The sequence below is a fragment of the Zingiber officinale genome, chromosome 9A, assembly GCF_018446385.1.
Source record: "Zingiber officinale cultivar Zhangliang chromosome 9A, Zo_v1.1, whole genome shotgun sequence".
Lineage (NCBI taxonomy): Eukaryota > Viridiplantae > Streptophyta > Magnoliopsida > Zingiberales > Zingiberaceae > Zingiber > Zingiber officinale.
In genome coordinates, this window is record NC_056002.1 from 107,513,727 (window position 1) to 107,657,905 (window position 144,179).

Here is a 144,179-nt window from a genome sequence, read left to right on the forward strand (position 1 = left end):
GTTGTTTATTGCAAAACATGCAACAAAAGATATGAGATGACATAAAGAAAAATGGATTGAAATTGATGGTGTATTAAGGCATCGAGTAGATAATGAATCACAGAAAGAATTTGACATATCACATGAAATATTTGCTAGTGATCCATGAAATTTTCGTTTAGGGTTGGCTATAGACAGTTTTAATCCGTTTAAAAATATGTCAAATGCTTATAGTATGTGGCCTGTTATACTTGTAAATTATAATTTGCCACCATTGAAAATAATGAATCCATCATACTTGATTATGTATCTTTTAATTCCTCGACCTAAATCACCTGGGAAAGAGATAGATGTATACTTATGACCTTTGATCAATGAACTGATGGAGCTATGGGATGATGGGGTGGCAGTATATGATGCATCGACTAAACAAGTATTTTGATTACATGTTGCTATGATGTGAATCATTCATGACTTTCCAGCATATAAAATAGTATCTGGATGGAGCATTAAGGGTTATAAAGCATGTCCAGTATGTGTAGTTGAAACTAAATCTCAAAGATTATGGAGTAAAATATGTTATACATGCCACCGTCGATTCTCAAATGTGCAACACCCATGGCGCAGAAATAAAAATTTCAATGGAAAGATTGAATAAGAAGGACCACCATGAAGATTTAGTGGTTATGAGATTTTAGCACAGTTAGATACATTACCCCAGGTGACATTCAGTAAGCATCCACTACAACAAAAACATTAAAAGACAACGGTTAAAAACCATTGTCGTAGGCCCTTTAAAATCGTTGTAATTGGCAGTGTTGTTAAATGTGCGGTAAAAGGTAACAGTTTAAAACAGTTGTCTTTGACCACATTAGACAATAGTCATGCAACGGATTTAAAGTGTTGTCTTTTAATACTAAAGACAACAGTTCTGTAATAGTATAAAACCGTTGTAATTGCCAGTTTAGCAATCATTTTGATCGCAGATATGCTTTTGACAACAAATACACTGTTGTCTTTCTTCAAAATTTAGTTTAAAACCATTGTCTTTGTATACTTTTCACAACGGTTAAAAAACCGTTGTCTATGTTGATTAGAAAATGTATCGCGAATAGATAAAATATTTTTTTTGCACACAAACTGGTACAACATATATACATTCACAAAAACCATTTTCAACATATATACATTCAGTTGTCTTTAATACATCTCTTGTCTCAACCAAAAACTGGTACAACATATAGGTACATTCACTTAAGTTAAGTTTATAAACTTCTACAATTACTACAAGCTATCCAAACATGACCACGAGTAGTATCCAATCATGACAACCACAAAAGATGAAACCACAAAATTAAGTTTATCAGACCACAACCATGAAAATTAACTTGTCCTTTTCTGAATAGATCAAGTCAGGATGTGCAACAATCTTCATGTACTGGTCCTTTTTCTGCATACAGAATTTCATAGACTTAGCTTGCAAACCCAGCTTTCTCCCTTTTCTGAAAATAAAATATAGTTAAAGCCATAGAAAAGTAGAAACATGCATGTATAAACTGATAAACATTAAAAACTGATAATTGAAATGGATAATCTAATAAACCACTACAAACTAAAGCGATAATTGAAACAAACAAGCCCCGAAAGTAGAAAACCAAATTATAAACTTCTTGCAGCTTTCCATCTTTTGCACAGTGGAAACCAAATTGTGAAGTACATAAATCTGGACCTTCTGAAATGTTGAAGTTAAAGAATGACCAAATAAGCACGAGAAATGTTGCCGCTTCACATTTTCATGACTAGTCAAACAAGTAAGCACGAAAAAAGTTGATGAATATATAAACTTGACATTATATCTTAAACCATGTATTATGTGAAAGCAACTAGAATAGCTAACAGCAGCAACAGAAAGAAGGAATCATAGAGGAAGTCATGTACCTTATGTCTCAACATTACAGCAGCAACACTCTAGTAAGATCTCAAAGCTTGAGGATGTGCAGTTTACATAAAAATCACAAAGCAGTATATGAAACTAGTTTCAACATTATTTCTATAAGAAAGCAAGAACAAACTAATCCATTAAACCATCTAAATTGTTAATCACTTTATGTAATCCAGAATATGATTTTCTAAACTGATAATTACTACCACCTAAACTTACAATCACTACAAACTTAATTAACTGATAATCTGACAAGTGTGTTAGTACTACAGAAATGTGTTTACTAGCAAATGATATATATGTTTGAACATCTCAAAATCTTAAGATGTTGGAAATCACTTCATGCATTTCAAAATAAGAATAATAATAAAATAGAGATGCTCTACCTAGATGTCCTACACACTAAAGTTTTAATAATCATGATGTTTCCAGTGGCATATCTGTTAGGATCAGATTATGTAATTTGCATTATATGCAAATACTTTCTGAATAGATCAAGTCATTGTATGACTTTACATACCTAGTCATAAATATAGTCTTGTATGCATTCTTCTCACTCAGAACGCACTTCATCAATTTCTTCTCTGGAGTACTGTGTTTTGATGAACCATGAACAAAGACATAGATTAGATTAGATTAGTAAAAAACAATCAAAAGATGATAAGTGCAAAATGATAAACACAAATATTTGCGAAAATTGAGAATTGAATGCCAAAAATTACTATTGATCGAAGTGAATCTCTCTCGATAGTTTCCACTGTTAGTTAGAGCCCTAGAGCCAATCATTTGATGATTGCTGTATGGCCTCATTGTATCATATTCTTATATATAAAGACATTTGGTTTTGGTTATTATGCTTACTTGTATTAGTGCCAAATAAATTAAGTATAATAGCGTCCTTGAGTAGAAGGTTCTTATCTATATCAATTGATTGGTTGAATCGATAGTGAGATGATATAGGGAACACTACTCTTAATCATTCCTAGTCGAGTATTAACATTCAGGGACAATGTTAATGCAATAAGACTAGCATGTAGGTCAACTCGATGACTTGATCTCACAAGTCATGGATATAGAGATATCAAGTTGACACATGGGTATGTATTGGAGAATGTATACTGAATGACCCGTCATGAGAAAGTATCATGGATCGTTATATGAGTGTCATATACTTTCTCATGTGGCTATTAGTATGACTACTAGTCCTTGGACCTGAAGTCACCATGGATCCCTACATAAGGAGTTACGTACTTTGGCCTCGTCAAACGTCACCCGTAACTGGGTGGACTATAAAGGCGATTACTGGGTATGTAATGAATTATGCAGAGGGATGTGAGTGATATAGATGAGATCTATCCCTCCTATATGACGGGAGCGACATCAATATTCTTGATAGAGTGAGACCACGAAGTGCATGGCCATGCCCAAATGAGTCAATATGAGATATTGAACTCATTTGATTGAGTGAGTCTACTTGGAGTTCAAGATTTAGATTGATTAGAGGATGATACGGTCTATGCCTCACATTGATCAATCTAGATGTCTAGGATAGAAGGACAATGTCATATGTTGTGAGGAGTCACAATTAGTAGTCACAAGGTGATGTTGGATCTCAACATTCTTATAACTTGGGTAGTAATGATGTGTTGCTAGATACCGCTCATTACTTATGCTTCTAAATGAGTTTAGGAGCATTGCCAACGTTATAAGAACCTATAGGGTCACACACAAAGGACAATTAGATGGAGATTATGTTCATATGATGAACCAAGAGGATTAGATTCATGTGATGAATCAAATTGGATTAAGAGTAATCCTAATTGAACTAATTGAGTTGGACTCAATTTGATTAATGTGTTCAATAAGTCTAATTTTGATTATGACTCATTGAATCAATTTAATTAAATGAATTAGATTCATTATATTAAATTGGCTTGAATCAAATGGTTAGATTAGATCAACCAAGGGAGAGAAGTGGTCAAGTTTGACTTGACTTAAGTAGGAAGATGAAGAGTCAAGTTTTGACTTGACTTTGACTTGACCAATGTCACATCATCAAAGCTTCTTCATTTGGTCAAGTTTGACTTGACCAAATGCCACCTCATGGGAGTTACCAAGAGTTGTGACTCTTGATATTCCATGGGAGTTACAAGCCATAATATGACCGGCCACTTAAGCATGAAAATTGATTTTTCATTCAAGTGAATTCATTCCATCTTCTTCCTCAAGCTCTTCTCTTCTCTCCCTCTCCTCCCTTGGCTGAACCACTTAAGATGCTAGCACACCTTTGTTTGGTCTTCTCCACCTAGTTTGTTCGTGTGGATATGCATAGAGGATCGTACACTTGACGATCTCGAGATCCGACGAATCTTTGGACGAGCGGGATTGCGAAGGGCATCGCATCAAGGGTAAAATCTCTCAACCATGTAGTTCTAGTGTAGATCTAGAGGTAAGAAACTAGTACTCGAAATTTTATGAAACTATTTTACTTCGTACGGATCCGGTGGCTTGGGGTTCAGGGTTTCCGCAACGCAAAAAGGCGATTTTTGCGGCCCGAAAAATCCAATAGTGGTATCAGAGCCACGTGCGAAGTCTTGTACGAGTTTAATTTGTATTTTTATGAAAAATATCAGTTCTGTAATATTCTGTGAATTTCCTATTTTTATTTTTTTTATGGGTATTTTTCTCGTAGAATTGAATCAGAAGTGTTTAGACACTTGTAGGCTTCGGCTACCGAGAAGATTTTTTCGAAACGACAAGGTTTCACCCTAAATATTTTTGGGACAGCGGGCTAAGGTGCTATAGGATCGCTAAGGAACACTCGTGATGGTTATATCGTGGGTAGGAGCGCTGCCCCTGACCCCGAAAGGGGCTTCGTTCCGCGATTGCGCCCGAAAACCCGCTTAACGGGACTGCCGGGAATTTTACTCATAAAAATTGTAGTAAAAATTACAGAAAATTATAGAAAATACATAATTTAGAATTATGTATTATTTTGTGATAGTCATGGACCAAAAGACCCAAATTGGATTTGAAAATTGTGTTGTAATTCATATTACGGCCTGCGCGCCGTCATTTGTGTTGTGTGTGTTGTATACTTGATACGCGACCTGCGCGTCGTGCCTCTCTTTTTATTCTTGTTGTAAATTAGTTTAGACTCGAATGTAACTTGAGTTTTTAAATTTGTAATGTACAAAATTGGAGCGGTGGAAGGTCCACTCAAGACGGAGTTACAAGAAGGGCGCGAGCAACACAAGGTGGTCAAAGGAAGGAGCTTGAGAAGCTGTTGACCCTAGGTTGACCATCCGATCTTCTCATTGGCTTGAGAAGATCGTAGTAGGGCCATGACTAATCATAAAAAAATATTTAATTAATTTCTTGTGTGTGTATATGTGATGCATGCTAGTATAGTAATTAATTAGCGCCTTAACGATTAGATTAGATCTAAATTGTGTACAAGATGCACCCTATCGATTAGATTAGATCTCAATCACGTCAACTCAAATGCCTACCATGACGTGATACCTATCACTACCTCGATCACATGTGTTGTTGAATCTGCCAAAGCAGAGCAACACATATTATCTTGGTAGGGTACGGAGGGGCAATCTTGGTCCCGCCTATCAACGCATGAGTGAGTACAACTCAATTAGATTGAGTAACTAGTTAACTCAATTGGATTGAGTTTAACTATAGGAATTTTTCAAATAGTTGGTAGATAAGTCAAAATCACATTTATATTAACTCTTGGGCGTATTAGCCAAAGCTAACTCAAGTTTTAATATAAATGCAGATCTTGATCCTATAAACAAGAGTTGCATAGAGATGTAATTGGTAATTAGTTATCTACCGATCATACTAAGTCTTGGGAAATTTAGCCAAAGCTAACTCAAGGCATAGTATGATGTGGATCTTGTCCCACTTGAATTATAGAATTCAGTGGGAGCATCATTTAGTTAAAGGCCTAATTAAATGATTAAAAAGAATATGATATTTATTTTCTGCATTTTTTTTGTTGTAGATAACCATGATGTCAAACACGAACACCTTCTCTCTACGTTCTGTCCTTGACAAGGACAAGCTCAACAGAGCAAATTTCCTGGACTGGTACAGGAATCTGAGAATAGTTCTCACCCAAGAACATAAACTGTACGTTCTAGAGCAGCCCATTCCGGAGGCTCCTCCTGCCAATGCCACGCGAGCAGACAAAGATGCTTATAAGAAGCATCAAGATGACGCATTAGATATATCATGTCTAATGCTCACGACCATGAACTCTGAGCTTCAGAAGCAACATGAGTTAATGGGTGCTTATGATATGGTTGAACATCTTCATCAACTATATCAAGGACAAGCGCGGCACGAGAGATTTGAGATCTCAAGGGTACTATTTCAGTACAAGATGTCAGATGGGACTCCCATAGGCCCATATGTACTCAAAATGATTGGGTACATAGAAAACCTACAGAGGTTGGGATTCTCACTTGTCCAAGAGCTGGCCACTGACCTGATCTTGCAATCCTTACCGGATAGCTATAGTCAATTCGTTCTAAACTACAACATGAACGAAATTGACAAGCCACTGCCCGAACTACTTAGTATGTTACAAACTGCTGAGCTCAACCTTAAGAGGGTTAAGCCCAACTCTATTTTGATGGTTCAGAAACACAAGGGCAAGGGCAAGCCTAAAGGCAAAGGAAAGTCCCAAGCCAAGGGCGAAGGCAAGGCACTGAAGCCTAAAGGGGGGGGTCGCCAAGGATGCTACATGTTTCCACTGCGGTCAGACCGGGCACTGGAAGAGGAGCCGCAAGGTGTACCTAGAAGATCTTAAGAAGAAGCAAAGTGAGACTTCCACTTCAGGTATATATGTTATAGAAGTCAATCTATCTATTTCTTCATCATGAGTATTAGATACCGGATGTGCTTCTCACATTTGTACTAATGTGCAGGCGCTGAGAAATAACAGGGCATTGACGAAGGGTGTAAAATACCGGAAAATAGGAAATATTAATAAGGGAATTTTTCAGAATTTTTGGAAATTTTTCGGGAATTTTTCGGAGCTCGTATGGACGAGTTCACGGGGATAAAAATAGGGCCCGGAAAAGCCTGTTTTGGCTACCCCAGTTAAGCGAGGAAATGTTTATAATTACATTTCCTTTTTCCTTTTTATTTTCTTTATTTGTTTTCTTTTTCTTACCTTGCTGAAACCCCCCGACGCCGCGACCTTCTCCCCCTTGCGCCCGACGCCTCCGAGTCCTAACCGCCGGAGCACTAACCGCCGGTCGCGGCGGTTTCTTCTTCCCCTCTGCGTACAATAGCCCTCGGCTAAGGCTTTCACCTCTTCCCCTCGCCACTGCCCGGCGTCCTAGCCGTGAGATCCCGATCACTGGCCGCCGGCTCTCGGTCCCCGATCGCGACCCCGCCGGTCTCCCTTCTGCCCTAGCATCTCCACCGGCCGCCTCCTCGGTGTCGAGATTCTTCTTCTCCTCTTCCGAGCGCCGACAGCCGACCAAGCTCCCTTGCCCTAAATCTGCCGACCCAGCACCGCCATTTCTTGACCTAGCCAGTCATTAGAAAGCTTGCTGCCATTGTTGACGAAGCCTCAGCCCTAGCACGGTTGCCGTGAGCTCTAGTTGAGGTCGCAGGGTTCTGCCGAGCCCTAGTTTCCACTGTCGAGTTCCTTCTTCACCAAATCCTTACGCTGTTAGGATTTGGGTTTTTGGCGGTGTACACTGTCAGCCATTTCTCCGGCCACAGAAGGTCACCAGCAGCTAGTTGTGAGGGGTGTTTGAGTTATACACAAGGAACTGCCACCGTAGAGGTAATGGTTATGTTTTGGGAACATAGTTTGGAAGGAAAATTGATGATTTGGTTTGTTTGTTTTGTTCCCAGCAGTTGCCCCTGTTCCGGCAGCCCTCATTTCAGCAGTAAACGATTAGCAGCAATCAGTGGCTGTGATTTGAGGTAAAGTGTAGGATCGTGATACATTTTGTAGTGAAATTGAATTATATGGTTAGTAGGTTGACTTAGGGTTTTGCCCTAAATAGTTCTTAAGAATTTATTTAGCTATTTATGTAAATTGTAGCTAAATAAACTATATTTATTTGTTCGTGACTTAGGGTTTTGACGCGAGACGAGTATCTCGACGTTGGCTTTGGACCGGATACGATCCTTTCTATTGGAGGCGGGTACTTTTGACTTATTGTCTTTGATATGCTTAGTAATGAATTTAACAAGTTGCATTAATTGTGTTTCTTATTTGTTCGGTTAATCACAACCCAATACATGTTACCTGTTTGATTGGTTGTTTGTTTGCATCTCGTATTGATCTCGTACCTGATTTTTCATGCTTATGGGTAGTGATAAAACCATGTTTCACATGTTCAGGGCCTAGGTTTGATACCTTATTGATCAGTATATCTTGATATGATTTATTCACTATGGTGCCCATTGTTATATGTCCAGAGGTTGGTTTAGTATATTGTCATGCTTAGTGACATGCACCATTTGCATGATCGCATGCTGTGCGATAGATTGCTCCATTATTATTGAGCACATTGTCAGTTTCATCACTGTTCGGTGCTCCGTTGTGACGCTCATGGGTAGCGTGATACAGCGTGGTAGCACGTCAGTTTGGCTCTTCCGGTGCTCCGTTGGTCCGCTCATGGGTAGTGTGACGCAGCGTGTAGCACGTTAGAGATCCCTCCTCGTCATAGCGTACCGGGAGATGAGAGGATTGCGCTCCCCCATTTATGATTTGGGGTAGGAGTACGTGTGTACTCCGACAGCATCCCGTCCACTCGGTCACTCATCAGGGGTAGTGATGCAGAGTGCACGGTTGTCACAGCTCTACCCACTCGGTCCCACTTTTGTTGTGAGTTGACTGACTGGCGTCAGGGGTGACCATGACATTGGCATCATATGCATGATGCATTTATTGTTTGTGATTGTGTTTGCTGCATTTATATGCTGCATATTGTTTGGATACCTATGTTTGACATGCATACAGGTCTTCTATACCTTTCGGACTGTTTGTCCTTATACCGGGTCCTGGTTAGTACAGATTCTCTCCTGCTACTTCGGTTTGCATTTATCTTTATTTTTATCAGAAGATTGTACGCATGATTAGTGCTAGGTGTTATTTCTTTACTTTGCATATCAATTGTACCTGCTGAGTGTTGGACTCACCCCGCCTCCATTGTTGTTATTTTCAGGTTGATGCTGTCAGGAGGGAGTTCCAGTCGCTAGTCCTCACTGCACGTAGTGCTAGATCCCTGCAGACCTCGAGGGTTTATTTACTATTTGGTTTGGTTTTTATTTGCTTATGTGTGTACTTGGTTATTTAGATACTTGGACATCGTATGTTTTTCTTTTGATATTGATGGATGTTCTATTCGATATGTTTTTACTACATGCCTGCCTGGACGGCAGAAGAGGTGAGTTTCGTCGGATTTGAGCTTTACGAGTGTAGTTGAGTAGGGTGGATTTCGAGTCAGAGTACTATAGTTTGTGGTTACTATTATTAACTGCGTGGTTGTGACAGCCAGAGGCTGAATATCTATATAATCTGCGTGGTGATTGTTTTTATTTATTGTTATTATTCCAGCCGCCTGTGGCTGAGGTATGTGAGGATGTAGAAAAGTTTCAAATTGTCCACCGTACAGGGGAGATGCTGCCGAAATTTTCTCGGACAGGGACTCCTCTGGGGCGTGACAATTTAGTGGTATCAGAGCACAGGTATACGATCTTTTGTTTTCGTATTTTTGATGTTTGGGATAACCTGATACCAATTTATTTACTTGGTTTCAAAGCGCCAAGTTTGGCGATACTTGTTGGATTTTTGTATTTTGGATTTTCGAGATTTATCTGATACCAATTTATTTGGTATCAGAGCGGGTTATGATACTTGCTTTTGGTTTTCTGGAGATTTATCGGATACCTGTTGTTGGTATTCTGGATATTTGGGTTAGCCAGGTTTGCGAGTCAAACTGGGCATTTTCGGATTTTCGATATGGTTATGTTTCGGATTTCCGTTTCAGATTTATATGGATTTCCGGCGATTTTCTCGTTCGGAATTTTGAGGTCAGAAGTTGGGGACTGGACAGCGATGGAACATCTCCAGACGGCAAATAGGTATGATGTTTAATTTGATAGTTATGACATCTATTAGCACTTTATCTTTATTACTTGTCTGGTTGTTGTAGCCATATTACATGTGATGGGTTAGCCACTGATCTTGGTCAACCCTAATAGAGATCAAGGATTATAGTCTCTGGTGATTTTTCATATCATATCATCAGTAGTTTTAGCTTCTGTTACTACTATTAGGAGATGGAGGCACATATCAGCCTCTGCTATTGTTAGCTGGGTAATGGATGATACCTATATATTCCTGTGGACTTAGCCAGTAGAGTTTTTTATACTCATATCTTTTGGATATTAGGGTATCCGATACGATGAAAATTGGTCATTGGAGAGTTATCATGTTTGATCATTGTTGAGAATGATTTGAGGTTGAGGGATATTGGGAGATCAGATATTGTGATGTGTTGATTTTTAATGATTTATGAGAGTAAATGTTATATGGTTGTCTGATGATCTATTTCTAGATTTTTGTTTTGATGATCTATTATTTGGGTTGTCGTTGATGGTGACATAGTGAGTGTTATGTATGATATTCACAGGTTTGATGATTATAGTTGGTGATCAGATATAGATCGGGTGCTAGAGAGTTTACGGTTGAGTGTGCCTATGAATTTTAATAAATCTGGTTAGTTGTGGTTAGTTAACAGGATAATAAAATTGATATTTGCTTCCTCTGATATTGGATTATGTTGATAAATAATGATTTGATGTTTTGAATGTTAACTTGCTCTCATGGGGAGTAGAGACTTATTCATCTGATATTATGTGGACTGATATTTTTGAGGATAAAAAAAATGAGAGTGTCTTGATGTTCTTGAATTCTGACTTTATCTTTTGGGGCGTACACATTTATACATATGATTATTGTGGGTTTCTAGTCGATTATACCCGAGTGGTTAGACATACATGTCTGATTGTTTATTGGAGGTATTTTGTCAATTAAAATTATGTTGTGGAATGTGCACATATGTTTGAGTGTTTTATTGGAGGTATCTTATCAATTTAATATGAGTTCTTATATGTGCAGATGTGTTGGGTGTAATATTTGAGGTATTTTGTTTATTATATGATTGTTTTGAGAGTATACTCGTGTCGATTATGATTTGTTGGAAGTATTACGTTGATTATACTCTTGGCATAGGTGTACATATGTCATGTGAGTGTTGAGGTATATTGTTGATTATACCTATGTTAATATATGCACACGGGTTCGGTAGGTGTTGTTGTAGGTATTACACTGATTTATACCTGTGCTATGAGTGTGTTTGATGTGTACTAATTGGATGATTATGTTGATCATACCTATGTTGTGTGCGCACGTGTGTCAGGTGCATTGTTGGTAGTATCATGATGATTCTACCTATGTTGAATGTAGAGTGTAAGTGTCTACATTATGTTATTGGTTGTATTATCCTGTCAATTAATTCTTCTATTAGTGGGTGACCGATCCACTAGGATGATGATAGAGTTAACTATGGATTTGATTTGCTTACTAGGTTGTTATACCCTAGGCTACTCACATTGATCTGTGGTTGAGTGATCTCGTGCAGTCTCTAGTTGGATAGTTAGGTGCCTTGGACACTTATGGATTGTTTGTGGTGGAACGGAGTTCCCACATATACATATTTCGGATTGCTTATAGCGGAGCATTGCTCCCATATCTATTGCAGATACATGTTATAAATTATTTGTAGTGGAGTGTCACTCCTACATATTAAGGATTTCTTGTGGTAGAGCGTTGCTCCCACATATGTGGTATTTTCTGTGATGGAGCGTTGCTCTCACACTGGAGGATCTATGCTTAGGTGATTTGTATCGTTGGTGATCATATTTCAGATTTATTGTCGAGGATCTTATGGATTGGGAATGTCTGTGATACGGACATTATGTGTATTGGTTTTACCATTAGGGCTTGCGGAGCCTTAGATGTTTTCATGGACTAGATGATTTGGGTATCCCTAGGATATTGGATCATAATTCGTTATCGTTATTGATGATGTGGTGTTTTATTCCTGATCTGAGGTGTATCACGTACACTATCTTTGCATAGTTCTAGAGATGTTTCGACTGAAACGTCTAGATGTGAAGATCAGTAGTGCGTATTTTGGTTGTCTTCTGTGAGATGTTTGAGACACACGGTCATCAGTAGGAGTATACCGTGGTTCCACAGGAGATCGAGGTTGTTATCGTTGGGAGTAGACAGAGTCTATAGAAGAGGCTCGCAACTTCCTTTGTTTGGTTCGATATTTCCAGAGATACATTGAGGGTTTCTCTCGGATAGCTATGTCACTGACACGCCTAACCTGGAAAGGCGTGAAGTTCACTTGGACTAAGGATGACAAGACCAGCTTCTAGGAGCTGAAGCGGAGATTAGTGTCGGCTCCGATTATGGTTTTACCTTCTGGAGAGGACGGATATGTCCTCTATACCGACGCATCTATTCAGGGTTGAGCGCTGTTCTGATGCAGCACGATATGGTAGTCTCCTATGCTTCTCATCGATTGAAGGAACATGAGAAGAACTACCCTGTACATGATCTGGAGCAAGTCGTCATTATTTTTTTTGCCATGAAGATTTGGCGATATTATTTATATGGCGTTACATTTGAGATTCTCACTGACCATAAGAGTCTCAAATATCTGTTTACTTGGAAGGAACTTAAATCTCCGATGGAGGAGATGGATGGAGTTCCTGAAGGATTATGATTGTACCATTAGCTATCACCCGGGGAGAGCTAATGTGGTTGCCAATGCGCTTAGCAGGAAGTCCGGAGGGACTTTAGCTTGCCACCGAGTTGTGGTCACAGATTTGATTTAAGGTTCCTCCGATTTGGGCCTTGAGGGGTAAGGACAGACAGAGCAGGGTACTCTAGTTACCATGGGTGCTCAGTCGTTGATTAGGACGAGGATACGAGAGCCCTAGGCTGCTGATCAGTATTTGCAATTTATTTACAGCCAGATAGCTTCCGGCAGCAGACCGATTTCACACGAGACGAGGAGGGTGTTATTCACTTCTGAGGTAGATTATGCGTACTTCAGTCTCATCCGGTCTTATAAGAGTTACTTCCGGAGGCTCATCGCCCATGATTTGCTGTCCACCCAGGCGGTACCCGTATGTACCAAGATTTGAGGCGTTCCTATTGGTGGAACGACATGAAGAAAGACATCGCGGATTTCGTAGTTAGATGTCTGGTTTGTCAGCAAGTGAAGGCTGAGCACCAGAGACCTACAGGATTACTTCAGCGGATTACTATTCCTGGGTGGAAATGAGAACACATTACTATGGACTTTGTGGTAGGTTTGTCGAGGACACGATGAGACCATGACGCGATTTGGGTAATCGTTGATCGATTAACCAAATCCACGCACTCGTTAGCGATCCGGAAGACTGATTTCCTGGATCGATTGGTAGATCTGTTTTGCCGGGAGATTTTCAAATCACGTGGTATCTCGTTGACTATTATTTTGGATAGAGATCCACGGTTCACGTCTCGCTTCTGGCAGAGTCTGCAGCAGGCCTTAGGTACACAGCTCCATTTCAGTACAACTTTCCATCCACAGACAGATGGACAGTCAGAGCGGACCATTCAGACTTTAGAGGACCTGCTGAGGTCATGTGTTATGGATTTCGGAGGCAGTTGGGAGGACCATCTGCCGTTGGTAGAGTTTGCCTACAACAACAGCTTTCATTCGGCTATCCAGATGGCACCGTTTGAGGCGTTGTATGGTAGACCTTGTCGGACATCCGTCCTTTGGGATGAGGTTGGAGAGGCCCAGTTGTTGGGACCTCATAGGGTTCAGCAGGATGCAGAGTTGGTCCGTACTATCAGACGGATGATGTCAGAGGCGTAGGACCGCCAGAAGAGTTATGCTGATCGGAGACGCAGACCACTAGAGTTCTCTGTTGGCGACCATGTATTTCTGCGAGTTTCACCCACGAAAGGGGTGAAGAGATTTGGCCTCAGAGGTAAGCTAGCGCCGCGGTACATTGGCCCTTTCGAGATCTTGGAGAGGATCGGAGCGGTAGCTTACCGATTGGCACTATCACCGTCCCTGTCAGGCGTTCATGACGTATTCCATGGGTTTATGCTGAGGAGGTATATACCTGAGTCGACACATGTGCTGACAGATATTTAAGTTCCTGTTCAGCCTGACATTATTTATGAGGAGGTTCCGACACGTATTTTGGATCGGAAAGAGCGTAAGTTGCGGAACAAGACTATCCGCATGGTTAAAGTCGGATGGCAGTATCATACGGACGAGGAGGCTACTTGGGAGCTCGAGGATACTATCCGAGCTCGATATCCTCATCTTTCACTTGAGGTATGTGATTTATTTACCGTTCAGCATTTATACTCTATATCTGTTGTTAGTACTTGCTGATGGTAGATAACGAAATTTGGGGACCAAATTTTTATTAGTGGGGGAGAATGTAAAATACCGGAAAATAGGAAATATTAATAAGAGAATTTTTCGGAATTTTTGGAAATTTTTCGGGAATTTTTCGGAGCTCGTATGGACGAGTTCACGGAGATAAAAATAGGGCCCGGAAAAGCCTGTTTTGGCTACCCCAGTTAAGCGAGGAAATGTTTATAATTACATTTCCTTTTTCCTTTTTATTTTCTTTATTTGTTTTCTTTTTCTTACCTTGCCGAAACCCCCCGCCGCCGCGACCTTCTCCCCCTTGCGCCCGACGCCTCCGAGCCCTAACCGCCGGAGCACTAACCGCCGGTCGTGGCGGTTTCTTCTTCCCCTCTACGTACAATAGCCCTCGGCTAAGGGTTTCACCTCTTCCCCTCGCCACTGCCCGTCGCCCTAGCCGTGAGATCCCGATCACTGGCCGCCGGTCTCCCTTCTGCCCTAGCATCTCGACCGGCCACCTCCTCGGTGTCGAGATTCTTCTTCTCCTCTTCCGAGCGCCGACAGACGACCAAGCTCCCTTGCCCTAAATCTGCCGACCCAGCACCGCCATTTCTTGACCTAGCCAGTCATTAGAAAGCTTGCTGCCATTGTTGACGAAGCCTCAGCCCTAGCACGGTTGCCGTGAGCTCTAGTTGAGGTCGCAGGGTTCTGCCGAGCCCTAGTTTCCACTGTCGAGTTCCTTCTTCACCAAATCCTTACGGTGTTAGTATTTGGGTTTTTGGCGGTGTACACTGTCAGCCATTTCTCCGGCCACAGAAGGTCACCAGCAACTAGTTGTGAGGGGTGTTTCAGTTAGACACAAGGGACTGCCACCGTAGAGGTAATGGTTATGTTTTGGGAACATAGTTTGGAAGGAAAATTGATGATTTGGTTTGTTTGTTTTGTTCCCAGCAGTTGGCCCTGTTCCGGCAGCCCTCATTTCAGCAGTAAACGATTAGCAGCAATCAGTGGCTGTGATTTGAGGTAAAGTGTAGGATCGTGATACATTTTGTAGTGAATTTGAATTATATGGTTAGAAGGTTGACTTAGGGTTTTGCCCTAAATAGTTCTTAAGAATTTATTTAGCTATTTATGTAAATTGTAGCTAAATAAAATATATTTATTTGTTCGTGACTTAGGGTTTTGACGCGAGACGAGTATCTCGACGTTGGCTTTGGACCGGATACGATCCTTTCTATTGGAGGCGGGTACTTTTGACTTATTGTCTTTGATATGCTTAATAATGAATTTAACAGGTTGCATTAATTGTGTTTCTTATTTGTTCGGTTAATCACTGCCCAATACATGTTACCTGTTTGATTGGTTGTTTGTTTGCATCTCGTATTGATCTCGTACCTGATTTTTCATGCTCATGGGTAGTGATATAACCATGTTTCACATGTTCAGGACCTAGGTTTGATACCTTATTGATCAGTATATCTTGATATGATTTATTCACTATGGTGCCCATTGTTATATGTCCAGAGGTTGGTTTAGTATATTACCATGCTTAGTGACATGCACCATTTGCATGATCGCATGCTGTGCGATAGATTGCTCCATTATTGTTGAGCACATTGCCAGTTACATCACTATTCGGTGCTCCGTTGTGACGCTCATGGGTAGCGTGATACAGCGTGGTAGCACGTCAGTTTGGCTCTTCCGGTGCTCCGTTGGTCCGCTCATGGGTAGTGTGACGCAGCGTGTAGCACGTTAGAGATCCCTCCCCGTCATAGCGTACCGGGAGATGAGAGCATTGCGCTCCCCCATTTATGATTTGGGGTAGGAGTACGTGTGTACTCCGACAGCATCCCGTCCACTCGGTCACTCATCAGGGGTAGTGATGCAGAGTGCACGGTTGTCACAGCTCTACCCACTCGGTCCCACTTTTGTTGTGAGTTGACTGACTGTCATCAGGGGTGACCATGACATTAGCATCATATGCATGATGCATTTATTGTTTGTGATTGTGTTTGCTGCATTTATATGCTGCATATTGTTTGGATACCTATGTTTGACATGCATACAGGTCTTCTATACCTTTCGGACTGTTTGTCCTTATACCGGGTCCTGGTTAGTACTGATTTTATCCTGTCTACTTTGGTTTGCATTTATCTTTATTTTTATCAGGAGATTGTACGCATGATTAGTGCTAGGTGTTATTTCTTTACTTTGCATATCAATTGTACCTGCTGAGTGTTGGACTCACCCCGCCTCCATTGTTGTTATTTTCAAGTTGATGCTGTCAGGAGGGAGTTCCAGTCGCTAGTCCTCACTGCACGTAGTGCTAGATCCCTGCAGACCTCGAGGGTTTATTTACTATTTGGTTTGGTTTTTATTTGCTTATGTGTGTACTTAGTTATTTGGATCTTGGACATCGTATGTTTTTCTTTTGATATTGATGGATGTTCTATTCGATATGTTTTTACTACATGCCTTCCTGGACGGCAGAAGAGGTGAGTTTCGTCGGATTTGAGCTTTACGAGTGTAGTTGAGTAGGGTGGATTTCGAGTCAGAGTACTATAGTTTGTGGTTACTATTATTAACTGCGTGGTTGTGACAGCCAAAGGCTGAATATCTATATAATCTGCGTGGTGATTGTTTTTATTTATTGTTATTATTCCAGCCGCCTGTGGCTGAGGTATGTGAGGATGTAGAAAAGTTTCAGATTGTCCACCGTACAGGGGAGATGCTGCCGAAATTTTCTCGGACAGGGACTCCTCTGGGGCGTGACAAAGGGCGAGGTGGACCTACGAGTAGGCAATGGAGCACGGGTTACTGCTGTTGCTGTAGGAACTTATCATCTATCTCTGCCCTCTGGGCTTGTATTAAAATTAGATGAATGTTGTTATGTGCCTACTTTAACTAAGAACATAATTTCAGTTTCTTGTTTGGACAAGAAAGGTTTCTCTTTTGTAATAAAGGACAAATGTTGTTCTGTTTATTTAAAAGATATGTTCTATTGTAGTGCACCTCTGATAAACGGACTCTACATTCTAGACCTTGAAAGTCCTATCTATAACATAAATACCAAGAGGTTCAAGTCAAATGATATGAATCAAATCTATCTCTGGCACTGTCGCTTAGGTCATATAAATGACAAGCGCTTATCCCAGCTCCATAAGGATGGTTTGCTGGACTCATTTGATTTTGAATCTTATGAGACGTGCGAGTCCTACCTACTAGGCAAGATGACCAAGACTCCCTTTAGTGGGCACAAGGAAAGAGCGACTGATTTGTTAGGATTTATACATAGTGATATATGTGGCCCTTTCAATGTCGCTGCTAGAGGCGGTTATAGGTACTTCATCACATTTACTGATGACTTCAGTAGATATGGTTATGTGTACTTGATGGCACATAAGTCTGAATCATTTGAAAAGTTCAAAGAATTCAAGAATGAAGTATAGAACCAGCTTGGCAAGAGTATTAAGATACTTCGATCAGATCGAGGTGGAGAATACCTTAGCCATGAGTTTCGTGACTATCTAGCTGAGTGTGGGATTCTATCCCAACTCACTCCTCCTAGAACACCACAGTGGAATGGTGTATCCGAAAGGAGGAACAGTACCTTATTAGATATGGTACGGTCTATGATGAGTCACACAGATCTTCCTATATTTCTTTGGGGCTATACTCTAGACACGGCAGCTTTTATACTCAACCGAGTTCCATCCAAGGCCGTGATAAAGACACCATATAGGATATGGGCTGGGAGAGATACCCAGGTGTCTTTTATGAGGATTTGGGGTTGTGAGGCTTACGTTAGACGTCAAATCTCAGACAAACTGGGACCCAAATATGATAAGTGATATTTCATTAGATATCCCAAGGAAACTAAGGGATATTACTTCTACATTCCCAGTCAGCACAAGATAGTTGTGGCAAAAACTGGGGTCTTTCTAGAAAGGGACTTTGTTTCTAGAAAAACTAGTGGGAGTACGTTCGATCTTGAAGAAGTTCAAGATGCGGACCATAGCACTGATGCCTTGATGGAAGTTGAACTGGAACCACAAAGTGTTGTGGATGATGTTGTTCCACAAAGAGTTGAGGAACAACAACCAGTTCAAGTAGACATACCTCTTCGCAGGTCTGATAGGGTACGTCGTCAGTCTGAGAGATACTCATTTCTCTTGTCTGACCATGATGACGTTGTGCTCATAGAGGATGAGCCTACCACCTATCAAGAAGTTGTGATGAGACCAGATTCTGAGAAATGGCTAGAGGCCATGAGATCCGAAATGAAATCCATGTACACCAACCAAGTATGGACTTTGGTTGATCCACCTGAAGGGGTAAAACCCATTGGGTGTAAGTGGGTCTTTAAGAGAAAGACTGACATGGATGGATTTATCTATAAGGGTCGCTTGGTAGTTAAAGGTTTCAAGCAGATTCATGGTATTGACTATGAAGAAACCTTTTCTCCAGTAGCGATGTTTAAGTCCATTCGGATCATGCTTGCTATTGCAGCATACCATGATTATGAGATATGGCAGATGGATGTCAAAACCGTGTTTCTGAATGGAAACCTGCTTGAGGATGTGTACATGACACAACCTGAGGGTTTTGTAGATCCACCGCATACTAGCAGAGTATGCAAACTGTATAGATCCATTTATGGACTGAAGCAAGCTTCTCGGAGCTGAAATCTTCGATTCGATGATGCAATCAAACAATTTTGTTTCATCAAGAACGAATATAAGCCTTGTGTCTATAAGAAGGTTGTAGGGAACATAGTTGTCTTCCTCATTTTGTATGTGGATGACATACTTCTCATTGGGAAGGACATCCCATTGCTACAGTCTGTCAAGACTTGGCTAGGGACTTGTTTCTCAATGAAGGACTTAGGTGAAGCATCCCGCATTCTAGGCATACAGATATATTGAGATAGATCTAAAAGGTTGCTTGGCCTAAGTCAGAGTACATATATTGACAAGGTACTCCTACGGTTTGCCATGCAGAACTCCAAGAAGGGATTTCTGCCGATGTCACATGGCGTAAGTCTTTCGAAGACTCAAGGTCCCTCTTCTAGAGAGGAGAGAGACTGCATGGATCAGATCTCTTATGCCTCAGCCATAGGATCTATTATGTACGCCATGCTATGTACTCGTCCTGATGTCTAGTATGCTTTGAGCATGACGAGCAGATACCAGTCAGACCCAGTGAAAGTCACTGGATAGAAGTCAAGAATATTCTTAAGTACTTAAGAAGGACTAAAAAATATTTCTTGATTATGGAAGCGATGACGAGCTAGCTGTAAGGGGTTACAGTGATGCCAGCTTCCAGACCGACCAGGATGATTATCGATCGCAGTCGGGGTTCGTGTTTTGCATAAATGGTGGCGTTGTGAGCTGGAAGAGTTCGAAGCAGGACACAATCACTGATTCTACAACAGAGGCCGAGTATATTGTTGCATCAGAAGCAGCAAAGGAGGCAGTTTGGATTCGCAAGTTCATCACTGAACTTGGGGTGGTTCCTAGCATCGCTGACCCTATTGAGCTCTATTGTGACAACAATGGAGCTACAGCACAGGCTAAGGAACCTCGCTCACACCAGCGGACCAAACACATACTACAGCGCTTCCATCTCATTCGAGAGATCATCGATAGAGGAGATGTGAAGATTTACAGAGTACCCACAGAGGCAAACATCACAAATCCCTTGACCAAGGCTTTGGCACAGAGAAAGCATGATGGTCACACTAGGTCATTAGGCCTTAGAGCCTACACTTATTGGCACTAGTGCTAGTGGGAGATTGTTAGTTAGAGCCCTAGAGCCAATCATTTGATGATTGTTGTATGGACTCATTATATCCTATTCTTATATATAAAGACATTTGGTTTTGGTTATTATGCTTACTTGTATTGGTGCCAAATAAACGAAGTATAATAGCGTCCTTGAGTAGAAGGTTCTTACCTATATCAATCGTTTGGTTGAATCGATAGTGAGATGATATAGGGAACACTACTCTTAATCATTCCTAGTCGAGTATTAACATTCAGGGACAATGTTAATGCAATAAGACTAGCATGTAGGTCAACTCGATGACTTGATCTCACAAGTCATGGATATAGAGATATCAAGTTGACACATTGCTATGCATTGGAGAATGTATACTGAATGACCCGCCATAAGAAAGTATCATGGGTCGTTATATGAGTGTCATATACTTTCTCATATGGCTATTAGTATGACTACTAGTCCTTGGACCTGAAGTCACCATGGATCCCTACATAAGGAGTTATGTACTTTGGCTTCGTCAAACGTCACCCGTAACTGGGTGGACTATAAAGGCGATTACTTGGTATGTAATGAATTATGCAGAGGGATGTGAGTGATATAGATGAGATCTATCCCTCCTATATGACGGGAGCGACATCGATATTCTTGATAGAGTGAGACCACGAAGTGCATGGCCATGCCCAAATGAGTCAATATGAGATATTGAACTCATTTGATTGAGTGAGTCTACTTGGAGTTCAAGATTTAGATTGATTAGAGGATGGCATGGTCTATGCCTCACATTGATCAATCTAGATGTCTAGGATAGAAGGACAATGTCATATGTTGTGAGGAATCACAATTAGTAGTCACAAGGTGATGTTGGATCTCAACATTCTTATAACTTGGGTAGTAATGATGTGTTGCTAGATACCGCTCATTACTTATGCTTCTAAATGCGTTTAGGAGCATTGCCAACGTTATAAGAACCTATAGGGTCACACACAAAGGACAATTAGATGAAGATTAGGTTCATATGATGAACCAAGAGGATTAGATTCATGTGATGAATCAAATTGGATTAAGAGTAATCCTAATTGAACTAATTGAGTTGGACTCAATTTGATTCATGTGTTCAATAAGTCTAATTTAGATTATGACTCATTGAATCAATTTAATTAAATGAATTAGATTCATTATATTAAATTGGCTTGAATCAAATGGTTAGATTAGATCAACCAAGGGAGAGAAGTGGTCAAGTTTGAGTTGACTTAAGTAGGAAGATGAAGAGTCAAGTTTTGACTTGACTTTGACTTGACCAATGCCACATCATCAAGGCTTCTTCATTTGGTTAAGTTTGACTTGACCAAATGCCACCTCATGGGAGTTACCAAGAGTTGTGACTCTTGATATTCCATGGGAGTTACAAGCCATAATGTGGCCGACCACTTAAGGATGAAAATTGATTTTTCATTCAAGTGAATTCATTCCATCTTCTTCCTCAAGCTCTTCTCTTCTCTCCCTCTCCTCCCTTGGTCGAACCACATAAGGTGCTAGCACACCTTTGTTTGGTCTTCTTCACCTAGTTTGTTCGTGTGGATACGCATAGAGGATCGTACACTTGACGATCTCGAGATCCAGCGAACCTTTGGACGAGCAGGATTGCGAAGGGCATCTCATCAAGGGTAAAATCTCTCAACCATATAGTTCTAGTGTAGATCTAGAGGTAAGAAACTCGTACTTGAAATTTTACGAAACTATTTTACTTCGCACGGATCTGGTGGCTTGGGGTTCGGGGTTTCCGCAACGCAAAAAGGCGGTTTTTAGGCCCGAAAAATCCAACATCCACTTCTTCAATAATATCTCTCATATATCTCATCACATAAAAATCACACTGTTTAGAATATGGTTGGCGAGGACCCTATGTTAAAAACAAATTGTAAATGTCTTATATACATGTTTAATTGTTTATACTTTAATCATAAGTAGACATGCATACCTTTATTACTTCCCATGTAACATGTTTTTTTCTCTTTTTTTCCTTGTTTGAATTAAACAATCTTATGCTCCTTTATACATCATTAAGAATGGACATATGAGAGTTTTACTGATTAAAAAAATGCTTAATAAAATTAAAATATGTACTCACATATCCACTACGTATTTTCAGTCCTCATCACGAATGCGATGACTAAGCGAATCCAACAAATAAATTGTCTCCTTATATGGATCAATGACTGTGAGAATCCAATGATAACTATACACAAATCACATAATTAGTGCATGCATATTTCTCAAAATAATAAATTAAAACTGATATTATAAGTCTTACTTACCCAACATTATGTGACACCAAAACTAGTTGATTTCTTGATGCTTGACTCAGCTTATCTGCCAAGACATTCATTGAGATAAATTGAGCACAACTTAAAACATTCATTAAATTTCACTATAGGCAACAAAGCCAATGAATAATATTGTCACTTCATAAATCAAGTTTCAAGAAAATTCCAGATAGAAGAGACCATTTTAGGAATATATTCTACCATTTTCTGTGTTTCTTGAGATAAATGGCTAACAAAGGTAACACCCAAGGAAAGAGCAGATAAATCAGAAAGACCATAATATCTTAGCTAAAAAAACCACCACATGTTGGATTAACGTCACTATTAGCAGCCTCTCTTAAAAAATATAATGCAATAATATTAAAAATTATCTCAAGACAAGCATAAAAAATATGACAAGCGGCTTACAAATTAGAAAAGAGTTTGCAGCGACAACATTCACAGATTTGAAAACATTTCCATTTTAAAGACATACTAGAATAGCTGCCAATATTATGCAGTCAACCATACCAAGGAAATTCATGAAAAGCTAACTAGTTGTAGATTCTAAATTATATTCAAATGCTTAAGTATAACTGTTAAGAAATATTAGTATTAATAGAATTATGGTGTAACAAGTTCAGTCCTGCATTGATATTTCAGTTTAGGATTGTATCCAACATTCTATGCATATCCATGTTAATATTTCAGTTTAGGATTATTGTGACATTTTTTGTACTCAGTGTGAGATACTTTACAGTGCTTCATCAATTTTGTCTCAATTTTCAATATAATTTGAGGGTTTGTTTTGTTATTGCATCAGTTAAGAATAAATAAGTTTATATATATAACCACAATAGAATGTTGCTTAAAGTTGCAATTTCGGATTTCATTGCTACAGATAACACAATGGCCAAAAACTATAATACTTGATTGAAATTCTAGACAACAGCAGTCACACTTGAGATGACTTTAAATAAAAGATATATTTAGAGAACATAAAACAAAACAGTTGTTTCAAATATGGCAAATAAAGCAAACAAATACCAAGGAAAAACGAATTATGTGGCAGAAGCTTACATTTGCTCTAATTTTCCATTGTTTACAAAATATCCATTATGTTTTGTTGACATTTTGTTTACTTGAAAGTATTCATCCTGCAAAAAACAACATATTCAATATAATCTTTCAATATTAAACTAGCAAAAAGAAGAAAACAGAATTAAAGACATCATTAATCAAATGCAAGATGGAAGACAATCTTTGATGCACCTTCTGATCCAGAACTTAAAAGGAACAAGCAATGCATACAAAAACAACTTGGTTGACAGACGGTAGGTAGGTGCTAGCTCAATTTCTGCACAGGATATATGCTGCCAGTCAGGGCCTCCTAATAAATGAAAAGACAAACATGACTTGAAATATGCATAGCTTATCATTAAATGTCAATCTCAAGAAATGTTTCTGAAATCGACAAGCTGTAGTTGTGGGCTAAAGTTGCTGCCCATGTTCAGTGTACCATTGAATCCATTGTCACTTAGCAATCTATCAAGGTGTCAAAGTTTCAGCATTAGGTGCCATTCAGTCAAGTATCCTCTGCTTTCACATCAAATAAAAACTCGCAAATCAATACTCACACTTGTTGCAATTGAGGCAAGCTGAATAGCTCGGCCAGAACCTGAACTGTTAACAAAACTAGATTATATTAGTAAAAAAATCAGTAATGAAGAAGCAAAATCAAATAAAGAAAATTATTCGAGAAACTTGAGCATATGTCAAATATTACCATTGAGAAAAATGAAACCTTCTAGCTGGTAGCATTTCCTTCAATAATTTCTCTCATAAATTTCATTACATAAAATCCACATTGTTTCACATCAGGTTGACAAGGACCCTATGTTAACAAAAAAATTATCAACGAATAATGCACATATAACTATTTTTTAATTAATCACAAGTAGACATATATGTGTATATATAATATAGAAACCTTTGGCAAAGAAATACATGTGCGCACTATAATTTTTTCTGGATCAGTGTTCATACTATTAATTCAAGCTAACAAACTGAAAGCACAGATGGATATACTTGAGCACAAAGAAGTTGTTAGTCATCCAAGAGGGTCTTCAACATTTATGAAGTGAAACTACAAACCATGTATCAACCATATATTTGTTAAGTCAGCACAATATTTGTGTTCAGTAGGTATTTGGACAAAAACTAACAAAAGAACAATATGATTTGATGATGATGATTGCTTCTCAGTTCTCTTATCTATTGATCTTTTTTACATTATTTCTAAAAAGGTGCCCAATTTCCATTAGGGTTCTTGAATCATTAGCTTAGGATTGATAATAAATAAATAAACACTGCTTAAAGCTAATCTTTTTAAACGGTACTCACCTCCCAACTCATGATTCTTCCCTTTCTCTTGCAGCTCATAGACCAGATCCACAATTCTTTTTTGCTCGGGAGTGCTGAATACTCCAGTATGTAGCTCGAGGACATTGAGGATATTAACGATCTTGTCATTAGCCCTCTCCAGGCATATGAAATCCTTCTTCCTGACAACATTCCTAAAGTGTATTTCTTCCCTCTGTTCCCATGAAAATCCCGTCTCCTTCTTTACAATCTCCCTTTTAACTCTTGCTGCTCCCTCAATCGAAGTTCTCCCTGACTCCTCCGTCTTTTCCTCCTGCGCTGCAGCCTCCTTGAGCTTGTCTTTTTGAGCCATGTCGGCCCAAGACATCCGGATTTGAGGGGACTCTTGCGAAGACGTCGGATCCGGGTCCTACCCAATTGGTTGGGCATCGGGAAAGGGGGCAGCAAAGCTAGCAGAGGCATAAGACGCCTGATCCTCCGTGGAAGTGGACCCGGAGGCTTCCGTGTCAGCTTCGGTAGCAAACCCTAAAGAAGAGCACCACCCCAGCGAACTAAGTAATCTAGCATTCTTCCAAAGGGAAAGGGATCAACAAATCAAGAACCGAGAAAGGAAATGCGATACTTGGGCGAAGGGAGTCGATGCGGCTTCGGACAGTGGCGGAGTAGTCGTCGCAGAGGGATCGGGTGAGGAAGTGGAAGTCAATTGGTGAGGAACTCGGCTGCGATCTCCAAGTCTTTTGGATCGAACTATTGGAGGAATAAATCGTCGTCCTCCATGAGCAGCTGTCTTCTTCATTCAACAAGACGAATAGGTTTTGAATCGACGGAGGAGTGCCACCTTTGGCGAAGGAGCAGCAGTGGAAGGTCAAAGGGCCTCGTCGAGCTCAGAACCTAGCTCACTAGGGAGAGAGGAGAGCACACAGTAGTGGATGGCGTGAAGAGATTATATGAGGAGAGGGAAAGAAAAATGGCTTAGAGATCGAGAATGTGAAGGGGAAAATAAGGCGACGAAAAAATTTACGGAGAGAGGGAAAGCAAAATTGTGAGAGGGAAAATGACAGAACAAATAAAGTCAAAGACAACGGTTTTATCAAAACTGTTGTCGTAGCCCCTAAAACAGCGCTTAAAGACAACGATTTTAGATAACCGTTGTAAAATGTGTTGTTGATTTTAAAAAAAATTACTCAACGACAACGGTTTTCACAAACCTGTTGTCTTTTGTATTTTATGGGAGCTCAAAGACAACGGTTTTTTCTAAAACCGTTGTCTTTTACCAATCATCTAAAACTGTTGTCTTTGTGGTGTTGTCGTTTAACATTTTTGTTGTAGTGATCCTACATTAAGAAAAAACCGGCAACGATCTTTGGATGATACAAATAGAGTAAAGAAGTCTATATTTTTTGAGTTATATTGGCCAAATTTAAATTTGAGAACAATTTAGATGTGATGCACATTGAAAAAATCATTTATGATGCTTTTGTTGGCACATTATTTAATATAGATGGAAAGTCATAGGATACATTTAAAGCAAGGTTAGACTTGCATGATATGAGGATTAGAAGTGAATTACATTTAAAGAAAGTTGGAGATAAATTTAGTAAACCATATGCAAATTTCACGCTAACATTGGAAGAAAGACGTGCATTTCATCAATTTTAAAATTTGTAAAGTTTCTTGATGGATATGCTGCTAATATATCTAGATATGTGAATGTAGATGATGGAAATTTACATGGATTCAAATCACATGATTGTCATGTCTTGTTGCAAAGAATACTTCTATCTACTGTACGTAAATTCTTCCCAAAAGATATATGTGGCACACAAATTGAGTTATGTGATTTTTTCAAAAAGATAACTGCAGGATTTTTACATATAGCGGACTTATATAAAATGGAGAAGGAAATAGTCTTCATAGTGTGTAAGATGGAAAGAATATTTCCTCTAGTATTTTTTGATATTATGGTTCATTTGGCAGTTCGTTTACCCCGTGAAGCTATGTTAGCTAGACCTGTTTCGTCACGATGGATGTATCCCTTTGAACGATATTTAGGTAGACTAAAAAAATATATTTGTAATAAAGCAATACCTGAAGGATCTATTGCAGAGGGGTATATTATAAATGAGGCATTAACTTTCAGTTCTTTATAAACGAGTCAAATTGAGACAAGATTTAGTAGGCCAGAATGAAACAAAGATATTCAACCAGTAACATGCAATTTAAGTGTTTTCTCACAACTAGCAACAGTGTTTGGCAACCAACATAATATGAAATTACCTTTGACTTTGTATAAGAAAGTATATTGGTATATTGTCAACAATTATAAAGAAGTTGACTAATATAGAAAGTAAGTTTTTACATTATGTAATTTTATTGTTTACATTTCATTATAAAATTATAACTTAAATATTTATTTTTGCAGTGAATATCTACAACTTCTATAACATAAAGTTCATTCACTCGTTCGGGATACATTAGAGGACTTGGAAGTGAGCCAAAGCCAGTTAGGTCCACTTCTTTAGATGTCATCTCCTTAACCAGATTAACTAATACCGCATTACGTGAAAAACTTGAATCCACCTAAGAAGAGTTAGTATCACCAAAGTTCAATTAGCATGCACTCAAGATGAGTTAGCATCAATGAAATCAAGACAAGATATGTTTGAACAAATTCTTAACCGATTGACACCTGGAGCATTAGATTCCTTGATCCATGATTCATCTTCGGTTCCATCTCCTCCTCCTCGTTCTTAGACTTTGATGTTGTGGATTTTTGGATATGAACAGGATGTTGCGAAGTTTATTTCTTGTAGACTTTGATGTTGTGGATTTCTAGATGTGAACTTCATGTTTTAAACTTGTTACTTGTTTGTACTTTATTTGTTGCATTACTTGTGTACTTTATTTGTTGCATTACTTGATGTTAGACATTGATGTTGAGTACTTGCATCTGTTTGTGAATGTTGCTACAGGTGTGAACTTATACTTGATGAAGTATGAGTTGTTTGTGAGTTTATTTGTGAATTTATTGTTAGAGTTAATATTGTATAAGTTTGTGAATATTGGTGTTATAGTTGTGATTATTGTGAATATTGTTGTTAGAGTTGTGATGATTGTGTGGGTTTGTAAATGTGTATACAGAGTATGTTGAAAATATTTTTTTTTAAAAAAAACAAAGGTTAGCGATGAAATCCTCGAAATTTGTCACTAACATTATTAGCGACGAGTTCAAATTCATCACTAACAACTCAAACATATCGAGCCTCATCGTAGGCGTTTGCGGTGAAATGAAATGGGGTTAGCGACGAATCATATTGTTAGCGACGAAAACTTAGCGGCGAAACAGTTCAAATTCATCGTTAATAACTTAAACATATCAATACTTATCGCAGGCGTATGCGGCGAAATGAAATGGGTTAGCGACGAATTAAGATGGCGTTAGCGACGACATTAGGAAAATCATAGCTAACTTGTTTGCGACGAAAAATTTAGATTCATTGTAAACAAATTTCTTAGCGACGGAAGATTTTAATTCGTCGCTAAAAATTTAGCGTTGATTAAAATTATTTAGCGACGAGTTAATCACGTCGTTAATTTATTAGCGATGAAACATAAAAATCGTTGCTAATAATTGTTTACGACAAGTTTATAACGATGATTCTAGCGATGAAAAGTTATCATCACAAATATTTGTTAGCGACGAACATTAATATGTTAGCGATGAAATATTTCATCGCTAAATATCAATTTTCTTGTAGTGTATAGGACTTTACTTGCCTATCATCTGATTAATCTTGATCTATTAAAACTTTTTATCTTATGTTTAACATGTGATCAACTTTGATCTACAAGATCTTCGTGTTTGCCAAATATATGGTCTTATTTGACCAGTCTAGACTTTCCATCCCATGTTTAATATCTGATTAATCTTAATTTGTCAGAAATTTATATTTATCTAACATCCGATCGCTCTTAATCTATTTAGACTTCTTTTCTTACATACCCATAAAATCAGGTCCTTCATGACCTATCAGAACTTTCAATGTTGCCAAGGATCCTCTTGTGTTTTTTATGCATCCATTTGTTGATATTCTTTAGTGTTAATATAGGACGATTGATTTCCAGCCCTCGTCACAAATGCGATGACTAAGCGAATCCAACAAATAAATTGTCTCCTTATATGGATCAATGACTGTGAGAATCCAACGATAACTATACACAAATCACATAATTAGTGCATGCATATTTGTCAAAACAATAAATTAAAACTGATATTATAAGTCTTACTTACCCAACATTATGTGACACCAAAACTAGTTGATTTCTTGATGCTTGACTCAGCTTATCTGCCAAGACATTCATTGAGATAAATTGAGCACAACTAAAAACATTCATTGAATTTCACTATAGGCAACAAAGCCAATGAATAATATTGTCACTTCATAAATCAAGTTTCAAGAAAATTCTAGATAGAAGAGACCATTTTAGGAATATATTCTACCATTTTCTGTGTTTCTTGAGATAAATGGCTAACAAAGTTAACACCCAAGGAAAGAGCAGATAAATTAGAAAGACCATAATATCTTAGCTAAAAAAATCACATGTTGGATTAACGTCACTATTAGCAGCCTCCCTTAAAAAAGATAATGCAATAATATTAAAAATTGTCTCAAGACAAGCATAAAAAAAATGACAAGCGGCTTACAAATTAGAAATGAGTTTGCAGCGACAACATTCACAGATTTGAAAACAATTCCATTTTAAAGACATACTAGAATAGCTGCCAATATTATGCAGTCAACCAAACCAAGGAAATTCAAGAAAAGCTAACTAGTTGTAGATTCTAAATTATATTCAAATGCTTAAGTATAACTGTTAAGAAGTATTAGTATTTAATAGAATTATGGTGTAACAAGTTCAGTCCTGCATTGATATTTCAATTTAGGATTGTATCCAACATTCTATGCATATCCATGTTAATATTTCAGTTTAGGATTATTGTGACATTTTTTGTACTCAGTGTGAGATACTTTCCAGTGCTTCATCAATTTTGTCTAAATTTTCAATGTAATTTGAGGGTTTGTTTTGTTATTTCATCAGTTAAGAATAAATAAGTTTATATATATAACCACAATAGAATGTTGCTTAAAGTTGCAATTTCAAATTTCATTGCTGCAGATAACACAATGGCCAAAAACTATAATACTTGATTGAAATTCTAGACAACAGCAGTCACACCTGAGATGACTTTAAATAAAAGATATATTTAGAGAACATAAAACAAAACAGTTGTTTCAAATATAGCAAATAAAGCAAACAAATACCAAGGAAAAACGAATTATGTGGCAGAAGCTTACATTTGCTCTAATTTTCCATTGTTTACAAAATATCCATTATGTTTTGTTGACATTTTGTTTACTTGAAAGTATTCATCCTGCAAAAAATAGCATATTCAATATAATCTTTCAATATTAAACCAGCAAAAAGAAGAAAACAGAATTAAAGGCATCATTAATCAAATGCAAGATGGAAGACAATCTTTGATGCACCTTCTGATCCAGAACTTAAAAGGAACAAGCAATGCATACAAAAACAACTTGGCTGGCAGACGATAGGTAGGTGCTAGCTCAATTTCTACTCAGGATATATGCTGCCAGTCAGGGCCTCCTAATAAATGGAAAGACAAACATGACTTGAAATATGCATAGCTTATCATTAAATGTCAATCTCAAGAAATGTTTCTGAAATCGACAAGCTGTAGTTGTGGGCTAAATTTGCTGCCCATGTTCAGTGTACCATTGAAGCCATTGTCACTTAGCAATCTATCAAGGTGTCAAAGTTTCAGCATTAGGTGCCATTCAGTCAAGTATCCTCTGCTTTCACATCAAATAAAAACTCGCAAATCAGTACTCACACTTGTTGCAATTGAGGCAAGCTGAATAGCTCGGCCAGAACCTGAACTGTTAACAAAACTAGATTATATTAGTAAAAAAAATCAGTAATGAAGAAGCAAAATCAAATAAAGAAAATTATTCGAGAAACTTGAGCATATGTCAAATATTACCATTGAGAAAAATGAATCCTTCTTGCTGGTAGCATTTCCTTCAATAATTTCTCTCATAAATTTCATCACATAAAATCCACATTGTTTCACATCAGGTTGACAAGGACCCTATGTTAACAAAAAAATTATCAACGAATAATGCACATATAACTATTTTTTAATTAATCACAAGTAGACATATATGTGTATATATAATATAGAAACCTTTGGCAAAGAAATACATGTGCGCACTATAATTTTTTCTGGATCAGTGTTCATACTATTAGTTCAAGCGAACAAACAGAAAGCACAGATGGATATACTTGAGCAGAGAGAAGTAGTTAGTCATCCAAGAGGGTCTTCAACATTTATGAAGTGAAACTACAAACCATGTATCAACCATATATTTGTTAAGTCAGCACAATATTTGTGTTCGGTAGGTATTTGGACAAAAACTAACAAAAGAACAATATGATTTGATGATGATGATTGCTTCTCAGTTCTCTTATCTATTGCTCTTTTTTACATTATTTCTAAAAAGGTGCCCAATTTCCATTAGGGTTCTTGAATCATTAGCTTAGGATTGATAATAAATAAATAAACACGGCTTAAAGCTAATCTTTTTATGCTGTACTCACCTCCCAACTCATGATTCTTCCCTTTCTCTTGCAGCTCATAGACCATATCCACAATTCTTTTTTGCTCGGGAGTGTTGAATACTCCAGCATGTTGCTCGAGGACATTGAGGATATTAACGATCTTTTCATTAGCCCTCTCCAGGCATATGAAATCCTTCTTCCTGACAACATTCCTAAAGTGTATTTCTTCCCTCTGCTCCCTTGAAAATCCCGTCTCCTTCTTTGCAATCTCCCTTTTAACTCTTGCTGCTCCCTCAATCGAAGTTCTCCCTGACTCCTCCGTCTTTTCCTCCTGCGCCGCAGCCTCCTTGAGCTTGTCTTTTTGAGCCATGTCGGCCCAAGACTTCCGGATTTGAGGGGACTCTTGCGAAGACGTCGGATCCGGGTCCTACCCAATTGGTTGGGCATCAGGAAAGGGGGCAGCAAAGCTAGCAGAGGCATAAGACGCCTGATCCTCCGTGGAAGTGGACCCGGAGGCTTCCGTGTCAGCTTCGGTAGCAAACCCTAAAGAAGAGCACCACCCCAGCGAACTAAGTAATCTAGAATTCTTCCAAAGGGAAAGGGATCAACAAATCAAGAACCGAGAAAGGAAATGCGATACTTGGGCAAAGGGAGTCGATGCGGCTTCGGACAGTGGCGGAGCAGTCGTCGCAGAGGGATCGGGTGAGGAAGTGGAAGCCAATTGGTGAGGAACTCGGCTGCGATCTCCAAGTCTTTTGGATCGAACTATTGGAGGAATAAATCGTCGTCCTCCATGAGCAGCTGTCTTCTTCATTCAACAAGACGAATAGGTTTTGAATCGACGGAGGAGTGCCACCTTTGGCGAAGGAGCAGCAGTGGAAGGTCAAAGGGCCTCGTCGAGCTCAGAACCTAGCTCACTAGGGAGAGAGGAGAGCACACAGTAGTGGATGGCGTGAAGAGATTATATGAGGAGAGGGAAAGAAAAATGGCTTAGAGATCGAGAATGTGAAGGGGAAAATAAGGCGACGAAAAAATTTACGGAGAGAGGGAAAGCAAAATTGTGAGAGGGAAAATGACAGAACAAATAAAGTCAAAGACAACGGTTTTATCAAAACTGTTGTCGTAGCCCCTAAAACAGCGCTTAAAGACAACGATTTTAGATAACCGTTGTAAAATGTGTTGTTGATTTTTAAAAAAATTACTCAACGACAACGGTTTTCACAAACCTGTTGTCTTTTGTATTTTATGGGAGCTCAAAGACAACGGTTTTTTCTAAAACCATTGTCTTTTACCAAATTTACAACAGTTGCATCAAAAATTGTTGTCTTTGTGGTGTTGTCGTTTAACATTTTTGTTGTAGTGATCCTACATTAAGAAAAAATCGGCAACGATCTTTGAATGATAAAAATAGAGTAAAGAAGTCTATATTTTTTGAGTTATATTGGCCAAATTTAAATTTGAGAACAATTTAGATGTGATGCACATTGAAAAAATCATTTATGATGCTTTGGTTGGCACATTATTTAATATAGATGGAAAGTCAAAGGATACATTTAAAGCAAGGCTATACTTGCATGATATGGGGATTAGAAGTGAATTATATTTAAATAAAGTTGGAGATAAATTTAGTAAACCATATACAAATTTCATGCTGACATTGGAAGAAAGACGTGCATTTCATCAATTTTAAAATTTGTGAAGTTTCTTGATGGATATACTACTAATATATCTAGATATGTGAATGTAGATGATGGAAATTTACATGGATTAAAATCAAATGATTGTCATGTCTTGTTGCAAAGAATACTTCCATCTACTGTACGTAAATTCTTCCCAAAAGATATATGTAGCACACTAATAGAGTTATGTGATTTTTTTCAAAAAGATAACTGCAGGATTTTTACATATAGCGGACTTATATAAACTGGAGGAGGAAATAGTCTTCATAGTGTGTAAGATGGAAAGAATATTTCCTCTAGTATTTTTTGTTATTGTGGTTCATTTGGCAGTTCGTTTACCCCGTGAAGCTATGTTAGCTAGACCTGTTTCGTCACGATGGATGTATCCCTTTGAACGATATTTAGGCAGACTAAAAAAATATAATTGTAATAAAGCAATACCTGAAGGATCTATTGCAGAGGGGTATATTATAAATGAGGCATTAACTTTCAGTTCTTTATATACGAGTCAAATTGAGACAAGATTTAGTAGGCCAGAATGAAACAAAGATATTCAACCAGTAACATGCAATTTAAGTGTTTTCTCACAACAAGCAAGAGTGTTTGGCAACCAACATAATATGAAATTACCTTTGACTTTGTATAAGAAAGTATATTGGTATATTGTCAACAATTATAAAGAAGTTGACTAATATAGAAAGTATGTTTTTACATTATGTAATTTTATTGTTTATATTTCATTATAAAATTATAACTTAAATAATTATTTATGTAGTGAACATCTACAACTTCTATCACATAAAGTTCATTCACCCGTTCGGGATAAATTAGAGGACTTGGAAGTGAGCTAAAGCCAGTTAGGTCCACTTCTTCAGATGCCATCACCTTAACCAGATTAACTAACACTGCATTACGTGAAAAATTTGAATCCACCTAAGAAGAGTTAGTAAACACCAAAGTTCAATTAGCAAGCACTCAAGATGAGTTAGCATCATTGAAATCAAGACAAGATATGTTTGAACAAATTCTTAACCCATTGACACCTGGAGCATTAGATTCCTTGATCCATGATTCATCTTCGGTTCCATCTCCTCCTCCTCGTTCTTAGACTTTGATGTTGTGGATTTTTGGATATGAACATGTTGTTGTGAAGTTTATTTCTTGTAGACTTTGATGTTGTGGATTTCTAGATGTGAACTTGATGTTTTAAACTTGTTACTTGTTTCTACTTTATTTGTTGCATTACTTGTGTACTTTATTTGTTGTGTTACTTGATGTTAGACATTGATGTTTAGTACTTGCATCTGTTTGTGAATGTTGCTACAGGTGTGAACTTATACTTGATGAACTATGAGTTGTTTGTGAGTTTATTTGTGAATTTGTTGTTAGAGTTAATATTGTATAAGTTTGTGAATATTGGTGTTAGAGTTGTGATTATTGTGAATATTGTTGTTAGAGTTGTGATGATTGTGTGGGTTTGTAAATGTGTATATATGTTGAAAATATTTTTTTAAAAAAAACAAAGGTTAGCGATGAAATCCTCGAAATTTGTCACTAACATTATTAGCGACGAAATATTGTTCAAATTCGTCGCTAACAACTCAAACATATTGAGCCTCATAGTAGGCGTTTGCGGTGAAATGAAATGGGGTTAGCGACGAATCATAATGTTAGCGACAAAAACTTAGCGACAAAACAGTTCAAATTCATCGTTAATAACTTAAACATATCAATACTTATCGTAGGCATTTGCGGCGAAATGGAATGGGTTAGCGACGAATTAAGATGGCGTTAGTGACGACATTAGGAAAATCGTAGTTAACTTGTTTGCGAGGAAAAATTTAGATTCGTTGCAAACAAATTTCTTAGCGACAAACGATTTTAATTCGTCGCTAAAAATTTAGCGTTGATTAAAATTATTTAGCGACGAGTTAATCACGTCGTTAATTTATTAGCGACGAAACATAAAAATCGTTGCTAATAATTATTTACGACAAGTTTATAACGATGATTCTAGCGATGAAAAGTTATCATCACAAATATTTGTTAGCGACGAACATTAATATGTTAGCGACGAACTAAATATCAATTTTCTTGTAGTATAGGACTTTACTTGCCTATCATCTGATTAACCTTCATCTATTAAAACTTTTTATCTTATGTTTAACATGCGATCAACTTTGATCTACAAGATCTTCGTGATTGCCAAATATATGATCTTATTTGACCTGTTTAGACATTCCATCCCATGTTTAATATCTGATTAATCTTAATTTGTCAGAATTTTATATTTATCTAACATCCGATTGTTCTTAATCTATTTAGACTTCTTTTCTTACAGACCCATAAAATCAGGTCTTTCATGACCTATCAGAACTTTCAATGTTGTCAAGGATTAGGATATCCTCTTGTGTTTTTTATGCATCCATTTGTTGATATTCTTTAGTGTTAATATAGGACGATTGATTTTCATCCAATGTTCGATATATATGCTCTCATATGTATTTACTATACTGGCATTTAAAAAAACATGCACTTCAGCTTGTCTAAAATTCACTACTACTTAAATCACAATCATCAATTTTCAATAATTTTTATTTTATCGTTGGTTAATAACTGTTTATGTATACTTTATTGATATGAACGGATAGAAATATACTGAGTCCCATTTCCAATGGCGTGCCCATCTTTGAATATTTGGATCGATCAAAAAATATCTTCTAGATTACACAACTTTTGTCGTAAAAATATTGGATAAAATATTTAGAGAAGGGACTATAAATTCACCATGATTATGACTTACTGTCAACCAAATAATGTGGATGAGTTGGCAGAATAACGTTCCGTAAAAATTAGTTCAATATTATATATTTTTTTTAATATTTGCCGATTAATGGTAGAGAACTTAAAGTGAAGTGGCATATATTTATTGGGTAGTTTTGTCCTACTCTACAAATCAATGATAAATTATTTACCTGGATTATCGACCGCACAACCACTTGGAATAATTTCGAATGTTTTAATTTTAATAAATAAATTTACCACCTTCTCAATTCTCATCTATAAATAGATGGGAATTGCATGATACTCTAAACAAGCGATCACTTTGACTGAAGTGAGTGGCATCCGTAGCTTAACCATGGCTTCCCTTGGCATGCTCTCTGCTGCTCTCCTCCTCGGCCTCTTCCTGCCTTCCTCCATGGCCAACAACGTTCTCTTTGGTGGTGACAGGCTGAACACCGGCGAATCCCTCAGAGAAGGGAACTTTAAATTCACCATGATGTCCGACGACTGCACCCTGGTGCTGAACGACAACGACCAGACCGTGTGGTCCTCCCCCACCAACGGCCTAGGCAACAACTGCTTCGCCCACTTGCAGACCAACGGCAACCTCGTCATCCGCAACGACAAGGACCAGGTTGTTTGGTCGAGCAACACCGCCGGCGAGGAGGGCAACTACATCCTCGTCCTGCAGAACGACGGCAGCGTCGTCATCTTCGGCCGCTCTATATGGTCCATCCCCCCCGGTTCCAACACCGCCACTTCCAAAGGCGCCGTGATCGTCAAAAGGGGCCGCAGCGATGAATCCACGAACATTCTCTATGGAGGTCACAAGCTGCGCACCGACGAATCCCTCAAAGAAGGGGACTATACCTTCGTCATGCAGTCCGACTGCAACCTGGTGCTGTACGCCAACAACAACAACCAGGTCATGTGGTCCTCCCAAACCAACGACCTAGGCAGCAGGTGCTTCGCCCGCATGCAGACCGACGGCAACTTAGTCATCTTCGACGGTATTAACTTCAACAAAATTTGGGATAGCAACACCCGCGGCCCGGAGGGCAAGTACATCCTCGTCCTGCAGCGCGACGGCCACGTCGTCATCTACGGCAGCCCTATATTGACGATCCCCAACGATGAACCCACGAACAGGAAGATCGCCATGGTGACTAAAAAATAGTTGCCTTCACCACGAATGATGCATGGGTAGCTATTAAATAAAAGCGAATAAATTGAAGCGAGGCATAAATAATAATTAGCTAGCTACATGGTGGCATAGCACGTAGCCTCGTTGTTCTGGTGTACGTACCTACTGTTAAGTTGGTGTGAGTCGATCACCTAAATTATCCATCTGCTCTGCCTTTTTTAGTTGAATTGCATTGAAAAAAGAAAAAGATAATTAATTAAAGAAATCTAATAGCACACATATATAAATTGAAAAAATAAAATTAAAAGGTAGAATCTAATTAACCAAATCCAGCTTTATAATATGAAACAATACTATTGGCTAATGTTTGAAATTTTGGAGAAGATTTTTTTTATTTTAAATTTTAGAGATCATCTAGAATATAAATATTTATGGTCTCTCACATAGTTTTAATATAAATATATATTTTGTCTATATTATAAATTATTTTATATAAATCAAGTTTAATTTAACTCTAACATGAGAGATCATGATTAAATTAGAAGGTCTAATTTAATTTAGCAAATACATTTTCCAATGTGATTGTAAATTGTTTTATATATATCTAACTCTTGCGAGAACAATAGTGATATAAAATATGAGGAAGGCCGAAAATTAGATTCAGGTGAGCCCTATTTCGATTGGCTGCAATCACCCAGACAATCGGAGCAACAGAGGAGTGAGAGAAGGTGATGAAGACTTATGGAGGCACCCACAAAAAAGATTGAATGTTCCTCCGAGGCGCACTCACACCTCCTCCACCTTTGGACGGAAGGCGCCCTCCATAAGCATAGAGGACGCCCTCCATGAGTATGGAAGGCGTCCTCGGCCAATCAAAGTAGTCGTTCACAGTGGATAAAATTTTATCCACTACGCCTCGCTGGAGGCGCTCTCCAAACCCTTTTGAGGTACCCTCAAGCTGCGGATAAGTTTTTTCAGGGGTTATAAAGGACTCCTGGACCTAGGAATGTAGCTACAACTTGTGTATTTATTTGCTAACAATAGTTTGCGATGTTAGTGTGTGTAAGAGGCTTTTCCGCCTTCACCAAAAGAGATTCTTAGTGAGCTTTCATCTGCCTTAGATTAACAACCATCCCGGTTGTAACCAAGTAAATAGAGGATCAAGTGTCATCCCTACATGTGAAGGTATAAATTGTTTAATTAAAAATAAAGATCACATTATATGTTTTGAGTGTAGGGAACATGGACATTACAAGAGCAAGTGCCAATGTCCAAGAAAAAGGGCCAAGTGGCACTAAAGGGCAAGGTGAATCCCAAGGAGACCATCCCCACAACAAAGAAGAGCAAGGAGCACATTGTGTGCTTCTCTTGCAATCAAAAAGGACATTACCGGAGCCAATGTCCTAAGGGGAAGAAGACGGTCAAGCCTAAGGGAGGAAGCATAACTCAAGGGGGAGCCTTCAAGGTAAAACGAAATGTATCATTTATTGAGCCTATCCCCTTTAATATTGGTAAAAAGCATGATAATTCTAATTTTTATCATTTTAATACTATTTACCATAAAAATAGGGAGCATGATAGCATTAAAGAAAAACATATGGCTCTTCATGCTAAAACCACTCAATCTAGGGCTAAGAAGGTAGATAACCAACTAGGAAGTAATCCTAAGGATTTTAGGTATTTACCTAAGAAAAAGAAAAATCAAAGTTTTAGTGAAAAATCCAAGGTTGAGGGATTATGGAGAGAAAATCAAGTCTTAAGGTCAAGACTTGATAAATTGGAGAGGACTCTTAGAAAAATCACAAATAATACACAAAGATTCAAGAGTCAAAACCTAGGTCTAGAACAACAAGAGTCATCCAATGGTCATAGAGGTTTGGGATACAAACTTAAGTCTAAGAAGGATGTACCTTCGTATCATATGGTTCCATATAATTATGGAACCCACCCTAGGTCAAAGGGTCAAGTCAAAAATACTAGGGAGGTCATCCCTAAGAGTATTTTTGCAACAAAAGTGATTAAAACTTCTAAGAAGTCCAAGAAAGCCACAAAGAAGGTCGCAAGGGAAGAAATCCCTAGGGTTGACTTAGAAAAAGTGACAAAGGCTTCTAAGAAGCCTAACAAGGTCACTAGGAAGGTATCTAGGGAAGTTATCCCTAGTGAATACTTAGAGCATCCAAGGATCACCAATAGGTTTTGGGTTCCTAGGAGCATTTTCTCTACTCCTTAGATGAGTTAGAGAGTGTCAACTCAAATTGAAAGGGTAGTTAACCCAATCATGATGAAGTTGGCACTCTAAGAGCATTTTCAAGGTTATTATCAACCTTTGAAAATGAAGTGGAGTTTCATTTATTCTTTGGTAGAGTAAAATGTGCCATAATTTGAAAGTTCAATTTAAAATTAAATCGGCACAATTGGGAAAATCATAAAGAACTACCAAGTTGGGAGTTTGGTATATTCTTAAGGAGTAAGGGCAAAAATTTAGAACTTGATCTCGATGATTACTCCTTGAAGGAGAAAATTGTACCAAAATTTGAGGAATATGCTTAATTTGTATTGACACAATGTAGGAAAAGCAAAGGAAATGTCAAAATTAGATTTTGGCATTTTCTTGGGAAATAGTGGGCAATCTAGGATCCAATTTTAAGTTAACTAAGTTTAATGATACTTAGATAGATAATCTAGGTATTTCTTTTATGCTAATTTGCCATGCGTTGTTTGCCCAAAATATGCCATGACATCATATTTATTTTTGCATTCATGTTTTATTATGAAAAACACAAAAATACCATGCCATATCATACAAACATCATGTAGTTATAGGAAATTTTCTTTTGAAAATTATTTTTTTTTGATGTATGTCATAATATATCATGCATTATTTTAATTCCTTGCAATTTAAGGACAAATGACATTTATTAACAAATAACATCCTTGGTGGATGTTCACAACTTCAAAATGCCTAGGTAGATATGCATGATCCCTAGATTAGGGCAAAACCAAACTTTACATCTCGCTATGAACTATAAGGTGACTTTGTTAGTTAGAGCCCTAGAGCCAATCATTTGATGATTGTATGGACTCATGTATATCATATTCTTGTATATCAATAAAGGCATTTATTTGGTTATTATACTTATTTATATTAGTGCCAAATAGACTAAGTATAATAGCGTCCTTGAGTAGAAGGTTCATACCTATATCAATCGATTAGTTGAATCGATAGTGAGATGATATAGGGAACACTACTCTAAATCATTCCTAGTCGAGTATTAACATTCAGGGACAATGTTAATACAATAAGACTAGCATGTAGGTCAGCTCGATGACTTGATCTCACAAGTCATGGATATAGAGATATCAAGCTGACACATGGGTATGCATTAGAGAATGTATACTGAATGACCAGCCATGAGAAAGTATCATGGATCGTTATATGAGTGTCATATACTTTCTCATGTGACTATTAGTATGACTATTAGTCCTTAGACCTGAAGTCACCATGGATCCCTACATAAGGAGTTATGTACTTTGGTTTCGTCAAACGTCACCCGTAACTGGGTGGACTATAAAGGCGATTACTGGGTATATAACGAATTATGTAGAGGGATGTGAGTGATGTAGATGGGATCTATCCCTCCCATATGACGGGAGCGACATCGGTATTCTTGATAGAGTGAGACCACTAAGTGCATGGCCATGCCCAAATGAGTCAACATTAGATGTTGAACTCATTTGATCGAGTGAGTCTACTTGGAGTTCAAGATTTAGATTGATTAGAGGATGACACGGTCTATGCCTCATATTGATCAATCTAGACGTCTAGGATAGAAGGACACTTGTCATTATTTTGTGAGTATTAAAAATTGGTAGTCACAAGGTGATGTCGGATCTCGACATTCTTGTAATTTGGGTAGTAATGATGTGTTGCTAGATACCGCTCATTACTTATGCTCCTAAATGGGTTTAGGGCATTGCCAACGTTACAAGAACCTATAGGGTCACACACTTAGGACAATTAGGTGGAGATTAGGTTCATATGATGAACCAAGAGGATTAGATTCATTTGATGAATCAAATTGGATTAAGAGTAATCCTAATTGGGCTAACTTGAGTTCGACTCAAGTTGATTCATGTGTTAAATGAGTCTAATTTAGATTTTGACTCATTGAATCAATTTAATTTAATGAATTAGATTCATTATATTAAGTTGGCTCGAATCAAATGGTTGGATTAGATCCACCATGGTAGAGATGGAGTCAAGTTTGACTTGACTTGAGAAGGAAGACCAAAGGTCAATTTTGACTTGACCTTTTTGCCACCTCATTGGTGAGTTGGCATTAGGTGGACCAATAATGATGTTCCACATCATCATGGGTGCCACCTCATGGAAGTAACAAAGCCACTCTCTTAATGGTTTCATATTAATTACAATTAATGCAATTAATGTGATTTTATGGTTTCATATTAATTGCAATTAATGCAATTAATGTGAATTTTTGAAATGTGGCCGGCCACTTGGTTTTTGGGTGAAAAAAAATTCATTTTTTTCACTTGTGGGCATCTTCCTCCTTCTCCCTCTCAAGCTCTCCCTCTCCCTCTCCTCCCTTGGCCGAACCACATAGGTGCTAGCACACCTTGGTTTTTGGTCATCTCCATCTAGTGTGTCCGTGTGGATACTTCTAGAGGACCGGCGCTTGACGGTCTTGAGATCCGGCATCATTTGGACGAGCGGGAACGCGAAGGGCATCGCATCAAGGGTAAACACTTTTTCCTCATAGATCTAAGTAGTAGATCAGTTTTTGAACTCGTACAAGAAATAGTTTTTCGAATTTTTATACGAATCTTTGCACGGATCTACGGCTTTGGGTCCTTCGGGGTTTCCGCGACGCGAAAAAGCGGTTTTCGCGGCTCGAAGAACCCAACAGACTTGTATGTGGTTTAGTACACATTAAATACAAGTGAGATGTTAGGATGATGGACAAAACTCAAGATGTTGATTTAGTGCATTCTTGTGAGTTTTAAGTTCATCAAAACACACATGTATGTGTTTTCCAATCATTGGGAAAGCTAATGTACAAGTCATGTGCATTGAGCCCAAAGAACATGGTTAGAAATTGGTTTTGAAAATGATTTCAAAAATGTTTTGGAAAACCTTGGTGAAGACTATCTTTTGATAGTACTCATCATTAAAAAGTTAGACACAAACTAGAAGGAAACACTAAAGTTTTTACAAGTTTTCTAATTTGTGTCAATCTTGAAAAATATGAAGTATTTTCTTAGAAAACTATTTTTCCATGATACTATATGCCCTAAATAATGTCTACAACGATTTTTATGATTTTTGGAATTTTTTAGATTTTTCTAGGGGTTTCTGAAATTGACTGAAATGACATTTCAGCTTTTTCAGAGCTTCAATCGATCACCCGATCGATTGAAGGGTCTCAATCGATCGGGCGATTGATTGAGAGCAAGCTTCTCACGAACAGAAGCTTCCTGGATCGATCCACCGATCAATCCAACCCTCATGAATCGATCAGTGGATCGATTCAAGCAGGTTCAATCGATTGTGACCCAACTCCAATCGATTGGGAATGCTGATTTTGGCTGGTAAAGCCTGATTTCAGCATTTTGGACCGCCTTTAGTCTAGTTAACCACTTCTTACCCCTCAAAACATATTTGTATACATTTAGGGGAAGTTTTCATGATGAAAACAAGGACGGATTGGTTAAAGGAGACTAAGTAGAGGTTTAGGTTGAGGTTTGGTTTCAATATTGAATTTTTGAACCTCAAAACTTCTAAATTTGGGTTTCCTAAAGGTTTAGGGATTCTAAGTCATTGTTGGTGCAATGACAGAAGTTCCGTGCATGTCTTTAGGGGGAGTTACTCTTTAAGGACATGAAAATCTATTTTTCATACACCTTGGAAGGTGGTTAACCTTCTTTAGCGAAAATGCTCAGGGTTGGGCATTTGAATATAATAGAGAGTGGATATCTTCATTATTCATGTGACGTATGCTCACGGATGAGCATTTGATGACAATGAAGGGTATGAGACCTTCATTTGAATCATGTGTGAATATACCAAGTGGTATATGCACAAGGATGAGCGTTAAGAATAATGAAGGGTATGAGACTTTCATTATTGTGTTGTGAACAATGAGTGAAGTTGTAAACAACGTTGGGTAACTCTTCAGAGGGAGAGTTTTTGATGTGTGCCAATAGGGGGAGAATGTGTGGTTAAGTTAGGCCTTCATTAACTAAGATGGAGTTTGTCCTCTAGAAAAGGAGGAGAATGAAGGAAACCATTATTCTCATATTGGCATGATGGGAGTTGAGGCTATGGGATTAGCCTAACTTACTAGTGGTATTGTCAAACATTAAAAAGGGGAAGATTGTTGGTGCAATATTCCTTAGGTCAAGGTTGACCAAGTTGACTGAGCTTGGACTGAGTCAAGCTCGAATCTTGATGTTTGACAATACATGTAAACAACACATGGAGATTACAGGTGCAATTGTTCATGTGGGTAGATTGTGAAGAAGAGTCATGTAGGTCAAGATTGACTGGATACTTGACTGGAAAGTCCTGGTGAGTGAAGCCAGGCAGAAGGGAAGTCTTGGTGAGTGAAGCCAGGCAGAAGGAAAGTCCTGGTGAGTGAAGCAAGGCAGATTGAAAGTCCTGGTGAGCCAAGCAGATTGGAAGTTCTGGTGAGTGAAGCCAGGCAGATTGAAAGTCCTGGTGAGTGAAGCCAGGCAGATTGAAAGTCCTGGTGAGTGAAGCCAGGCAGATTGGAAGTCCTGGTGAGTGAAGCCAGGCAGATTGAAAGTCCTATTGAGTGAAGCCAGGCAATTAAGAAAAGTCCAAGTAGGTCAAAGTTTTGACCGGATACTTGGCACGAGGAAATCCAGGTGGATCAAGGTTGATCGGACACCTGGTGGTGAAAGTCCAAGTAGGTCAAAGGCATTGACTGGATACTTGGCACGAGGAGGAAAAGTCCAAGTAGGTCAAAGGGATTGACCGAATACTTGGCACGAAGAAAAGTCCAAGTAGGTCAAAGGGATTGACCGGACATTTGGTGAGCGAGTTCTAGCAGGTCAAGGGTGACCGGATGCTATGCATGATGTACCAACAGGTCATAGGTAACTGGATGTTGGTTTAGGGGGCTTTGGACTTGATTTTGGGCAAAATCAAGGAGCTGGATCGATCAGTCGATCGATTGGGTCATGCCAAATCGATCGACCGATCGATTGGGTGAGTCCCTGCGACAAGATTCCTCTCAATCGATCAGTGGATCAATTGGGAGAGGCACGTAATCGCACAGAACAGCGCTGGATCGATCAGCCGATCGATCCAGAGCTCCCAATCGATCGGGAGATCGATTGGGAGATGCGATTCTGCACAATATGTGTAACGACCACCCTTCTTACTACTACTACTACTCTCTAAGAGTGACCGTTACTTATCTACTACTCTACTTCAACCGGTTTATTAAAAATCTTTAGGAAAACCCTACCGAAAAATTTCGGCAGAATCTCCCCTGTACCGGTGACCAAATCAGCAATACAAACAAATAATAAACCATCAGCCACATGCGGCTGGTATAAATACTTCACAACCACGCAGTAATAATATCACAATAACTAAAAGGAAACTATTCTAGCAATAGTAAACAAATAGAACTCCAACGATAAGACATACCAAACTACAAGTGCGGAATAGACTCAATTACAATCTCAACTTCATCATAGCATTAAAAGAGAACTAAAATAACTAAACAGAAAAGTCTTGGCAATTTGCCAGCTCATTCTGGATCTCTCCATAGTCCAGCCATCACACACCTTCATCACCACCACCTTGTCGCCTTCCTTGCTAAATCTTTTCCTTTCCTTTATCTACAGTAGGAGGAAGTGTAGTCTATAAGCATAAAGCTTAGTGAGCGCTATCTACTCACAAAAACTCGATATGCATGTATATAAATAAAAACATGCTAAAACTGAATGCTAACATGTAAAGCTACTCATGCTCATACATAGCAAAGGAATCATGCTAACTGAAATACTAAACATGTATAGTTAATCATGCTCATAAGAATGAAACTATAAAAGAAGCATACTAAACATGTAAAACTACTAAACTTGTAAAACTACTAAACTTGTAAAACTACTAAACATGTAAAGCTAAACATGTAAAACTACTAAACTTGTAAAACTACTAAACATGTAAAACTATTAAACATGTAAAGCTAAACATGCTGAATAAGCTAATAGCAAGAAACAAATAAAACTACTACTGCATGCTTCAAATAACAAGAAACTAAACTTTCTAATTCTAAACATATTTGAAGCTTGTTTCATTTGTTTCAAAACTTATACTTTAATACTTCAAAATAGTAATCAACTTCTTCTTGGGCCCGGCATTGTACCACTTTGCGCGCATTCTTAATAAGAATCGAGGTAGCTAATCCCGAAACTACTAAGATACTTCTAGGCCTTGTGCCTAGGGGCAACTTGGAGCCCATCCCTTGGACCTTGTGTCCGGTACATGCCCTTTAAAAGTAAAATACTTTTTATCTTAATTACTTATTCTTTAAATGCCTTGGCATTTTAATAGACACCTTGTGTGCCAAAAATCCCTAAAATCTTGACTTTGGGATTTACTTAAGGCCTTGGCCTTTCTCTTTCTTTTCTTTTTCTTTCTTTTACTTGTTAATACTTCTAAAAGTATTTAATAGGATTCTCATTTTTCCACTAGAATACATGGTTGTTCATGCATATTAAAATAGCAAATGAAAATAACTTTGAGCTTACTAATCATGCTATAAAATAGAGTAAAAGAAAGTAACTTTGAACTTACTAATCATGCTATAAAATAGAGCAAAAGAAAGCAACTTGGGCTTTCTAAACATGCTGTAAAATAGAGCAAAAGAATGCAACCTTGAGCTTTCTGTACATGCTGTAAAATAGGGCAAAAGAAAGCAACTTTGGACTTTCTAAACATGCTATGATAAGAGCAAAAGAAAGTAACTTTAAGCTTACTAATCATACTTTAAGCAAATCTACATCCTAAGCTTAACAAATCTGCACTATACTGCTTAATGAAATCTGTAAAAACAAAGTGGATGTTCTAAAATTTCATGGGAAAAACTAGTAGCACATGCTCTACTGAATACTCCCAAAACTAAGGTTGTACATGTCAAATGCATGGCACAACAAGACTATAATCTGCTAAAGTTTAAACCTATGTAAAGCTTGGTGCAGTAGCAAATGAAGTCAATTATTCTGTTATAATTGCATTTTTGGTAAATAGCACAGAAATAACATATTTCAAAGAAATAAAACCACATGTACAATTACTACTACTACTACTCTATTTCAAGTTCAGCAGATCCTTTTCACGGTTCTGTTGTACGTGTGGTTCAACAAATATTGACTTGATCCGATTTAATAAATCTGAGCCTTCTTATAGCCAGCTCAGTAGCCGAAATTGCACAGCAACCCAGTGGAAGTTACTCGTGCCCCTTTTTCTTTGCATAAGATCAAGTTCATCTCGCTGTAAAATTTAAAATAAACCTAAATGACACCTTCACAACTTAACTCTTATTGTAAAGCAACCCAAAATCTCCAACGTGCTGCTAATAGGGTAGAACTACTACTGGAAACCTAAGTTTTGTAACTATTCTTCATGCTTAACCTAAACTAATCCTTTTCTTCTTTCTTCAACCTCACGACAGCAAACATGAGGTGGCAACCTGTACGGTATGATCCGAAAATAGGGAAGCAAGGGAACAAACCGAAACCTAAATTTGCATGGCAAAATACCTAGCAACAACTAAAGGAAGGGATGCATGACAACCCTAGGACCATCTATTCGGCACAATAGAATTCATGAGCAAGGAAACGAAAATCGAAAACTCGGAGCTACTCCTACTGCAGGTGAGAAGCAACTCACCTCTTGTTCTTGCACTTACAACCGAGAAGAAGGGAAGGAGGGCTTCTAGGGCTCGGGTAGCAACTTTTCCGGCGTGTTCTCGGAGCTCTCGGGCTTCTCTCCGTCGGGAACAGCCACCGTGGATGAGGGACGGCTGGAATCAAGTCTCGCCGGCGCCGGAATCTCCAACCCTAGCTCGCTCTAGGTTTCCGCCGCAACTTTGCGCCGTCGCGAGGGAGAAGAGCGAAGGAGATTAGGTTTTCGGGAGAAAAAGTTAGGTTTTCTTAAAATCCCAAAACTTATTTCCTTTTATAAGTATTCGGATATAACCCAACTATACTATAACCTTATTTAACTCTATATGAGATTAACATAAATCTCTTATCCCAGCTGGTCAAGCCGGTTTGGCTTGGTTCAGTCCGACCCGAGGTCGCGGGTTTGAACCTCTCCTCCAACGTTTTTTTAAACTTCTTTGGTTTTGTAAAAATACTAAACGATCTCCAAAAATTACGCAAAAATACTCTAAAAATTTCTAAAAATCTCTAGAATATTTTAACAGTATTTTCAAACATTTTTATGGACGTTTGAAACTCAGAATAGGGAAAATTGGGGCGTTACAATCCCCCATACCTTATAAAAAGTTCGTCCTCGAACTTAGAATAGCTCTAGATACTTCTGTCTCATGCTGTCCTCCCGCTCCCAAGTGATTTCCTCGTGCTTCTGGTTCTGCTAGACGACCTTTACTAGTGGTACTTCTTTGTTTCTCAATCTCTTAACTGCTCTGTCCACTATCTGTGTAGGTCTGCTCTCAAAACTAAGATCCTCTTGGATCTGCACTGACTGAGGCTCAATCACTTGGCTAGGGGCACGGAGGCACTTCTTTAACATGGAGACATGAAATACATTGTGTATTGTTGACATGTCTTGTGGTAATTCCAGCTTGTAAGCTACCTTCCCAATCCTGTCCGTAATGAGGTAAGGTCCTACATAGCGAGGACTTAATTTGCCCTTCTTGCCAAATCTCATCACTCCCTTCATAGGAGCAACTTTGAGAAAAACTGAATCTCCCACCTGAAATTCCAGTGGCCTACGGCGTGTGTCAGCATAGCTTTTCTATCTACTCTGGGCAGTCTCAATCCTCTGTCTAATTTTCTGAATAGCCTGAGTGGTTTCTTCTATCAGCTCTATCTGAATGCCCAGCTCTACTTCCATTTCCTTTCTCTCTCCTGCTTCTTGCTAGCATATGGGTGATCTGCACTTTCTGCCATACAACGCCTCATATGGTGCCATCTTGATGGTGGCCTGATAGCTATTGTTGTAGGCAAACTCAGCTAAGCATAGATACTTGCACCAACTTCCCTTGAAATCTAGTGCACAAGCTCTGAGCATATCTTCTAGGATCTGATTTACTCGCTCTATCTGTCCATCGGTCTGAGGATGGAAGGCTGTGCTGAACTTGAGTTTGGTGTCTAGTGCAGTCTGAACACACTCCCAAAAGTGAGAGGTGAAGCGCCCATCTCTATCATACACAATAGATTTGGGAACTCCATGAAGTCTGATCACTTCCTTAACATATAACTGTGCCAACTGCTCTATAGAGTGAGACACCTTGATGGCTAGAAAATGAACAGACTTGGTCAATCTGTCCACTACTACCCATATTGCGTCATATCCATTTGTAGTTTTTGGAAGGCCTGTTATAAAGTCCATGGATATGTCTTCCCACTTCCACTCTGGTATTGGGAGGGGTTGTAGGACTCCTCCTGGTCTCTGGTATTCTGCTTTGACCCTCTGACATGTCAGGCAGGTACTGACATAATTAGCTACATCTCTTTTGAGTCCAGACCACCAGAATCTCTGTTTCACGTCTTGATACATCTTAGTAGAACCAGGATGCATAGAGTACGGTGTACTGTGAGCTTCTTCTAAAATTTTCTTTCTCAGCTCTTCATCATTGGGAACACAAAGGCGACTTCCCTGATAAAGAATTCCACTGTCTGATACTCAAAATTCAGAATTTTCTTCTTCTTGTATCCCTTGCTTGATCTTTTGGATATCTGGATCTTCACTTTGCTTTCTCTGTATATCCTCAAGCAGGGTTGACTCTAAGGTCAATGCAGAGAGTTGCCCATAAATAATTTCGACTCCAAGGTCTAACAACTCTTTCTTCAGTGGCAGGGCTAATGATGACAGAGACATCAGGGATGCACTGGACTTTCTGCTTAGTGCATCTACCACTTTGTTAGCTTTAACTGGGTGTATTACTTCCTTTCGCTTTCAACTGATGGTTCCCAAAACACAGGTATATTTTAGGGAATATTGTTGCCCTCTTTAGCTGATCAAATAGATCATCTATTCTGGAAAGAGGGTACTAGTCCTTAACTGTTACTTTGCTCAGCACTCTAAAATCTATGAACATTAGCATAGATCCGTCTTTCTTCTTGACAAACAACACAGGAGCTCCCCAAGGTGAGTGACTAAGGCGGATGAAACCCTTGTCAAGTAGCTCCTGAAATTGTTCTTGTAACTCTCTTAGCTCTGCTAGAGAAATTCGGTAAGGAGCTTTTGAAATTGGGCTGATGTCAGGAACCAATTCAATTTCAAACTCCACTTATCTGCTGGGAAGTAGTCCAAGTAGCTCTTCTGGGAACACCTCTGGGTACCCACAGACTACCCGAACATCTTCCTACTTGGGTCTTTCTTGTTATCATTGTCTTTCTAGTTCTAATTACTTAACTGGGGTTTCTGACTCCCCACTGTCTTGTCTTCTATCTTGACTGGCTTGTGTTGTGTTTGTTGTGCCTTGATGCTGTTCAGATAGTGCTCACTAATGCCCTACTGACTAGTTTCGTATTGTTTATTTTTATGTTATTATTGCTAATCTAAGTCGAAAGATGAGAAAGGTGCTGTGTTTTAGTGTTTCATGCAACTCAACCCTCTCCAGCCGGCCTACTCGGTCCTATAAGTGATATCAGAACCTAACAGCTTCAGGAGGACTAATCGTCGAACGAAGCACATGAGATGGTCGGACCAAGCATCTACCCACCAAAGTTTGAGGGGGAGTTCGCGAGCTAGAAAAAGAGAATGGAAGTATTTTTCAAAACAGACTTCGATTTATTATTAATAATGAAATTTGGTTTTGAAGTACCCAAGGGCAAGGAAAAGTTTCAATGGACGAAGATAATTTTAAAGAAGATGATTTTCAAGACATGTTTACTGATTTAAGAAATGTAGAAAATATCAATACCATTGAGCCTCAATTAGATGATATTAATGAAAACATGAATGCATATGATATTAGAGGAAGTTATTACTCAATGTTTGAAGAAGCACAAAAAGAGTTGTATTACACTTGTACTAATTTTTCTATATTCAGTTTTTTGGTCAAGTTAATGCATGTGAAGGTGTTAAATGGTTGCAGCAATAAATCTTTTGATATGTTACTTCAGTTATTGCAAAAGACATTTCCCAAATCGAATGTGATTCCAAACTCTCATTATAAAGCAAAGAAAATGTTAAAAGAGTTAGAATTGGCATATGAGAAGGTATATGCATGTAAGAATGATTGTATATTATTTTGGGGTGAGCATGAGAATAAGGATACATGTCCAGTGTGCAAGAAGCCTCGATACAAGTATGATGGGATGAATAAAAAAAGAATGCTCAGAAAATTCTTCAATATTTTCCTTTGAAGCCTAAACTTAAGCGGTTGTTTATTGCAAAACATACAACAAAAGAAATGAGATGACATAAAGAAAAATGGGTTGAAATTGATGGTGTATTAAGGCATCCGGCAGATAGTGAATCACGGAAAGAATGACATATCACATGAAATATTTGCTAGTGATGCATGAAATATTCGCTTAGGGTTGGCTATAGACAGTTTTAATCCGTTTGAAAATATGTCAAATGCTTATAGTATGTGGCTTGTTATACTTGTAAATTATAATTTGCCACCATTGAAAATGATGAAGCCATCATACTTGATTATGTATCTTTTAATTCCTCGACCTAAATCACCTGGGAAAGAGATAGATGTATACTTATGACCTTTGATCAATGAACTGATGGAGCTATGGGATGATGGGGTGGCAGTATATGATGCATCAACTAAACAAGTATTTTGATTACATGCTGCTATGATGTGGATCATTCATGACTTTCCAGCATATGGAACATTATATGGATGGAGCACAAAGGGTTATAAAGCATGTCCAGTATGTGTAGTTGAAACTAAATCTCAAAGATTATGGAGTAAAATATGCTATACATGCCACCGTCGATTCTCAAATGTGCAACACCCATGGCGCAGAAATAAAAATTTCAATGGAAAGATTGAATAAGAAGGACCACCATGAAGATTTAGTGGTTATGAGATTTTAGCACAGTTAGATACATTACCCCAGGTGACATTCAGTAAGCATCCTACATTAAGAAAAAACCGACAACGATCTTTGGATGATACAAATAGAGTAAAGAAGTCTATATTTTTTGGGTTATATTGGCCAAATTTAAAGTTGAGAACAATTTAGATGTGATGCACATTGAAAAAACATTTATGATGCATTGGTTGGCACAATATTTAATATAGATGGAAAGTCAAAGGATACATTTAAAGCAAGGTTAGACTTGCATGATATGGGGATTAGAAGTGAATTACATTTAAAGAAAGTTGGAGATAAATTTAGTAAATCATATGCAAGTTTCACGATAACTTTGGAAGAAAGACGTGCATTTCATCAATTTTAAATTTTGTGAAGTTTCTTGATGGATATGCTGCTAATATATCTAGATATGTGAATGTAGATGATGGAAATTTACATGGATTAAAATCACATGATTTTCATGTCTTGTTGCAAAGAATACTTCCAGCTATTGTACGTAAATTTTTTCCAAAAGATATATGTGGCACACTAATTGAGTTATGTGATTTTTTTCAATAAGATAACTGCAGGATTTTTACATATAGCGGACTTATATAAAATGGAGGAGGAAATAGTCTTCATAGTGTGTAAGATGGAAAGAATATTTCCTCTACTATTTTTTGATATTATGGTTCATTTGGCAGTTTGTTTACCCCGTGAAGCTGTTGGAAATGGGGATAGTGGGGATGTGGGAACATGACCCACGTTCCCCACTACTTATAATGGAAAAGTCCATTATGCCCTTGGTTTATTTCCCTATATAAAGGGGGCGCGACCAAGAGATCATTAGTGGGTTGGAGACGAGAGTAAGCGAGAAGAATATTCAAGGCGGTGGGATTTGATTTATGGACTTACGGAGGGTTTTCCGATCCTGTGATCGCTCTTCTGACAGCGAGTTTCGCCATTGCCGATTGCGGATCTGCGGGAGATCGCTATAAGTTTTTACCGCTTTAATTTAATTCCTTTTTTCATGCATTTAGAATTATCTACATTGGTATCAGAGCTGTGTTAGTTCTAAATGCATGATAAATTCCTAAATCCTTATCTCTGCATTGAATCAAAATTATGGCATGGTCCTGTTCATTTTGTTGGGCAAAATCATGACTGAGTCGTGATCAGCGATTATCATCGCTGCCCTAAACGGAGTTTGACTTCGTCTAGTTTTACCGTAGCCGAGTGAAATCATGACGCCGTATGCCTCGGGGAATATCCACGGAGTTTGTCTCCGATGATGGATGGCGGCAACGATCCAAGTCCGACGACAACATCAAGGTTGGCCGACGGAGTGCTCATGGACACCTCTGCGACCCGTGTTCGTTGCGAGCAAGGTGGCGTGCACAGCGTGCACGACGTGCGCAGCGTGCGTGCAGAAGATTGAGGTGGCCTCTTGTAGTTTCTGCGCAGCGTTTGTCGCTCTGAGGCTGGCTGTTGCGGGTGAGACGGCGTGCGGCATGGTCAGCGTGCGGTCTGTAGCGTGCAGCGTGCAGGGTGCAACGTGGAATCATGCAACAAAGAAAAATGGAAAAGATAAATATCAAGTTTCTGTTTTGACTTTTTCAAATTAAAAACAAACTTTGATATGTTCACAAAATGAGGTGGAAGGAAATAGGATTAAGTTTTTTTTAAAAAAAAAAACAAAAGATTGTATAAAATAATTTAAAATTTCTCATTAATTCATGCATGGTTTAAATGTGTACATGCATGTTTAATTATTTTTATTTAATGCAATTAATTTTATTTGCATGGGTTAATTAATTGAAAATTACTTTCAATTAATTCACCATTTATGATAAATGGTCTAGAGTAATTTTGGTCCATTTAGATCCGGTTCAGGTTTAAATCATTAGTTGATTTAACCGAACCAATTTGATCCAAACCCAAAATCAATTTAGGTTGATTAATTGGACTTGGACCAAATATGATCAAATGACCATATTTGTTCTAATGGGTCAGATTTGATCAAAACAATTAGATTTGTTCTAATTGGTCGGACTTAAACCAATGGCATTGGTTTGATCAAACGGACCTGAGTTTGATCAATAAGTCTGAAATTGGTAGAAATGGACTTAGATTAAAAGTAACAGAATATAGGTATAAAAATCTCTGTCTAATTAGATTAGTTCTAATTAAGAACAATGGACCGAGCTTAGGATCTGGATCCCTAATCAACCGATTTAATGGGTCTGATCAATTAGATTAGTTCTAATTGTCGACTTGAACTCCTGAAAATCGAGAAGATTTATTTTTCTTGATTTATTATGTTGGTACTATGACTGTATAAATTGAAATAAATCGATTTTGTACTGGTTAGTCGGTTTTGTACTGACTTATTTATTTTCAATTTTTCAGATGGCACGGACGATTACCACATTGGCTCGTCGTGAAGTGTGACGAAATCAGCACAGGGAGGAAATTCAGGAGATAGAGTATAACTCTACTTATGGAGTCGATGGACACATTGGACGGCTTGATGATCTGTTTTGGAAACTTGAGCGAGAAGAGTTTCCAGTCCTGGACAATTATATGATATGGGTTTTGATGCGTTCATTGCCAGAAAATCCAAAGATGATAGTAGACTATATTTGGGGGTGTCATCAAGGACGCGTCACATATTCTGTATTATGTGAGGAGATGCTTCATCATATGACTGAAAAGCATCCGGAAGAGTTCGAAGAGGACCCGGAAATGATCGAGGAGGAACCAGAAGAGGATCCAATTGTGGATCCAATAGAGAACCTTGAAGCTGTCCTGCCTGTGATTACCCCAAATGAGTCTACGCTGAGAGGGATTATTTTGACCGTTGCACTAGTGTCTATCCTAGTGGGAGTGGTAGTTGCCTATCTAGTTTACTAAAGTTCTGTTATTGTGATTGTCGTTTTGTATGAACAATATGTTAGTCCAGTTCATTCATGTCAGTTAGTTATTTGTTAACAATTTGCAACATAATTTTATGTTAATGATGTGTTCATTTATTTATGTTGTTTACTTGACATGATGCATGATTAGTTCATGAAGTATTAAATGATTACTTCATTTAATTAAAAAAACATGATATATTAAATGATTAGTTCATTTAATTAAAGAATTCATGATATTATAAATGATTAGTTCATTTGTTGGGATGTATGTAATAGAATTGATTAGTATTAATTTGATTGGTCATACGGATGATTAGTGAAAACATAGTTGTCACTTGATTTTGTAAACCAACTCAAAGTAATATTAAGTCCATCATAAATTGCATACATATAATATACACTGAATACTAAATAATGTATTTATTTATGATAGATTATGGCAACCAAAAACATAATAGTTGAACTCAACAAAGGTGAAAAACTTAATGGGGATAACTACAAGATTTGGCACCTCAGGATACAATATGTACTTGAGGAACAAGAAGTTCTAGAGGCTGTAAATCAGGATATGGAAGTACTTGTAGATGGTCCCACTGCACAACACAGACGAGATCTTGATGCCTATAAGGCATGGAAGAAAAAGGACTTCACTGCAAAGGGTATATTGATTAATTCAATGGTAGACGACCTAGCTTTTGAGTATGAGTCATATCTTATGACTCATGCAGTCTGGGTAGCCCTTAAAGAAAAATACAGTGGAGTCAGTCTGAGCAAGCTTCGACAGCTGACAATCAAGTTTGACAACTACAAAAAGTGTCCGAATGTATCAATGGTTCAACACCTCAGGGAGATGTCGAACATGATTCAGGAGCTTAAAACTGCTGGTCATGAGTTGACTGATGAACAACAGGTTCAAACAGTTATTCGTTCACTTCCAGATTCTTGGAAGACCATGAACAGACCCTAATTCACAGTGAGAGTATTAAGATTTTCACTGACGTCTCACGCCATGTAGAATTGGAGGCGGAGAGAGTTGAATCCGCAAGAATTTCTGGACAAGCCTATGTGGTTATAGGTTCTGTCGGATCATATGGATCCAAGAAAAAGAAATGGTTCAAGAAAGGGAAGGGAAAGAAGAGGGAAGTTGCTGGTGTGGGATAGAGCCCAATCAAGAAGATAGTCAAGAAGACTGAAAAAAAAAACCTAAAAACAAGTTGACTTGTTTTAACTATGGAAAAAAGGGCCACTTTGCTCAGGATGCACTGAGCCGAAAAAGGTAAATCCAAGTGTGTCTTCTTTTCAAGAGCATTTTGTTGCTAGTTTAGTGTTGTTAGCTGATTCTTATCCTTTGTAGATTATAGATTCGGGAGCAACCAACCATGTAGCTCGGGAATGAGTTACATTTGTTGAGTTCCGTCGGGTACCAGCTGGCAACAAGTGGATCTATGTGGGAAACAATGCAAGAGTTAAAGTCAAAGGAGTCGTCACTTGCAAACTCAACCTCCATGGTGGTAGAGTTTTGTTTCTACATGATGTCCTATATGCTCCTGAAATTCGACGGAATCTTGTTTCCGTAACATGTCTTCTTGATTTAGGGTATTGTATTAATTTTTACAGTCGGTCTGTTGAACTTAAAATTGACTCAATGTCAATCAGACATGATATTTTAACAAATGGTTTTATGGTTCTTGATATAGAACCAGATGTCAATTATGCTATTGATGGTTGTTTTTCAAACATTGCTTTAACTAGTGATGCAGATATAACTGATGAGGTTTGGCATGCTAGATTATGACACATAGGACAAGAATGTATGAATCAGTTGGCTAGAGATGGTCTATTGGACACTCGGGCTAAGATTCAATTGTCTATATGTGAGCATTGTCTTGCTGGAAAAGTAATTAAGAAACCATTTGATAAGGCTATAAGATCTTAATCAACATTGCAGTTAATTCATTCGGATATTTGCGGTCCAATGAATGTGAAGGCTAGACATGGAGCTTCCTATTTCATTATATTTATTGATGATTTCTCTAGGTTCGGTCATGTGTATTTTATTTCTCACAAATCTGAAGCATTAGATTGCTTCATTCATTATATGAACAAAGTTGAGAATCAAACGGAATGTAAAGTTAAGACTTTACGCACTGGCCGTGGAGGGGAGTATTTGTCTGATATGTTCAAGACAATATGTAATGATAGAGGGATTATTAGACAGCTGACAATCCCTGGAACTCCACAGCAAAATGGGGTAGCTGAAAGAAGAAATAGGACTCTTCTTAAAATGGTTATGTCTATGATGACACAAGCTAATTTGCCAATCTCCTATTGGCGAGATGCATTATTAACTGCAGCCTATATACTTAACAAAGTACCTTCAAAGTCAGTTCCATCTACCCCATATGAACGTTAGATAGGCAAAAAACCAGATTTAAGTAATCTGAGACCCTGGGGGTCAGCTGCTTATGTTCATGATAGTTCTCACAAGTATGAAAAACTAGGGCCTAGGGGTAAGAAATGTATCTTGATAAGATATCATGAGACCTCCAAAGGTTATGTTTTCATAGGTGAGCAACTAGATGGAACCATCTCCGAAATAGACTCAAGAGATGCGACTTTTCTCGAAATAAAGTTCCCAATCAAAGGTGATGTTGATAAAAATGTTCCTCTATTTGTGGAGGATGAGATATTATCAACAAGAGAGGTGTCAAAAGGGATACTTGAGTCTAGTCAACCGAGTGGGAGTGATATGTCGAGTCATGAGTTGACTTCTCAACAACCCAACTTACGGAGAAGTGTTTGTAAGATCAAACCTAAGAAGAGGTTTGATATTGAGAATGAGGCATTGGTTACACTTTCAATTGACGATGACGAACCTTAATCCATTGAGGAAGCATTGGGATGTAGAGTTAGAGAAAAATGAGAAGCTGCAATGGTTGAAGAGATGGAGTCCATGATTCAAAATCACGTTTGAGACTTAGTCGATCTTCCTCCGGGCCGAAGGGCTATTGGGAATAAGTGGACTCTCAAAATAAAGAGGAAATCAGATGGATCAATTAACAGATACAAAGCTCGTTTAGTTGCAAAAGGATATACCCAAATGGAGGGTATTGACTTTGAAGAGACATTTTCTCCCGTAGTGAAATTTGTGTCAATACGAGTTATTTTGGCCTTTGTGGCACATTATGACTTGGAATTACATCAAATGGATGTAAAAACCGTTTTCCTTAATGGTGATCTTGACGAAGAAATCTATATGGTTCAGTCAGAAGGTTTCATTGCTGAAGGCCAAGAGCAGAAAGTATGTAGACTTAGAAAGTCTATATATGGGCTAAAACAAGCATCAAGACAATGGAACATAAGATTTAACGAAGTCGTTTTATCTTATGGTTTTGAGATGATCAATGAGGATTATTGTGTTTTCCTGAAAAGGGAAAAATGAAAGTATGTCATTTTATCATTATATGTTGATGATATGCTGATAGCTGGAAATGACATAGGATATGTGAATGAAGTCAAGAAGTGGTTGTCATCATAATTTCATACAACAGATATGGGATAAGCTGAATACATCTTAGGGGTGAAAATTATAAGAGATCGTTCTAAAAGACATTTGGGTCTGTCACAAGAGTCTTATATAAATAAGATATTACATCATTTCAACATGTCTAATTGCAACATAGAACATACACCTATTGTGAAAGGTACTGTTTTGAGCAAGAGTATGTGTCCTAAAACTCCAGAGGAAATAGCTGAGATGAATAAAAAACCATATGACAGTGCCATTGGTAGTTTGATGTACACTATGTTGTGTACGCATCCCAATATCAGCTATGTTGTGGGCTTGGTCAGTCGCTTCCAGTCAAACCCAGGACCGAGACACTGGAAGGCGGTAAAAAGGATATTTAGATATCTGAAGGCAACAACAGATTATTGCTTCTGTTTTCAAGGATCAGATATGAAACTGAAAGGTTATTCAGATGCAGATTGGGCTGAATACCTGGATGATAGAAAATCCACATCAGGCTATGCATTCTTATTGAATGGTGGGGCCATCTCTTGGAACAGCAAGAAACAAGCTTGTATAGCTTTGTCGACTATGGATGCTGAATATGTGGCATGTTCAGTAGCTGTGCAAGAAGCAGTTTGGCTGAGAAGGTTTTTAAAGCATCTGAAAATTACTGAGAATAGTGGTAGTCCAGTAACTGTCTACTGTGACAGTCAAACTACAATAGCTTTTTCCAAGGATCCCAAATATCATAGCAAAGGCAAGCATATAGAAATTAAATATAATTTTGTGAGGGATCTTGTGGCTAAAAGAAAAGTCATTCTTGAGTATGCCCCTACAAGTGTTATGCTTGCAGATCCTTTTACTAAGCCAATGACTAAAGAGTCATTTAAAGAACATGTAAAGTCTTTGAGACTTCATAGAATGTAACAATATTGAAATAACAATCAGACTCTGTGTTATGATTGTGTCATTTGCCATAATTTATCTAGTGTATATGTTGTATTTGTTATATTCATATAAGATCTCGGTGAGCATGTTGGCAGGTGTGTTAGCAATGAGTCCTAGAGCCAATCATTTGATGATTGTATTTTGGACTTGTTGTATCATATTCTATATAAATAAAGGCATTTGGTTTTTGGTTATTATACTTACTTGTATTGGTGTCAAATAAACTAAGTATAATAATGTCCTTGAGTAGAAGGTTCTTACCTATATCAATCGATTAGTTGAATCGATAGTGAGATGATATAGGGAACACTACTCTTAATCATTCCTAGTCGAGTATTAACATTCAGGGACAATGTTAATGCAATAAGACTAGCATGTAGGTCAACTCGATGACTTGATCTCACAAGTCATGGGTATAGAGATATCAAGTTGACACATGGGTATGCATTAGAGAATGTATACTGAATGACCCGCCATGAGAAAGTATCATGTATCGTTATATGAGTGTCATATACATTCTCATGTGGCTATTAGTATGACTACTAGTCCTTAGACCTGAAGTTACCATGGTTCCCTACATAAGGAGTTATGTACTTTGGTTTCGTCAAACGTCACCCGTAACTGGGTGGACTATAAAGGCGATTACTGGGTATGTAACAAATTATGCGGAGGGATGTGAGTGATGTAGATGGGATCTATCCCTCCTATATGACGGGAGAGACATCGGTATTCTTGATAAAGTGAGACCACGAAGTGCATAGCCATGCCCAAATGAGTCAATATGAGATATTGAGCTCATTTGATTTAGTGAGTCTACTTGGAGTTCAGGATTTAGATTGATTAGAGGATGACATGGTCTATGTCTCACATTGATCAATCTAAATGTCTAGGATAGAAGGACACTTGTCATATATTGTGAGGAGTCACAATTAGTAGTCACAAGGTGATGTTGGATCTCAACATTCTTGTAACTTGGGTAGTAATGATGTGTTGCTAGATACCGCTCATTACTTATGCTCCTAAATGGGTTTAGGGGCATTGCCAACGTTACAAGAACCTATAGGGTCACACACTAAGGACAATTAGATGGAGATTAGGTTCATATGATAAACCAAGAGGATTAGGTTCATGTGATGAACCAAATTGGATTAAGAGTAATCCAAATTGGGCTAATTGAGTTGGACTCAAGTTGATTCATGTGTTCAATGAGTCTAATTTAGATTATGACTCGTTGAATCAATTTAATTAAATGAATTAGATTCATTATATTAAATTGACTTGAATTAAATGGTTGGATTAGATCAACCATGAGAAAGATTAAGTCAAGTTTAACTTGACTTGAGAGGAAGATGAAGAGTCAAGTTTGACTTGACTTTATGCCACCTCATTGGTGAGTTGGCAAGATGTGGACCAATGATGATGCTCCACATCATCATGGTTACTTAGGTGTGTGCCACATCATGGAGGTTACAAGCCTCCTTTCCATTTAATGTGGCCGGCCACATTAATTGTAGAGGAGTTACAATTGTGGTCGGCCACACATAGTGAAGAAAATATTGATTTTTCTTCATTCAAGGGAACTCACTTCATCTCCTTCCTCTAGCTCTCCCTCTCCCTCTCCTCCTCAACTTGGTCGAATCATCAAAAGGTGCTAGCACACCTTTTGTGTGATTTTCCATCTACGTGTTCGTGTGGATACATATAGAGAGTTGTCTACGTTGACAACTTCGAGATCCGGCACCATTTGGACGAGCGGGAACGCGAAGGGCTTCGCTACAAGGGTAATACTCTTATCTACTGTAGATCTAGAGTTTGAAACTCGTACTCGTATGTTTTCTAAATTTTTCTTCGCACGGATCCGTTGGCTAAGGGGTTTCGGGGTTTCCACGACGCGAAAAAGCGGTTTTTGCGGCCCGAAAAACCCAACAAGGTGGAGATTGCTCCACTCACATGGACAATCATCTCTGTTTGTTAAGTACAAATATGGGTAAGACCGTTACTTATGGAATAGCTTATGTAGCTGAAATTAGAGACAGATCCATAAGTTGAGGTCGCCTTGATAATTGTGTCAAGATGAGATCATTTATGTGTTAATAATGATCGAAGTAAATAAACTCACCATTTACTGAACCTGTTGAAAGCCAGATTAGAATTCATATGTTGAATTCAGGATAGACATTAGGTATGTCTAGATCAAAATCTATACGATGTTAAATTTGAAGACAACATGCATTCTTTTTAGTAAAGAGAATAACATCATAGCATGTGATTCATACCACATGTGCTATTGCGATAATAAAGGTAGTAAGAGAATGGATCCCTATTTCTCTACTATGTGAGACCTTTGAGATTATATGTTAATCTCAGTTTTTGCCTTAGTGACTATTTAACTTTTTACTTGAAGTTTTAATCAGTATCTGCTACTTTAGCGTGTATCCTATGGCTATAGATGATTTGGTTTATGGAGCATAACTAGGAAAACGACTGATTCAAATGAATAGATTATAGTTAAAAAGGTATATTTACATCTTTTATTGTTATTCACTGGTCGACCCATTTCTATTATGTATAAAAATGAATGTGAATATTGGATATGGAACATGCTCTTGACATAATGGTCATTATAAGGGATTAGAGATGTTCATATCGGTGTAAATGAAAATTATTTAATCTGGGTAAATAGCAAGACATGAATATCTTCCAGATAATGGTTGTGTGCCACTTGAAGATTGGATGGATCCTGGATAAAGGCTATGTGCCACCAGGAAAGAGGCTATGTGCCATGAAGAGTGTGTCTCTAATTTATTTGGGCAGCTAAGTAAAGTGTAACAACTTTCTTAGCATTGATTGCTCAAAGAGCAGCAAAATCAAGGTGTAACAATCTTCTTAGTAACTATCGCTCAGTATGCTTGCTGTCGAACGAACCATTTTCTCTAAGTATGGATTGGATATTCTCATATGGTCTATGTGACCAAACTCTCTAATAGTCTATGTGACATATTAAGTCTTTGTGACTTACCTGAATAACTAGTCTTAGTGACTTACCTTGGATGAGTGGGAGATGTTGGAAATGGGGATAGTGGGGATGTGGGAACATAGCCCACGTTCCCCACTACTCATAATGGAAAAGTCCATTATGCCCTTGGTTTATTTCCCTATATAAAGGGGGTGCGTCCAAGAGATCATTAGCGGGTTGGAGACGAGAGTAAGCGAGGAGAATATTCAAGGCGGTGGGATTTGGTTTGTGGACTTGCGGAGGACTTTCCGATCCTGTGATCGCTCTTCTGACAGCGAGTTTCGCCATTGCCGATTGCGGATCTGCGGGAGATCGCTATAAGTTGTTACCGCTTTAATTTAATTCCTCTTTTCATACATTTAGAATTATCTACAGAAGCTATGTTAGCTGGACCTGTTTCGTCATGATGGATGTATCCCTTTGAACGATATTTAGGCAGACTAAAAAAATATATTCGTAATAAAGCAATACCTGAAGGATCTATTGCAGAGGGGTATATTATAAATGATGCATTAACTTTCAGTTCTTTATAAACGAGTCAAATTGAGACAAGATTTAGTAGGCCAGAATGAAACAAAGGTATTCAACCAGTAACATGTAATTTAAGTGTTTTCTCACAACAAGCAAGAGTGTTTGGCAACTAACATAATATGAAATTACCTTTGACTTTGTATAAGAAAGTATATTGGTATATTGTCAACAATTATAAATAAGTTGACTAATATAGAAAGTAAGTTTTTACATTATGTAATTTAATTGTTTATATTTCATTATAAAATTATAATTTAAATATTTATTTATGTAGTGAACAGCTACAACTTCTATCACATAAAATTCATTCACCCGTTCGGGATACATTAGAGGACTTGGAAGTGAGCTAAAGCCAGTTAGGTCCACTTCTTCAGATGCCATCTCCTTAACCAGATCAACTAACACCGCATTACGTGAAAAACTTGAATCCACCTAAGAAGAGTTAGTAAACACCAAAGTTCAATTAGCAAGTACTCAAGATGAGTCAGCATCAATGAAATCAAGACAAGATATGTTTGAACAAATTCTTAACCCATTGACACCTGGAGCATTAGATTCCTTGATCCATGATTCATCTTCGGTTCCATCTCCTCCTCCTCGTTCTTAGACTTTGATGTTGTGGATTTTTGGATATGAACATGATGTTGTGAAGTTTATTTCTTGTAGACTTTGATGTTGTGGATTTCTAGATGTGAACTTGATGTTTTAAACTTGTTACTTGTTTCTACTTTATTTGTTGCATTACTTGTGTACTTTATTTGTTGTGTTACTTGATGTTAGACATTGATGTTGAGTACTTGCATCTGTTTGTGAATGTTGCTACAGGTGTGAACTTATACTTGATGAACTATGAGTTGTTTGTGAGTTTATTTGTGAATTTGTTGTTAGAGTTAATATTGTATAAGTTTGTGAATATTGGTGTTAGAGTTGTGATTATTGTGAATATTGTTGTTAGAGTTGTGATGATTGTGTGGGTTTGTAAATGTGTATATATGTTGAAAATATTTTTTTTTAAAAAAACAAAGGTTAGTGATGAAATCCTCGAAATTTGTCACTAACATTATTAGCGACGAAATATTGTTCAAATTCGTCGCTAACAACTCAAACATATCGAGCCTCATAGTAGGCGTTTGCGGTGAAATGAAATGGGGTTAGCGACGAATCATAATGTTAGCGACAAAAACTTAGCGACGAAACAGTTCAAATTCATCGTTAATAACTTAAACATATCAATACTTATCGTAGGCGTTTGTGGCGAAATGGAATGGGTTAGCGACGAATTAAGATGGCGTTAGTGACGACATTAGGAAAATCGTAGTTAACTTGTTTGCGAGGAAAAATTTAGATTCGTTGCAAACAAATTTCTTAGCGACAAACGATTTTAATTCGTCGCTAAAAATTTTGAGTTGAGTAAAATTATTTAGCGACGAGTTAATCACGTCGTTAATTTATTAGCGACGAAACATAAAAATCGTTGCTAATAATTATTTACGACAAGTTTATAACGACGATTCTAGCGATGAAAAGTTATCATCACAAATATTTGTTAGCGACGAACATTAATATGTTAGCGACGAACTAAATATCAATTTTCTTGTAGTGTAGGACTTTACTTGCCTATCATCTGATTAACCTTCATCTATTAAAACTTTTTATCTTATGTTTAACATGCGATCAACTTTGATCTACAAGATCTTCGTGATTGTCAAATATATGGTCTTATTTGACCTGTTTAGACATTCCATCCCATGTTTAATATCTGATTAATCTTAATTTGTCAGAATTTTATATTTATCTAACATCCGATTGTTCTTAATCTATTTAGACTTCTTTTCTTACAGACCCATAAAATCAGGTCTTTCATGACCTATCAGAACTTTCAATGTTGTCAAGGATTAGGATATACTCTTGTGTTTTTTATGCATCCATTTGTTGATATTCTTTAGTGTTAATATAGGACGATTGATTTTCATCCAATGTTCGATACATATGCTCTCATATGTATTTACTATACTGGCATTTAAAAAAACATGCACTTCAGCTTGTCTAAAATTCACTACTACTTAAATCACAATCATCAATTTTCAATAATTTTTATTTTATCGTTGGTTAATAGCTGTTTATGTATACTTTATTGATATGAACGGATAGAAATATACGAGTCCCATTTCCAATAGCGTGCCCATCTTTGAATATTTGGATCGATCAAAAAATATCTTCTAGATTACACAACTTTTGTCGTAAAAATATTGGATAAAATATTTAGAGAAGGGGACTATAAATTCACCATGATTATGACTTACTGTCAACCAAATCATGTGGATGAGTTGGCAGAATAACGTTCCGTAAAAATTAGGTCAATATTATATATATTTTTTAATATTTGCCGAGAACTTAAAGTGAAGTGGCATATATTTATTGGCTAGTTTTGTCCTACTCTACAAATCAATGATAAATTATTTACCTGGATTATCGACCGCACAACCACTTGGTATAATTTCGAATGCTTTAATTTTAATAAATAAAATTACCACCATCTCTTCTATAAATAGATGGGAATTGCATGATACTCTAAACAAGCAATCACTTGGCTGAAGTGAGTGATATCCGTAGCTTAACCATGGCTTCCCTTGTCATGCTCTCTGCTGCTCTCCTCCTCGGCCTCTTCCTGCCTTCCTCCATGGCCAACAACGTTCTCTTTGGTGGTGACAGGCTGAACACCGGCGAATCCCTCAGAGAAGGGAACTTTAAATTCACCATGATGTCCGACGACTGCACCCTGGTGCTGAACGACAACGACCAGACCGTGTGGTCCTCCCCCACCAACGGCCTAGGCAACAACTGCTTCGCCCACTTGCAGACCAACGGCAACCTCGTCATCCGCAACGACAATGACCAAGTTGTTTGGTCGAGCAACACCGCCGGCGAGGAGGACAACTACATCCTCGTCCTGCAGAAAGACGGCAGCGTCGTCATCTTCGGCCGCTCTATATGGTCCATCCCCCCCGGTTCCAACACCGCCACTTCCAAAGGCGCCGTGATCGTCAAAAGGGGACGCAACGATGAATCCACGAACATTCTCTATGGAGGTCACAAGCTGCGCACCGACGAATCCCTCAAAGAAGGGGACTATACCTTCGTCATGCAGTCCGACTGCAACCTGGTGCTGTACGACGACAACAACAACCAGGTCATGTGGTCCTCCCAAACCAACGACCTAGGCAGCAGGTGCTTCGCCCGCATGCAGACCGACGGCAACTTAGTCATCTTCGACGGTATTAACTTCAACAAAATTTGGGATAGCAACACCCGCGGCCCGGAGGGCAAGTACATCCTCGTCCTGCAGCGCGACGGCCACGTCGTCATCTACGGCAGCCCTATATTTACGATCCCCAACGATGAACCCACGAACAGGAAGATCGCCATGGTGACTAAAAAATAGTTGCCTTCACCACGAACGATGCATGGGTAGCTATTAAATAAAAGCGAATAAATTGAAGCGAGGCATAAATAATAATTAGCTAGCTACATGGTGGCATGGCACGTAGCCTCGTTGTTCTGGTGTACGTACCTACTGTTAAGTTGGTGTGAGTCGATAACCTTAATTATCTATCTGCTCTGCCTATTTTTAGTTGAATTGCATTGAAAAAAGAAAAAAATAATTAATTAAAGAAATCTAATAGCACACATATATAAATTTAAAAAATAAAATTAAAAGGTAGAATCTAATTAACCAATTCCAGCTTTGATAATATGAAACAATATTATTGGCTAATGTTTGAAATTTTGGAGGAGAAGGTTTTTTTATTTTAAATTTTAGAGATCATCTAGAGAATAAGTTAAAAATAGTGGATACTATCGTCCTAAAGGTATATATATATAGTGTGTCAGCCTCTCTCGACTTCTATCTATGTATCTGTATATACCTCATTTTATATTTATAGGGTCGATACTAGAGGATCGCTAAGATAGCGAATTTATTTTTTTAATTTTTTTTCTTTTAATACTTATTGTCTCTCACATAGCTTTAATATAAATATATATTTTGTCTATATTATAAATTATTTTATATAAATCAAGTTTAATTTAACTCTAACATGAGAGATCATGATTAAAATACGAGGAAGGTCTAATTTAATTTAACAAATAGATTTTCCAATGCGATTGTAAATTGTTTTATATATATCTAACTCTTGCGAGAACAATAGTGATATAAAATATGAGGAAGGTCGAAAATTAGATTCAGGTGAGCCCTATTTCGATTGGCTGCAATCACCCAGACAATCGGAGCAACAAAGGAGTGAGAGAAGCTGATGAAGACTGATGGAGGCACCCTCAAAGGAGATTGAATGCGCCTCCGAGGCGCGCTCCCACCTCCTCCACCTTTGGGCAGAAGGCGCCCTCCATAAGCATAGAGGGCGCCCTCCATGAGCATAGAGGGCGCCCTCCATGATTATGGAAGGCGTCCTCGGCCAGTCAAAGTAGTCGTTCACAGTGGATAAAGTTTTATCCACTGCGCCTCGCTGGAGGCGCTCTCCAAACCCTTTTGAGGTACCCTCAAGCTGCGGATAAATTTTTTCAGGGGTTATAAAAAGACTCCTGGACCTAGAAATGTAGCAACAACTTGTGTATTTATTTGCTAACAATAGTCTGCGATGTTAGTGTGTGTAAGAGGCTTTTCCGCCTTCACCAAAAGAGATTCTTAGTGAGCTTTCATCTGCCTTAGATTAACAACCATCCCGGTTGTAACCAAGTAAATTCTGAGTCTCTTTCTTTTAGTTTCGTATTGTTTATTTTTATGTTATTGTTGCTAATCTAAGTCGAAAGACGAGAAAGGTGCTGTGTTTTAGTGTTTCATGCAACTCAACCCTCTCCAGCCGGCCTACCCGGTCCTACAAGTGATATCAGAACCTAACAGTTCCAGGAGGACTAACCGTCGAACGAAGCACATGAGATGGTCGGACCAAGCATCTACCCACCAAAGTTTGAGGGGGAGTTCGCGAGCTGGAAAAAGAGAATGGAGGTATTTTTCAAAACAGACTTCGATTTATTATTAATAATGAAATTTGGTTTTGAAGTACCCAAGGGTAAGGAAAAGTTTCAATGGACGAAGATGATTTTAAAGAAGATGATTTTCAAGACATGTTTACTGATTTAAGAAATGCAGAAAATATCAATACCATTGAGTCTCAATTAGATGATATTAATGAAAACATGAATGCAGATGATATTAGCGGAAGTTATTACTCAATGTTTGAAGAAGCACAAAATGAGTTGTATTACACTTGTACTAATTTTTCTATATTCAATTTTTTGGTCAAGTTAATGCATGTGAAGGTGTTAAATGGTTGGAGCAATAAATCTTTTGATATGTTACTTCAGTTATTGCAAGAGACATTTCCCAAACCGAATGTGATTCCAAACTCTCATTATGAAGCAAAGAAAATGTTAAAAGAGTTAGGATTGACATATGAGAAGATATATGCTTGTAAGAATGATTGTATATTATTTTGGGATGAGCATGAGAATAAGGATACATGTCCGGTGTGCATGTAGCCTAGATACAAATATGATGGGATGAATAAAAAAAAGAATGCTCAGAAAACTCTTGAATATTTTCCTTTGAAGCCCAGACTTAAGCGGTTGTTTATTGCAAAACATGCAACAAAAGATATGAGATGACATAAAGAAAAATGGATTGAAATTGATGGTGTATTAAGGCATCCAGCAGATAGTGAATCACGGAAAGAATTTGACATATCAGATGAAATATTTGCTAGTGATCCATGACATATTCGTTTAGGGTTGGCTATAGACAGTTTTAATCCGTTTGAAAATATGTCAAATGCTTATAGTATGTGGCCTGTTATACTTGTAAATTATAATTTGCCACCATTGAAAATAATGAAGCCATCATACTTGATTATGTATCTTTTAATTCCTCGACCTAAATCACCTGGGAAAGAGATAGATGTATACTTATGACCTTTGATCAATGAACTGATGGAGCTATGGGATGATGGGGTGGCAATATATGATGCATCGATTAAACAAGTATTTTGATTACATGCTGCTATGATGTGGATCATTTATAATTTTCCAGCATATAAAACAGTATCTAGATGGAGCATAAAGGGTTATAAAGCATGTCCAGTATGTGTAGTTGAAACTAAATCTCAAAGATTATGGAGTAAAATATGCTATACATGCCATCGTCGATTCTCAAATGTGCAACACCCATGGCGCAGAAATAAAAATTTCAATGGAAAGATTGAATAAGAAGGACCACCATGAAGATTTAGTGGTTATGAGATTTTAGCACAGTTAGATACATTACCCCAGGTGACATTCAGTAAGCATCCACTACAACAAAAAAAATTAAAAGACAACGGTTTAAAACCGTTGTCGTAGGCCATTTAAAACCGTTATAATTGGCAGTGTTGTTAAATGTGTGGTAAAAGGCAACAGTTTAAAACCGTTGTCTTTGACCACATTAGACAACAGTCATGCAATGGATTTAAAGTGTTGTCTTTTAATACCAAAGACAACAGTTCTGTAATAGTATAAAACCGTTGTAATTGCCTGTTTAGCAATCATTTTGATCGCAGATATGCTTTTGACAACAAATACACTGTTGTCTTTCTTCAAAATTTAGTTTAAACCATTGTCTTTGTGTACTTTTCACAACGGTTAAAAAATCGTTGTCTATGTTGATTAGAAAATGTATCGCGAATAGATAAAATATTTTTTTTGCACACAAACTGGTACAACATATATACATTCACAAAAACCATTTTCAACATATATACATTCAGTTGTCTTTAATACATTTCTTGTCTCAACCAAAAACTGGTACAACATATTGGTACATTCACTTAAGTTAAGTTTATAAACTTCTACAATTACTACAAGCTATCCAAACATGACCACAAGTAGTATCCAATCATGACAACCACAAAAGATGAAACCACAAAATTAAGTTTATCAGACCACAACCATGAAAATTAACTTGTCCTTTTCTGAATAGATCAAGTCAGGATGTGCAACAATCTTCACGTACTGGTCCTTTTTCTGCATACAGAATTTCATAGACTTAGCTTGCAAACCCAACTTTCTCCCTTTTCTGAAAATAAAATGTTAAAAGAGACATTTCCCAAACCGAATGTGATTCCAAACTCTCATTATGAAGCAAAGAAAATGTTAAAAGAGTTAGGACTTGTAGGACCGTTGGGCCGGCTAGAGGGGTTGGTAAATAACCTGTCAATTAAAAACAGACAACCCTTCCTCGAACGATTAAGCTAACACTTGTAAAATGAAATTAAGCAGATAAATAAAAACATAAAAGTAAAAACGAGGCACCAGATGTTTACTTGGTTACAACCGATGTGGTTGTTAATCCAAGGAAGATTAAGCTCAAAAACTCCTTCAGGCGGAGAAGCCTCTTACAGCGTTTAGGCACAGAAAACAGAAGCTTAACTACAACTAAAGCATACAAGTGCTTGAAAATAGAATGAGCGTGATTGTTGAAAAGCTTTTGGACCAAGGCTATATTTATAGCCTTGGTCGGGGCGCCTGGATGGGTTCTGGGTGCCCTGGGGGGATAAAATTTATCCCCCAACGGTTGGATCGAGTCAAAGCTCGATCCTGTGAAAAAGTCCCTTCCGGGCGCCCCGGACAGCTCCGGGCGCCCCGGATAGTTCCAGGCGCCTCGGACAGCTCCGGGCGCCCCGGAGCCAAAAGTCAATCCAGTTGACTTTTGGTCCGTGCTCTCTTCTCTGGTTCAGCTCGCCTCTGGTCCGGGTCTTTCTGCTCCGGCTCCGCTTGCTTGGGTGATCTCTGACATCCGGAATAGGGCTCACCCGAACCCATCTTCCGGTCTTCTCGAGCGTGCTTCCCTCCGGCTTCTCGTCCCTCAGAATTACCGCGTGTCCCTTCTCGTCCACCAGCGTACTCATCCGCAGACTTCGTCCCTCGGTCGCACCCCGTGCCGACCTTCTGCGTCTCTTGCTCCCGAGCAATCTTCCGCTCTGGCTCGTACCTCGGAACCACCGCGCACTTCCTTCTCGTCAGCCTGTACTCTTCCGCAGACCTCGTCCCTCGGACGCACCTCCTTCTCGCTAGCTGCGTCTTCCGCTCGAGTACCTGTGCTCCTAAGCTCCTGCACACTTAGACACAAGGTTAGAAACAACGCAGGACCTAACTTAACTTGTTGATCACACCAAAACAACCTTGGGGTTCCAAACAATCTCCCCCTTTTTGGTGTGATCAACCCAAGTTAAGCTAGGGTCAACAATAGATATGAAATTAAACAGTTTATTGCAATAACATGCAACATGATAGAAAAAATTAAATTTCAAACATTTTAATTTTCAATTTTGTCTACCTCCTCCTAGACTTATACTTTCCCTTCTCCCCCTTTGATCACAATAAAAATGGGGTACAAACGAAATCTAAGGGTTGACATTAAAAAAAATTTTGAAACTATATTTCAATAATTTTCAGGGAAATATTTCTAAGTCAAGACAAATTTCTAAGTCATTCGACATCAAGATTAAGAAGTTTTTGAACAGAAAGCTTTATGCAAGAAAATTTCAGAGAATTAATAACATAAAGAGAAATTTTCTATGCATTTATTTATTTATATATTTTATGCTTTAATAAGAAGGTTTAAATTTCCATTTTAATTTATCAGAAATTCTTATGTCACACTTTTTCAGATTTAAAGCAAAAAATATTAAACATGCAACAATTTGTATCATGTTAATTTCTATTATTTTTTGAATTTCAAGTTCACAAAAATATTTCGATAGCATAGATTCTAACTTGATAAAATTTTCCGACGCTATAAAAGATTCTTTCGACAATGTGCAAAATTTGTTTGAAAGAATATTTTGTAATTTGCAAGAATTTTTTAATAAAAATTCTAATTTGTAGGAATTTATTAATAATAGATTTCTTAATCCGAAACACTTTTTCGATGACTCATTTTCTGAATTGCAAAACTCTTTCGAGAAAGTAATTTGTAATTCGAAAAAATATTCGAAGAAAGTTTTTGATATCATTTCTAATTTGCATAATTCTTTTGAAAAAATATTTTGCAATTTACAAAAGTTTTTCGACAAAATTTCTAACTTGCAAAATTCTTTTAATAATAATTTGCAAGGCAAGTTTGACAATTGATTTTCTAATTCGAAAAATTCTTTCGATGATTCAATTTCTGATTCGAAAGACTCTTCAGGCAATTTTTCGATTGAATCATTTAATTGATCAGAGGTTCGAGTCCATACCTGACTTACCTTGTCAGTAATTGATTCTCCCCCTATCGAGTTGCTTTCTTCCGAAGATTCTCCCCCTTCATCGATCTCGGGATGTACTTCGGCTGTTGTAGTACTTACCTCGATTTCGGACTCTTCTGTCGGTGGCTCGGTGTCTATTGAGGTGTCAGCTTTTGAAGGTTCTTCGTAGAGCTTCCCAAAGTTCTTTTGCGTTTCCATAATATGCGACCTTTTTGAAATCTTCCTTTGGTATTACATTCAGAAGATAATATTTTGCCCGCCCATTTGCCATAGACTGCTCACGTTGCTTTTCGTTCCAGAGGCGTAGATCGAGTCTTTCTCCGTTCGTGTTCTTTGGTTCTTCATAACCAAATTTCATTATTAAAGAAATACCAGAATCTGAGTTAAGGTATACCTCCATGTTTTGTTTCCAAATGGAAAACTCCCCCTCGAATGCAGGTGGGTAGTCGCTAGCTCCGGCCATCGTTTTTGTTGCGTCAGACGGCGGTTAGTCCTTCTGAGGCGTACTCGGCTTTGATACCACTTGTAGGACCGTTGGGCCGGCTAGGAGGGTTAGTGAATAGCCTGTCAATAAAACACAAAAGCCCTTTCTCGAACGATTAAGCTAACACTTGTAAAATGAATTAAGCAGATAAATAAAGGCATAAAAGAAAAGACGAGGCACCAGATGTTTACTTGGTTACAACCGATGTGGTTATTAATCCAAGGAATATTAATCTCAAAAACTCCTTCAGGCGGAGAAGCCTCTTACAGCGTTTAGGCACAGAAAACAGAAGCTTAACTACAACTAAAGCATACAAGTGTTTGGAAATAGAATGATCGTGATAGTTGAAAAGCCTCTGGACCAAGGCTATATTTATAGCCTTGGTCGGGGCGCCTGGATGGGTTCTGGGCGCCCTGGGGGGATAAAATTTATCCCCCAACGGTTGGATCGAGTCAAAGCTCGATTCTGTGAAAAAGTCCCTTCCGGGCGCCCCGGATGGTTCCAGGCGCCCCGGACAGCTCCGGGCGCCCCGGAGCCAAAAGTCAACCCAGTTGACTTTTGGTCCGTGCTCTCTTCTCTGGTTCAGCTCGCCTATGGTCCGGGTCTTTCTGCTCCGGCTCCGCTTGCTTGGGTGATCTCTGACATCCGGAATAGGGCTCACCCGAACCCATCTTCCGGTCTTCTCGAGCGTGCTTCCCTCCGGCTTCTCGTCCCTCAGAATTACCGCGTGTCCCTTCTCGTCCATCACGTCCCTCGGTCGCACCCCGTGCCGACCTTCGCGCTAGCTGCGTCTCTTGCTCCCCGAGCAATCTTCCGCTCCGGCTTTCGTACCTCGGAACCACCGCGCGCACTTCCTTCTCGTCCGCTGGTGTACTCTTCCGCAGCACCTCGTCCCTCGGACGCACAGCGTGCCGTCCTTCTCGCTAGCTGCGTCTTCCGCTCGAGTACCTGTGCTCCTAAGCTCCTGCACACTTAGACACAAGGTTAGAAACAACGCAGGACCTAACTTAACTTGTTGATCACACCCAAACAACCTTGGGGTTCCAACAGGATTGGCATATGAGAAGATATATGCATGTAAGAATGATTGTATATTATTTTGGGATGAGCATGAGAATAAGGATACATGTCCAGTGTGCAAGGAGCCTAGATACAAATATGATGGGATGAATAAAAAAAAGAATGCTCAAAAAATTCTTCAATATTTTCCTTTGAAGTCCAGACTTAAGCGGTTGTTTATTGCAAAACATGCAACAAAAGATATGAGATGACATAAAGAAAAATGGATTGAAATTGATGGTGTATTAAGGCATCTAGTAGATAGTGAATTACGGAAAGAATTTGACATATCACATGAAATATTTGCTAGTGATCCATGAAATATTCGTTTAGGGTTGGCTATAGACAGTTTTAATCCGTTTGAAAATATGTCAAATGCTTATAGTATGTAGCCTGTTATACTCGTAAATTATAATTTGCCACCATTGAAAATAATAAAGATATCATACTTGATTATGTATCTTTTAATTCCTCGACCTAAATCACTTGGGAAAGAGATAGATGTATACTTATGACCTTTGATCAATGAACTAATGGAGCTATGGGATGATGGGGTGGCAATATATGATGCATCGACTAAACAAGTATTTTGATTACATGCTGCTATGATGTGGATCATTCATGACTTTCCAGCATATAAAACAGTATATGGATGGAGCATAAAGGTTTATAAAGCATGTCCAGTATGTGTAGTTGAAACTAAATCTCAAATATTATGGAGTAAAATATGCTATACTTGCCACCGTCGATTCTCAAATGTGCAACACCCATGGCGCAGAAATAAAAATTTCAATGGAAAGATTGAATAAGAAGGACCACCATGAAGATTTAGTGGTTATGAGATTTTAGCACAGTTATATACATTACCCCAGGTGACATTCAGTAAGCATCCACTACAACAAAAACATTAAAAGACAACGATTTAAAATCGTTGTCGTAGGCCCTTTAAAACCGTTGTAATTGGCAGTGTTGTTAAATGTGCGGTAAAAGGCAACGGGTTAAAACCGTTGTCTTTGACCACATTAGACAACAATCATGCAACGGATTTAAAGTGTTGTCTTTTAATACCAAAGACAACAGTTCTGTAATAGTATAAAATCGTTGAAATTGCCAATTTAGCAATCATTTTGATCGCAGATATGCTTTTGACAACAAATACACTGTTGTCTTTCTTCAAAATTTAGTTTAAAACCATTGTCTTTGTATACTTTTCACAACGGTTAAAAAATCGTTGTCTATGCTGATTAGAAAATGTATCGCGAATAGATAAAATATTTTTTTTGCACACAAACTGGTACAACATATATACATTCACAAAAACCATTTTCAACATATATACATTCAGTTGTCTTTAATACATTTCTTGTCTCAACCAAAAACTGGTACAACATATAGGTACATTCACTTAAGTTAAGTTTATAAACTTCTACAATTACTACAAGCTATCCAAACATGACCACAAGTAGTATCCAATCATGACAACCACAAAAGATGAAACCACAAAATTAAGTTTATCTGACCACAACCATGAAAATTAACTTGTCCTTTTCTGAATAGATCAAGTCAGGATGTGTAACAATCTTCACGTACTGGTCCTTTTTTTGCATACAGAATTTCATAGACTTAGCTTGCAAACCCAACTTTCTCCCTTTTCTGAAAATAAAATATAGTTAAAGCCATAGAAAAGTAGAAACATGCATGTATAAACTGATAAACATTGCAAACTGATAATTGAAATGGATAATCTAATAAACCACTACAAACTAAAGTGATAATTGAAACAAACAAGCCCCAAAAGTAGAAAACCAAATTATAAACTTCTTGCAGCTTTGCATCTTTTGCATAGTAGAAACCAAATTGTGAAGTACATAAATCTGGACCTTCTGAAATGTTGAAGTAAAAGAATGGCCAAATAAGCACGAGAAATGTTGCCGCTTCACATTTTCATGACTAGTCAAACAAGTGAGCACGAAAAAAGTTGATGAATATATAAACTTGACATTATATCTTAAACCATGTATTATGTGAAAGCAGCTAGAATAGCTAATAGCAGCAACAGAAAGAAGGAATCATAGAGGAAGTCATGTACCTTATGTCTCAACATTACAGCAGCAACACTCTAGTAAGATCTCAAAGCTTGAGGATGTGAAGTTTACATAAAAATCACAAAGCAGTATACGAAACTAGTTTCAACATTATTTCTATAAAAAAGCAAGAACAAACTAATCCATTAAACCATCTAAATTGTTAATCACTTTATACAATCCAGAATATGATTTTCTAAACTGATAATTACTACCACCTAAACTTACAATCACTACAAACTTAATTAACTGATAATCTGACAAGTGTGTTAGTACTACAGAAATGTGTTTACCAGCAAATGATATATATGTTTGAACATCTCAAAATCTTAAGAAGTTGGAAATCACTTCATGCATTCCAGAATAAGAATAATAATAAAATAGAGATGTTCTACCTAGATGTCCTACACACTAAAGTTTTAATAATCATGATGTTTCGAGGGGCATATATGTTAGGATCAGATTATGTAATTTGCATTATATGCAAATACTTTCCGAATAGATCAAGTCATTGTATGACTTTACATACCTAGTCATAAATATAGTCTTGTATGCATTCTGCTCACTCAGAACGCACTTCATCAATTTCTTCTCTGGAGTACTGTGTTTTGATGAACCGTGAACAAAGACATAGATTAGATTAGTAAAAAACAATCAAAAGATGATAAGTGCAAAATGATAAACACAAATATTTGAGAAGATTGAGAATTGAATGTCAAATATTACTATTGATCGAAGTGAATCTCTCTCGATAGTTTCCACTGTTAGTTAGAGCCCTAGAGCCAATCATTTGATGATTGTTGTATGGACTCATTGTATCATATTCTTATATATAAAGGCATTTGGTTTTGGTTATTATGCTTACTTGTATTGGTGCCAAATAAAATAAGTATAATAGCATCCTTGAGTAGAAGGTTCTTACCTATATCAATCGATTGGTTGAATCGATAGTGAGATGATATAGGGAACACTACTCTTAATCATTCCTAGTCGAGTATTAACATTCAGGGACAATGTTAATGCAATAAGACTGTCATGTAGGTCAACTCGATGACTTGATCTCACAAGTCATGGATATAGAGATATCAAGTTGACACATGGGTATGCATTGGAGAATGTATACTGAATGACCCGCCATGAGAAAGTATCATGGATCGTTATATGAGTGTCATATACTTTCTCATGTGGCTATTAGTATGACTACTAGTCCTTGTACCTGAAATCACCATAGATCCCTACATAAGGAGTTACGTACTTTGGCTTCGTCAAACGTCACCCGTAACTAGGTGGACTATAAAGGCGATTGCTGGGTATGTAACGAATTATGCAGAGGGATGTGAGTGATATAGATGGGATCTATCCCTCCTATATGACGGGAGAGACATCGATATTCTTGATAGAGTGAGACCATGAAGTGCATGACCATGCCCAAATGAGTCAATATTAGATATTGAGCTCATTTGATTGAGTGAGTCTACTTGGAGTTCAAGATTTAGATTGATTAGAGGATGACATGGTCTAAGCCTCACATTGATCAATCTAGATGTCTAGGATAGAAGGACAATGTCATATATTGTGAGGAGTCGCAATTAGTAGTCACAACATTCTTATAACTTGGGTAGTGATGATGTGTTGCTAGATACCGCTCATTACTTAAGCTTCTAAATGGGTTAGGAGCATTGTCAACGTTATAAGAACCTATAGGGTCACACACAAAGGACAATTAGATGGAGATTAGGTTCATATGATGAACCAAGAGGATTAGATTCATGTGATGAATCAAATTGGATTAAGAGTAATCCTAATTGAACTAATTGAGTTGGACTCAATTTGATTTATGTGTTCAATAAGTCTAATTTAGATTATGACTTATTGAATCAATTTAATTAAATGAATTAGATTCATTATATTAAATTAGCTTGAATCAAAATTGTTAGATTAGATCAATCAAGGGAGAGAAGTAGTCAGGTTTGACTTGACTTAAGTAGGAAGATGAAGAGTCAAGTTTTGACTTGACTTTGACTTGAGCAATGTCACATCATCATGGCTTCTTCATTTGGTCAAGTTTGACTTGACCAAATGCCACCTCATGGGAGTTACCAAGAGTTGTGACTCTTGATATTCCATGGGAGTTACAAGCCATAATGTGGCCGGCCACTTAAGGATGAAAATTGATTTTTCATTCAAGTGAATTCATTCCATCTTCTTCCTCAAGCTCTTCTCTTCTCTCCCTCTCCTCCCTTGGCCGAACCACTTAAGGTGCTAGCACACCTTTGTTTTGTCTTCTCCACCTAGTTTGTTCATGTGGATACGCATAGAGGATCGTACACTTGACGATCTCGAGATCCGACGAACCTTTGGACGAGCGGGATTGCGAAGGGCATCGCATCAAGGGTAAAATCTCTCAACAATATTGTTCTAGTTTAGATCTAGAGGTAAGAAACTCGTACTCGAAATTTTATGAAGCTATTTTACTTCGTACGGATCCGGTGGCTTGGGGTTCGGGGTTTCCGCAACGCAAAAAGGCGGTTTTTGCGGCCCGAAAAATCCAACAGTGGTATCAGAGCCACGTGCGAAGTCTTGTATGAGTTTAATTTGTATTTTTATGAAAAATATAAGTTCTGTAATATTCTTTTAATTTCTTATTTTTATAGTTTTTATGGGTATTTTTCTCGTAGAAGCGAAGCACAAGTGTTTAGACACTTGTAGGCTTCGGCTACCGAGAAGATTTTTATGAAACGGCAAGGTTTCGCCCCAAATCTTTTTGGGACAGCGGGCTAAGGCGCTGTAGGATCGCTAAGGAACACTCGCGATGGTTATATCGTCAGTAGGGGCGCTGCCCCTGACCCTGTAAGGGGCTTCGTTCCGCGATTGCGCCCGAAAACCCGCTAAACGGGACCGCCGGGAATTTTACTCATAAAAATTGTAGTAAAAATTATAGAAAATTATAGAAAATACATAATTTAGAATTATGTATTATTTTGTGTTAGTCATGACCCAAAAGACCCAAATTGGATTTGAAAATTGTGTTGTAATTCATATTACGGCCAGCGCGCTGTCATTTGTGTTATGTGTCAACTCAAATTGAAAGAGTAGTTAACCCAATCATGATGAAGTTGGCACTCTAAGAGCATTTTCAAGGTTATTATCAACCTTTGAAAATGAAGTGGAGTTTCATTTATTCTTTGGTAGAGTAAAATGTGCCATAATTTGAAAGTTCAATTTAAAATTAAATCGGCACAATTGGGAAAATCATAAAGAACTACCAAGTTGGGATTTTGGTATGTTCGTAAGGAGTAAGGGCAAAAATTTAGAACTTGATCTCGATGATTGCTCCTTGAAGGAGAAAATTGTGCCAAAATTTGAGGAATATGCTTAATTTGTATTGACACAATGTAGGAAAAGCAAAGGAAATGTCAAAATTAGATTTTGGCATTTTCTTGGGAAATAGTGGGCAATCTAGGATCCAATTTTAAGTTAACTAAGGTTAATGATACTTAGATAGATAATCTAGGTATTTCTTTTATGCTAATTTGCCATGCGTTGTTTGCCCAAAATATGCCATGACATCATATTTATTTTTGCATTCATGTTTATTATGAAAAACACAAAAATACCATGCCATATCATACATACATCATGTAGTTATAGGAAATTTTCTTTTGAAAATTATTTCTTTTTGATGTATGCTATAACATATCATGCATTATTTTAATTCCTTGCAATTTAAGGACAAATGACATTTATTAACAAATAACATCCTTGGTGGATGTTCACAACTTCAAAATGCCTAGGTAGATATACATGATCCCTAGATTAGGGCAAAACCAAACTTTACATCTCGCTATGAACTATAAGGTGACTTGTATGTGGTTTAGTACACATTAAATATAAGTGAGATGTTAGGATGATGGACAAAACTCAAGATGTTGATTTAGTGCATTCTTGTGAGTGTTAAGTTCATCAAAACACACGGGTATGTGTTTTCCAATCATTGGGAAAGCTAATGTACAAGTCATGTGCATTGAGCTCAAAGAACATGGTTGGAAATTGGTTTTGAAAATGATTTCAAAAATGTTTTGGAAAACCTTGGTGAAGACTATCTTTTGATAGTACTCATCATTAAAAAGTTAGACACAAACTAGAAGAAAACACTAAAGTTTTTACAAGTTTTCTAGTTTGTGTCAATCTTGAAAAATATGAAGTATTTTCTTAGAAAACTATTTTTCCATGATATTATATGCCCTAAATAATGTCTACAATGATTTTTATGATTTTTGGAATTTTTTAGATTTTTCTAGGGGTTTCTGAAATTGACTGAAATGAAATTTCAGCTTTTTCAGAGCTTCAATCGATCACCCGATCGATTGAAGGGTCTCAATCGATCGGGCGATTGATTGAGAGCAAGCTTCTCGCGAACAGAAGCTTCCTGGATCGATCCACCGATCAATCCAACCCTCCTGAATCTATCAGTGGATCAATTCAAGCAGGTTCAATCGATTGGGACCCAACTCCAATCGATTGGGAATGCTGATTTTGGTTGGTAAAGCCTGATTTCAGCATTTTGGACCACCTTTAGTCTAGGTAACCACTCCTTACCCCTCAAAACATATTTGTATACATTTAGGGGGAGTTTTCATGATGAAAACAAGGACGGATTGGTTAAGGGAGACTAAGTAGAGGTTTAGGTTGAGGTTTGGTTTCAATATTGAATTTTTGAACCTCAAAACTTCTAAATTTGGTTTCCTAAAGGTTTAGGGATTCCAAGTCATTGTTGGTGCAATGACAGAAGTTTCGTGCATGTCTTTAGGGGGACTTACTCTTTAAGGACATGAAAATCTATTTTTCATACACCTTGGAAGGTGGTTAACCTTCTTTAGCGAAAATGCTCAAGGTTGGGCATTTGAATATAATAGAGAGTGGATATCTTCATTATTCAAGTGACGTATGCTCACGGATGAGCATTTGATGACAATGAAGGGTATGAGACCTTCATTTGAATCATGTGTGAATATAAAAAGTGGTATATGCTCAAGGATGAGCGTTAAGAATAATGAAGGGTATGAGACTTTCGTTATTGTGTTGTGAACAACGAGTGAAGTTGTAAACAACGTTGGGTAACTCTTCAGAGGGAGAGTTTTTGATGTGTGCCAATAGGGGGAGAATGTGTGGTTAAGTTAGACCTTCATTACCTAAGATGGAGTTTGCCCTCTAGAAAAGGAGGAGAATGAAGGAAACCATTATTCTCATATTGGCATGATGGGAGTTGAGGCTATGGGATTAGCCTAACTTACTAGTGGTATTGTCAAACATTAAAAAGGGGGAGATTGTTGGTCCAATATTCCTTAGGTCAAGGTTGACCAAGTTGACTGAGCTTGGACTGAGTCAAGCTCGAGTCTTGATGTTTGGGTTTCGATGTTTGACAATACATGTAAACAACACATGGAGATTGCAGGTGCAATTGTTCATGTGGGTAGATTGTGAAGAAGAGTCAAGTAGGTCAAGATTGACTGGATACTTGACTTGAAAGTCCTGGTGAGTGAGGCCAGGCAGAAGGGAAGTCCTGGTGAGTGAAGCCAGGCAGAAGGAAAGTCCTGGTGAGTGAAGCCAGACAGATTGAAAGTCCTGGTGAGTGAAGCCAGGCAGATTGAAAGTCCTGGTGAGTGAAGCCAGGCAGATTGGAAGTCCTGGTGAGTGAAGCCAGGCAGATTGAAAGTCCTGGTGAGTGAAGCCAGGCAATTAAGAAAAGTCCAAGTAGGTCAAAGTTTTGACCGGATACTTGGCACGAGGAAATCCAGGTGGATCAAGGTTGATTGGACACCTGGTGGTGAAAGCCCAAGTAGGTCAAAGGCATTGACTGGATACTTGGCACGAGGAGGAAAAGTCCAAGTAGGTCAAAGGGATTGACCGAATACTTGGCACGAAGAAAAGTCCAAGTGGGTCAAAGGGATTGACCGGACATTTGGTGAGCGAGTTCTAGTAGGTCAAGGGTGACCGGATGCTAGGCATGATGTACCAACAGGTCATAGGTGACCGGATGTTGGTTTAGGGGGCTTTGGACTTGATTTTGAGCAAAATCAAGGAGCTGGATCGATCAGCCGATCGATTGGGTCATGCCAAATCGATCGGCCGATCGATTGGGTGAGTCCCTACGACAAGCTTCCTCCCAATCGATCAGTGGATCGATTGGGAGAGGCTCGCAATCGCACAGAACAGCGCTGGATCGATCATCCGATCGATCCAGAGCTCCCAATCGATTGGGCGATCGATTGGGAGGTGCGATTCTGCACAATATGCCCTGGATCGATCAGTGAATCGATCCAGGCGTTTCCCGAGAGCACAGAGGCATTCTGGATCGATCGACCGATCGATCCAAAGCCTCCCCAATCGATTGGGAGCAATCCAATCGATCGGGATCCGACCATTGGCGCTGGATAAAGCCGTTGGCGTGTGATTCCTTCGCCATCGTTCGCACTGTTCACTCCTGATCTACACAGCGATCTTCGAGGGCTCTTCTCTAGAGCTCACTGCCAGTTCTTGAAGCTTCTTGGAGCAGCGTTTCCAAGGTCAAGAGGCATCCCAAGCAAGAGGAAGAAGGTAGCTAGGGTTTATTGTACACAATCTTGTAAGATTTACTTGTATTTGCTTCTTCTTCTCTTCTTGTTTGTTGTGTGAGTTTGAAAAGGCTTCTCCGCCTTCGGTAGTTACCGTAAAGGAGTGTTTTCATAGTGGAGAGTGCTCGTGTGTGTGGATCCTTGGATTAGTCACCTCATCTTGAGGTGGATACCAAGTAAATCCTTTGTGTTAGCATTGTATGTTTTGTTTCTTGTATTTCCACTGCATATCATTGAAGAAACAAGCAACGAAGAGCACGAGGAGCGCAACGAGCTATTCACCCCCCTCTAGCTACATATTTGGTCCCAACACTTTCATCTGCCTTAGATTAACAACCATCCCGGTTGTAACCAAGTAAATTCTGAGTCTCTTTCTTTTAGTTTCGTATTGTTTATTTTTATGTTATTGTTGCTAATCTAAGTCGAAAGATGAGAAAGGTGCTGTGTTTTAGTGTTTCATGCAACTCAACCCTCTCCATCCGGCCTACTCGGTCCTATAAGTGATATCAGAACCTAACAGCTTCAGGAGGACTAATCGTCGAACGAAGCACATGAGATGGTAGGACCAAGCATCTACCCACCAAAGTTTGAGGGGGAGTTCGCGAGCTAGAAAAAGAGAATGGAAGTATTTTTCAAAACAGACTTCGATTTATTATTAATAATGAAATTTGGTTTTGAAGTACCCAAGGGCAAGGAAAAGTTTCAATGGACGAAGATGATTTTAAAGAAGATGATTTTCAAGACATGTTTACTGATTTAAGAAATGTAGAAAATATCAATACCATTGAGCCTCAATTAGTTGATATTAATGAAAACATGAATGCATATGATATTAGAGGAAGTTATTACTCAATGTTTGAAGAAGCACAAAAAGAGTTGTATTACACTTGTACTAATTTTTCTATATTCAGTTTTTTGGTCAAGTTAATGCATGTGAAGGTGTTAAATGGTTGGAACAATAAATCTTTTGATATGTTACTTCAGTTATTGCAAAAGACATTTCCCAAATTGAATGTGATTCCAAACTCTCATTAAGAAGCAAAGAAAATGTTAAAAGAGTTAGAATTGGCATATGAGAAGGTATATGCATGTAAGAATGATTGTATATTATTTTGGGGTGAGCATGAGAATAAGGATACATGTCCAGTGTGCAAGAAGCCTAGATACAAGTATGATGGGATGAATAAAAAAAGAATGCTCAGAAAATTCTTCAATATTTTCCTTTGAAGCTCAAACTTAAGCGGTTGTTTATTGCAAAACATACAACAAAAGATATGAGATGACATAAAGAAAAATGGGTTGAAATTGATGGTGTATTAAGGCATCCAGCAGATAGTGAATCACGGAAAGAATTTGACATATCACATGAAATATTTGCTAGTGATCCATGAAATATTCGCTTAGGGTTGGCTATAGACAGTTTTAATCCGTTTGAAAATATGTCAAATGCTTATAGTATGTGGCTTGTTATACTTGTAAATTATAATTTGCCACCATTGAAAATGATGAAGCCATCATACTTGATTATGTATCTTTTAATTCCTCGGCCTAAATCACCTGGGAAAGAGATAGATGTATACTTATGACCTTTGATCAATGAACTGATGGAGCTATGGGATGATGGGGTGGCAGTATATGATGCATTGACTAAACAAGTATTTTGATTACATGCTGCTATGATGTGGATCATTCATGACTTTCCAGCATATGGAACAGTATATGGATGGAGCACAAAGGGTTATAAAGCATGTCCAGTATGTGTAGTTGAAACTAAATCTCAAAGATTATGGAGTAAAATATGCTATACATGCCACCGTCGATTCTCAAATGTGCAACACCCATAGCGCAGAAATAAAAATTTCAATGGAAAGATTGAATAAGGACCACCATGAAGATTTAGTGGTTATGAGATTTTAGCACAGTTAGATACATTACCTCAGGTGACATTCAGTAAGCATCCTACATTAAGAAAAACCGACAACGATCTTTGGATGATACAAATAGAGTAAAGAAGTCTATATTTTTTGAGTTATATTGGCCAAATTTAAAGTTGAGAACAATTTAGATGTGATGCACATTGAAAAAATATTTATGATGCTTTGGTTGGCACAATATTTAATATAGATGGAAAGTCAAAGGATACATTTAAAGCAAGGTTAGACTTGCATGATATGGGGATTAGAAGTGAATTACATTTAAAGAAAGTTGGAGATAAATTTAGTAAATCATATGCAAGTTTCACGCTAACATTGGAAGAAAGACGTGCATTTCATCAATTTTAAATTTTGTGAAGTTTCTTGATGGATATGCTGCTAATATATCTAGATATGTGAATGTAGATGATGGAAATTTACATGGATTAAAATCACATGATTGTCATGTCTTGTTGCAAAGAATACTTCCAGCTATTGTACGTAAATTTTTCCCAAAAGATATATGTGGCACACTAATTGAGTTATGTGATTTTTTTCAAAAAGATAACTGCAGGATTTTTACATATAGAGGACTTATATAAAATGGAGGAGGAAATAGTCTTCATAGTGTGTAAGATGGAAAGAATATTTCCTCTAGTATTTTTTGATATTATGGTTCATTTGGCAGTTCGTTTACCCCGTGAAGCTGTTGGAAATGGGGATAGTGGGGATGTGGGAACATGACCCACGTTCCCCACTACTTATAATGGAAAAGTCCATTATGCCTTTGGTTTATTTCCCTATATAAAGGGGGCGCGACCAAGAGATCATTAGTGGGTTGGAGACAAGAGTAAGCGAGGAGAATATTCAAGGCGGTGGAATTTGATTTGTGGACTTGCGGAGGGTTTTCCCATCCTGTGATCGCTCTTCTGACAGCGAGTTTCGCCATTGCCGATTGTGGATCTGCGGGAGATCGCTATAAGTTTTTACCGCTTTAATTTAATTCCTTTTTTCATGCATTTAGAATTATCTACATTGGTATCAGAGCTGTGTTAGTTCTAAATGCATGATAAATTCCTAAATCCTTTTCTCTGCATTGAATCAAAATTATGGCTTGGTTCTGTTCATTTTGTTGGGCGAAATCATGACTGAGTCGTGATCAGCGATTATCATCGCTGCCCTAAACGGAGTTTGTCTTCGTCTAGTTTTACCGTAGCCGAGTGAAATCATGACGCCGTATGCCACGAGGAACATTCACGGAGTTTGTCTCCAATGATGGATGGTGGCAACGATCCAAGTCCAGCGACAACATCAAGGTTGGCCGGCGGAGTGCTCATGGATACCTCTGCGACCCGTGTTCGTCGCGAGCAAGGTGGCGTGCACAGCGTGCACGACGTGCGCGGCGTGCATGCAGAAGATTGAGGTGGCCTCTTGCAGTTTCTGCCCAGCGTTTGTCGCTCTGAGGCTCGCTGTTGCAGGTGAGACGGCGTGCGACATGGTCAGCGTGCAGTCTGTAGCGTGCAGCGTGCAGGGTGCAACGTGGAATCGTGCAACAAAGAAAAATGGAAAAGATAAATATCAAGTTTCTGTTTTGACTTTTTCAAATTAAAAACAAACTTTGATATGTTCACAGAATGAGGTGGAAGGAAATAGGATTAAGTTTTTTTTAAAAAAAAAAACAAAAGATTGTATAAAATAATTTAAAATTTCTCATTAATTCATGCATGGTTTAAATGTGTACATGCATGTTTAATTATTTTTATTTAATGCAATTAATTTTATTTGCATGCGTTAATTAATTGAAAATTACTTTCAATTAATTCACCATTTATGATAAATGGTCTAGAGTAATTTTGGTCCATTTAGATCCGGTTCAGGTTTAAATCATTAGTTGATTTAACCGAACCAATTTGATCCAAACCCGAAATCAATTTAGGTTGATTAATTGGACTTGGACCAAATATGATCAAATGACCAGAGTTGTTCTAATGGGTCAGATTTGATCAAAACAATTAGATTTGTTCTAATTGGTCAGACTTAAACCAATGGCATTGATTTGATCAAACGGACCTGAGTTTGATCAATAAGTCTGAAATTGGTAGAAATGGACTTAGATTAAAAGTAACAGAATATAGGTATAAAAATCCCTGTCTAATTAGATTAATTCTAATTAAGAACAATGGACCGAGCTTAGGATCTGGATCCCTAATCAACCGATTCAATGGGCCTGACCAATTAGATTAGTTCTAATTGTCGACTTAAACTCCTGAAAATCGAGAAGATTTATTTTTCTCGATTTATTATGTTGGTACTATGACTGTATAAATTGAAATAAACCGATTTTGTACTGGTTAGTCGGTTTTGTACTGACTTATTTATTTTCAATTTTTCAGATGGCACAGACGATTACCACATTGACTCATCGTGAAGTGCGACGAAATCAGCTTAAGGAGGAAATTCAGGAGATAGAGTATAACTCTACTTATGGAGTCGATGGACACATTGGACGGTTTGATGATCTGTTTTGGAAACTTGAGCGAGAAGAGTTTCTAGTCCTGTACAGTTATATGATATGGGTTTTGATGCGTTCATTGCCAGAAAATCCAAAGATGATAGCAGACTATATTTGGGGGTGTCATCAAGGACGCGTCACATATTCTGTATTATGTGAGGAGATGCTTCATCATATGACTGAAGAGCATCCGGAAGAGTTCGAAGAGGACCCGGAAATGATCGAGGAGGAACCAGAAGAGGATCCAATTGTGGATCCAATAGAGAACCTTGAAGCTGTCCTGCCTGTGATTACCCCATATGAGTCTACGCTGAGAGGGATTATTTTGACCACTGCACAAGTGTCTATCCTAGTGGGAGTGGTAGTTGCCTATCTAGTTTACTAAAGTTCTGTTATTGTGATTGTCGTTTTGTATGAACAATATGTTAGTCCAGTTCATTCATGTCAGTTAGTTATATATTAACAATTTGCAGAATAATTTTATGTTAATGATGTGTTCATTTATTTATGTTGTTTGCTTGACATGATGCATGATTAGTTCATGAAGTATTAAATGATTAGTTCATTTAATTAAAAAACATGATATATTAAATGATTAGTTCATTTAATTAAAGAATTCATGATATTATAAATGATTAGTTCATTTGTTGGGATGTGTGTAATAGAATTGATTAATATTAATTTGATTGGTCATACGGATGATGAGTGAAAACATAGTTGTCACTTGATTTTGTAAACCAACTCAAAGTAATATTAAGTCAATCATAAATTGCATACATATAATATACACTGAATACTAAATAATGTATTTATTTATGATAGATTATGGCAACCAAAAACATAATAGCTGAACTCAACAAAGGTGAAAAACTTAATGGGGATAACTACAAGATCTGGCACCACATGAACACTATGTACTTGAGGAACAAGAAGTTCTAGAGGCTGTAAATCAGGATATGGAAGTACTTGTAGATGGCCTACTTCTAGATTAATATCAATCTAGATGTCTAGGATAGAAGGACAATGTCATATATTGTGAGGAGTCACAATTAGTAGTCACAAGATGATGTTGGATCTCAACATTCTTATAACTTGGGTAGTAATGATGTGTTGCTAGATACCGCTCATTACTTATGCTTCTAAATGGGTTAGGAGCATTGTCAACGTTATAAGAACCTATAGGGTCACACACAAAGGACAATTAGATGGAGATTATGTTCATATGATGAACCAAGAGGATTAGATTCATGTGATGAATCAAATTGGATTAAGAGTAATCCTAATTGAACTAATTGAGTTGGACTCAATTTGATTCATGTGTTCAATAAGTCTAATTTAGATTATGACTCATTGAATCAATTTAATTAAATGAATTAGATTCATTATATTAAATTGGCTTGAATCAAATGGTTAGATTAGATCAACCAAGGGAGAGAAGTGGTCATGTTTGACTTGACTTAAGTAGGAAGATGAAGAGTCAAGTTTTGACTTGACTTTGACTTGACCAATGTCACATCATCAAGGCTTCTTCATTTGGTCAAGTTTGACTTGACCAAATGCCACCTCATGGGAGTTACCAAGAGTTGTGACTCTTGATATTCCATGGGAGTTACAAGCCATAATGTGGACGACCACTTAAGGATGAAAATTGATTTTTCATTCAAGTGAATTCATTCCATCTTCTTCATCAAGCTCTTCTCTTCTCTCCCACTCCTCCCTTGGCCGAACCACTTAAGGTGCTAGCACACCTTTGTTTGGTCTTCTCCACCTAGTTTGATCGTGTGGATACGCATAGAGGATCGTAACTTGACGATCTCGAGATCCGGCGAACCTTTGGACGACCGGGATTGCGAAGGGCATCGTATCAAGGGTAAAATCTCTCAACCATGTAGTTCTAGTGTAGATCTAGAGGTAAGAAACTCGTACTCGAAATTTTACGAAGCTATTTTACTTCGTACGGATCCGGTGGCTTGGGGTTCGGGGTTTTCGCAACGCAAAAAGGCGGTTTTTGCGGCCCGAAAAATCCAACAGTGGTATCAGAGCCACGTTCGAAGTCTTGTATGAGTTTAATTTGTATTTTTATGAAAAATATAATTTCTATAATATTCTGTGAATTTCCTATTTTTATAGTTTTTATGGGTATTTTTCTTGTAGAAGCGAAGCACAAGTGTTTAGACACTTGTAGGCTTCGGCTACCGAGAAGATTTTTCCGAAACGGCAAGGTTTCGCCCCAAATATTTTTCGGACAGCGGGCTAAGGTGCTGTAGGATCACTAAGGAACACTCGCGATGGTTATATCGTGGGTAGGGGCGCTGCCCCTGACCCCGCAAGGGGCTTCGTTCCGCGATTGCGCCCGAAAACCCGCTAAACGGGAACGCCGGGAATTTTACTCATAAAAATTGTAGTAAAAATTACAGAAAATTATAGAAAATACATAATTTAGAATTATGTATTATTTTGTGTTAGTCATGGCCCAAAAGACCCAAATTGGATTTGAAAATTGTGTTGTAATTCATATTACGGCCTGCGCGTCGTCATTTGTGTTGTGTGTGTTGTATACTTGATACGCGACCTGCGCGTCATGCCTCTCTTTTTATTCTTGTTGTAAATTAGTTTAGACTTGAATGTAACTCAAGTTTCAAAATTTGTAATGTACAAAATTGGAGCGGTGGAAGGTCCACTCAAGACGGAGTTACGAGAAGGGCGCGAGCAACACAAGGTGGTCAAAGCAAGGAGCTTGAGAAGCTGTTGACCCTAGGTTGACCATCCGATCTTCTCATTGGCTCGAGAAGATCGTAGTAGGGCCATGACTAATCATAAAAAAATATTTAATTAATTTCTTGTGTGTGTATATGTGATGCATGCTAGTATAGTAATTAATTAGCGCCTTAACGATTAGATTAGATCTAAATCGTGTACAAGATGCACCCTATCGATTAGATTTAATCTCAATCGCGTCAACTCAAATGCCTACCATGCCGTGATACCTATCACTACCTCGATCACATGTGTTGTTGAATCTGCCAAAGCAGAGCAATACATATTATCTTGGTAGGGTACGGAGGAACAATCTTGGTTCCGCCTATCAACGCATGGGTGAGTACAACTCAATTAGATTGAGTAACTAGTTAACTCAATTGGATCGAGTTTAACTATAGGCATTTTCCAAATAGTTGGTAGATAGGTCAAAGTCACATTTATATTAACTCTTGGGCGAATTATCCAAAGCTAACTCAAGTTTTAATATAAATGCGGATCTTGATCCTATAAACAAGAGTTGCATAGAGATGTAATTGATAATTAGTTACCTACCGATCATACTAAGTCTTGGGCGATTTAGCCAAAGCTAACTCAAGGCATAGTATGATGTGGATCTTGTCCCACTTGAATTATAGAATTCAGTGGGAGCATCATTTAGTTAAAGACCTAATTAAATGATTAAAAAGAATATGTTATTTATTTTCTGTATTTTTTTTGTTGTAGATAACCATGACATCAAACACGAACACCTTCTCTCTACGTTCTGTCCTTGACAAGGACAAGCTCAATGGAGCAAATTTCCTGGACTAGTACAGGAATCTGAGAAAAGTTCTCACCCAAGAACATAAACTGACAAGGACAAGCTCAATGGAGCAAATTTCCTGGACTGGTACATGAATCTGAGAAAAGTTCTCACCTAAGAACGTAAACTGTACGTTCTAGAGCAGCCCATTCCGGAGGCTCCTCCTGCCAATGCCACGCGAGCAGACAAAGATGCTTACAAGAAGTATCAAGATGACGCATTAGATGTATCATGTCTAATGCTCGCGACCATGAACTCTGAGCTTCAGAAGTAATATGAGTTAATGGGTGCTTATGATATGGTTGAATATCTTCGTCAACTATATCAAGGACAAGCGCGACACGAGAGATTTGAGATCTCAAGGGCACTATTTCAGTGCAAGATGTCAGATGGGACTCCCATAGGCCCATATGTACTCAAAATGATTGGGTACATAAAAAACCTACAGAGGTTGGGATTCCCACTTGGCCAAGAGCTGGCCACTGACCTGATCTTGCAATCCTTGCCGGATAGCTATAGTCAATTCGTTCTAAACTACAACATGACCGAAATTTACAAGCCACTGCCCGAACTGCTTAGTATGTTATGAACTGCTGAGCTCAACCTTAAGAGGGTTAAGCCCAACTCTATTTTGATGGTTCAGAAACACAAGGGCAAGGGCAAGCCTAAAGGAAAAAGAAAGTCCCAAGCCAAGGGCAAAGGTAAGGCACTGAAGCCTAAAGGGGGGGTCGCCAAGGATGCTACATGTTTCCACTGCGGTCAGACCGGGCACTGGAAGAGGAACTGCAAGGTGTACCTGGAAGATCTTAAGAAGAAGCAAAGTGAGACTTCCACTTCAGGTATATATGTTATAGAAGTCAATCTATCTATTTCTTCATCATGGGTATTAGATACCGGATGTGCTTCTCACATTTGTACTAATGTGCAGGCGCTGAGAAATAGCAGGCCATTGATGAAGGGCAAGGTGGACCTATGAGTAGGCAATGGAGCACGGGTTGCTGCTGTTGCTGTAGAAACTTATCATCTATCTCTGCCCTCTGGGCTTGTATTAGAATTAGATGAATGTTGTTATGTGCCTACTTTAACTAAGAACATAATTTCAGCTTCTTGTTTGGACAAGAAAGGTTTCTCTTTTATAATAAAGGATAAATGTTGTTCTGTTTATTTAAAAGATATGTTCTATTGTAGTGCACCTCTGATGAACGGACTCTACATTCTAGACCTTGAAAGTCCTATCTATAACATAAATACCAAGAGGTTCAAGTCAAATGATATGAACCAAACCTATCTCTGGCACTGTTGCTTAGGTCATATAAATGACAAGCGCTTATCCCAACTCCATAAGGATGGTTTGCTAGACTCATTTGATCTTGAATCTTATGAGACGTGCGAGTCATGCCTACTAGGCAAGATGACCAAGACTCCCTTTAGTGGGCACAGTGAAAGAGCGACTGATTTGTTAGGACTTATACATAGTGATGTATGTGACCCTTTCAATGTCGCAACTAGAGGCGATTACAGGTATTTCATCACATTTACTGATGACTTCAGTAGATATGGTTATGTGTACTTGATGACACATAAGTCTGAATCCTTTGAAAAGTTCAAAGAATTCAAGAATGAAGTATAGAACCAGCTTAGCAAGAGTATTAAGATACTTCTATCAGATCGAGGTGGAGAATACCTTAGCCATGAGTTTCATGACTATCTAGCTGAGTGTGGGATTCTATCCCAACTCACTCCTCCTGGAACACCACAGTGGAATGGTGTATCCGAAAGGAGGAACCGTACCCTATTAGATATGGTACAGTCTATGATGGGTCACACAGATCTTCCTACATTTCTTTGGGGCTATGCTCTAGACATGACAGCTTTTATACTCAACCGAGTTCCATCCAAGGTCGTGATAAAGACACCATATAGGATATGGACTGGGAGAGATGCCCAGGTGTCTTTTATGAGGATTTGGGGTTGTGAGACTTACGTTAGACGTCAAGTCTCAGACAAACTCGGACCCAAATCTGATAAGTGCTATTTCATTAGATATCCCAAGGAAACTAAGGGATATTACTTCTACATTCACAGTCAGCACAAGGTAGTTGTGGTAAAAACTGGGGTCTTTCTAGAAAGGGACTTTGTTTCTAGAAAGACTAGTGGGAGTACGTTCGATCTGGAAGAAGTTCAAGATGCGGACCATAGCATTGAAGTCTCGATGGAAGTTGAACTGGAACCACAAAATGTTGTTGATGATGTTGCTCCATAAAGAGTTGAGGAACACCAACCAGTTCAAGTAGACATACCTCTTCGCAGGTCTGATAGGGTACGTTGTCAGCCTGAGAGATACTCATTTCTCTTGTCTGACCATGATGACGTTGTGCTCATAGAGGATGAGCCTACCACCTATCAAGAAGCTGTGATGAGACCAGATTCTGAGAAATGGCTAGAGGCCATGAGATCCGAAATGGAATCCATGTACACCAACCAAGTATGGACTTTGGTTGATCCACCTGAAGGGGTAAAACCCATTGGGTGTAAGTGGGTCTTTAAGAGAAAGACTGACATGGATGGACTTATCTATAAGGGTCGCTTTGTAGATAAAGGTTTCAAGCAGATTCATGGTACTGACTATGATGAAACCTTTTCTCCAGTAGCGATGTTTAAGTCCATTCGGATCATGCTTGCTATTACAGCATACCATGACTATGAGATATGGCAGATGGATGTCAAAATTGTGTTTTTGAATGGAAACCTGCTCGAGGATGTGTACATGACATAACCTGAGGGTTTTGTAGATCCACAGCATACTAGTAGAGTATGCAAGCTGCATAGGTCCATTTATGGACTGAAGCAAGCTTCTCGGAGCTGGAATCTTCGATTCGATGATGCCATCAAACAGTTTGGTTTCATCAAGAACAAAGATGAGCCTTGTGTCTACAAGAAGGTTGTAGGGAATATAGTTGTCTTCCTCATTTTGTATGTGGATGACATACTTCTCATTGGGAAGGACATCTCTTTGCTACAGTTTGTCAAGACTTGGCTAGGGACTTGTTTCTCAATGAAGGACTTAGGTGAAGCATCCCGCATTCTAGGCATACAGATCTATAGAGATAGATCTAAAAGGTTGCTTGGCCTAAGTCAGAGTACATATATTGACAAGGTACTTCTACGATTTTCCATGCATAATTCCAAGAAGGGATTTCTGTCGATGTCACATGGCGTGAGTCTTTCGAAGACTCAAGGTCCCTCTTCTAGAGAGGAGAGAGACCGCATGGATCAGATCCCTTATGCCTCAACCATAGGATCTATCATGTACGACATGCTATGTACTCGTCCTGATGTCTCGTATGCTTTGAGCATGATGAGCAGATACCAGTCAGATCCAGGTGAAAGTCACTGGATAACAGTCAAGAATATTTTTAAGTACTTAAGAGGGACTAAAAAATATTTGTTGATATATGGAGACGATGATGAGCTAGCTGTAAAGGGTTATAGTGATGCCATCTTCCAGACCGACCAGGATGATTATCGATCACAGTCGGGGTTCGTGTTTTGCATAAATGGTGGTGCTGTGAGCTGGAAGAGTTCGAACAAGGACACAATCACTGATTCTACAACAGAGGCCGAGTATATTGCTGCATCAGAAGCAGCAAAAGAGGCAGTTTGGATTCGCAAGTTCATCACTGAACTTGGGGTGGTTCCTAGCATCGCTGACCCTATTGAGCTCTATTGTGACAACAATGGAGCTATAACACAGGCTAAGGAACCCCGCTCATACCAGCGGACCAAACACATACTACGGCGCTTCCATCTCATTTGAGAGATCATCGATAGAGGAGATGTGAAGATTTGCCGAGTACCCACAGAGGCTAACATCGCAGATCCCTTGACCAAGGCTTTGGCACAGAGAAAGCATGATGGTCACACTAGGTCATTAGGCCTTAGAGCCTACACTGATTGGCACTAGTGCTAGTGGGAGATTGTTAGTTAGAGCCCTAGAGTCAATCATTTGATGATTGTTGTATGGACTCATTGTATCCTATTCTTATATATAAATACATTTGATTTTGGTTATTATGCTTACTTGTATTGGTGACAAATAAACTAATTATAATAGCGTCCTTGAGTAGAAGGTTCTTACCTATACCAATCGATTGGTTGAATCGATAGTGAGATGATATAGGGAACACTACTCTTAATCATTCCTAGTCGAGTATTAACATTCAGGGACAATGTTAATGCAATAAGACTAGCATGTAAGTCAACTCGATGACTTGATCTCACAAGTCATGGATATAGAGATATCAAGTTGACACATGAGTATGCATTGGAGAATGTATACTGAATGACCCGCCATGAGAAAGTATCATGGATCGTTATATGAGTGTGATATACTTTCTCATGTGGCTATTAGTATGACTACTAGTCCTTGGACCTAAAGTCATCATGGATCCCTACATAAGGAGTTACGTACTTTGGCTTCGTCAAACGTCACCCGTAATTGGGTGGACTATAAAGGCGATTACTGGGTATGTAACGAATTATGTAGAGGGATGTGAGTGTTATAGATGAGATCTATCCCTCCTATATGACGGGAGCGACATCGATATTCTTGATAGAGTGAGACCACGAAGTGCATGACCATGCCCAAATAAGTCATTATGAGATATTGCGCTCATTTGATTGAGTGAGTCTACTTGGAGTTCAAGATTTAGATTGATTAGAGGATGACATGGTCTATGCCTCACATTGATCAATCTAGATGTCTAGGATAGAAGAACAATGTCATATGTTGTGAGGAGTCATAATTAGTAGTCACAAGGTGATGTTGGATCTCAACATTCTTATAACTTGGGTAGTAATGATGTGTTGCTAGATACCGCTTATTACTTATGTTTCTAAATGGGTTTAGGAGCATTGCCAACATTATAAGAATCTATAGAGTCACACACAAAGGATAATTAGATGGAGATTAGGTTCATATGATGAACCAAGAGGATTAGATTCATGTGATGAATCAAATTGGATTAAGAGTAATCCTAATTGAACTAATTGAGTTGGACTCAATTTGATTCATATGTTCAATAAGTCTAATTTAGATTATGACTCATTGAATCAATTTAATTAAATAAATTAGATTCATTATATTAAATTGGCTTGAATCAAATGGTTAGATTAGATCAACCAAGGGAGAGAAGTGGTCATGTTTGACTTGACCTAAGTAGGAAGATGAAGAGTCAAGTTTTGACTTGACTTTGACTTGACCAATGTCACATCATCAAGGTTTCTTCATTTGGTCAAGTTTGACTTGACCAAATGCCACCTCATGGGAGTTACCAAGAGTTGTGACTCTTGATATTCCATGGGAGTTACACGCCATAATGTGGCCGACCACTTAAGGATGAAAATTGATTTTTCATATAAGTGAATTCATTCCATCTTCTTCCTCAAGCTCTTCTCTTCTCTCCCTCTCCTCCCTTGGCCGAACCACTTAAGGAGCTAGCACACCTTTGTTTGGTCTTCTCCACCTAGTTTGTTCGTGTGGATACGCATAGAGGATCGTACACTTGACGATCTCGAGATCCGACGAATCTTTGGACGAGCGGGATTGCGAAGGGCATCACATCAAGGGTAAAATCTCTCAACCATGTAGTTCTAGTGTAGATCTAGAGGTAAGAAACTCGTACTCGAAATTTTACGAAACTATTTTACTTAGCACGGATCCGGTGGCTTGGGGTTCGGGGTTTCCGCAACGCAAAAAGGCGGTTTTTGCGGCCCAAAAATCCAACATCAACTTCTTCAATAATATCTCTCATATATCTCATCACATAAAAATCACACTGTTTCAAATATGGTTGGCGAGGACCTTATGTTAAAAACAAATTGTAAATGTCTTATATACATGATTAATTGTTTATAATTTAATCATAAGTATACATGCATACCTTTATTACTTCCCATGTAACATGTTTTTTCCCTTTTTTTCCTTGTTTGAATTAAACAATCTTATGCTCCTTTATACATCAATAAGAATGGACATATGAGAGTTTTACTGATTAAAAAAATACTTAATAAAATTAAAATATGTACTCACATATCCACTACGTATTTCCAATCCTCGTCACGAATGCGATGACTAAGCGAATCCAACAAATAAATTGTCTCCTTATATGGATCAATGACTGTGAGAATCCAATGATAACTATACACAAATCACATAATTATTGCATGCATATTTCTCAAAAACAATAAATTAAAACTGATATTTTAAGTCTTACTTACCCAACATTATGTGACACCAAAACTAGTTGATTTCTTGATGCTTGACTCAGCTTATCTGCCAAGACATTCATTGAGATAAATTGAGCACAACTTAAAACATTCATTGAATTTCACTATAGGCAACAAAGCCAATGAATAATATTGTCACTTCATAAATCAAGTTTCAAGAAAATTCCAGATAGAAGAGACCATTTTAGGAATATATTCTACCATTTTCTGTGTTTCTTGAGATAAATGGCTAACAAAGGTAACACCCAAGGAAAGTGCAGATAAATTAGAAAGACCATAATATCTTAGCTAAAAAAACCACCACATGTTGGATTAACGTCACTATTAGCAGCCTCCCTTAAAAAAGATAATGCAATAATATTAAAAACTGTCTCAAGACAAGCATAAAAAAAATGACAAGCGGCTTACAAATTAGAAAAGAGTTTGCAGCGACAACGTTCACAGATTTGAAAACATTTCCATTTTAAGGACATACTAGAATAGCTGCCAATATTATGCAGTCAACCATACCAAGGAAATTCATGAAAAGCTAACTAGTTGTAGATTCTAAATTATATTCAAATGCTTAAGTATAACTGTTAAGAAGTATTAGTATTTAATAGAATTGTGGTGTAACAAGTCCAGTCCTGCATTGATATTTCAGTTTAGGATTGTATCCAACATTCTATGCATATCCATGTTAATATTTCAGTTTAGGATTATTGTGACATTTTTTGTACTCAGTGTGAGATACTTTCCAGTGCTTCTTCAATTTTGTCTCAATTTTCAATGTAATTTGAGGGTTTGTTTTGTTATTGCATCAGTTAAGAATAAATAAGTTTATATATATAACCACAATAGAATGTTGCTTAAAGTTGCAATTTCGGATTTCATTGCTGCAGATAACACAATGGCCAAAAACTATAATACTTGATTGAAATTCTAGACAACAGCAGTCACACCTGAGATGACTTTAAATAAAAGATATATTTAGAGAGCATAAAACAAAACAGTTGTTTCAAATATGGCAAATAAAGCAAACAAATACCAAGGAAAAACGAATTATGTGGCAGAAGCTTACATTTGCTCTAATTTTCCATTGTTTACAAAATATCCATTATGTTTTGTTGACATTTTGTTTACTTGAAAGTATTCATCTTGCAAAAAATAGCATAATCAATTTAATCTTTCAATGTTAAACCAGCAAAAAGAAGAAAAAGAATTAAAGGCATCATTAATCAAATGCAAGATGGAAGACAATCTTTGATGCACCTTCTGATCTAGAACTTAAAAGGAACAAGCAATGCATACAAAAACAACTTGGCTGGCAGACGGTAGGTAGGTGCTAGCTCAATTTCTGCTCAGGATATATGCTGCCAGTCAGGGCCTCCTAATAAATGGAAAGACAAACATGACTTGAAATATGCATAGCTTATCATTAAATGTCAATCTCAAGAAATGTTTCTGAAATCGACAAGCTGTAGTTGTGGGCTAAAGTTGCTGCCCATGTTCAGTGTACCATTGAAGTCATTGTCACTTAGCAATCTATCAAGGTGTCAAAGTTTCAGCATTAGGTGCCATTCAGTCAAGTATCCTCTGCTTTCACATCAAATAAAAACTCGCAAATCAATACTCACACTTGTTGCAATTGAGGCAAGCTGAATAGCTCGGCTAGAACCTGAACTGTTAATAAAACTAGATTATATTAGTAAAAAATCAGTAATGAAGAAGCAATATCAAATAAAGAAAATTATTCGAGAAACTTGAGCATATGTCAAATATTACCATTGAGAAAAATGAATCCTTCTAGCTGGTAGCATTTCCTTCAATAATTTCTCTCATAAATTTCATCACATAAAATCCACATTGTTTCACATCAGGTTGACAAGGACCCTATGTTAACAAAAAAATTATCAACGGATAATGCACATATAACTATTTTTTAATTAATCACAAGTAGACATATATGTGTATATATAATATAGAAACCTTTGGTAAAGAAATACATGTGCGCACTATAATTTTTTCTGGATCAGTGTTCATACTATTAGTTCAAGCGAACAAACAGAAAGCACAAATGGATATACTTGAGCACATAGAAGTTGTTAGTCATCCAAGAGGGTCTTCAACATTTATGAAGTGAAACTACAAACCATGTATCAACCATATATTTGTTAAGTCAGCACAATATTTGTGTTCGGTAGGTATTTGGACAAAAACTAACAAAAGAACAATATGATTTGATGATGATGATTGCTTCTCAGTTCTCTTATCTATTGATCTTTTTTACATTATTTCTAAAAAGGTGCCCAATTTCCATTAGGGTTCTTGAATCATTAGCTTAGGATTGATAATAAATAAATAAACACTGCTTAAAGCTAATCTTTTTATGCTGTACTCACCTCCCAACTCATGATTCTTCCCTTTCTCTTGCAGCTCATAGACCAGATCCACAATTCTTTTTTGCTTGGGAGTGCTGAATACTCCAGCATGTTGCTCGAGGACATTGAGGATATTAACGATCTTGTCATTAGCCCTCTCCAGGTATATGAAATCCTTCTTCCTGACAACATTCCTAAAGTGTATTTCTTCCCTCTGCTCTCTTGAAAATCCCGTCTCCTTCTTTGCAATCTCCCTTTTAACTCTTGCTGCTCCCTCAATCAAAGTTCTCCCTGACTCCTCCGTCTTTTCCTCCTGCGCCACAGCCTCCTTGAGCTTGTCTTTTTGAGCCATGTCGGCCCAAGACATTCGGATTTGAGGGGACTCTGGGGAAGACGTCGGATCCGGGTCCAACCCAGTTGGTTGGGCATCGGGAAAGGGGGCAGCAAAGCTAGCAGAGGCATAAGACGCTTGATCCTCCGTGGAAGTGGACCCGGAGGCATCCGCGTCAGCTTCGGTAGCAAACCCTAAAGAAGAGCACCACCCCAGCGAACTAAGTCATCTAGCATTCTTCCAAAGGGAAAGGGATCAACAAATTAAGAACCGAGAAAGGAAATGCGATATTTGGGCGAAGGGAGTCGATGCAGATTCGGACAGTGGTGGAGTAGCCGTCGCAGAGGGATCGAGTGAGGAAGTGGAAGCCAATTGGTGAGGAACTCGGCTGCGATCTCCAAGTCTTTTGGATCGAACTGTTGGAGGAATAAATCGTCGTCCTCCATGAGCAGCTGTCTTCTTCGTTCAACAAGACGAACAAGTTATGAATCGACGGAGGAGTGCCACCTTTGGCGAAGGAGCAGTAGTGGAAGGTCAAAGGGCCTCGTCGAGCTCAGAAACCTAGCTCACTAGGGAGAGAGGAGAGCACATAGTAGTGGATGGCGTGAAGAGATTATATGAGGAGAGGGAAAGAAAAATGGCTTAGAGATCGAGAATGTGAAGGGGAAAATAAGGCGCCGAAAAAATTTGCGGAGAGAGGGAAAGCAAAATTGTGAGAGGGAAAATGACGGAACAAATAAAGTCAAAGACAACGGTTTTATCAAAACTGTTGTCGTAGCCCCTAAAACAGCGCTTAAAGACAACGGTTTTAGATAACCGTTGTAAAATGTGCTGTTGATTTTAAAAAAAAATTACTCAACGACAACGGTTTTCACAAACCTGTTGTCTTTTGTATTTTATGGGAGCTCAAAGACAACGATTTTTTTCTAAAACCGTTGTCTTTTACCAAATTTACAACAGTTTCATCTAAAACTATTGTCTTTGTGGTGTTGTCGTTTAACATTTTTGTTGTAGTGATCCTACATTAAGAAAAAACCGGCAATGATCTTTGGATGATACAAATAGAGTAAAGAAGTCTATATTTTTTTAGTTATATTGGCCAAATTTAAAGTTGAGAACAATTTAGATGTGATGCACATTGAAAAAATCATTTAGGATGCTTTGGTTGACACATTATTTAATATAGATGGAAAGTCAAAGGATACATTTAAAATGGTTAGACTTGCATGATATGGGGATTAGAAGTGAATTACATTTAAAGAAAGTTGGAGATAAATTTAGTAAACCATATGCAAATTTCACGCTGACATTGGAAGAAAGACGTGCATTTAATCAATTTTAAAATCTGTGAAGTTTCTTGATGGATATGCTACTAATATATCTAGATATGTGAATGTAGATGATGGAAATTTACATGGATTAAAATCACATGATTGTCATGTCTTGTTGCAAAGAATACTTCCATCTACTGTACGTAAATTCTTCCCAAAAGATATATGTGGCACACTAATTGAGTTATGTGATTTTTTTCAAAAAGATAACTGCAGGATTTTTACATATAGCGGACTTATATAAAATGGAGGAAGAAATAGTCTTCATAGTGTGTAAGATGGAAAGAATATTTCCTCTAGTATTTTTTGATATTGTGGTTCATTTGGCAGTTCGTTTACCCCGTGAAGCTATGTTAGCTAGACCTGTTTCGTCACGATGGATGTATCCCATTGAACGATATTTAGGCAGACTAAAAAAATATAATTGTAATAAAGCAATACCTGGAGGATCTATTGCAGAGGGGTATATTATAAATGAGGCATTAACTTTCAGTTTTTTATTAACGAGTCAAATTGAGACAAGATTTAGTAGGACAGAATGAAACAAAGATATTCAACCAGTAACATGAAATTTAAGTGTTTTCTCACAACAAGCAAGAGTGTTTGGCAACCAACATAATATGAAATTACCTTTGACTTTGTATAAGAAAGTATATTGGTATATTGTCAACAATTATAAAGAAGTTGACTAATATAAAAAGTAAATTTTTACATTATGTAATTTTATTGTTTATATTTCATTTTAAAATTATAACTTAAATATTTATTTATGCAGTGAATATCTACAACTTCTATCACATAAAGTTCATTCACTCGTTCGGGATACATTAGAGGACTTGGAAGTGAGCCAAAGCTAGTTAGGTCCACTTCTTTAGATGCCATCTCCTTAACCAGATCAACTAATACCGCATTACGTGAAAAACTTGAATCCACCTAAGAAGAGTTAGTAACACCAAAGTTCAATTAGCAAGCACTCAAGATGAGTTAGCATCAATGAAATCAAGACAAGATGTGTTTGAACAAATTCTTAACCGATAGACACCTGGAGCATTAGATTCCTTGATCCATGATTCATCTTCGGTTCCATTTCCTCCTCCTCGTTCTTAGACTTTGATGTTGTGGATTTTTGGATATGAACATGATGTTGCGAAGTTTATTTCTTGTAGACTTTGATGTTGTGGATTTCTAGATGTGAACTTCATGTTTTAAACTTGTTACTTGTTTGTACTTTATTTGTTGCGTTACTTGTGTACTTTATTTGTTGCGTTACTTGATGTTAGACATTGATGTTGAGTACTTGCATCTGTTTGTGAATGTTGCTACAGGTGTGAACTTATACTTGACGAACTATGAGTTGTTTGTGAGTTTATTTGTGAATTTGTTGTTAGAGTTAATATTGTATAAGTTTGTTAATATTGGTGTTAGAGTTGTGATTATTGTGAATATTGTTGTTAGAGTTGTGATGATTGTGTGGATTTGTAAATGTGTATACAGAGTATGTTGAAAATATTTTTTTTTTTTAAAAAACAAAGGTTAGCAACGAAATCCTCGAAATTTGTCACTAACATTATTAGCGACGAAATATTTGTTAGCGACGAACATTAATATGTTAGCGACAAAATATTTCATCGCTAAATATCAATTTTCTTATAGTGTAGGACTTTACTTGTCTATCATCTGATTAACCTTGATCTATTAAAACTTTTTATCTTATGTTTAACCTGCGATCAACTTTGATCTATAAGATCTTCGTGATTGCCAAATATATGGTCTTATTTGACCTGTTTAGACTTTCCATCCCATGTTTAATATCTGATTAATCTTAATTTGTCAGAATTTTATATTTATCTAACATCCGCTCTTAATCTATTTAGACTTCTTTTCTTACATACCCATAAAATCAGTTCTTTCATGACCTATCAGAACTTTCATGATCGATCAAAAAATATCTTCTAGATTACACAACTTTTGTCGTAAAAATATTGGATAAAATATTTAGAGAAGGGGACTATAAATTCACCATGATTATGACTTACTGTCAACCAAATAATGTGGATGAGTTGGCAGAATAACGTTCCGTAAAAATTAGGTCAATATTATATATATTTTTTTAATATTTGCCGATTAATGGTAGAGAACTTAAAGTGAAGTGGCATATATTTATTGGCTAGTTTTGTCCTACTCTACAAATAAATGATAAATTATTTACCTGGATTATCGACCGCACAACCACTTGGTATAATTTCGAATGCTTTAATTTTAATAAATAAAATTACCACCATCTCTTCTATAAATAGATGGGAATTGCATGATACTCTAAACAAGCAATCACTTGACTGAAGTGAGTGATATCCGTAGCTTAACCATGGCTTCCCTTGTCATGCTCTCTGCTGCTCTCCTCCTCGGCCTCTTCCTGCCTTCCTCCATGGCCAACAACGTTCTCTTTGGTGGTGACAGGCTGAACACCGGCGAATCCCTCAGAGAAAGGAACTTTAAATTCACCATGATGTCCGACGACTGCACCCTGGTGCTGAACGACAACGACCAGACCGTGTGGTCCTCCCCCACCAACGGCCTAGGCAACAACTGCTTCGCCCACTTGCAGACCAACGGCAACCTCGTCATCCGCAACGACAATGACCAGGTTGTTTGGTCGAGCAACACCGCCGGCGAGGAGGACAACTACATCCTCGTCCTGCAGAAAGACGGCAGCGTCGTCATCTTCGGCCGCTCTATATGGTCCATCCCCCCCGGTTCCAACACCGCCACTTCCAAAGGCGCCGTGATCGTCAAAAGGGGCCGCAGCGATGAATCCACGAACATTCTCTATGGAGGTCACAAGCTGCGCACCGACGAATCCCTCAAAGAAGGGGACTATACCTTCGTCATGCAGTCCGACTGCAACCTGGTGCTGTACGACGACAACAACAACCAGGTCATGTGGTCCTCCGAAACCAACAACCTAGGTAGCAGGTGCTTCGCCCGCATGCAGACCGACGGCAACTTAGTCATCTTCGAGGGTATTAACTTCAACCAAATTTGGGATAGCAAAACCCGCGGCCCGGAGGGCAAGTACATCCTCGTCCTGCAGCGCGACGGCCACGTCGTCATCTACGGCAGCCCTATATTTACGATCCCCAACGATGAACCCACGAACAGGAAGATCGCCATGACTAAAAAATAGTTGCCTTCACCACGAACGATGCATGGGTAGCTATTAAATAAAAGCGAATAAATTGAAGCGAGGCATAAATAATAATTTGCTAGCTACATGGTGACATAGCACGTAGCCTCGTTGTTCTGGTGTACGTACCTACTGTTAAGTTGGTGTGAGTCGATCACCTAAATTATCTATCTGCTCTGCCTTTTTTAGTTGAATTGCATTGAAAAAAGAAAAAAAATAATTAATTAAAGAAATCTAATAGCACACATATATAAATTGAAAAAATAAAATTAAAAGGTAGAATCTAATTAACCAATTCCAGCTTTGATAATATGAAACAATATTATTGGCTAATGTTTGAAATTTTGGAGGAGAAGGTTTTTTTATTTTAAATTTTAGAGATCATCTAGAGAATAAGTTAAAAATAGTGGATACTATCATCCTAAAGGTATATATATATATATATATATATATATATATATATATATATATATATATATATATATATATATATATATATAGTGTGTCAGTCTCTCTCGACTTCTATCTGTGTATCTGTATATACCTCGTTTTATATTTATAGGGTCGGTACTAGAGGATCGCTAAGGTAGTGAATTTATTTTTTTATTTTATTTTCTTTTAATATTTATTGTCTCTCACATAGCTTTAATATAAATATATATTTTGTCTATATTATAAATTATTTTATATAAATCAATTTTAATTTAACTCTAACATGAGAGATCATGATCTAAAATACGTGGAAGGTCTAATTTAATTTAACAAATAAATTTTCCAATGTGAGTGTAAATTGTTTTATATATATCTAACTCTTGCGAGAACAATAGTGATATAAAATACAAGGTCGAAAATTAGATTCAGGTGAGCTCTATTTCGGTTGGCTGCAATCACCTAGACATTCGGAGCAACAGAGGAGTGAGAGAAGCTGATGAAGACTGATCGAGGCACCCTCAAAGGAGATTGAATGCGCCTCCGAGGCGCGCTCGCACCTCCTCCACCTTCAGGCGGAAGGTGCCCTCCATAAGCATGGAGGGCGCCCTCCATGAGTATGGAAGGCGTCCTCGGCCAGTCAAAGTAGTCGTTCACAGTGGATAAAATTTTATCCACTGCGCCTCGCTGGAGGGGCTCTCCAAAGCCTTTTGAGGTACCCTCAAGCTGTGGATAAATTTTTTCAGGGGTTATAAAAAGACTCCTAGACCTAGGAATGTAGCAACAACTTGTGTATTTATTTGCTAACAATAGTTTACGATGCTAGTGTGTGTAAGAGGCTTTTCCGCCTTCATCAAAAGAGATTCTTAGTGAGCTTTCATCTGCCTTAGATTAACAACCATCCCGGTTGTAACCAAGTAAATTCTGAGTCTCTTTCTTTTAGTTTCGTATTGTTTATTTTTATGTTATTGTTGCTAATCTAAGTTGAAAGACGAGAAAGGTGCTGTGTTTTAGTGTTTTCATGCAACTCAACCCTCTCCAGCCGGCCTACCTGGTCCTACAAGTGATATCAGAACCTAACTGTTCCAGGAGGACTAACCGTCGAACGAAGCACATGAGATGGTCGGACCAAGCATCTACCCACCAAAGTTTGAGGGGGAGTTCGCGAGCTTGAAAAAGAGAATGGAGGTATTTTCAAAACAGACTTTGATTTATTATTAATAATGGAATTTGGTTTTGAAGTACCCAAGGGCAAGGAAAAGTTTCAATGGACGAAGATGATTTTAAAGAAGATGATTTTCAAGACATGTTTACTGATTTAAGAAATGCAGAAAAATATCAATACCATTGAGTCTCAATTAGAAGATATTAATGAAAATATGAATGCAGATGATATTAGAGGAAGTTATTACTCAATGTTTGAAGAAGCACAAAAAGAGTTGTATTACACTTGTACTAATTTTTCTATATTCAATTTTTTGGTCAAGTTAATGCATGTGAAGGTGTTAAATGGTTGGAGCAATAAATCTTTTGATATGTTACTTCAGTTATTGCAAGAGACATATCCCAAACCGAATGTGATTCCAAACTCTCAGTATGAAGCAAAGAAAATGTTAAAAGAGTTAGGATTGACATATGAGAAGATATATGCATGTAAGAATGATTGTATATTATTTTGGGATGAGCATGAGAATAAGGATACATGTTCGGTGTGTAAGGAGCCTAGATACAAATATGATGGGATGAATAAAAAAAATAATGCTCAGAAAATTCTTCAATATTTTCCTTTGAAGCCCAAACTTAAGCGGTTGTTTATTGCAAAACATGCAACAAAAGATATGAGATGACATAAAGAAAAATGGATTGAAATTGATGGTGTATTAAGGCATCCAGCATATAGTGAATCACGGAAAGAATTTGACATATCAGATGAAATATTTGCTAGTGATCCATGAAATATTCGTTTAGGGTTGGCTATAGACAGTTTTAATCCGTTTGAAAATATGTCAAATGCTTATAGTATGTGGCCTGTTATACTTGTAAATTATAATTTGCCACCATTGAAAATAATGAAGCCATCATACTTGATTATGTATCTTTTAATTCCTCGACCTAAATCACCTGGGAAAGAGAGATAGATATATACTTATGACCTTTGATCAATGAACTGATGGAGCTATGGGATGATGGGGTGGCAATATATGATGCATCGATTAAACAAGTATTTTGATTACATGCTGCTATGATGTGGATCATTTATGACTTTCCAGCATATAAAACAGTATCTAGATGGAGCATAAAGGGTTATAAAGCATGTCCAGTATGTGTAGTTGAAACTAAATCTCAAAGATTATGGAGTAAAATATGTTATACATGCCATCGTCGATTCTCAAATGTGCAACACCCATGGCGCAGAAATAAAAATTTCAATGGAAAGATTGAATAAGAAGGACCACCATGAAGATTTAGTGGTTATGAGATTTTAGCACAGTTAGATACATTACCCCAGGTGACATTCAGTAAGCATCCACTACAACAAAAAAATTAAAAGACAACGGTTTAAAACCGTTGTCGTAGGCCATTTAAAACCGTTATAATTGGCAGTGTTGTTAAATGTGCGGTAAAAGGCAACGGTTTAAAATCGTTGACTTTGACCATATTAGACAACAGTCATGCAAAGGATTTAAAGTGTTGTCTTTTTATACCAAAGACAATAGTTCTGTAATAGTATAAAATCGTTGTAATTGCCTGTTTAGCAATCATTTTGATCGCAGATATGCTTTTGACAACAAATGCACTGTTGTCTTTCTTCAAAATTTAGTTTAAAACCATTGTCTTTGTATACTTTTCACAACAGTTAAAAAATCGTTGTCTATGTTGATTAGAAAATGTATCGCGAATAGATAAAATATTTTTTTTGCACACAAACTGGTACAACATATATACATTCACAAAAACCATTTTCAACATATATACATTCAGTTGTCTTTAATACATTTCTTGTCTCAACCAAAAACTGGTACAACATATAGGTACATTCACTTAAGTTAAGTTTATAAACTTCTACAATTACTACAAGCTATCCAAACATGACCACAAGTAGTATCCAATCATGACAACCACAAAAGATGAAACCACAAAATTAAGTTTATCAGACCACAACCATGAAAATTAACTTGTCCTTTTCTGAATAGATCAAGTCAGGATGTGCAACAATCTTCACGTACTGGTCCTTTTTCTGCATACAGAATTTCATAGACTTAGCTTGCAAACCCAGCTTTCTCCCTTTTCTGAAAATAAAATATAGTTAAAGCCATAGAAAAGTAGAAACATGCATGCATAAACTGATAAACATTGCAAACTGATAATTGAAATGGATAATCTAATAAACCACTACAAACTAAAGTGATAATTGAAACATACAAGCCCCAAAAGTAGAAAACTAAATTATAAACTTCTTGCATTTTTGCATCTTTTACACAGTAGAAACCAAATTGTGAAGTACATAAATCTGGACCTTCTGAAATGTTGAAGTAAAAGAATGGCCAAATAAGCACGAGAAATGTTGCCGCTTCACATTTTCATGACTAGTCAAACAAGTGAGCACGAAAAAAGTTGATGAATATATAAACTTGACATTATATCTTAAACCATGTATTATGTGAAAGCAGCTAGAATAGCTAACAGCAGCAACAGAAAGAAGGAATCATAGAGGAAGTCATGTACCTTATGTCTCAACATTACAACAGCAACACTCTAGTAAGATCTCAAAGCTTAAGGATGTGCAATTTACATAAAAATCACAAAGCAGTATACGAAACTAGTTTCAACATTATTTCTATAAAAAAGCAAGAACAAACTAATCCATTAAACCATCTAAATTGTTAATCACTTTATGCATTCTAGAATAAGAATAATAATAAAATAGAGATGTTCTACCTAGATGTCCTACACACTAAAGTTTTAAAAATCATGATGTTTCCAGAGGCATATCTGTTAGGATCAGATTATGTAATTTGCATTATATGCAAATACTTTCCGAATAGATCAAGTCATTGTATGACTTTACATACCTAGTCATAAATATAGTCTTGTATGCATTCTGCTCACTCAGAACACACTTCATCAATTTCTTCTTTGGAGTACTGTGTTTTGATGAACCGTGAACAAAGACATAGATTAGATTACTAAAAAACAATCAAAAGATTATAAGTGCAAAATGATAAACACAAATATTTGAGAAGATTGAGAATTGAATGTCAAATATTACTATTGATCGAAGTGAATCTCTCTCGATAGTTTCCACTATTAGTTAAAGCCCTAGAGCCAATCATTTGATGATTGTTGTATGGACTCATTGTATCATATTCTTATATATAAAGGCATTTGGATTTGGTTATTATGCTTACTTGTATTGGTGCCAAATAAACTAAGTATAATAGCGTCCTTGAGTAGAAGGTTTTTACCTATATCAATCGATTGGTTGAATCGATAGTGAGATGATATAGGGAAGACTACTTTTAATCATTCCTAGTCGAGTATTAACATTCAGGGACAATGTTAATGCAATAAGACTAGCGTGTAGGTAAACTCGATGACTTGATCTCACAAGTCATGGATATAGAGATATCAAGTTGACACATGGGTATGCATTGGAGAATGTATACTGAATGACCCGCCATGAGAAAGTATCATGGATCGTTATATGAGTGTCATATACTTTCTCATGTGGCTATTAGTATGACTACTAGTCCTTGGACCTGAAGTCACCATGGATCCCTATATAAGGAGTTACGTACTTTGGCTTCGTCAAACGTCACCCGTAACTGGTGGACTATAAAGGCGATTACTGGATATGTAACGAATTATGTAGAGGGATGTGAGTGATATAGATGGGATCTATTCCTCTTATATGACGGGAGCGACATCGATATTCTTGATAGAGTGAGGCCATGAAGTGCATGGCCATGCCCAAATGAGTCAATATGAGATATTGAGCTCATTTGATTGAGTGAGTCTACTTGGAGTTCAAGATTTAGATTGATTAGAGGATGACACGGTCTATGCCTCACATTGATCAATCTAGATGTCTAGGATAGAAGAACAATGTCATATACTGTGAGGAGTCACAATTAGTAGTCACAAGGTGATGTTCGATCTCAACATTCTTATAACTTGGATAGTAATGATGTGTTGCTAGATACCGCTCATTACTTATGCTTCTAAATGTGTTAGGAGCCTTGTCAACGTTATAAGAACCTATAGGGTCACAAACAAAGGACAATTAGATGGAGATTAGGTTCATATGATGAACCAAGAGGGTTAGATTCATGTGATGAATCAAATTGGATTAAGAGTAATTCTAATTGAACTAATTGAGTTGGACTCAATTTGATTCATGTGTTCAATAAGTCTAATTTAGATTATGACTCATTGAATCAATTTAATTAAATGAATTAGATTCATTATATTAAATTGGCTTAAATCAAATGGTTAGATTAGATCAACCAAGGGAGAGAAGTGGTCATGCTAGACTTGACTTAAGTAGGAAGATGAAGAGTCAAGTTTTGACTTGACTTTGACTTGACCCATGTCACATCATCAAGGCTTCTTCATTTGGTCAAGTTTGACTTGACCAAATGCCACCTCATGGGAGTTACAAGCCATAATGTGGCCGACCACTTAAGGATGAAAATTGATTTTTCGTTCAAGTGAATTCATTCCATCTTCTTCCTCAAGCTCTTCTCTTCTGTCCCTCTCCTCCCTTGGCCGAACCACTTAAGGTGCTAGCACACCTTTGTTTGGTCTTCTCCACCTAGTTTTTTCATGTGGATACGCATAGAGGATCGTACACTTGACGATCTCGAGATCCGGCGAACCTTTGGACGAGCGGGATTGCGAAGGGCATCGCATCAAGGGTAAAATCTCTCAACCATGTAGCTCTAGTGTAGATCTAGAGGTAAGAAACTCGTACTCGAAATTTTACGAAGCTATTTTACTTCGTACGGATCCGGTGGCTTGGGGTTCGGGGTTTCCGCAACGCAAAAAGGCGGTTTTTGCTGCCCGAAAAATCCAACAGTGGTATCAGAGCCACGTTCAAAGTCTTGTATGAGTTTAATTTGTATTTTTATGAAAAATATAAGTTCTGTAATATTCTATGAATTTCCTATTTTTATAGTTTTTATGGGTATTTTTCTTGTAGAAGCGAAGCACAAGTGTTTAGACACTTGTAGGCTTCGGCTACCGAGAAGATTTTTCCGAAACGGCAAGGTTTCGCCCCAAATATTTTTGGGACAGCGGGCTAAGGTGCTGTAGGATCACTAAGGAACACTCGCGATGGTTATATCGTGGGTAGGGGCGCTGCCCCTGACCCCGCAAGGGGCTTCGTTCCGCGATTGCGCCCGAAAACCCGCTAAACGGGAACGCCGGGAATTTTACTCATAAAAATTGTAGTAAAAATTACAGAAAATTATGGAAAATACATAATTTAGAATTATGTATTATTTTATTTTAGTCATGGCCCAAAAGTCCCAAATTAGATTTGAAAATTGTGTTGTAATTCATATTACGGCCTGCGCGCCATCATTTGTGTTGTGTGTGTTGTATACTTGATACGCGACCTGCGCGTCGTGCCTCTCTTTTTATTCTTGTTGTAAATTAGTTTAGACTCAAATGTAACTCAAGTTTCAAAATTTGTAAAGTACAAAATTGGAGCGGTGGAAGGTCCACTCGAGACGGAGTTACGAGAAGGGCGCGGGCAACACAAGGTGGTCAAAGCAAGGAGCTTGAGAAGCTATTGACCCTAGGTTGACCATCCGATCTTCTCATTGGCTTGAGAAGATCGTAGTAGGGCCATGACTAATCATAAAAAAATATTTAATTAATTGCTTGTGTGTGTATATGTGATACATGCTAGTATAGTAATTAATTAGCGCCTTAACAATTAGATTAGATCTAAATCGTGTACAAGATGCACGATTAGATTAGATCTCAATCGCGTCAACTCAAATGCCTACCATGCCGTGATACCTATCACTACCTCGATCATATGTGTTGTTGAATCTGCCAAAGCAGAGCAACACATATTATCTTGGTAGGTTACGGAGGGACAATCTTGGTCCCGCCTATCAACGCATGGGTGAGTACAACTCAATTAGATTGAGTAACTAGTTAACTCAATTGGATCGAGTTTAACTATAGGCATTTTCCAAATAGTTGGTAGATAGGTCAAAGTCACATTTATATTAACTCTTGGGCGTATTAGCCAAAGCTAACTCAAGTTTTAATATAAATACGGATCTTGATCCTATAAACAAGAGTTGTATAGAGATGTAATTAGTAATTAGTTACCTACCGATCATATTAAGTCTTGGGTGATTTAGCCAAAGCTAACTCAAGGCATAGTATGATGTGGATCTTGTCCCACTTGAATTATAGAATTCAGTGGGAGCATCATTTAGTTAAAGACCTAATTAAATGATTAAAAAGAATATGATATTTATTTTCTGCATTTTTTTTGTTGTAGATAACCATGACGTCAAACACAAACACCTTCTCTCTACGTTCTGTCCTTGACAAGGACAAGCTCAACGGAGCAAATTTCCTATACTGGTACAGGAATTTGAGAATAGTTCTCACCCAAGAACGTAAATTGTACGTTCTAGAGCAGCTCATTCTGGAGGCTCCTCCTGCCAATGCCACACGAGCAGACAAAGATGCTTACAAGAAGCATCAAGATGACGCATTAAATGTATCATGTCTAATGCTCGCGACCATGAACTCTGAGCTTCAGAAGCAACATAAGTTAATGGGTGCTTATGATATGGTTGAATATCTTCATCAACTATATCAAGGACAAGCGCGACACGAGAGATTTGAGATCTCAAGGGCACTATTTCAGTGCAAGATGTCAGATGGGACTCCCATAGGCCCATATGTACTCAAAATGATTGGGTACATAGAAAACCTACAGAGGTTGGGATTCCCACTTGGCCAAGAGCTGGCCACTGACCTGATCTTGCAATCCTTGCCGGATAGCTATAGTCAATTCGTTCTAAACTACAACATGAACGAAATTGACAAGTCACTGCCCGAACTGCTTAGTATGTTGCGAACTGCTGAGCTCAACCTTAAGAGGGTTAAGCCCAACTCTATTTTGATGGTTCATAAACACAAGGACAAGGGCAAGCCTAAAGGCAAAGGAAAGTCCCAAGCCAAGGGAAAAGGCAAGGCACTGAAGCCTAAAGGGGGGGGGGGGTCGCCAAGGATGCTACCTGTTTCCACTGCGGTCAGACCGGGCACTAGAAGAGGAACTGCAAGGTGTACCTGGAAGATCTTAAGAAGAAGCAAAGTGAGACTTCCACTTCAGGTATATATGTTATAGAAGTCAATCTATCTATTTCTTCATCATGGGTATTAGATACCGGATGTGCTTCTCACATTTGTACTAATATGCAGGCGCTGAGAAATAGCAGGCCATTGACGAAGGGCGAGGTGGACCTACGAGTAGGCAATGGAGCACGGGTTGCTGCTGTTGCTGTAGGAACTTATCATCTATCTCTGCCCTGTGGGCTTGTATTAGAATTAGATGAATGTTGTTATGTGCCTGCTTTAACTAAGAACATAATTTCAGTTTCTTGTTTGGATAAGAAAGGTTTCTCTTTTATAATAAAGGATAAATGTTGTTCTGTTTATTTAAAAGATATGTTCTATTGTAGTGCACCTCTGATGAACGGACTCTACATTCTAGACCTTGAAAATCCTATCTATAACATAAATACCAAGAGATTCAAGTCAAATGATGTGAACCAAACCTATCTCTGGCACTGTTGCTTAGGTCATATAAATGACAAGCGCTTATCCTAACTCCATAAGGATGGTTTGCTGAACTCATTTGATTTTGAATCTTATGAGACGTGCGAGTCATGCCTACTAGGCAAGATGACCAAGACTCCCTTTAGTGGGCACAGCGAAAGAGCGACTGATTTGTTAGGACTTATACATAGTGATGTATGTGGCCTTTTCAATGTCGCTACTAGAGGCGATTATAGGTACTTCATCACATTTACTAATGACTTCAGTAGATATAGTTATGTGTATTTGATGACACATAAGTCTGAATTCTTTGAAAAGTTCAAAGAATTCAAGAATGAAGTATAGAACCAGCTTGACAAGAGTGTTAAGATACTTCGATTAGATCGAGGTGGAGAATACCTTAGCCATGAGTTTCGTGACTATCTAGCTGAGTGTGGGATTCTATCCCAACTCACTCCTCCTAGAACACCACAGTGGAATGGTGTATCCGAAAGGAGGAACCGTACCCTATTAGATATGGTACGGTCTATGATGAGTCACACATATCTTCCTACATTTCTTTGGGGCTATGATCTAGACACGGCAGCTTTTATACTCAACCGAGTTCCATCCAAGGTCGTGATAAAGACGCCATATAGGATATGAACTGGGAGAGATGCCCAGGTGTCTTTTATGAGGATTTGGGGTTGTGAGGCTTACGTTAGACGTCAAGTCTCAGACAAACTGGGACCCAAATCTAATAAGTGTTATTTCATTAGATATCCCAAGGAAATTAAGGGATATTACTTCTACATTCCCAATTAGCACAAGGTAGTTATGGCAAAAACTGGGGTCTTTCTAGAAAGGGACTTTGTTTCTAGAAAGACTAGTGGGAGTACGTTCGATCTTGAAGAAGTTCAAGATGCGGACCATTGCATTGAAGTCTCGATGGAAGTTGAACTGGAACCACAAAGTGTTGTGGATGATGTTGTGCCACAAAGAGTTGAGGAACACCAACCAGTTCAAGTAGACTTACCTCTTCGCAGGTCTGATAGGGTACGTTGTCAGCCTGATGTTGGTTGCTACTCGGAAAACCTAGAGGTTCCATTGTACAAAAATTTTGTACAAAGGTCTGAACCTTTTCCTAGCTACCATGTGTTCTTTTAAATTAAATTTTGGATCGCCTGCGGAACTTAACACGTTTGATCCAAAACTTAATCTATTCGTTCTTTTAGGTTTTGACTTGGGTCTCCTGCGGAACTTAACACGTTTGACCCAAATCACCTTAAGTTATTAATTCCATTAAATATTAATTTCCATAATCGGTTCCCAGTACTGACGTGGCGAGGCACATGGCCTTCTTGGATATGGGAGCAACCACCACCGACTAGACAAAACCTTTTATAGAAAGCTAATATTTAATTTCCTAAAATAACTTTAGGTTAACCGAAAAGAACAATCAAATCACAAGGAAAAGAAAAAACAAAAGAACACAACATCGAAAAACATATTCGAAATTCTAGAATCGTAAGCCTCTTGTATTTGGTATTATTTCCATAAATAACTAATATGATGCGGAAAGAAAAATTACTAGTTATACCTTGTAGAAAAACCTCTTGATCTTCTACCGTATTCCTCTTCTAACCTCGGATGTTGTGTGGGCAACGATCTTCCGAGATGAGAAACCACCAACCACCTTCTTCTCCTCCTAGCTAGGTTCGGCCACAAAAAATAAAGCTTCACCAAGGAAGAAGAAAAACACCAACCAAGCTCCAAGAGATGCAAGCTTTCTCTCCTTCTTCTTCTTCTCCAAGTAGTATCCAGCCACCACGAGAACTCCAAGAGGGATGAAGTATTTGGCCACCACAAGAGGAAGAGAGGGAGAAGATGATGGCCGGCCACAACACCAAGGAAAAGAGGAAGAGAAAATAATAGAGGTTGTCTCTTGTGAAGGCACCCTCACCCCTTCTTTTATATTCCTTGGCCTAGGCAAATTAGGAAATTTAATTACAATAAAATTTCCTTAATTCCCTTGACATGATTTAATTGAGAAAAATAAAATAATATTTCCCCAATTAATCTCTAATGGCCGGCCACATCAAGAGGAAATAAATTAGACAAGTTTTAATCAACAAATTAAAACTTCCTAATTTGTTTCCGAAAATTTTAAAAATAAAATTTCTCTTTAAAAATCTCTTCATGGTTGATAAAAGGAAATTTCTATAATTTTAATTTTATTAACATGTGGATAATTTTAAAGAGAAAATAAAATATCTCACCAATCTACAAATAAGGAAAGAGATTTAATCTCTTTCTTTAATCTTTTGTAGATCTTTTACAAGAGAGATATTTTAATTTTAATTCTCTTTAATAAATTATTTATTCCACATAATAAAAATTAAAATTAAAATCCCTTTTTAATTTAATTTGGCCGGCCCCCACTAGCTTGGGTTCAAGCTAGGGCCGGCCACCCAATTTTATACCTAGGCCGACCCTAGCTTGGTTCCCAAGCTAGCTTGGCCAGCCCCCTATTGGTGGGTATAGAAGGTGAGTATAGGTGGGTATAGTACTCTATAAATAAGAGGCTACGATAGGGACCGAGAGGAGGAATTGGTTTTGGTCTCCCGATAAAATTAAGCATCCCGTGTTCGCCCCAAACACACAACTTAATTTTATCAATAATAATTCATTCCACTAGAGAACTATTATTGAACTACCGCACCAATCCCAAATTACATTTTTGGGCTCCTTCTTATTATGAGTGTGTTAGTCTCCCTGTGTTTAAGATATCGAATGTCCACTAATTAAGTGAGTTACTGACAACTCATTTAATTAATATCTTAGTCCAAGAGTAGTACCACTCAACCTTATCGTCATGTCGGACTAAGTCCACCTGCAGGGTTTAACATGACAATCCTTATGAGCTCCTCTTGGGGACATTATCAACCTAGTATCTCTAGGACACAGTTTCCTTCTATAATCAACAACACACACTATAAGTGATACCATTTCCCAACTTATCGGGCTTATTGATTCATCGAACTAAATCTCACCCATTGATAAATTAAAGAAATAAATATCAAATATATGTGCTTGTTATTATATCAGGATTAAGAGCACACACTTCCATAATAACCGAGGTCTTTGTTTCTTTATAAAGTCAGTATAAAAGAAACGACCTCAAATGGTCCTACTCAATACACTCTAAGTGTACTAGTGTAATTATACAGTCAAGATAAACTGATACCTAATTACACTACGACCTTCTAATGGTTTGTTCCTTTCCATTTTGGTCGTGAGCTACTGTTTATAATTTATAAGGTACTGATAACATCATCTTCTGCATGTGACACCACATACTATGTTATCTACAGTATAAATTAATTGAACAACTACAACTAAATGTAGACAATTTGACCAAATGTGATTCTTTATTCATAATGAATGTTTACAAAGCTTAGGCTTTCAGTATACACTCCAACAATCTCCCACTTATACTAATGACTAAGCTGCCATATCTTCTACCATACATCTGATTCTCATTCCCTCCACATGCCGATCAAAAGCTTTCGCCGGAAGGGCCTTAGTGAAAGGATCTGCCAGGTTATCCGCTGATGCAATCTTGGCGATGACAACTTCTCCTCGCTTCACGATATCTCGTATCAGGTGGTACTTGCGCTCTATATGTTTACTTGCCTTATGAGCTCGTGGTTCCTTCGAGTTTGCAACTGCACCGCTATTATCACAATAAATTGTGATAATTTTGGGCAAACCAGGAATCACATCTAAGTCCATTAGAAAGTTCCTGAGCCATACTGCTTCTTTAGCTGCCTCAGAGGCTGCTACATACTCAGCTTCCATGGTTGAGTCCGATACGTATTTCTGCTTAACACTCCTCCATGAAATGGCTCCACCTCCTAAAGTAAACACATAGCCTGATGTAGACTTACTATTGTCCCTATCTGATTGGAAATCGAATCTGTGTAACCCAGAGGGATCAGCCTTGCAAATTAGCATATAATCTCTAGTCCTTCGAGATACTTTAATATATGCTTTCAGTCCAATGTCCTTGTCCAGGTTACTCGATATCTGCTGACCATGCCCACAGTAAAACAAATATCGGTCTCGTACATAGCATTGCATACATAAGGCTTCCTACCGCCGTAAGGAACTGCTTTCATGTCATCTATCTCCTTTGATGTCTTCGGAGACATCTCTTTAGATAGAGCTATTCCATGCCTAAAAGGTAAGAAACCTTTCTTGGAATCCTGCATACTAAAACGAGCAAGGATTGTATCTATATATGAAGCTTGGGATAGACACAACATTCTTTTCTTGCGATCCCTTATCACTTTGATCCCAAGAATGTGCGCACACTATCCTAAGTCCTTCATATCAAATTGTTTGGACAACCATACCCTTACGTCTGATAATACCTTGACATTGTTGCCAATTAACAAAATATCATCTACGTATAGTACAAGAAATACTACCACGTTTCCGTTACACTTCTTATATACACAAGACTCATCCGGACTTTGAATAAATCCATATGACTGGATTACTTCATTAAACCGGATGTTCCAAGACCTTGAAGCTTGCTTCAGTCCATAAATGGACCGATTGAGCTTGCACACTAGATGCTCTTTGCCTTTTTCAATGAACCCTTCTGGTTGCTTCATATGGATGTTCTCTTCAAGACTTCCATTAAGGAAAGCTGTCTTGACATCCATTTGCCAAATCTCATAATCCATATGAGCAGCAATGGATAAGAGTATCCGGATAGACTTAAGCATGGCTACCGGTGAAAAGGTTTCCTCATAATCGATTCCCGCTTTCTGAGTGTACCCTTTTGCAACAAGCCTAGCTTTGAAGGTTTCTACCTTCCCGTCTGTCCCTCTTTTCCTTTTGTAGATCCACTTGCATCCAACGGCTTTTACACCATCAGGTGGTTCTACAAGCTCCCAGACCTTATTAGAGTACATAGACTCTATTTCAGAATTCATTGCCTTTTGCCAAGATGTTGCATCTATATCTTGGAGTGCTTCATCATATGTTCGTGGATCAGGTTCATGTTTACCCGGGATCAAGTCCGAAGACTCTCCCAAAAACATGAATCTTTCAGGCTGTCTGACAACCCTCCCACTACGATGAGGCACTGTCTGTGGTTGTGTATCATGTGTGACACGTGTTGCAGTCTCTTGTGATACTTCATCTTATACTGTTGGTACTGAAGTAGACGTGTCCTCTCTAAGTTCTTCTAAAACAACTTTGCTACTGGGCTTGTGATCCATTATATAGTCTTCTTCTAAAAACTGGGCATTGGTGCTAACAATGACCTTCTGGTCTTTAGGACTATAAAATAAACCACCTTTCGTTCCTTTGGGATATCCTACAAACACGCGAACTTTTGTATGGGATTCTAACTTATCAGCATCTGGTTTCAGCACATGTGCTGGACTACCCCAAATCCGAATATGTCTTAGACTGGGCTTTCGCCCATTCCACAATTCGATGGGAGTAGAAGAAACTGATTTAGAAGGTACTAAGTTCAGAACGTATACTGCTGTTTCCAGAGCATATCCCCAAAACGAATTTGGTAATTCTGAATAACTCATCATTGATCTAACCATCTCCATAAGAGTCATATTCCTTCGTTCTGCTACACCATTCTGTTGGGGTGTTCCAGGTGCAGACAATTGGGATTGAATCCCGGCCTCTGATAAGTAATTCCTAAACTCTCCTAAGAGGTATTCGCCACCACGATCTGACCGTAGTGTCTTGATACTTTTACCTAGTCGTTTCTCCACATCAGCCTTGTATTCTTTGAACTTATCAAAGCACTCGGACTTGCGGCGCATTAGGTAAATGTATCCATATCTTGAATAATCGTCTATGAAAGAGACAAAATATTCAAAACCTCCTCTTGCCTGGACAGACATAGGACCACACAAATCAGAGTGAACCAACTCTAACACTTCTTTGGCTCTATACCCCTTGGCCTTGAACGGCCTCTTGGTCATTTTACCTTCCAAGCAAGATTCACAAGTTGGAAAATTTTCCAACTCAAATAAACTCAAAAGTCCATCGGCTATAAGCCTCTGAATCCTACTTAAGTTAATATGACCAAGCCTTAGATGCCAAAGATATGCTTGGTTCATTTCCGAAGGTTCTTTTCTCTTATTAGAGTTAGAAGATGAGTTATAAATTTCCATGTTTTGCTTTGTGGAAGAAATTGGATTTAAAGTATACAAATTGCCAACTAATGCACCAGAACAGATAATCACTTTATTTCTTTTAATAACTACATCGTTACTGAAAGAAACTGAATATCCATCTAAAAATAGTTTAGAAACTGAAATTAAATTCTTTCTAAAACTGGGTACATAAAGACAATTTCTTAAAATCAAATTTCTATTTCTACTAAAAGATAAGTAGACGTCTCCCACTGCAACAGCTGCCACCTTAGTAGCATTGCCCATGTAGACGGTAATCTCTCTTTCAGATAGTCGTCGGGTTTCCTGGAACCCCTACAAGGAATTGCAGACATGATCAGTGGCTCCCGTATCTACACACCAGGTGTTGGTAGATAACACCACTAAACATGTTTCAACAACTAGAGTATGAGATATACCTTTGTTTTGGTTCCTACGAGGACAGTCCGCCTTCCAATGTCCTGCCTGCTTACAGATGAAGCTTTAAATCCCGTACTCTGAGATTTATTCACTTTCTTTGCTGAACCAGCTTGTTTCTTCTTCTTCTTTCCTTTCGGTTTAGAAGTAGAATCATTTTCAGCATAGTGAATTTGAGCATTGTGACGAAATAATCCTTCTGCTGCTTGAAGTTCCACTAATGAATAAACCCTCTTATTCATATTATAGTTCAGGCGAAACTGCTCAAAACTTCTAGGTAGCGTTTGGAGGATCATATCGATCTGGGTTTCCCCATCAATTTCTCCTCCAAGGATCTGTATCTCGTTTAGATAAGCCATCATCTTTAGGATATGATCCCTCACAGGAGTACCCTCTTGCATGGTGGCTGTCATTATCTTTCTCATGGCTTCTTGCCTAGAAGCCCTATCCTGATGACCAAAGAGTTCCTTGAGATTGTTCATAATATCATAGGCTGTTGGTAAATCTTGATGCTGATGTTGCAATACATTTGACATTGAAGCCAAAATGTAACACCGCGCCATCTCATCTGCTTTTACCCATTTCCTATGATATTCAATCTCCTCTTGGATAGATTCACCAGTAGGTGCTTCAGGGCATTGCTCAGTCAGTACAAATTTATAGCTTTCAGCAGTAAGAACAATGTTTAGGTTTCTTTTCCAATCTATGTAGTTTGGTCCAGTAAGTCTATTCTGTTGAAGTATGATGGACAGTGGGTTGAAAGTCATCCTAAGAATCACAAATAACTTTTGGTCAGAACTCTAAATTTAGAATAATATTGATTCCTCAAACAATACTATTTTAAATTAACCAACACCTCATAACACCGTGAATTTTGTATGCCACGTTAGTGTGGACGTATACAAATTCAACATTTGTAAAAGAAGGGTTTTAACCCATTAATTTTATTATCTTGTCAACCTAACTTTTGACAAATAAAATTAATAGTTGGTATCATTTGGTCACACAAATAATAGCAGTGACTCCGATGGGGAGGATACTATTAGATGTGTCTAAGTGTATACCATTACTTGACACTAAGTCCATTAATAAGATTATGCCCCTTCCGTTGGAGAAGATCACATGCTCTTAATTAACTTCCTATAGTCATCCAAAAATGGAAGTTTGTTCTAGTGATCCGCAAACAAGCTCATCCGTTATGGAGGAAGGCACTCAGAGCCAACGCGCAAGCTTGTTTGCATCACTTTCAAACCAGTAATGGAGACCATGGGATTTGTTTAAAAATCCCTCTCCCACTTAGTTATTTATAAATGAGGAATTTTAACTATGCTAGCCTACTAAACTTGTAAACTAACATGCACACACAGTACAATATAAAAGCAATAAATAGAAAATCTAATTTTCAACTATTATGGCTTTTATATCTAGTTGTTCTCCGTGTGTTGTCATCCCAAGCTGCTGCCATATTTGGCCACCGCCACTGGATCTAACTGTCGCATCCATCTTGCTCCTAGTTCCGCTGCGCCTCTGGTCCTTAGAAGGTTCCACGGTTTGCAAGATTCGATCAGCAACATAAATAGAATTTTACATTTTTGATCCTATATTCCATAAAAGGAATGTACATGTATCTAGATCAAAAATAAAATCCTAATAAAACTAAAGACAGCTCCTGCTGTATTTTAATACAATCATGCACACACATATAAATGCCCTTGACATGTCCAAGGGTCCAATCACACACATAATAACTAAAAGCCATAATAGTTGGATCCTGCATCCACAAAGTTAGCACATCCTACTATTAACCTGCCAAAATTATGTATGACATGTGCATAATTAACCTAATACCAAATACACAGAGGCAAAACCCTAGCTCTGATACCAATTGTTGGTTGCTACTCGGAAAACCTAGAGGTTCCATTGTACAAAAATTTTGTACAAAGGTCTGAACCTTTTCCTAGCTACCATGTGTTCTTTTAAATTAAATTTTGGATCGCCTGCGGAACTTAACACGTTTGATCCAAAACTTAATCTATTCGTTCTTTTAGGTTTTGACTTGGGTCTCCTGCGGAACTTAACACGTTCGACCCAAATCACCTTAAGTTATTAATTCCATTAAATATTAATTTCCATAATCGGTTCCCAGTACTGACGTGGCGAGGCACATGGCCTTCTTGAATATGGGAGCAACCACCACCGACTAGACAAAACCTTTTATAGAAAGCTAATATTTAATTTCCTAAAATAACTTTAGGTTAACCAAAAAGAACAATCAAATCACAAGGAAAAGAAAAAACAAAAGAACACAACATCGAAAAACATATTCGAAATTCTAGAATCGTAAGCCTCTTGTATTTGGTATTATTTCCATAAATAACTAGTATGATGCGGAAAGAAAAATTACTAGTTATACCTTGTAGAAAAACCTCTTGATCTTCTACTGTATTCCTCTTCTAACCTCGGACGTTGTGTGGGCAACGATCTTCCGAGATAAGAAACCACCAACCACCTTCTTCTCCTCCTAGCTAGGTTCGGCCACAAAAAATAAAGCTTCACCAAGGAAGAAGAAAAACACCAACCAAGCTCCAAGAGATGCAAGCTTTCTCTCCTTCTTCTTCTTCTTCTCCAAGTAGTATCCGGCCACCACGAGAACTCCAAGAGGGATGAAGTATTCGGCCACCACAAGAGGAAGAGAGGGAGAAGATGATGGCCAGCCACAACACCAAGGAAAAGAGGGAGAGAAAATAATAGAGGTTGTCTCTTGTGAAGGCACCCTAACCCCTTCTTTTATATTCTTCGGCCTAGGCAAATTAGGAAATTTAATTACAATAAAATTTCCTTAATTCCCTTGACATGATTTAATTGAGAAAAATAAAATAATATTTCCCCAATTAATCTCTAATGGCCGGCCACATCAAGAGGAAATAAATTAGACAAGTTTTAATCAACAAATTAAAACTTCCTAATTTGTTTCCGGAAATTTTAAAAATAAAATTTCTCTTTAAAAATCTCTTCATGGTTGATAAAAGGAAATTTCTATAATTTTAATTTTATCAACATGTGGATAATTTTAAAGAGAAAATAAAATATCTCACCAATCTACAAATAAGGAAAGAGATTTAATCTCTTTCTTTAATCTTTTGTAGATCTTTTACAAGAGAGATATTTTAATTTTAATTCTCTTTAATAAATTATTTATTCCACATAATAAAAATTAAAATTAAAATCCCTTTTTAATTTAATTTGGCCGGCCCCCACTAGCTTGGGTTCAAGCTAGGGCCGGCCACCCAATTTTATACCTAGGCCGACCCTAGCTTGGTTCCCAAGCTAGCTTGGCCAGCCCCCTATTGGTGGGTATAGAAGGTGAGTATAGGTGGGTATAGTACTCTATAAATAAGAGGCTACGATAGGGACCGAGAGGAGGAATTGGTTTTGGTCTCCCGATAAAATTAAGCATCCCGTGTTCGCCCCAAACACACAACTTAATTTTATCAATAATAATTCATTCCACTAGAGAACTATTATTGAACTACCGCACCAATCCCAAATTACATTTTTGGGCTCCTTCTTATTATGAGTGTGTTAGTCTCCCTGTGTTTAAGATATCGAATGTCCACTAATTAAGTGAGTTACTGACAACTCATTTAATTAATATCTTAGTCCAAGAGTAGTACCACTCAACCTTATCGTCATGTCGGACTAAGTCCACCTGCAGGGTTTAACATGACAATCCTTATGAGCTCCTCTTGGGGACATTATCAACCTAGTATCTCTAGGACACAGTTTCCTTCTATAATCAACAACACACACTATAAGTGATACCATTTCCCAACTTATCGGGCTTATTGATTCATCGAACTAAATCTCACCCATTGATAAATTAAAGAAATAAATATCAAATATATGTGCTTGTCATTATATCAGGATTAAGAGCACACACTTCCATAATAACCGAGGTCTTTGTTTCTTTATAAAGTCAGTATAAAAGAAACGACCTCAAATGGTTCTACTCAATACACTCTAAGTGTACTAGTATAATTATACAATCAAGATAAACTGATACCTAATTACACTACGACCTTCTAATGGTTTGTTCCTTTCCATTTTGGTCGTGAGCTACTGTTTATAATTTATAAGGTACTGATAACATCATCTTCTGCATGTGACACCACATACTATGTTATCTACAGTATAAATTAATTGAACAACTACAACTAAATGTAGACAATTTGACCAAATGTGATTCTTTATTCATAATGAATGTTTACAAAGCTTAGGCTTTCAGTATACACTCCAACACCTGAGAGATACTCATTTCTCTTGTCTGACCATGATGACGTTGTGCTCATAGAGGATGAGCCTACCACCTATCAAGAAGCTGTGATGAGACCAGATTCTGAGAAATGGCTAGCGGCCATAAGATCCGAAATGGAATCCATGTACACCAACCAAGTATGCACTTAGGTTGATCCACCTGAAGGGGTAAAACCTATTGGGTGTAAGTGGGTCTTTAAGAGAAAGACTGACATGGATGGACTTATCTATAAGGGTCGCTTGGTAGCTAAAGGTTTCAAGCAGATTCATGGTATTGACTATGATAAAACCTTTTCTCCAGTAGCTATGTTTAAGTCCATTCGGATCATGCTTGCTATTGCAGCATACCATGACTATGAGATATGGCAGATGGATGTCAAAACCGCGTTTCTGAATGGAAACCTGCTCGAGGATGTGTACATGACACAACCTGAGGGTTTTGTAGATCGACAATATACTAGCAGAGTATGCAAGCTGCATAGGTCCATTTATGGACTGAAGCAAGCTTCTTGGAGCTGGAATCTTCGATTCGATGATGCAATCAAATAGTTTGGTTTCATCAAGAACGAAAATGAGTCTTGTGTCTACAAGAAGGTTGTAGGGAATATAGTTGTCTTCCTCATTTTGTATGTGGATGACATACTTCTCATTGGGAAAGGCATCCCTTTGCTACAGTCTGTCAAGACTTGGCTAGGGACTTGTTTCTCAATGAAGGACTTAGGTGAAGCATCCCGCATTCTAGGCATACAAATCTATAGAGATAGATCTAAAAGGTTGCTTGGCCTAAGTCAGAGTACATATATTGACAAGGTACTCCTACGGTTTTCCATGCAGAACTCCAAGAAGGGATTTCTGTCGATGTCACATGGCGTGAGTCTTTCGAAGACTCAAGGTCCCTCTTCTAGAGAGGAGAGAGACCGCATGGATCAGATCCCTTATGCCTCAACCATAGGATCTATCATGTACGCCATGCTATGTACTCGTCCGGATGTCTCGTATGCTTTGAGCATGATGAGCAGATACCAGTCAGATCCAGGTGAAAGTCACTGGATAGCAGTCAAGAATATTCTTAAGTATTTAAGACGGACTAAAGAATATTTCTTGATATATGGAGGTGATGACGAGCTAGCTGTAAAGGGTTACAGTGATGCCAGTTCCAGACCGACCAGGATGATTATCGATCGCAGTCGGGGTTCGTGTTTTGCATAAATGGTGGTGCTGTGAGCTGGAAGAGTTCGAAGCAGGACACAATCACTGATTCCACAACAGAGGCCGAGTATATTGCTGCATCAGAAGCAGCAAAAGAGGCAGTTTGGATTCGCAAGTTCATCACTGAACTTGGGGTGGTTCCTAGCATCGCTGACCCTATTGAGCTCTATTGTGACAACAATGGAGCTATAACAAAGGCTAAGGAACCCCGCTCACACCAGCGGACCAAACACATACTACGGCGCTTCCATCTCATTTGAGAGATCATCGATAGAGGAGATGTGAAGATTTGCAGAGTACCCACAGAGGCTAACATCGCAGATCCCTTGACCAAGGCTTTGACACAGAGAAAGCATGATGGTCACACTAAGTCATTAGGCCTTAGAGCCTACACTGATTGGTACTAGTGCTAGTGGGAGATTGTTAGTTAGAGCCCTAGAGCCAATCATTTGATGATTGTTGTATGGACTCATTGTATCCTATTCTTATATATAAAGACATTTGGTTTTGGTTATTATGCTTACTTGTATTGGTGCCAAATAAACTAAGTATAATAGCGTCCTTGAGTAGAAGGTTCTATCCTATATCAATCGATTGGTTGAATCGATAGTGAGATGATATAGGGAACACTACTCTTAATCATTCCTAGTCGAGTATTAACATTCAGGGACAATGTTAATGCAATAAGACTAGCATGTAAGTCAACTCGATGACTTGATCTCACAAGTTATGGATATAGAGATATCAAGTTGACACATGGGTATACATTGGAGAATGTATATTGAATGACCCGTCATGAGAAAGTATCATGGATCGTTATATGAGTGTCATATACTTTCTCATGTGGCTATTAGTATGACTACTAGTCCTTGGACCTGAAGTCACCATGGATCCCTACATAAGGAGTTACGTACTTTGGCTTCGTCAAACGTCATCCGTAACTGGGTGGACTATAAAGGCGATTACAGAATATGTAACGAATTATGCAGAGGAATGTGAATGATATAGATGGGATCTATCCCTCCTATATGACGGGAGCGACATCGATATTCTTGATAGAGTGAGACCACGAAGTGCATGGCATGGTCTATGCCCAAATGAGTCAATATGAGATATTGAGCTCATTTGATTGAGTGAATCTACTTGGAGTTCAAGATTTAGATTGATTAGAGGATGACATGGTCTATGCCTCACATTGATCAATCTAGATGTCTAGGATAGAAGGACAATGTCATATGTTGTGAGGAGTCACAATTAGTAGTCACAAGGTGATGTTGGATCTCAACATTCTTATAACTTGGGTAGTAATGATGTGTTGCTAGATACCGCTCATTACTTATACTTCTAAATAGGTTTAGGAGCATTGCCAACGTTATAAGAACCTAAAGGGTCACACACAAAGGACAATTAGATGGAGATTAGGTTCATATGATGAACCAAGAGGATTAGATTCATGTGATGAATCAAATTGGATTAAGAGTAATCCTAATTGAACTAATTGAGTTGGACTCAATTTGATTCATGTGTTCAATAAGTCTAATTTAGATTATGACTCATTGAATCAATTTAATTAAATGAATTAGATTCATTATATTAAATTGGCTTGAATCAAATGGTTAGATTAGATCAACCAAGGGAGAGAAGTGGTCATGTTTGACTTGACTTAAGTAGGAAGATGAAGAGTCAAGTTTTGACTTGATTTCGACTTGACCAATGTCACATCATCAAGGCTTCTTCATTTGGTCAAGTTTGACTTGACCAAATGCCACCTCATGGGAGTTACCAAGAGTTGTGACTCTTGATATTCCATGGGAGTTACAAGCCATAATGTGGCCGGCCACTTAAGGATGAAAATTGATTTTTCATTCAAGTGAATTCATTCCATTTTCTTCCTCAAGCTCTTCTCTTCTCTCACTCTCCTCCCTTGGCCGAACCACTTAAGGTGCTAGCACACCTTTGTTTGGTCTTCTCCACCTAGTTTGTTCGTGTGGATACGCATAGAGGATCGTACACTTGACGATCTCGAGATCCGATGAACCTTTGGACGAGCGGGATTGCGAAGGACATCTCATCAAGGGTAAAATCTCTCAACCATGTAGTTCTAGTGTAGATCTAGAGGTAAGAAACTCGTACTCGAAATTTTACGAAACTATTTTACTTCGCACGGATTCGATGGCTTGGGGTTCAGGGTTTACGCAACGCAAAAAGGCGATTTTTGCGGCCCGAAAAATCCTACATCCACTTCTTCAATAATATCTCTCATATATCTCATCACATAAAAATCACACTGTTTCAAATATGGTTGGCAAGGACCCTATGTTAAAAACAAATTGTAAATGTCTTATATACATGTTTAATTGTTTATAATTTAATCATAAGTATACATGCATACCTTTATCACTTCCCATGTAACATGTTTTTTCCCTTTTTTTCCTTGTTTGAATTAAACAATCTTATGCTTCTTTATACATCAATAAGAATGGACATATGAGAGTTTTACTGATTAAAAAATACTTAATAAAATTAAAATATGTACTCACATATCTACTACGTATTTCCAGTCCTCGTCACGAATGCGATGACTAAGCGAATCCAACAAATAAATTGTCTCCTTATATGGATCAATGGCTATGAGAATCCAATGATAACTATACACAAATCACATAATTATTGCATGCATATTTCTCAAAACAATAAATTAAAACTGATATTATAAGTCTTACTTACCCAACATTATGTGACACCAAAACTAGTTGATTTCTTGATGCTTGACTCAGCTTATCTGCCAAGACATTCATTGAGATAAATTGAGCACAACTTAAAACATTCATTGAATTTCACTATAGGCAACAAAGCCAATGAATAATATTGTCACTTCATAAATCAAGTTTCAAGAAAATTCCAGATAGAAGAGACCATTTTAGGAATATATTCTACCATTTTCTGTGTTTCTTGAGATAAATGGCTAACAAAGGTAACACCCAAGGAAAGTGCAGATAAATCAGAAAGACCATAAAATCTTAGCTAAAAAAACCACCACATGTTGTATTAACGTCACTATTAGCAGCCTCCCTTAAAAAAGATAATGCAATAATATTAAAAATTGTCTCAAGACATGCATAAAAAAATGACAAGTGGCTTACAAATTAGAAAAGAGTTTGCAGCGACAACGTTCACATATTTGAAAACATTTCCATTTTAAAGACATACTAGAATAGCTGCCAATATTATGCAGTCAACCATACCAAGGAAATTCATGAAAAGCTAACTAGTTGTAGATTCTAAATTATATTCAAATGCTTAAGTATAACTGTTAAGAAGTATTAGTATTTAATAGAATTATGGTGTAACAAGTTCAGTCCTGCATTGATATTTCAGTTTAGGATTGTATCCAACATTCTATGCATATCCATGTTAATATTTCAATTTAGGATTATTGTGACATTTTTTGTACTCATGTGAGATACTTTCCAGTGCTTCATCAATTTTGTCTCAATTTTCAATGTAATTTGAGGGTTTGTTTTGTTATTGCATCAGTTAAGAATAAATAAGTTTATATATATAACCACAATAGAATGTTGCTTAAAGTTACAATTTCAGATTTCATTGCTGCAGATAACACAATGGCCAAAAACTATAATACTTGATTGAAATTCTAGACAACAGCAGTCACACCTGAGATGACTTTAAATAAAAGATATATTTAGAGAACATAAAACAAAACAGTTGTTTCAAATATGGCAAATAAAGCAAACAAATACCAAGGAAAACACGAATTATGTGGCAGAAGCTTACATTTGCTCTAATTTTCCATTGTTTACAAAATATCCATTATGTTTTGTTGACATTTTGTTTACTTGAAAGTATTCATTCTGCAAAAAATAACATACTCAATATAATCTTTCAATGTTAAACCAGCAAAAAGAAGAAAATAGAATTAAAGGCATCATTAATCAAATGCAAGATGGAAGACAATCTTTGATGCACCTTCTGATCTAGAACTTAAAAGGAACAAGCAATGCATACAAAAACAACTTGGCTGGCAGATGGTAGGTAGGTGCTAGCTCAATTTCTGCTCAGGATATATGCTGCCAGTCAGGGCCTCCTAATAAATGGAAAGACAAACATGACTTGAAATATGCATAGCTTATCATTAAATGTCAATCTCAAGAAATGTTTCTGAAATCGACAAGCTGTAGTTGTGGGCTAAAGTTGCTGCCCATGTTCAGTGTACCATTGAAGTCATTGTCACTTAGCAATCTATCAAGGTGTCAAAGTTTCAGCATTAGGTGCCATTCAGTCAAGTATCCTCTGCTTTCACATCAAATAAAAACTCGCAAATTAGTACTCACACTTGTTGCAATTGAGGCAAGCTGAATAGCCCGGCCAGAACCTGAACTGTTAATAAAACTAGATTATATTAGTAAAAAAATTAGTAATGAAGAAGCAATATCAAATAAAGAAAATTATTCGAGAAACTTGAGCATATGTCAAATATTACCATTGAGAAAAATGAATCCTTCTAGCTGGTAGCATTTCCTTCAATAATTTCTCTCATAAATTTCATCACATAAAATCCACATTGTTTCACATCAGGTTGACAAGGACCCTATGTTAACAAAAAAATTATCAACGAATAATGCACATATAACTATTTTTTAATTAATCACAAGTAGACATATATGTGTATATATAATATAGAAACCTTTGGCAAAGAAATACATGTGCGCACTATAATTTTTTCTGGATCAGTGTTCATACTATTAGTTCAAGTGAACAAACAGAAAGCACAGATGGATATACTAGAGCACAGAGAAGTTGTTAGTCATCCAAGAGGGTCTTCAACATTTATGAAGTGAAACTACAAACCATGTATCAACCATATATTTGTTAAGTCAGCACAATATTTGTGTTCAGTAGGTATTTGGACAAAAACTAACAAAAGAACAATATGATTTGATGATGATGATTGCTTCTCAGTTCTCTTATCTATTGATCTTTTTTACATTATTTCTAAAAAGGTGCCCAATTTCCATTAGGGTTCTTGAATCATTAGCTTAGGATTGATAATAAATAAATAAACACTGCTTAAAGCTAATCTTTTTATGTTGTACTCACCTCCCAACTCATGATTCTTCCCTTTCCCTTGTTGCTCATAGACCAGATCCACAATTCTTTTTTGCTCGGGAGTGCTGAATACTCCAGCATGTTGCTCGAGGACATTGAGGATATTAACGATCTTGTCATTAGCCCTCTCGAGGCATATGAAATCCATCTTCCTGACAACATTCCTAAGGTGTATTTCTTCCCTCTGCTCCCTTGAAAATCCCGTCTCCTTCTTTGCAATCTCCCTTTTAACTCTTGCTGCTCCCTCAATCGAAGTTCTCCCTGACTCCGCCGTCTTTTCCTCCTGCGCCGCAGCCTCCTTGAGCTTGTCTTTTTGAGCCATGTCGGCCCAAGACATCCGGATTTGAGGGGACTCCGGGGAAGACGTCGGATCCGGGTCCTACCCAGTTGGTTGGGCATCGGGAAAGGGGGCAGCAAAGCTAGCAGAGGCATAAGACGCTTGATCCTCGGTGGAAGTGGACTCGGAGGCATCCGCGTCAGCTTCGGTAGCAAACCCTAAAGAAGAGCACCACCCCAGCGAACTAAGTAATCTAGCATTCTTCCAAAGGGAAAGGGATCAACAAATTAAGAACCGAGAAAGGAAATGCGATACTTGGGTGAAGGGAGTCGATGCGGATTCGGACAGTGGTGGAGTAGCCGTCGCAGAGGGATCGAGTGAGGAAGTGGAAGCCAATTGGTGAGGAACTCGGCTGCGATCTCCAAGTCTTTTGGATCGAACTGTTGGAGGAATAAATCGTCGTCCTCCATGAGCAGCTGTCTTCTTCGTTCAACAAGACGAACAGGTTATGAATCGACGGAGGAGTGCCACCTTTGGCGAAGGAGCAGTAGTGGAAGGTCAAAGGGCCTCGTCGAGCTAAGAACCCAGCTCACTAGGGAGAGAGGAGAGCACACAGTAGTGGATGGCGTGAAGAGATTATATGAGGAGAGGGAAAGAAAAATGGCTTAGAGATCGAGAATGCGAAGGGGAAAATAAGGCGCCGAAAAAATTTACGGAGAGAGGGAAAGCAAAATTGTGAGAGGGAAAATGACGGAACAAATAAAGTCAAAGACAACGGTTTTATCAAAACTGTTGTCGTAGCCCCTAAAACAGCGCTTAAAGACAACGGTTTTAGATAACTGTTGTAAAATGTGTTGTTGATTTTAAAAAAAATTACTCAACGACAACGGTTTTCACAAACCTGTTGCCTTTTGTATTTTATGGGAGCTCAAAGACAACGATTTTTTTCTTAAAATGTTGTCTTTTACCAAATGTACAACCGTTTCATCTAAAACTGTTGTCTTTGTGGTGTTGTCATTTAACATTTTTGTTGTAGTGATCCTACATTAAGAAAAAACCGGCAACGATCTTTGGATGATACAAATAGAGTAAAGAAGTCTATATTTTTTGAGTTATATTGGCCAAATTTAAAGTTGAGAACAATTTAGATGTGATGCACATTGAAAAAATCATTTATGATGCTATGGTTGGCACATTATTTAATATAGATGGAAAGTCAAAGGATACATTTAAAAAGGTTAGACTTGCATGATATGGGGATTAGAAGTGAATTACATTTAAAGAAAGTTGGAGATAAATTTAGTAAACCATATGCAAATTTCACGCTGACATTGGAAGAAAGACGTGCATTTCATCAATTTTAAAATTTGTAAAGTTTCTTGATGGATATGCTACTAATATATCTAGATATGTGAATGTAGATGATGGAAATTTACATGGATTAAAATCACATGATTGTCATGTCTTGTTGCAAAGAATACTTCCATCTACTGTACGTAAATTCTTCCCAAAAGATATATGTGGCACACTAATTGAGTTATGTGATTTTTTTCAAAAAGATAACGGCAGGATTTTTACATATAGCGGACTTAAATAAAATGGAGGAGGAAATAGTCTTCATAGTGTGTAAGATGGAAAGAATATTTCCTCTAGTATTTTTTGATATTGTGGTTCATTTGGCAGTTAATTTACCCCGTGAAGCTATGTTAGCTAGACCTGTTTCGTCACGATGGATGTATCCCTTTGAACGATATTTAGGCAGACTAAAAAAATATAATTGTAATAAAGCAATACCTGAAGGATCTATTGCAGAGGGGTATATTATAAATGAGGCATTAACTTTCAGTTCTTTATAAACGAGTCAAATTGAGACAAGATTTAGTAGGCCAGAATGAAACAAAGATATTCAACCAGTAACATGAAATTTAAGTGTTTTCTCACAACAAGCAAGAGTGTTTGGCAACCAACATAATATGAAATTACCTTTGATTTTGTATAAGAAAGTATATTGGTATATTGTCAACAATTATAAAGAAGTTGACTAATATAGAAAGTAAGTTTTTACATTATGTAATTTTATTGTTTATATTTCATTATAAAGTTATAACTTAAATATTTATTTATGCAGTGAATATCTACAACTTCTATCACATAAAGTTCATTCACTCGTTCGGGATACATTAGAGGACTTGGAAGTGAGCCAAAGCCAGTTAGGTCCACTTCTTTAGATGCCATCTCCTTAACCAGATCAACTAATACCGCATTACGTGAAAAACTTGAATCCACCTAAGAAGAGTTAGTAACACCAAAGTTCAATTAGCAAGCACTCAAGATGAGTTAGCATCAATGAAATCAAGACAAGATATGTTTGAACAAATTCTTAACCGATTGACACCTGGAGCATTAGATTCCTTGATCCATGATTCATCTTCGGTTCCATCTCCTCCTCCTTGTTCTTAGACTTTGATATTGTGGATTTTTGGATATGAACATGATGTTGCGAAGTTTATTGCTTGTAGACTTTGATGTTGTGGATTTCTAGATGTGAACTTCATGTTTTAAACTTGTTACTTGTTTGTACTTTATTTGTTGCGTTACTTGTGTACTTTATTTGTTGTGTTACTTGATGTTAGACATTGATGTTGAGTACTTGCATCTGTTTGTGAATGTTGCTACAGGTGTGAACTTATACTTGATGAACTATGAGTTGTTTGTGAGTTTATTTGTGAATTTGTTGTTAGAGTTAATATTGCATAAGTTTGTGAATATTGGTGTTAGTGTTGTGATTATTGTGAATATTGTTGTTAGAGTTGTGATGATTGTGTGGGTTTGAAAATGTGTATACAGAGTATGTTGAAAATATTTTTTTTTTTTAAAAAAACAAAGGTTAGCGATGAAATCCTCGAAATTTGTCACTAACATTATTAGCGACGAAATGTTGTTCAAATTCGTCGCTAACAACTCAAACATATCGAGCCTCATAGTAGGCGTTTGCGGTGAAATGAAATGGGGTTAGCGACGAATCATAATGTTAGCGACAAAAACTTAGCGACGAAACAGTTCAAATTCATCGTTAATAACTTAAACATATCAATACTTATCGCAGGCGTTTGCGGCGAAATGGAATGGGTTAGCGACGAATTAAGATGACGTTAGTGACGACATTAGGAAAATCGTAGTTAACTTGTTTGCGATGAAAAATTTAGATTCGTTGCAAACAAATTTCTTAGCGACGAACGATTTTAATTCGTCGCTAAAAATTTAGCGTTGATTAAAATTATTTAGCGACGAGTTAATCACGTCGTTAATTTATTAGCGATGAAACATAAAAATCGTTGCTAATAATTATTTATGACAAGTTTATAACGACGATTCTAGCGATGAAAAGTTATCATCACAAATATTTGTTAGCGACGAACATTAATATGTTAGCGACAAACCAAATATCAATTTTCTTGTAGTATAGGACTTTACTTGCCTATCATCTGATTAACCTTGATCTATTAAAACTTTGTATCTTATGTTTAACATGCGATCAACTTTGATCTACAAGATCTTTGTGATTGCCAAATATATGGTCTTATTTGACCTGTTTAGACTTTCCATCCCATGTTTAATATCTGATTAATCTTAATTTGTCAGAATTTTATATTTATCTAACATCCGATCTCGCTCTTAATCTATTTAAACTTCTTTTCTTACCCATAAAATCAGGTCTTTCATGACCTATCAGAACTTTCAATGTTGCCAAGGATCCTCTTGTGTTTTTTATGCATCCATTTGTTGATATTCTTTAGTGTTAATATAGGACGATTGATTTTCATCCAATGTTCGATATATATGCTCTCATATGTATTTACTATACTGGCGTTTAAAAAAACACGCACTTCAGCTTGTCTAAAATTCACTACTACTTAAATCACAATCATCAATTTTCAATAATTTTTATTTTATCGTTGGTTAATAACTGTTTATGTATACTTTATTGATATGAACGGATAGAAATATACGAGTCCCATTTCCAATGGCGTGCCCATCTTTGAATATTTGGATCGATCAAAAAATATCTTCTAGATTACACAACTTTTGTCGTAAAAATATTGGATAAAATATTTAGAGAAGGGGACTATAAATTCACCATGATTATGACTTACTGTCAACCAAATAATGTGGATGAGTTGGCAGAATAACGTTCCGTAAAAATTAGGTCAATATTATATATATTTTTTTAATATTTGCCGATTAATGGTAGAGAACTTAAAGTGAAGTGGCATATATTTATTGGCTAGTTTTGTCCTACTCTACAAATAAATGATAAATTATTTACCTGGATTATCGACCGCACAACCACTTGGTATAATTTCGAATGCTTTAATTTTAATAAATAAAATTACCACCATCTCTTCTATAAATAGATGGGAATTGCATGATACTCTAAACAAGCAATCACTTGACTGAAGTGAGTGATATCCGTAGCTTAACCATGGCTTCCCTTGTCATGCTCTCTGCTGCTCTCCTCCTCGGCCTCTTCCTGCCTTCCTCCATGGCCAACAACGTTCTCTTTGGTGGTGACAGGCTGAACACCGGCGAATCCCTCAGAGAAAGGAACTTTAAATTCACCATGATGTCCGACGACTGCACCCTGGTGCTGAACGACAACGACCAGACCGTGTGGTCCTCCCCCACCAACGGCCTAGGCAACAACTGCTTCGCCCACTTGCAGACCAACGGCAACCTCGTCATCCGCAACGACAATGACCAGGTTGTTTGGTCGAGCAACACCGCCGGCGAGGAGGACAACTACATCCTCGTCCTGCAGAAAGACGGCAGCGTCGTCATCTTCGGCCGCTCTATATGGTCCATCCCCCCCGGTTCCAACACCGCCACTTCCAAAGGCGCCGTGATCGTCAAAAGGGGCCGCAGCGATGAATCCACGAACATTCTCTATGGAGGTCACAAGCTGCGCACCGACGAATCCCTCAAAGAAGGGGACTATACCTTCGTCATGCAGTCCGACTGCAACCTGGTGCTGTACGACGACAACAACAACCAGGTCATGTGGTCCTCCGAAACCAACAACCTAGGTAGCAGGTGCTTCGCCCGCATGCAGACCGACGGCAACTTAGTCATCTTCGAGGGTATTAACTTCAACCAAATTTGGGATAGCAAAACCCGCGGCCCGGAGGGCAAGTACATCCTCGTCCTGCAGCGCGACGGCCACGTCGTCATCTACGGCAGCCCTATATTTACGATCCCCAACGATGAACCCACGAACAGGAAGATCGCCATGACTAAAAAATAGTTGCCTTCACCACGAACGATGCATGGGTAGCTATTAAATAAAAGCGAATAAATTGAAGCGAGGCATAAATAATAATTTGCTAGCTACATGGTGACATAGCACGTAGCCTCGTTGTTCTGGTGTACGTACCTACTGTTAAGTTGGTGTGAGTCGATCACCTAAATTATCTATCTGCTCTGCCTTTTTTAGTTGAATTGCATTGAAAAAAGAAAAAAAATAATTAATTAAAGAAATCTAATAGCACACATATATAAATTGAAAAAATAAAATTAAAAGGTAGAATCTAATTAACCAATTCCAGCTTTGATAATATGAAACAATATTATTGGCTAATGTTTGAAATTTTGGAGGAGAAGGTTTTTTTATTTTAAATTTTAGAGATCATCTAGAGAATAAGTTAAAAATAGTGGATACTATCATCCTAAAGGTATATATATATATATATATATATATATATATGTAGTGTGTCAGTCTCTCTCGACTTCTATCTGTGTATCTGTATATACCTCGTTTTATATTTATAGGGTCGGTACTAGAGGATCGCTAAGGTAGTGAATTTATTTTTTTATTTTATTTTCTTTTAATATTTATTGTCTCTCACATAGCTTTAATATAAATATATATTTTGTCTATATTATAAATTATTTTATATAAATCAATTTTAATTTAACTCTAACATGAGAGATCATGATCTAAAATACGTGGAAGGTCTAATTTAATTTAACAAATAAATTTTCCAATGTGAGTGTAAATTGTTTTATATATATCTAACTCTTACAAGAATATTAGTGGTAAAGGGGTGTAAAAAAATTAAGTCGTTTGTCAACCACTCAAGAGTGGTTTGGTTAAAATTCAACTCGGGCTTAAAATTGACCGAGCTTGAGCCAATTTCGAGACGATTTGATTAGAAATCGAGTTGAGCTCAAGCTTAATTATTATTAGCTCAGTGGCTCGTCAAACTAAATGAGCCAATAATATATATATATATATATATATATAATATTAATTTATTTATTAAAAATAAGAAAAAAATAAATCTCATAATTAAATATCGAGTTCGATCTTAACTCAAATCTACCAGCCAACTTGAGCTAGTTTGAACTTGAATTGAATTAGTATAAATATAGTCGAGCCGAGTTCAAGGGTAGTCTGACTCGAGTCGAGGTTATTTACAACCCTAAATGATAGCTTCGATCGTGCCTACACAGGCAATACAGGAACATGACACAAAGAGGTTGCCATGTATGCACTCTCGGATGGGCCCCATTGGCCCTCTTGTGTCACGTTCCTACACTGCCTGTGCAGGTAGGATTGAAACAACCGACAAAGGGGAATGTTATGATCATTTACTCTCTTCCCCAACACATTACCCTTAAAAGTGGATACCCACTCTCTTTTAAATATATTTTTAATAAAAATAAGCTCAAATACTACGGCTGAGAAAATTATATTGTAGCAGTTATTGGTTAGTAGCTGCTAGCTAAATATATTTGTTGAGTGAACTTTAAGAGGTTATAATTTTTGACGTAGATTAAACCATGAGATGCACAATATATCAAATCGAACCTCATTCAGATATCTTCAATTTGATATATTATGCATTATATGATTCATCCAGAATCAAAAGTTATGATCTCTCAAATTTTACTCAACAAATATATTATAGCAGCTACTAATCAGTATTTCTTATGTTATTATAGCTACTACAACACAATTTTCTCTGTTGTAGTAGCTACTAACCAGTAGCTGCTACAACATAGTTTTTCCTATGTTGTTGTAGTATCTATGAACCAGTAGCTAATACAATAGAGAAAATTATGTTGTCACAGTTATTGGTTAGTAGTTGCTACAATATATTTGTTGAGTGAACTTTGAGAGGTCATAATTTTTTACTCTGATTAAACTATAAGACATAAAATATATCAAATCAAAGCTAATTCAAAGATCTTCAATTTTCTATATTGTGCATTATATGGTTCATCTATAATCAAAAGTTATGACATCTCAAAGTTTACTTGACAAACACATTGTAGTAGCTAATAACCAATAGCTGCTATAACACAAATTTCTCTGTTGTAACAGCTACTAACTGTTAGTTAGAGCCCTAGAGTCAATCATTTGATGATTGTATGGACTCATTGTATCATATTCTTGTATATTAATAAAGGCATTTGTTTGGTTATTATACTTATTTGTATTAGTGCCAAATAGACTAAGTATAATAGCGTCCTTGAGTAGAAGGTTCATACATATATCAATCGATTAGTTGAATCGATAGTGAGATGATATAGGGAACACTACCCTAAATCATTCCTAGTCGAGTATTAACATTCAGGGACAATGTTAATGCAATAAGACTAGCATGTAGGTAAGCTCGATGACTTGATCTGACAAGTCATGGATATAGAGATATCAAGCTGACATATGGGTATACATTGGAGAATGTATACTGAATGACCCGCCATGAGAAAGTATCATGGATCGTTATATGAGTGTCATATACTGTCTCATGTGGCTATTAGTATGACTATTAGTCCTTAGACCTGAAGTCACCATGGATCCCTACATAAGGAGTTATGTACTTTGGTTTCGTCAAACGTCACCCGTAACTGGGTGGACTATAAAGGCGATTACTGGGTATATAACGAATTATGTAGAGGGATGTGAGTGATGTAGATGGGATCTATCCCTCCCATATAACGGGAGCGACATCGGTATTCTTGATAGAGTGAGACCATTAAGTGCATGGTCATGCCCAAATGAGTCAACATTAGATGTTGAGCTCATTTGATCGAGTGAGTCTACTTGGAGTTCAAGATTTAGATTGATTAGAGGATGACACAGTCTATGCCACATATTGATCAATCTAGATGTCTAGGATAGAAGGACAATGTCATATATTGTGAGGAGTCACAATTAGTAGTCACAAGGTGATGTCGGATCTCGACATTCTTGTAACTTGGGTAGTAATGATGTGTTGCTAGATACCGCTCATTACTTATGCTCCTAAATGGGTTTAGGGCATTGCCAACGTTACAAGAACCTATAGGTCACACTTAGGACATTTAGATGGAGATTTGGTTCATATGATGAACCAAGAGGATTAGATTCATTTGATGAATCAAATTGGATTAAGAGTAATCCAAATTGGGCTAATTGAGTTAGACTCAAGTTGATTCATGTATTTAATGAGTCTAATTTAGATTATGACTCATTAGATCAATTTAATTTAATGAATTAGATTCATTATATTAAGTTGGCTTGAATCAAATGGTTAGATTAGATCAACCATGAGAGAGATTGAGTCAAGTTTGACTTGGCTAGAGAGGAAGAGGTAGAATCAAGTTTGACTTGACTCTTTGCCACATCATGAGTGAGGTGGCGAGATGTGGACCAATGGTGTTGCTCCACATCATCATGGTTTGCCACCTCATGGAGGTTACAATCCTCCATTGCATTTAATGTGGCCGGCCACATTAAATGAGTGTAGGTTACTCATTTGCCACATCATTAGTGAGGTGGCAAGAGGTGGACCAATGGTAATGGTCCACATCTTCATGGTGTGCCACCTCATGGGAGTTACAAGACACCTCTTAATGGCCTCCACTTAATTGCAATTAAGTGGAAATGGGGGTTACACAACAAAATGTGGCCGACCATTTTTGATTGAATGAGAAATTCAATTTGCTCATTCAAGTGATTACTCCTTCTTCTTCCTCAAGCTCTCCCTCTCCCTCTCCTCCTTGCTTGGCCGAATCTTACCAAGGTGCTAGAACACCTTTGTGTAAGGTTTTCTCCACCTACGTGTCCATGTGGATACTTCTAGAGGACCGACGCTTGACGGTCTTGAGATCCGGCAACTCCTTGGAAGAGCGGGAATGCGAAAGGGCACGCAACAAGGGTAAAGTTCTCAACACATAGATCTAGGAGTAGATCTAGATTTTTTGAAACTCGTATTCATATTTTCGTTGGGTTTTTCCTTGCACGGATCCGTTGGACTTGGGTGATTCGGGGTTTCCGCGACGCGAAAAGCGGATTTCGCTGCCTGAAGAACCCAACAGTGGTATCAGAGCCACGTGCAAGGCTTGTACGAGTTTAATTTTTGGTTTTATGAAAAACTAAAGTTTCTGTAATTTTCTGTAAAATTATGATTTTTATAGTTTTTATGGGTAATTTTTCCATAGAAGCGAAGCACAAGTGTCTCGTCACTTGTAGGCTTCGGCTACCGGAATGATTTTTCCAAAATGGCTTCGTTTTGCCCCAAATCCGTTTGGGACAACGGGCTTGGGTGCCATTAGATCGCAAAGGAGCAACTCACGATGGTTAGATCGTGGGTAGGGGTACTGCCCCTAACCCCGCAAGGGGATTTGCTCCGCGATTGCACCCGAAATCGCTAAAAACGAACCCGCCGGGAAGATTTTTCCGAAACGGCAATGTCTCGGCCCAAATCGTTTTGGGACAGCGAGTTTAGGTGCTGTTGGATCGCAAAGGAACCCTCGCGATGGTTAGATCGCGGGTAGGGGCGCTGCCCCTAGCCCCGCAAGGGGATCCGTTCCGCGATTGCGCCCGAAACCGCTAAACGGGGCCGCTGGGAAATTTTACTCGTAAAAATTGTAAAAATTAATTTTAAAATTATAGAAAATTATGAAAATATATAATTTTGAATTATATATTAATTTTGTGATAGTCATGACCCAAAAACCCAATATGATTGGATTGTGTTATAATTCATAATACGGCCTGCGTGCCGTTATGTGTTTGCGCGTGTTGTATGTTTTTATTTTTCCGCGACCTGCGCGTCGTGCCTTTCTCATATATTCTGGTTGTAAATTAGATTTAGACTCGAATGTAACTCGAGTTTCAAATTGTAATGTACAAATTGGAGCGGTGGAGGGTCCACACGAGATGGAGTTCCGAGGCGGGCACGAGCAACACAAGGTGGTCAAAGGGAGGAGCTTGGAGAAGCTGTTGACCCTAGGTTGACCATTCGATCTTCTCATTGGCTTGAGAAGATCGTAGTAGGGCCATGACTAAATCACAAATAGATTAATTAGTTAATTGATTATGTATATGATGCATGTTTAATAAGTAATTAATTAATTAGTGCCTTACGATTAGATTAGATCTAAGTCGTGCACATGATGCACCCTTGCGATTAGATTAGATCTAAGTCGTGCACAAGATGCATCCTTTTCAATTAGATTAGATCTCGATCGAACCAACTCTAAATGTCTAACCGTGCCGTGATACCTATCACTACCTCGATCACATGTATTGTTGAATCTGCCAAAGCAGAGCAATACATATTATCTTGGTAGGGTACGGAGGGACAATCTTGGTCCCGCCTATCAACGCATGGGTGAATACAAATTCAATTAGATTGAGTATTCCTAGTTACTCAGTTGGATCGAGTCAACTATAGGCATTATTCCAACGGTTGGAAAAGATAGGTCAAAATCACATTTATATTAACTCTCGGACGTATTAGCCAAAGCTAACTCGAGTTTTAATATAAATGCAGATATTGATTCTATATACAAGAGTTGCATAGAGATGTAATTAGTAATCGTTACCTACCGATCATGCTAAGCCTTGGGCGTATTAGCCAAAGCTAACTCAAGGATTAGTATGATGTGGATCTTGTCCCACAAGAATTATAGAATTCAGTGGGAGCATCATTTAATTAAAGGCCTAATTAAATGATTTTAAGAATATGATATTTATTTCTGCAAATTTTTCTGTTGTAGATAACTATGACGTCGAACACGAATTTCTTCTCCCTGCGATCTGTCCTTGAGAAGGACAAGCTCAACGGAGCGAATTTCCTGGACTGAGAATAGTTCTCACCCAAGAACGTAAACTGTACGTTCTGGAGCAGCCCATTCCGGAGGCTCCTCCTGCCAATGCCCCGCGAGCCGACAAAGATGCTTATAAGAAGCATCAAGACGACGCATTAGATGTGTCCTGTCTAATGCTCGCGACCATGAACTCAGAGCTTCAGAAGCAACATGAGTTGATGGGCGCTTACGATATGGTTGAGCATCTTCGCCAACTATATCAGGGACAAGCGAGGCATGAGAGATTTGAGATCTCGAAGGCACTGTTTCAGTGCAAGATGTCAGACGGGGCTCCTGTAGGTCCTTATGTACTCAAGATGATTGGGTACATAGAGAACCTACAAAGACTGGGGTTCCCACTTGGCCAAGAGCTGGCCACTGACTTGATCTTGCAGTCCTTGTCAGATAGCTATAGTCAATTCGTTCTCAACTATAACATGAACGAGATTGACAAGCCACTGCCCACTTAGTATGTTACGAACTGCCGAGATTAACCTTAAGAAGGTTAAGCCCATTCCGATGGTCGAAGCATAAGGGCAAAGGCAAGCCCAAAGATAAGGAAAGTCCCAAGCCAAGGGCAAAGGCAAGGCCATCAAGCCTAAAGGAGGGTCGCCCAAGGATGCTACTTCCCACTACGGTCGGGGCCAAGACCTGGAAGAGGAACTGCAAGGTATACTTGGAGGATCTAAAGAAGAAGCGAAGTGAGACTTTCACTTCAGGTATATATGTTATAGAAGTTAATCTATCTATTTCTATATCATGGGTATTAGATACTGGATGTGCTTCTCACATTTATACTGATGTGCAGGCGCTGAGAAATAGCAGAGCATTGACAAAGGGCGAGGTGGACCTACGAGTAGGCAATGGAGCACGGGTTGCTGTTGTTGCTGTAGGGACTTACCATCTATCTCTGCCCTCTGGGCTTGTACTAGATTTAGACGATTGTTATTATGTGCCTGCTCTTATTAAGAACATAGTTTCAGTTTCTTGTTTGGACAAGAAAGGTTACTTTTAATAAAAGACAAATGTTGTTCTGTTTAAAAGATATGTTCTATTGTAGTGCACCTCTGATAAACGGACTCTATATTCTAGATCTAGAGAGCCCTATCTATAACGTTAGTACCAAGAGGTTCAAATCGAACGATATGAACCACACCTATCTCTGGCACTGTCGCTTAGGTCATATAAATGACAAGCGTTTATCCCAGCTCCATAAGGATGGTTTGCTGGACTCATTTGATTTTGAATCATATGAGATATGCGAGTCATACCTACGAGGCAAGATGACCAAGACTCCCTTTAGTGGGCACAGCGAGAGAGCGACTGATTTGTTAGGGCTCATACATAGTGATGTATGTGGCCTTTTCAATATCGCTGCTAGAGGCGATTATAGGTACTTCATCACATTTACTGATGACTTCAGTAGATACGGTTATGTGTACTTGATGACACATAAGTCCGAATCCTTTGAAAAGTTCAAAGAATTCAAGAATGAAGTACAAAACCAGCTTGGCAAGAGTATTAAAATACTTCGATCAGATCGAGGTGGAGAATACCTTAGCCATGAGTTTCGTGACTACCTAGCTGAGTGTGGGATTCTATCCCAACTCACTCCTCCTGGAACACCACAGTGGAATGGTGTATCCGAAAGGAGGAATCATACCCTATTAGATATGGTACGATCTATGATGAGTCACACAGATCTTTCGACATACCTTTGGGGCTATGCTCTAGACACGGCAGCTTTCATTCTCAACCGAGTTCCATCCAAGGCCGTGATAAAGACACCATATAGGATATGGACTGGGAGAGATGCCCAGGTGTCTTTCATGAGGATTTGGGACTGAGAGGCTTACGTACGACGTCAAGTCTCAGACAAATTAGGACCCAAATCCGACAAGTGCTATTTCATTGGATATCCCAAGGAAACTAAGGGATATTACTTCTACATTCCCAGTCAGCACAAGGTAGTTGTGGCAAAGACTGGGGTCTTTCTAGAAAGGGACTTTGTTTCTAGAAAGACTAGTGGGAGCGCGCTCGATCTTGAAGAAGTTCAAGATGCGAACAATAGCACTAATGCCTCGATGGAAATTGAACTGGAACCACAAAGTATTGTGGATGATGCTGTTCCACAAAGAGTTGAGGAACAACAACCAGTTCAAGTAGACATACCTCTTCGCAGGTCTGATAGGGTACGTCGTCAGCCTGAGAGATACTCATTTCTCTTGTCTGACCATGATGACATTGTGTTCATAGAGGATGAGCCCACCACCTATCAGGAAGCTGTGATGAGACCAGATTCCGAGAAATGGCTAGAGGCCATTCTCGGAGCTGGAATCTTCGATTCGATGATGCGATCAAACAGTTTGGTTTCATCAAGAACGAAGATGAGCCTTATGTCTACAAGAAGGTTGTAGAAAACATAGTTGTCTTCCTCATATTGTATGTGGATGACATACTACTCATTGGGAAGGACATCCCTATGCTTCAGTCTGTCAAGACCTGGCTAGGGAGTTGCTTCTCAATGAAGGACTTAGGTAAGGCATCCCGCATTCTTGGGATACAGATCTATAGAGATAGATCTAAGAGATTGCTTGGCCTAAGTCAGAGTACATACATTGACAAGGTACTCCTACGGTTTGCCATGCAGAACTCCAAGAAGGGATTTCTGCCGATGTCACATGGCGTGAGTCTTTCGAAGACTCAAGGTCCCTCTTCTAGAGAGGAGAGAGACCGCATGGATCAGATCCCTTATGCCTCAGCCATAGGATCGATCATGTACGCCATGCTATGTACTCGACCTGATGTCTCGTATGCTTTGAGTATGACGAGCAGAAACCAGTCAGATCCAGATGAAAGTCACTGGATAGCGGTCAAGAATAT

General features: G+C 38.0%; 4 protein-coding genes and 3 long non-coding RNA genes across 7 annotated transcripts; 4 read left to right on the forward strand and 3 right to left on the reverse strand.

Annotated features, from left to right (window-relative positions):
- Positions 1-22,401: 22,401 nt before the first annotated feature.
- LOC122018642 lies at positions 22,402-23,824 on the reverse strand. Its single transcript, XR_006121847.1, has 4 exons — positions 23,784-23,824; positions 23,592-23,668; positions 22,524-22,578; positions 22,402-22,444 (listed from the first exon to the last, which is right to left on the reverse strand). It is a non-coding gene; the product is annotated as an uncharacterized LOC122018642 (long non-coding RNA).
- Positions 23,825-29,152: 5,328 nt separating this feature from the next.
- LOC122018904 lies at positions 29,153-30,483 on the reverse strand. Its single transcript, XR_006121945.1, has 3 exons — positions 30,443-30,483; positions 30,251-30,327; positions 29,153-29,239 (listed from the first exon to the last, which is right to left on the reverse strand). It is a non-coding gene; the product is annotated as an uncharacterized LOC122018904 (long non-coding RNA).
- A 5,870-nt stretch (positions 30,484-36,353) lies between these two features.
- Positions 36,354-37,175, forward strand: LOC122019444 (mannose-specific lectin-like). The gene has a single exon (XM_042576907.1). It carries the CDS (start codon positions 36,354-36,356, stop codon positions 37,173-37,175), a length of 822 nt encoding a protein of 273 aa, XP_042432841.1.
- Positions 37,176-64,949: 27,774 nt separating this feature from the next.
- Positions 64,950-103,481, forward strand: LOC122018605 (mannose-specific lectin-like). Its single transcript, XM_042575969.1, has 2 exons — positions 64,950-65,882; positions 103,410-103,481. The coding sequence occupies exon 1, from the start codon at positions 64,979-64,981 to the stop codon at positions 65,798-65,800; it is 822 nt and encodes a 273-aa protein (XP_042431903.1). The 5' UTR covers positions 64,950-64,978; the 3' UTR covers positions 65,801-65,882; positions 103,410-103,481.
- LOC122018606 lies at positions 96,039-97,307 on the reverse strand. Its single transcript, XR_006121837.1, has 3 exons — positions 97,231-97,307; positions 96,162-96,216; positions 96,039-96,081 (listed from the first exon to the last, which is right to left on the reverse strand). It is a non-coding gene; the product is annotated as an uncharacterized LOC122018606 (long non-coding RNA).
- Positions 102,558-103,376, forward strand: LOC122019445 (mannose-specific lectin-like). The gene has a single exon (XM_042576908.1). The coding sequence runs from the start codon at positions 102,558-102,560 to the stop codon at positions 103,374-103,376; it is 819 nt and encodes a 272-aa protein (XP_042432842.1).
- A 31,159-nt stretch (positions 103,482-134,640) lies between the features above and the next one.
- LOC122019446 (mannose-specific lectin-like) lies at positions 134,641-135,459 on the forward strand. Its single transcript, XM_042576909.1, has one exon. It carries the CDS (start codon positions 134,641-134,643, stop codon positions 135,457-135,459), a length of 819 nt encoding a protein of 272 aa, XP_042432843.1.
- The last annotated feature ends 8,720 nt before the right edge of the window (positions 135,460-144,179 follow it).

What these genes read in the sequence shown, in the direction of transcription:
- LOC122019444 (XM_042576907.1), top strand. Translation starts at nt 36,354, where the DNA reads ATGGCTTCCCTTGGCATGCTCTCTGCTGCTCTCCTCCTCGGCCTCTTC.
- LOC122018605 (XM_042575969.1), top strand. Translation starts at nt 64,979, where the DNA reads ATGGCTTCCCTTGTCATGCTCTCTGCTGCTCTCCTCCTCGGCCTCTTC.
- LOC122019445 (XM_042576908.1), top strand. Translation starts at nt 102,558, where the DNA reads ATGGCTTCCCTTGTCATGCTCTCTGCTGCTCTCCTCCTCGGCCTCTTC.
- LOC122019446 (XM_042576909.1), top strand. Translation starts at nt 134,641, where the DNA reads ATGGCTTCCCTTGTCATGCTCTCTGCTGCTCTCCTCCTCGGCCTCTTC.